Source organism: Microtus pennsylvanicus, chromosome 15 (genome assembly GCF_037038515.1).
Source record: "Microtus pennsylvanicus isolate mMicPen1 chromosome 15, mMicPen1.hap1, whole genome shotgun sequence".
In the NCBI taxonomy this organism is placed as follows: domain Eukaryota; kingdom Metazoa; phylum Chordata; class Mammalia; order Rodentia; family Cricetidae; genus Microtus; species Microtus pennsylvanicus.
In genome coordinates, this window is record NC_134593.1 from 7,555,927 (window position 1) to 7,700,105 (window position 144,179).

The 144,179-nt window shown below is 40.1% G+C and overlaps 2 protein-coding genes and 1 non-coding gene across 3 annotated transcripts; 1 reads left to right on the forward strand and 2 right to left on the reverse strand.

The window, feature by feature from the left end:
- Nucleotides 1–1,907: 1,907 nt before the first annotated feature.
- Nucleotides 1,908–28,373, reverse strand: Ap5m1 (adaptor related protein complex 5 subunit mu 1). The gene is made up of 8 exons (XM_075949181.1): nucleotides 27,977–28,373; nucleotides 20,046–20,694; nucleotides 14,947–15,174; nucleotides 13,534–13,673; nucleotides 12,756–12,841; nucleotides 12,547–12,665; nucleotides 9,718–9,814; nucleotides 1,908–6,372 (listed from the first exon to the last, which is right to left on the reverse strand). The coding sequence occupies exons 1-8, from the start codon at nucleotides 28,048–28,050 to the stop codon at nucleotides 6,290–6,292; spliced, it is 1,476 nt and encodes a 491-aa protein (XP_075805296.1). The 5' UTR covers nucleotides 28,051–28,373; the 3' UTR covers nucleotides 1,908–6,289.
- A 142-nt stretch (nucleotides 28,374–28,515) lies between these two features.
- Nucleotides 28,516–83,213, forward strand: Exoc5 (exocyst complex component 5). Its single transcript, XM_075949180.1, has 18 exons — nucleotides 28,516–28,676; nucleotides 42,716–42,810; nucleotides 45,151–45,298; nucleotides 48,346–48,540; nucleotides 53,944–54,008; nucleotides 55,836–55,864; nucleotides 57,532–57,641; nucleotides 58,462–58,506; nucleotides 58,608–58,748; nucleotides 59,369–59,451; nucleotides 60,521–60,730; nucleotides 62,054–62,201; nucleotides 73,745–73,853; nucleotides 77,087–77,207; nucleotides 78,756–78,842; nucleotides 80,105–80,213; nucleotides 80,358–80,573; nucleotides 81,131–83,213. Exons 1-18 carry the CDS (start codon nucleotides 28,650–28,652, stop codon nucleotides 81,317–81,319), a joined length of 2,127 nt encoding a protein of 708 aa, XP_075805295.1. The 5' UTR covers nucleotides 28,516–28,649; the 3' UTR covers nucleotides 81,320–83,213.
- Nucleotides 49,469–49,551, reverse strand: Trnal-uaa (transfer RNA leucine (anticodon UAA)). Its single transcript has one exon. It is a non-coding gene; the product is annotated as a tRNA-Leu (tRNA).
- Nucleotides 83,214–144,179: the final 60,966 nt, after the last annotated feature.

Below are 144,179 nucleotides of genomic sequence, written 5' to 3' on the forward strand. Positions count from 1 at the left end.
TTCACTTTAATGATGTTTCCTTTGTCAAGCCCCACCAGTGTGTGCTCCCCTGGCCTCTGGCTGAGCCAGGGCCGGCAGAGTAGCAACAGCAGAGCACTGGAAGAATTTTCAATAGTCATCTGCCTGTTCTAATTTGCTTTTCAAGGTTGATGATCAGAATCATTTCACTGCTTGCAAAAAGAAGTCTGTTTCTATGAAGCTGATCAAATCACTTCTCTTGTTCTCGTATTTAGCTTCCTCAGCAGCCTCGCTAAGTTAGCTGAACCCGACGCGCCAGTGGCACGCAGCTCTAAAGCGGCACAGATGAACGATGTCTCAGAGACGAATCTGCTATGCCCAAAAGAAAGTACACTAAAGCGAGGGACTTATCTATTCCTCATGGGGTACATATATTCTACTCCTCAGAGGGGAAGATGTTGCCTTGGCCTGAAAATACTCTTATTTGGAAACCTATAGAATAACAATACCAAAGCAAGGTCTACTGGGCCCTTTTAAACACTTGACCCTTAACACAACATCACCAGATTACTTGTGGAATTTTAATCTTTTCATTCGTGTAATTATTTATTATTTAAAAGTTGTAAATTTTAGAATTCATGTAATTTGGCTTGACACAAACTGAAAAAGCAGGGCTTGCTATTTCAAATGTATAGGTTTTAAAAAAGATCAATGGGAAAATGAAGTTACTCTCAAAGTTTTGAATAAATTTAAATATATTTAAATACTCTCCATATTTTCTTTCAGTGAGGAAATGTGTGCTACTGTAGGTCCAACAACTGAAGAGCCTTGGATAAGATTCTGGAAATTTCACTGATATGACATTCCCTGTACTAAACTGAAGATTAAAACTAGCAGAGAAGGAAGTCCCCAATTTTGTCACTGGCAATAAACTCTTAACGAAACAAATGGGATTGCTTTTTTTTTTTTTTTTTTTGGAGATTTGAAGTAAGCAGTTGTTACTTTTTGAACAGGGAAAAACCAGTTTTAAGTTATAGTCTTATAATGTCTCCTAATAACCTGCAGAGGGCACTCAAGTCCCTTGAAGAAAAGGTAAAAAAATTTAAGGTGGATAGACAATTTTTAATTTTTAAAATTATCATTACTAGTATTTATAAAAAATAATTTTTTTAAAAAACGGAAACTACCATCTCAAAAGGGCATTTAAAGAGAACACACAGTTTGCAAAATTTTAGCTCCTATAGGAAACCCGTCTTTCCATTCCTGGGCATTTGGCTGTCCTCTGTTAGGGCTAGATCATCAAACACTAACACACACGGATGCCAATCACACAAAGTATCCAGGCAGGACTTAGGAAAAACCTAGACCTCAGTATCATGCTTACAGGGCGGCTGGTCCAAGCTACCTTTGTTAGGCCGTGTGTAAAACAGGCGGTGAAGAAAAACGAAAGCCAGCAGTTCTTTAAGGTTCTTAACCGCTTCCGAAGACAAATCTCATGGGACCCTTCATAATGTTCATCTTAACAAATCTCTCCAATATTGCAAACTAATGTTGTCTGTAGCTATCTGAATAGACGGCCTCACAATATTCTTCCGGAAACCACGCGGACATGTCTACGCGGACACGGAACCCACTGAAGAAGCCAACGCCTAGGTTGTGTATGCGTATATTCCTTGTGGCTTATTTTACACGACAGTGAATACCTTCCTACCTCCCTATTTACTACATGGAGCTATTGACTACTGAGCACACTAGTTTCTTAGCGACGTAACCGTGGAAACTCACCCTTTAACACCAGCTTTACATTGTTTTTCTCAAAGCAGTTGAAAATTGATGATAAAATTTAGAATTACAGGAGGCCAGTGTGTCACAAATTTGTGTATGCATTTGAGTTGTTTTGATTTATAAATTAAGTACAAAGGTTTGAATAAAAAAAGCATACAAAATGATTTAAACAGTAGCTTTTATTGTAGATTACTACAGGATAATGAGCAACTATATAACATTTAAAGGTTTTGTCTTATTTATAAAGTTAATCATTAACAACAATAATTAAAAACAAAATTTGTTACAAATTATTGTGTACATATTATGTATCTATATTTTATAGGTTTTGAAGGATATTTAAGGAATAATTTGACATCTAGAAAAATACTAATATTGATAATAGTTTTTAAAAAGTGGATTCTTTGAAAATAGCATGAAACACATCTGAATTACTGCACAGACTATTTCAAAGTTTAAGTATATGGGGGAAAAGATAAAGCAAAAGACAGAGACAATTAAGAGAATGACTTACTTTGGCAATGATACCATTTAGGGAAAATGAATGCAGTTATTTTAATGAGAACATAAGGCTCCACCTCCTCAAGAAGAGAAAAGCTAACAAGATTGCGGGCTGCCTGTCTCCCTTGCTGTAGGGAGCAGTGCATATTTCAGTAGTGCCAGGGATGGCTGGGGCGATCCCATGAAACACAAGAGTTTTCTCAGCATAACTGCAGCCACACCTTTGATTCTTGGCTTAACTAGGGGCAGCGAGAATGCACTCATGCACGAGACAAAAAAGTTGTACTTGGAATGTAGCCTTTGTTTTTACTCTCTTTAAAACCTGTGATTCCTAATATCATTGTTCCACAGAGCAAAAAAAAAAAGTTTGTTCTCTTACATAAGAAATAAACTTCATTTGGTATTCAATTGACTTTGTAACTTAGCAGACAGGACTTTGCATCTTCAAAAACTGGGACTAAATTGCATTCTTGGCCCTTGCTTTGAAAGGTTATGGAGAATAAACGCACGGGCTGGTTGTGTTCTAGTGATCTCCCTAATCTCGGCTGCACTTTGTCAGAACGAGGTAACTGGTAGTTAAGTGAAATACCCTAGATCAAAGGGGGATTAATCAGCGACTGAATCCTTGCTGAATCAACCTGTCATTCAAGAAAATTATTTCCACGGAACTTAGCGGAGGATTGGAGGTATTTGCATAACAGCAACCAACATACTCCAGCCAGGTTAAAAGGTTCAGAATTCATCCCGTGTTTAGCTTTTTGCCTCTCTTTCCTTTCAGCAGCGGGGTACAATGGCTTCTAATCTGATCATACAGCTGACTATCCAGCAAACGGGACAGGAAAGTATTGCCAAGTTTGCATGAGGGATGGATCAATTTCACTTTCAGCAACTCCTAAATCTGATTTGTTGGAATTTAAGATGTAATCCTAAAAAGTCCCTTAAACCTGAGGACTGTTTATTAACATCCCTTTTTTGACCTTTGTCTCCACAAGTCCTCTGCTAGGGCAGCAAGCCCTGGGGAGGAACTCCACCTACAACCTCCCACGGGCACTGGAGGAATCTATGAGGGCCTCTTAAGGTTTTTTTGTTTATCTTCTTCTTCTTCTTCTTTTTTTTTTATATTGTAACAAGAAACAGGAAAAAAAAAACCAGCAATGGTTACTATGTGCAAAATGTCTTTGTTAAACACAGCACATGAAATCTAAGACCACAATATTGCAACAGTAGAAATACTGAGATGGCAAGAAAAAAAAAGATTTTGAGATGGGCTAATGTTACATTCCCAGTTAGCAGATTCAATTGTTTTAACAGTGTAAGACATCCCCACTGTCGAGTACTACATTCTGAGCCTTACAATGTTGCTTAGTACATAAATGGAGAACAGGTTTTACCCAAATCATGACCCATCTTTTCTAGAGTTCATTCGCAGATATTTAAAACTTTCTTTAACTCTTTGGGTTGAGTAAGAGTAACTACAGCATAGATATCAGATTTCATAATCATATTTTGGCACTAAAAGGGAATTTAGCAACATGGTATCTAGAGCAGGTCTAACCCCGTCCAAATCTGTCACTGGAAGTCGATGCTCATATTCACTGCAAATGCAAAGCACCTTTCAAGTTAAAAAAATTGCAAAGAATAGCTATCAAAGAAAATGAATAAAATCCATAGTGAGATAATTTTTTAGAAAATGATTGAAGTTCTAACCAAAGAAAGGACTCTGAGAGTGTCTTATAGCTTAGAATAAGAACATGTCAATCACAGTTAAGCTTCTGGAATCGGAATCCCTTTGAAATGCAGCTGTTTCTTCTTTAATTGTGGCAGTGGACTCTGAAAAAAAGAAAGGTCCAGCCTTAAAGATGAGTAAGGAATACAAAATAGCTCAGGATTAGCTGTGGAGTTCAAAGGTCGCTAATTACACTAAGGAGCTCCCAGACACAGGGAAAACATTAAACAGGTCACCTACCAAACCGGGAACAAGCTTTGTCTTCAGAAATTATCCTGAAGTGACAGGTTTCTAGACAAAAATCAAAAGCATCAGTGTGCCCAGCTGATCTCAATGGGATGAAATGTGGGCTGGCTTTTAGCTCCCTAGTGTTGTCAGAACGGAACAGCAACAGATGGCATTGCTTCCCAGTCACCCCATGCTTTTCTAGGAACCCCTAGATTTTCCCTAGGTTTCTAGAAATGTCAAATTAGAGGTCACTGGTTTTTCTAATTTGTTTATGAAGAGAGTTTGCCTCAGGGATTATATATTGAATTTTTCCAGATGAATGTGTCCTGTCTACCTTAGAACAATTTGCTAAGCATTTGTACAGTCAAAATTTCCAAACGGCTACCCTAATAACTTAAAGTACCATGTTACACTTTGAGTTGAGGAGTGATAGAAACCACAGAACTGTGTTTTCTTTCACTGCTGACTTCCTTTGGGTGAGTTGGGACAGCAAGTTACCGTCCTGGTCTGGCAATTACCCTCTTCTCTTTACTTAGGATGACTGTGAAAACAGAACTTGAGGCTGTGAGAAGCTCTGCAGGCAAAGAGGGTTTATAATGAGTAGGAATGACCCTAATTGAAAATGTATTTCAAGTCCTAGTTTATACACACTTCCTCCTCAATGGTTTTAACTCTTCTCTGAAGAATCAGCAGCTTTCTCTAAGCCCTTTTTAGAAGACTCATTTTTAAAAAAGAAATAGAACTCAGGATAAATCCAATTAAATATTAGTATGTCACTAATTTCTTTGAGGGGTAGGTCAGGCTTCAGTTGACATCAGTTAAGTTTTCATGATCTTTAATTTTTTTTTTTGCACTTAAAATTCAGCTTGGCAACAGACAACACATGGCTCTGAAGCAGAATATGAAGCGAGATGGTAGAAATGGGTAGAAGATAACACGGTAGATGGTTTTGAAGGAATCAAGAAAATGATAGAGAAAATGACAGGGACAGACTTAAGAAAAATATGCTACATTAAATTAGTGTAAATGACTTTTTATCCATGAAAGGGCTTTTGAGTTTACCTGAGTTCATTCGTTAACAGACTTTAATTAAAAAAAAAAAAGAGTATAATAGCTAGAATTATTTTTAAAACCTTGTCCAAGGACACTGAATAATCACAGACCACTGTGCTCATCTTCTGAAGTACTGCAGCCTGGTCGCCTGGTACCCTAAACACGTCATTCGGGCAGATTATTAAGTCAGTTAAAGGAGCCTGAGAGGGGTTATTGGGCTACCATCATAGCTCAGCTGGACGGGGGCTTGCCTGGCATGCATGAAGCTGAATTTGCTCCCTAGAAGCGGAGAACAAACTGGACATGGTGATACACCACTGAAATCCCAGCACTTGAGAGGGATTCAGGGTCATCCTCAGCTGCACAGTGGGTAGCTCAAGAACACTGAATAGAGTTATGCAGGTTCTTTATTGGCCAGGAGGAGGGATGTGATGAAGAGCAGATTATTATTTGAGCAGTATCTCCGCTTTCAAAGAAAGGATTTGTGATTATTTAACCAGATCATGGCTATTCTGAAATAGCATGCTGCTTGCTGAGGTTTGGATAAGCACAGTTTCCTTGTAGGTCCCTACAACCCACAGGACAGCTGCCTGAGACTGTGCTGGGGAAGGCTGAGCTCTTACTCAAGAAAAGGACTCTCTGACTGATTAGCACAGCCTGTCCCACAGGAGGCCACGGTTGGGCCTGTCCTGGCTGGGACTGAGCCTGGAGGCCTGCCACAGTTCCAGGAAGGAACATATGGCATGGAGACCAAGACTGGTCTTAAGTCAAAATGAATCACTACTTTCATATGTCCTGAGTCACACTGGCATGAAATAAGAGGGCAACAAAGAAAGGAAGACATTAGCCTTGAATAAATTTTTTCACACTATATCAGACTAAAGACATCAGATATAAATGTTTGGATGAAGAAATCATTCAGTGATTTTTCAGTCACAGGTTATATGAATACAAAGAAATAAAAATACTATGATTCTAATACAGAATGTTACATCACATAAATCCCATTTGAAGAAATAAATAAATCCCATGAGAAAATCATGGCAACAATGAAGCATATGTTACTGGAGCAGGAGCTTCAGAATTCCAGATGTAATAGTCAGAAGAAATTAGTTTCCGATCTACAAAAGGAAAAATAAAGGAAATGATAAAAATGTTTAATCTTAGCAAAAACCCAATAAGAGAATGAAGCTATCAGTTTTTGATAGCTTGTGGAGTATAGCCATGTCATGATAATAACTTTGAAGTATTCTATTTATTTTACCCTATTGAGGCTTTATTACAACTTAGATCCCATTAAAATGAACTCATAAATATTTGGGCAGACCACATTATATGAAACCTCTTATTTATACCAAATGTTTGTTTTTCCTACATTGCTAGTTGAATTTCTAATGAACCATTACTTTTCTTGGTTTTCCTTCTATGACCTCTACCAAGTTCTGAATTCTAGTCAAGGCATTCATTACTGCAATCAAAGAGCTGGAGACACAAATCATTACCCACTTCTCCACAGCACTTTCAGGAGGCTTCTTTCCTGTTTCTTCTGGTTTGGCTCCAATCTAAGCATTGTGCGTTCAGTTTTACACTCTGGACAAATGGTAACCTCCTTGAATCAAAGTTTTCTAAGTAATAAAACTGATGAAGTTATGTCACGTGGAATACACACATTCTTACTATTCGCATCACTGACTATAACCCAGCCTTTTCTGCCTTGCTTCATGCCCTCAGCACGAACTCCATAGAATCACGCCACCTTTCCTGTTCCCGCTTTAGCAATACGGGGAGGCGGCACAGCACACTGTTCAGAGGACAGGCTCCAGTGGCCAACTGCCCATGTCTGAATCTCAGCCATGTCCTTTACTTCACATGGCCTCTGTTCCACCAGTGTCCCCAGCCATAACACAGAGATACCAGCACATAAGGTGCTGTGAGGCTTAATGAGTTAATGTCCATAAAACACATAGTAATTATATCTGGAACATAGCTGGTGAAAAATGCTACTATTAAAATGAACATTTTTACTAAACTATTCGCAGAGCCACACTGTATACTCAGTACAAGGCAAAATGAAAGTGTGAAGGAATAAAGGGCTAGGTACGGTGACTCATCTGAAATGAATTCTCACATTCAATATTCTTTATAGAAAGGGCAAATAGAAGCTGTGCATTGGTGGACTTGGGAATCTGAGGCAAGAAGATGGTGAGCTGGAGGCCATACTGGGCTATAGAGTTGAGACCTTATCTCAATAAAGAAATAAAAATAGATATATTACTGATGTATTAAAGAACACGTATATTATAGAAACCTTTATTATGCTTTCTGAAAATTGTATTTAGTTAATATTAATAAAACACTTAAACATATTTTAGTTATTATCTAAAGAGATAACATTTTTCATAGAAGATGAAAAATATGCATCTCTATTTAGACACACATAATGATGACTGTTTAATATTATACTTTCATAAAAGAACATATACACTATAGACATGCCTCCATCAGTTCACCTAAAAGCAGCAAAAGACTGCTAGAGGAGAAAACACAGAGACAACACAGAGGTAGGAATACTGGCCCATCTGACTCCACTACACAGAGTTACTGCCATTTATAGAAATTGTCTAGGTTCTGTAATAAGGTTTCCTAGTTCTTCTAAAGCATTCAGGCATAAAGTCTTCCAATGTTTAGGACCCTAAGTCTGAGGCTAGACAAGCTCGAGGCCTTGAGTTGTATCCCAAGTACTGCCCAAACAAACTAAACAAATGTCCCTAAATATAGGAACTTTTATAAATTGGATTATTCCTAGCTAGATATATAACCTGACATTCTTACCCCTACCTTTACCGAGTTACTTCAGTCTACTTACTTTTATATGCCACCTGTATGTACTGAAGCTAAATTGAATAATTTTAAGTTTTGCTTTTTACCTCCTGATATATTCATCTAAAAATATATACATATTTTCACATACAGCATATATATGTAAATATATATGCATCTTACAACCAATACAATTAATGAAGGCAGGAAATCATCTTTCTATTGCTTGTCCTTTGGTAGGATGGAGAAGGTGCTAAATGATGTTTAGTGGCTATGGCATTTACCAAGAATAATTAAATTTTAAAATATAATCTATTCGCAAAAATTATAAGGTATATAATACTGTCATTTTTACTTCATTAACTTTTTTATTACATTCAAAGAAACCTAGCAATGTGGTGTGTGTGCACGCGTGCCCAGGACAGCATGTGGTGTGTGTGCACGCATGCACAGGACAGCATGTGGTGTACAGGACAGCATGTGGTGTGTGTGCACGCATGCACAGGACAGCATGTGGTGTACAGGACAGCATGTGGTGTGTGTGCACGCATGCACAGGACAGCATGTGGTGTACAGGACAGCATGTGGTGTGTGTGCACGCATGCACAGGACAGCATGTGGTGTACAGGACAGCATGTGGTGTTGTGTGCACGCGTGCCCAGGACAGCATGTGGTGTACAGGACAGCATGTGGTGTACAGGACAGCATGTGGTGTGTGTGCACGCATGCACAGGACAGCATGTGGTGTACAGGACAGCATGTGGTGTTGTGTGCACGCGTGCCCAGGACAGCATGTGGTGTACAGGACAGCATGTGGTGTGTGTGCACGCATGCACAGGACTACTTTCAGAGTCAGTTCTCTTCCACTGGGGTCCCACGGCTAGAACTCAGGCCATTAGGCCTGACAACAGTGTCTTTATCCATCTGGCCACTCCTGTGGAGCGCAGTCCAAGCATGGAGTTCTGTGAGGGGGATTCTGAGTGCTTGTGAGAAAACTCCAAGAAAACAGAATAGAAGTCTTGTGCCCTCAGTCTCTTCAGAGATGGAATTGTTCTTGGCTTGTGCTTTCCTGTCACCCCTAGGGGAAGCAGACAGGAGTGGGTTTAACTCTGAGTCTTCATTACTGGTTATTGCTATGGTTTATATACTACTATGTGGCTTGCCCTTGAGATTGGACACTATGCTCAGGAGACTCCTCCTAGCCCTCAGAGTGTAAACTGTCTGACGCTCTGAATAGAGTGGGCCCCTTGTTTTTAGGCTCCTCTCCCAGGCCCACTGCCTTCAGAGCACCAAACAGTTCCCTCTAACTTCTCCTTTAGAAATAGGGACACTAAAACTTAAGACGTTCAGCAGCTTTTCCAAAGTTACATACATTGGAGTCAGACGGGAGTTTAATATAGCCAGAGCAGATCCACATATATGCTATATACTAAAGCCACACCAACGGGGCCTGCTCATCCAGACTGTTTTTAAACACAAGTCAGAAGACAACATAAAGTTCACCAAGGGTTATGTGGGAAGGAATCAAGCCAAAGAAATATTTATAAAATTCCAATCTCCAAGTCTCATTGCATTTTAATTTTGCTGTAAGTAGTGACAACACAGTACCATTTTAATCCTGTTTAGTTTGAACCTGTACAACTTACATGCACTTATTTTTGGTTTTCCTGATGCAAAAACTTGAACTGAATGCTGATCGGCATAACATCCAGTGAGTGTATAATCTGAGATCCTAAAATGAAGCTAGGGAAATGAGAGAAAGAGTCAATTGAGGCGACTATTTGCTAAGACCCAAATACTAAAGTACAGTTGTGAAAACACATAATAAATGTGTGCATACCCGCTTTGTACTAGTTCCATTTCTTTGTAAGTGCTTAACCCATCCAGTGCTCCATTAACGTGAACCCTGGTGCACACAGGGAAGTAGTTAGTACTCAGTATGTGCAGCAGACCGTGCATCTGAACTCAGAACTGCTCCTGCTGTACTTCTGATAGAGCGATATATAGTCTTTTCTCCCTAGCAGGCTATCTGTGATAAATTCAGACCACATTCTTTGTTCAGTTAATTAATTTTACGTGTATAGACGTTTTGCCGGCATGCACATCTGTGTCTGATGCCCTCAGAGGCCAGAAGAGGGCAGGGACAATGTGGGTTCTGGGAATCTCCTCTGGGAGAGCAGCAGCAGCCAGTGCTCTTAATCACTGAGCCATCTCTCCAGCCCCAACCACATTTATATAATATGTAGGATGTGTATGCTTTTTAATAAAGCACACAAATGCAATCATGACAAGAAGAGATACCAGCTTATCTCATGCTTGGGGAAATGGCACGCTCTACCTCATTTTTCTGATAACCAAAATCTCTTACAGAACTGTTATCAAGTTATTCCTTTCCTCATCTAGAAAACTTTCTAAAATGTAAGCCACAGCTCTTGGATCCCATCGGTGATGTACGGTTATCACTGTGAATGCTAGCACCACACTGGGCTGTAAAGATGAGGAGTTAACACCTTTCTAGGCTCCTTGGGCTGTGGTTCTCATTTGTGTTGGTAAACACCTCATTTGCCAAGATCCTGCTATCTTTTCAACACCACCCCCTACACTAAACCAGGGGCCTTGCATGTTCCCGGCAAGCCCTCCATCTCTGCGTTACATACCAAGCCATATACTTTTTTTTTTCTCCTCTTTTCTCTGCAAATTTCTCCAATTTTATATGTGTGCATGTGTGTATATTTTTCAGATCTTAAAAATCTCTTTCTTACAGCAGTTCACATAATAGGAAAGCAAAGAGCTTGTGCTGCTTTAGTGTTTTAACTCTCAGTGTTAGAAGCTATGTAGACGAGGTCCATTCCATATTTATTATATGCATTTGTTATATGCTTTTGATCAGACTGGAACTGGTTAAATGAAGGAAATGAGCAAGAAAATTCTAAAAAACAGCCCTTGCCATACACAATGTAGTAACATTCTGTATTTTTTTTTCTGAAAAAAAAATCAAAAATTTAAATAATAAGCCTTAAAACATAATAGTAGGCAAAGTCAAAGCCCACACAGAAAAATATAAATTCTTAGCAGTGTATTCTCACCCTCACTACTGCTGATTTTATAGATATTTATTTATCTTTCATCTTTGATTTCTCTGATGGCATTCTCCTTCCCGTAAACTTTTTGGTTATTCCTTCAATTTTCCTTACTGATTCTTCTGAATCTTTCCTTATTTTCTTTTATTTATATGATCCTATTCATTTTCTTGTATCAACTCTTTTCAATGGGTACTCCTAAATCCTTATTATACGGTGAATCTTCATGTGAATCAAATTTTAGGGTTTTAGCTATCTGTTGGACATTTACATTAAGGTATGTTGCTATTACCAGGTATACATACATATGTACGTACGTACATACATGCATATTCAACAAATACCTGTGTGCTAGGCCCTGGACTAGATGTTGAGGATCAAACAGAGAATGGGTAGGAGTCATACAGTCTTTGTCATCATGCACTTTGCTTGAATCCATTGCAGATTAACACCCATAAACAAATCATTCTCAGAAACTGAAACATCTAGCAAAGGTTGAGGATATCCAGGCTCTCTCTTCCAACCTGAATCACCTGCCCTTCCTATGGAGAACTCACATTCCTAGCACTGGCTTCTGAAACCGTGTTCGCCTCCTTTCACTTTCTAAGTCATTTTAAAAAATACTATGCTTATGCGGCATGCGCACTATGTGCTGTTGTGTGTGAGCAGAGGCACTTACATGCCATGTGTGGATGGAGATGGCAGAGGACAATGTTTGAGAGCTGGCTCTTTCCACTCTGAATTCCAGAGACTGAACTTGGGTAGAGCTTTGACCCACTGGGCCATGGTGGCCCTTAACCCATTGTTGAGATGAAGATATTAGTCAGCCTTCATGCTCACATGGTGGCTGTTAACCCATTGTTGAGATGAAGATATTAGTCAGCCTTCACGCTCACATCGTCCTCAGAGTTTGCTTTGGCCAGAAGGACTCACGCTTGCTCCAAGACACCTAAAGCAGTTAGTACTGACCAGTCACTAATCTGTACTATTGAAAACTATTGAAATCAAGGGCTGCATCTTAGTTTTGAACATAAATCTAATTTGATCACTAAGAGTTGGGTAGCTTAAATTAGAGTGTTTAGGCTATTCTTAACTACTTTCCTTAAAATTTGAGCATTTGGTGAAACAGGAAAACCACTGGCCGTGGTGACTCATGTTTGTCTGAGCATTTAGGGGAGGTTGAGGCAGGAGGCTCATAAGCTTAAAGCCAACTAGTCTTACACAGGGATTTGGAGAGCAGTTTGGCCTAAGGCAGATATCCTGTTTCCCCCACCCAATAAATGTTTCTAAGAAGGAACTTAGCTACACAAAAAGTGCTAGGAAACACTAAAGCTCAAATACATGTGCAGCTTAGAACTAAATGAGGGTTTCTGATGCAGTGCTCCATGTGCTTACCTTTACATATGCTGTATTTCCAATGCAAATGTGATCAAATGGCTGCTTGTTATGGCCCTTGGCGCCAAACGTTAGAGTTCCAGAAAGACTAATTTCCATTGATTTGGGGAACTTCTGGCCTAAAACACAAATGTATCAATCAATTATTCTAAAACAGAAAATTCTACAGCAAATGAGAAAAAAAAATCAATAGACAAAACCTTGCTCACCAATAATCCAGACCAATAAACTTTTTTCTCGATATACTTCAAGTTGACCAAAACTAACTTTGTATTCCAAATGGGTAATCGGACCTCTTTAAGAAAAAGAGAGAAGGAGAAAGAGAGAGAGAGAAAACATAGAAAAAAAACCCTCAGATATAAGTTTTAAAGTTGATGATTCAAATCTTGTTACTGTTATTTACATTATAAAAGCAGATCTATATTCCAACTGCAGGAGAACAAAAAATGAATACAGATCTTAGAGAACAGCAGAAATCACATAAACATTTACAGCAACTATATATCACATTAGTATTCCTAGAGACAATTATAAAATCATATAGATTATATTCATATCACATGCATTGGTAGATTAAAATTATGATTTTACTAATTAAGTACACTTTTTGTAAAGAGCTACACTGCTGAACACATTTTAAAGTAGAACTGACCTCTGCTCTAACTGGCTAAGTCACCAGGCTGTTGGTGGTTAAGATTGATTTCCATAGACCAGAGACACTGATAGAAGTCCAAGCACAACGGCCCTTGAGGAAGTTACACTGACTTAAGTTTGGAATTTATTTGCAAGTTTAAATGGAAAAAATTGAGGCATCATCTAAAGGTAAATAGATTCTTATCATGATTACATTTTAGTTCAGAATCAGTACTCATTTGAATAACAAAATTACTTAGCTTTTAAAAATATGGTAAATGAAGAAGACACTTTATTGTGGGACAGAAATACATCAGAGGACAGCAATCATGGCGCCATATTACTTGTCCCTACCTGTTGTAAAAAGGTATATGAGCCTCACAGATTTCAAAATTATTTTTTACACTTTCATGAAGTTTTAAATTAACTGTTATTTTCAGTTGTACTTCTTCTTCTTTCATGTGATAAGAACCCAATATTGGTGGGACAGGGACCTGAAAACAGACACAACTCTTAATATAATTCTCATGTTAATGAGTCAAAGATACAAATGGTGACAGGAAAAAAAGCCCTGTAGTAATATATTTATTAGCTATACATACATATTATAAATACATAAAATTTTATAAAACTTTGTAAATCTGTATATATTTATCATGTAGGCATGGCTTTAATGCTAGAGGGCTGTTCTACATTGCTTCCACAACAGCCTTGTTGGTCTACATCTGTCCCGAGAGCAGATTCCCTTCCTTTCTGAACAAAGACCAGAAAGGCACCTTACAGAACACACTTGCTCCTACTCTTGCTCTTCCGTGTTCTCAGACCTCAGCACGGGTCCTCTGCCCACAGCTCAAATGCTCCCTTCCTGTCCTGTGACTACTGTTTCTCCTCTCCAGCCCCCAGCTCAGCAATAGCTTAGCTGGGCACTAATGACTGACTGAAGAGGAAACTGCCTGTATGCCGGTTTGAGCGAGACATCTTATTGGTACATTTATACAAGACACAGGGAAGTCTGCCTTTTATGTAGGTAGAGCATGTGCGAGCAGACCCAAAAGACAGGGAACACTGGGAAGGAGAGGCGAGACAAGGGAGACTGTCGTAGCTTTGCTTATAACTCTCAGGTAGCCCACATCTATTTCTTGAATGATAATGAGAATCCTTCAAGATAAATTTCGTCTAGTCAATCTGTCTGGAGCAGGGTTTTCGAATCTAACTGGCTGATAATTAGAAATAGAGACAACTGACACAACATAGTAAAAACATGTCAGGCTTTGGGAATTTGGAAGACCTGGGTTCAAACCCAGGCTCTGCCACTTATCAGTCATTTAACTTCTCTAAGACTCTCACCATCTATAAAATGGACACAATACCATCTACTTTAAGGTTTGTTGGAATCACTAGAGAAAAAGACGCAAGCGCCTAGGACAGTGACACACAGTGAGCACAAACAGCTACAAATACCCCACGTTTGCTTAGCTAAGACTGCCTGCCAGTTATTTCGTGTTTGCATTTAAAACCATGACTAAATCTACATCAGGGTCCATCCTGTGATCTGGGATTCTTAGTTAAAGATTAAAAAGAAAAAACTTCGCTGACTGTGAAAGTTAATGCTGTTATAGACATTAGAGATAAGAGGTAGCCTATTCAAAGACGTGAACATTTATCTTATCCACCCCTTCCTGCCCTGTAAATAACTCATGAAAAATTTCCATCCAGGAGCATTCACCAGTGTGTCAGCAGCGTCTCAACAGTGCCAAGCTGATTTACCGGAGAAGTGTACTGGCATAAGCTGAATGACTCCAAAGGCGGAGAGAACGGGAATTTATAAGGCCCACTAAATGCAGAATCATCCATTGTATCAATGCTACTCGCGGTCAGAATGGCTGAATCAAGAGAAGTCACACAAGGATGAACGATAATATCTTGAAGTGGAGATCCATTGGTGGGGAGATTCAAGCTGACGGTAACGTTTGGCATGATTCCTTCCAAGTCACACTGGAATGCAAGCAGAAACAAGAATGACCAAGGTCTTTCAGCAGTGCAGCCTACCTGAGGCTTTTCTGAATTCAAGTCACTTCTCCCAATGTATCTTTTCCCTATGCATTATTCTCTTTGCTCTGTTTTCTGATTAGCAATTTGATAGTTAGCTAAGCCAGTCGTCAGAGAGTCTTCACTGACCCCTTGGCTCTCCTTTAAGCCCCTATAACAGCTAGTTCAAACCTACTGGTTTCTCTCAGGACCCTGGCAACCAGGCCCTTACAATGTTACTGTTTACTGGCTCAATCTGACTTGTTTTCCTCTAGTCCAGTGGTTCTCAAACTGTGGGACATGACACCCTTGGGGGCTGAACGACTGTTTTACAGGGGTCGTACATATCAGATCCAATGAGTACAAGTCATAATAGTAGCAAAATTAGTGAAGTAGCAATGGGAACTATGGTTGCAGGAGAGGGGGCACCACAGAAACTGTATGAAAGGGTGGCACACAGCGTTAGGAAGTTTGAGAAGCACTGCTCGAGCCCTCCAGCCACACTGACTGCAGACTCAGACATTTCAATGGCTCCTCTTTCACTTGGTAAACTTTTATGCCTCCCATCATTTGGTTCCCATCTAACTCTAGTGTTCTATCCCTTAATTACATTGCAAACGTATAGAAATTCTGCATTCTTTCTGAATAAACCACACCATCTTGTCCTTCCATGTGCACCTAACACCCGCTGGTCCTTGCCGGCATGCTTTCTCCCGATATAGTATTTTACTTAGTCAGGAGCCATCACTTTCCGGGGGAAGGCACTTTCAGGCAAACTTGACAGTCTGAGTTTGATCCCCAGGACTCACATGGTAGAAGGAGAGGACCAACTCTCCCAAATTGTCCTCTGACCTCTACTTGTGTGCTGAGACATGTGCACCCACACTCATAACCCCCCCCCCCACACACAAATAAAGGTTTAAAAGAAAGCCTTGCATTCTTTGTGCCTAGTTCATTTTGATTGTGTAAGCCTTGCACTGCACCGCCTAACTGTGTTTCAGCATGGAGACACTGGGTCTTCTTCCTCTGTGACTGAGTTGGCTTGCCCATGGTAGGATAACCATGAAGGATTTCATTATCCTTGGGAGGTCAGGGAAGGCAGGGAAGACAGCTCCATAGGTCTTTTCATGAGCTTCTATGTTATGACTACCAGGGCCAGATGACAGAGCACTTTCCCAGCCCTCTCCTTAAATCCCAGATGATAGAGCACTTTCCCAGCCCTCTCCTTAAATCCCAGATGACAGAGCACTTTCCCAGCCCTCTCCTTAAATCCCAGATGACAGAGCACTTTCCCAGCCCTCTCCTTAAATCCCAGATGACAGAGCACTTTCCCAGCCCTCTCCTTAAATCCCAGATGACAGAGCACTTTCCCAGCCCTCTCCTTAAATCCCAGATGATAGAGCACTTTTCCCAGCCCTTTCCTTAAATCCCAGCTTTTAGGTTCAACACACTGACACGCAGTTCTCTGTGAACTCCTCTACCTAGTCCAGTCTCCAGAATGAAGTCTTGACTGACTTGTTTCTGTAATCAAAAGAAAAGATTCATTCCCCAGCTCCTCTGGTACTTGAGTCTCAATGTCTTTACTTCATAAGCCTACACCAACACACCTTACTTGTGTGTGTATAAATGTGGGTGTGGGGAGAGGGTGTACTCGGGGCCCTCCTTGAACCTTAATTCTAACTTGACATTTACTTCTTATTTTAGTTTAAATTATGTCTATGTGTGGGTATGTACAATGAGTACTGTGTCTGTGGAAGCCGGAATCAGAAGACAATGGACCCGTTGGAGCTGGAGTTACAAGCAGTTAGCTGTGAACTGCCTGGTGTGGGCACTGAGAACCAGACCTGGGTTCTCTGCCAGAGCAGTAAGTACTCCTATTTGCTGAGCCATCCCTCCAGCCCTTATTCAGTTTGTAAAGTGCTGGATCCAGTTAGCCAAACGAAACATGTTTGATTAGACACACAAGGCGTTTAGCAAAAGGACTTGGCAGGCAGAGTGCTCAGGTCAGATGCTACACGCAGTCTGCACACGCAGTCACCACTAGTCACCATGTGATCTGTGCTTCTAGATGCTACACGCAGTCTGCACACGCAGTCACCACTAGTCACCATGTGATCTGTGCTTTCTAGATGCTACACGCAGTCTGCACACGCGGTCACCACTAGTCACCATGTGATCTGTGCTCCTATTTGTTCCCCTCTTGCAGCTTCGCGCTCTTTCTCAGCAAGAGCTACTCTGTGCTTCCTCACACACACATCCATTGCTATTCACAGGAGAGCAGTTTTAACTCTGAAATAGAACAGTTTTAACTGCTTCCATTTCATACCCTTTTCTAATCTGCAACCTTATTTCTTCCCCAATATCAATATAAAATCTTTCACTTTGAAATGTTTCAAATACCTGTTTAATTTTATGCTATGTGTATTCGCCAGGGCGCATGCATGTGCATCACATGTAAGCAGGAGCCCACCGAGGACAGAGGAGGTGTCAGATGCCCAGGAATGGCAATTCAACAGTTGTGAGCCACCATGTGGGTGTTAGGAACCAAACTCAGATCCTCTGCAGGAGCAGTACCTGCTCTTGACCACTGAGCCATCTCACCGTGTAATATCTGATCTATCATTTAACACATACGAATTCATAGTGTATCTGCTTCAACAGTAGGCAGGCATTCTGAACTGTGCTGGGGGACAATTAGTAGCTTAGAAAGGTCTTTTTTTCCTACGTGGTGACAATTACATCAAATTTCAAATTTGAACTTAAAAATAGGTGTTATATTACATTTGTAGATTAGCAAGAATAAAAGACTTGATTTTGTTATTTATTGAGATAATAAACACCCAGATATTTAAGAGTAAATAGTATTAAAACCTAAAGCATCATTTACGTTCATTAAATTTTTCCCTAGCAGTGTATAATTTGCAATGAGATTGAAGAAACTGCACCATTATGGAAACCGTCACAACTCCTGCTGTCCAGCCACTTAAAATACCGGAAGTACAGGATGAGGACCGCCATTCTAAAAGAAATCTGTATATGCTTTTTAAAAGTCCTTTGGCATATACAATCTGGACTTGAGAAGAAGACACATAGAAGGCTATCTTATTTTTAAATGATAAGAGATTTACAAAGTTAGGTGACTTTGGAATGACAAAGGTCATTTAGAGGTAATGGACAGCCTCAGACAAACATTTACCATTAGGTTGAGGTATACGCCATTATCCCTCCCCACTTTAAAGCACTTTCTAGAAAATTGCATTGATTTATTTTAGTGTATATGAGCATGTATGTGTGTATACATATGTGTATAAGCATGTATGCTACAGCACATGTGTGGAGGCCAGGGGACAACTTGTGAGAGTCGGTTCTCTCACCACATGAGAGTTGGCAATGGAACTCAGATTGTTAGGCTTGGAGAAAAGTACCTTTACAGGCTGAGCCATCTCACCAGCCCCTCCTTTATTTAAAAAAACATTTTCATTATAGTCATTTGAACCAGGACGAAGGCAGTAACTCATATTTCCCGCAAACAAGAAACTAGGGTCAGCTTAACAATGAGCAGAGAAATGTACACATTATGTTAATCACAATATGTGTAACATCCAGGAGGAAGAACAGCAGCTTTTTCTAATTTTTATTGCACTGAACTCACAAGGAAAAGACTCAGCACCTTACGAGTGATGAATGACACAGCCCATGATTTTTCAAGCTTCTCTTCCTAATAGGATAAACAATTTGAATGCAATTTTGAATAGAACAGAAACTTTTAGCATAGACAAAACTTTTAGGTTACTTTAATTAGAAAAAAGAGTCAATTTCCCTATCTAATTCTGTTCTTAAAATATACTTTATTCATAGGATTTATATATAGTAACTAAATGTTAAATTTACAAAATATATAAAATAAAGGACCAAAAAAGATATTTGAACATACTATTAATACATAAATGTAGTGTTTAATTGGAGGACTTTGTTGATTATTATTCAACCAGATGTTAACCATTGCTATCTGTACTGATGTTTCCACTGTCCCCATTTTCTAACTTTAAGACAGATAACTCTATCATTGAGCTATTTAAATAAAATAAGCACCCTCTTGTTATTTGATGTGAAGTCAGAGGACTTGTCAGTTCTAGAGAAATGGAAGTGAGATGGTGCTAAAGGATATTCACAAGGTGTCCCAAACACCTCTTTTCTGGAGGGGGATTTGATTCTGTATGTCCTCATGTAACCAGACTTAGTGATCGGCTTTGCATCTAACAAACCTAACGTAGTAGAAATGATGCCGTGGCTTTTCAGAGTGCGTCGTGAGAACCATAGCTTGAATCCTCCTCTCTTTCACACACACACACACACAAGCACACACTATCTGATCTGACAGAGGACAGCCACCAAGTGGTGAGGACACTCAAGCACCAGTGGAGACATGTGAAGTGGGGACAGGGCCTCCTCCCATCAGCCCACACTGACTTGCCAGTCATGAGAGTCATGTTGCAAGCAGATATTCAAGCCCCAGACAGATCTTCAGATGATAAGATCCAACCAACACGCTGACTAAAGGCTCATGAGATTCTCTACTGAAGATTCCCAGCAAAGCTGCTCCTAAAGTTGTGACCCACGGAAACTATTAAGATAATGTCTATTTTAGAGCAAAGAGATAATTCATTACATAATAGTCACTAAGTGAACAATTTGTAAGAAATACAGAAAGACAAAATTTCATGGCTGCTGCTAAGGATAACAATCACAACTTATAAAACTGTACAAGAAAAGCTGCAAAATTTCCTGTTCTTCAGTGTTAAATGATGTGACAAAGCAAATCCTGGAGAAAAGCTCACCTTGCAAGTGACTGTCCCAACAACTTGCCACGTGTCCGCTGCGTCCTGTTTACCATACTGCATGCACTTCACCTTTTCAGTGATAGAAATGGAAATCTGAGGCTTTCCTTTGTATGCGCCAACTTTCCATGCTGGCTGTTTGTGCGGCTGAGTCACAGATGAGAAATTAGCACTAGTCAGTGAATTCTGCAAGTTAGTGTCCAGCAGAGTACCCAAAGGACAAGCCTGCAGAAGCAGGTCAGGCAACTGACTCAACTTTGTGTTTAGGTCTGCGTCACTTTTCTGACTTGAGGAGTAAAGAAAATCCTGTATCCCGAAAAGCAGTTCCAAGCCTTGTGAGACTCCACTAACACTAACTACAGATGGGCGGGGAGATAGGGCTTGTTCAACCAGTGGAACACTTGCATAAATCATATCGTTCCTCAGAAAAGCAATGACTGGCCAGAGTTCTTCACCGCCTACTGAAAGTCCATAGACGGGTGATTTGTTGGTGTGTGAGCAGCTATCACGCCTCTCCACAAAGTCTTTACCATCACCCGATAATCTCAGTTGGAAGAGTAATGCCTTCAGGAAGGGACCATCTTCGGGTACAGGAACATAACTCACTCCATTGAAGATTTTGGCTCGCTTTTCAACAGTAGGGTATCGTCTGCATCAAGGAAACAGAAACATTACAAATGATTCTTCCATGTACATCAATGGGAGAATTAAAAGGTTTTAAGACAGAAGGCAAATAGTCACAGCTATAAAACATAAACCAATGAACAAATAACATGCACTACCGAAGAAAAAAACCCTGAGCCATTAAACCTGCTAATGTCTGACTGGAACAAATGTTTTCTATTTAGGATGTTATCTCAAGTGACAGAATATACCATTTACTGTGGAAAGTGACTGACTCAATTTAATTAGTTTTTTAAACAGGTAGAGTACACGTTTCTAATTCAAAACCTTTGTTTTAAAACCACTCAGATTCCCTCTTGGTAGATGTTATGCTTAATCTGACTATCAACTTGATGGGATTTAGTGTTGCGGGATATTCGATCACACTGTGAAACTCCGACACTGTTAATAAAGTCAACTTTGCATCAGGGGTGAAGGCAGCGACTAGTTGACAAGAATTAGCTAAAGAGAGCACAGAGGATCCAGGAATATGGATAGAGAGATGCACAGGAAGGAGTAGGTAGGGACTTAGAGAGTTTTGATCTTTGGCTTAAGATAAACGGAAAGATGCTTCTCTTGTTGGGTCTCCAGCCGAAAGGGAAGCTCAGCTGGTTGTTTTTTGGCTTCTCTGATCTAGCAAGTTTTCACACCAACATCTGACTCCCAAGGTTTTACTGGTGTACAGAATAATAAAGACTTAGTTAAACCAGGCAGTGGTAGCGCACGCCTTTAATCCCAGCACTCGGGAGGCAGAGGCAGGTGGATCTCTGGGAGTTCGAGGCCAGCCTGGTCTACAGAGCTAGTTCCAGGACAGGAACCAAAGCTACAGAGAAACCCTGTCTCGAAAAACCAAAAAAAAAAAAAAAAAAACTTAGTTAAAACCTACATTTGTCCTCTGCAGCCGAGATGGTGACCACAGGAAACCTTGCCAGGCCGCAGTCCGAGGGGAAGGATGTTGACTACGGTGTGGTGGGTGCAGCAGTAGTTAAAATAGCAGAAGATTCAGGTGTAGCTACTAAGCCAAGAGAAAAGCAATTTCCCATATGGAAACAGATCTTTGGGTTTGTCTGTGGGCAACGTTCTAGATTAGGCTGGGGTTGGAAGTCCCACCCTGAACACGGGTGACCTCACTTCATGGGCTGGGTCCTGAGCTGAATGAGATGGAGAAAGAGTTGGGGGCAGTATTAGCTGCTCTCTGATCCTGATGTGCATGCAGTGTGACCAGCTGTCTCACGCTCCTGGACCACTATGTCTCCAACCTGATGGACTGTACCCTTAAGCTTTGAATTAAAATAAATTATTTTCTCTCAAGTATCTATAATAAGGGGTTTTGTTTTTTAATTCTACCTTAGATTAATCACAAAGAAGTGATTATATTTATGCCTCTAAACTTTTAGATTCATTTATTGAGATGATAGTAATTTACATAATGAATAACAGATACCGTGAATGTTCATAACAACCCTTGTTAAATAGGGGAGATCATTTTGTAATACTGGCTTATCTCTATGGTACTGGAAGATATTTAGAGATAATAAAGAGAGAGAAATCAAATTAATCCTTTACAGTCTATGCGCTCTGGGTAGACTGTAAACTTCTAACCTCTCTGCCCCATTACAAACCAGAAGATGCGCAGGCCCTTCAGTCTTCTGTGAGACTCCACTAATCACGGCCACACCTCTCTCCAGGGCTAAGGACTGAGTCACTAGGTCCTAAACACTGTTTTTCACTTTCAAAACACATACTTTTCTTTATTCCTTTTCCTTCTACTTTAAGGTCCAGAATAAAGTTGTCTACAACTCCTCATTTTCTGAGTAAATAAGCAAGCCCTCTGTGATGCGCTTCCTGGTTGTCGAGTTGACTGTATCTGGAATTAACTAAAACCCATGTGGCTGGGCACATTTCTGAGGGATTTTTTTCTAAATTAAATCTTTTAAAGTGGGAAGCTCCACCTCTAATCTGGGCCACCTATATAAAGGTCATGGAAGAAGGGAGCTTACTCTCTTTGCTTGCTTCCCTTCAATCTTGCTGGCAAATCAATTCTTTCTCTGCACTGGGGACTCCCTCTTGGGGACTCCAGTGTACACAGGAGGCCAGCTGAGACATCTAGCTTCACAGACTGAACAACCACTGGACTCTTTGACTTTGCATTGGTAGACAGCCATTGTTGGACTAGCTGGACCAAAGGCTGTCACCCACTTCAGTAAACACACACACACATACACACACACACACACACACACTATAATACACACACAAAATGTTCATTCTATCTATCTGTTTCTCTAGAGAACCCTGACTAATATAATCTCCTAAGGCCATTTTCTTATTTATAAAATACATGAGAGGTCAAGAGAATGTATTTAGCAAGCATGGAACCCTAGGTTCAATCTCCAGCACCAAAAACAAACTAAAACCTAGCAAATGGATAGCAACTACCAAGATTTCTTTTTGTAATTTTCATAACAATATTTTTCTCAAATAAGATACTAATGTTTGATAATAAATAAAATAATGCATTGAAATAATCTATTAATTAGTGGTCCTTCACTTAGATTCTTAGGTATTTTTCTGATTGAAAAGGGAAAATTTTGCTAGTATACCATTAGTGACTTGTCTTACTCCCACAGTTGACTATAAAGAAAATAAACTAATCCAGGACCTTACACAATGTCTTAATATGTGTTTAATATTTTGTTAGCTGATTTAATCTATTGTTTCAAACTAATTGAGGTTTTGCTTCATGTTGTGGGATCTTTTGTTCATACTCTTAACACTCCCAACAGTGCCCAATAAAGTTCTACCTTGAATCAGGGGTGGATCCAGTGACTAGCTGACCAGAACTGGTCATAGAGAAGCCAGCAATTTCAACAGAGAAGGCATACAGGAAGGAAAGGGCGGGAACTAGAGTTGGAGCTTTCTCAGTTCTGGGACCAGGGAAGAGACTCTTGCAGTGTCTCTAGTCAAAAGTCAAGGTGAGCTAATTGCCACTTAGTCTCTCTGGGCTAGCAGGTTTTCATCCCAGCCTTTGACTCCTGAGTCTTATTGGTAAATAGAACAATAGAGACTTAATTTAAACCTATATATTGCAGCCATGGCAGAGCTGGGGCCAAAGGACCAGAATCCTGGCCAGGCCATGGCCGGAGTGGCTGGCAGGGCATTGACTGAGGGGCTGTGGGATAGCAGATGATGTGCAGCCACTGAGCCGACAGAAGAACATCAGTTTCAAGACAGGATTAAGTGTCCCTATAGAGGGCTGGAGAGATGGCTCAGAGGTTAAGAGCACTGGCTGCTCTTCCAGAGATCTTGAGTTCAAATTCCAGCAACCACATGGTGGCTCACTACCATCTGTAATGAGATCTGGTGCCCTCTTCTGGCCTGCAGGCATACATGGAGGCTGAACACTGTGTATATAATAAACAAATCTTTTAAAAAAAGTGTCCCTATTACTATGGGTGTAATACCAATCTGAGGTGCATCCAGACTGTTATATAAGTTCGTTCGCCCTCTTGAATCATAAGTGATAGCCACTACTCTTTGGTGTGTATGTGGAGAATATGCAGTGCTGTGACTATTTCCTCTGGGCGGAGGCAGAGTATCTATGATGATGCAGTCAGTACTGACAGGAACCTTTCAAGGCCTCCTCTCCCCAAGACACCAATCCTACCACACAACAGGTAAACAACTAACTTGGGGGACTGTGGCTGGTGTGTCTTCTGGTGAGTCACCCGTGCTCCCTTAAGTAACCCCAACAAACACACTGGTTTGTCAAGCTCAACTTGAATAGATTCCTTTGGTCTGTTACTGTCTTTTAAATCTAGGGTTATTACACATTTATAACAAGAATTCTAATTGGTTGAGTCAGCTATCAGGGTAAAAACCGAAGGATCAGAGAAGCAAAGCAGTCAACACTAGAGAATTCTTCTACCAATGTTTGGACCAAAGGGGTGATCCAGTCTATAAGAATCCTCAGACTGCTGCTGTCTCTACAAAACCTCAGACTGCATCCATTTCTATGATCCTCAGACTGCATGCTCAGACTGAACCCTTAGACTGCATCTAAGCTCTTGTCTCCTTCCACCTTACATCCCTGCCTCCACCTCTCTAGTGCTGGGATTAAAGATGTGAGCTGCCACCAGCTGGCTCTGCTTCTCTTTTAAACTGGACCAATTTCATATAACCCAGGGTGGCCTTGAACTCACAGAGATCTGACTGCCTCTGTCTCCCGAGTGCTGGGATTAAAGGTGTGTGCCACCACTGCCTGGCCGCTACTAGTGGCTTGCTCTGTACTGCGATTTTCAGGCAAGCTTTATGTGGTAGATTACAAAATATTACTACATACATTTCTTTATATCTTCCCAAGACAGGCTAAGGAACATATGTTAATTCATATCTATTGGCCTTAACACCAGCTTCAAATGGTCGGAAATCTGAAAATGCAGAACTTTACAAAACTAGCAATTTATTCAATAATACAGAATTAAAGCAACACATAGATGAATCAATCATGTGACACTCCCCCCCACTTGTTAACTTCATAGAGATGTAGTGAAACTCACCTAAATGTGTCTGAATGTGTCATCTAAAGTACGTAATATGCACAACTGGGAAAGCATTCCGAAAACTAACTTGACTTTCATTTCCCAATTCTGTGTATATATATGTGGTACGGGAGAATTGTCTGTATTCTGTCAATCATGTTTTAAATAAATGCTGATTAGCCAGGCAGGAAGTATAGGCGGGTCAACCAGACAGGAAGTAGAGGCAGGGCGATGAGAACAGGAGTATTCTGGGAAGAAGGAAGCTCTTCCCCCATTCCTGCCCAGACCACTGAAGAAGCAGGATGTGACCTGCCCCGCTGAAAAAGATACTGAGCCATGTGGCCAACACAGATAAGAATAATGGGTTAATATAAGCTACAAGAGTTAATAAGAAGCCTGAGCTAATGTGCCAATCATTTATAATTAATGCAGACTCTGTGTGATTTTCTTTGGGGGCTTACCGGCTGTGGAAACTGGGGAGGACGGAAACCCCAACCAGCAAGCCTGGCCCTTATGTTACATATGTGGAGTGGTGGGAGTGGGTATGTGCATTTGAATGCAGATGGCTTTGGCGTCCAGAAGATGCTGGATCCATTTGGGGCTAGAGTTAGTGGTGGCTGGTGAGCTGCCCCAGGTGGGTTCTGGGAAATAAACTCTGGTCCTCTGAAAGAGCAAGTAAATGTTCTTAATTACCAAGCATCTCTTCAGCTCTGCATGAATTCTTCAAATGGGCTCACTTTTTCAATTAACTAAGGTCTCACTTCAATTACAATGCATAAAATCAGAACATTGGCACAAAAAAGACAAAGTAATAGAACAGAGATAGATCAGTGTTTATATAAAGGCATATAACAAACATCAATAGTGAGCCAAGATATATAGGCTTACATGACAATGTCAGGAAAACTGTCAAATAACATGAAGAAAAGGTGAATTTCCCATTTACCACCATATGCAAAGCTGAGCTTCAAATAGACGAAAGGCTTAAATGTAACAGACAAAATTATACAGAATGGATAAATTGGTATCTTTGGAAAATAAAGGTAATTCACAGAAAAGGAAACCTAAGAGATGAGCAAATATTGTTAGAGAAAGATATACAAATAGAAATTAGATTACCTTTGTTGGCAAAAAGTTAGAGGAAGAGTCATAAAAGTACAGAAATCCACTAATTTCTAATGAACGTGTTAGCATTTGGGAAGCTGCTTGTCAGTATTTTGTCAAAATCATTATAAACATGTTGTAAGGCCCTTTGAGGATGTCTCCTCAAATGTAGCTCCATTCTGAATGGGAGAGGCAACTTGCATCTGTCACTAAGGAATTTGAATGAAGGAAATCATAACTTCCTACAGATCAAGTAACTAGAGCTGCCGTGTCCAATATGGTAGGCGCTAGGTACATGTGCTACTTAAACTTAAGCAAAAGTAACAGCTGAGGTGGGGCATGCTGGTTGCATGAATTTAATCTCAGCACCCGGGAAGCAGAGGCAGGAGGATATCTATGAGTTTGTGGCTAGTCTGGTCTACATAGTGAGTTTCAGGTCAGCCAGTGCTACGCAGTGCCGGTCTCAAGACAACAAAGACCTAATAATGAGTTCCTCAGCCACACCACCCACAAGTGCTTACTGTTACTGATTTGTAACATTAGCATAGACTTAGAACCCATTCCCTTTCTGTCATGCAGGAAGGTCAAGTGGAGGTGCTGCTTTCCAAGAACGCAAAGCTACTCGATAGTCAGAGGCTTCTCAGACATACTGCCAAGAATAGGAAACAACCTCAAGAGTGACATGAAATTAAAATGTTTCTGCAAAACAAATAAAACTACAAGCAAAGTGGAGAGACAGACAGCCTACAGATTGGGAAAAAAAACTTGGCCAGCTATACTTTATAAAGCAGTTAATATATTGTATAAAGAACTGCAGAAACCACACACACACACACACACACACACACACACACACACACAGAGCCCCAAATTTCCAATCAATAAGTGGAGAAATGAACTCAATAATAAATTCTGAAAAGAAACAAAAATAACTAAAAAAAATTTTTTAGAAGAGTACACGTCCACCTTCTGTATTTTAAGCTACTGTATAGTCCTCGCCATAGAATTATTTTGGTAAGAAATGGCAAAATCTTAAAATGGGATCAGGTCATTTATGTCACCTAGGAAAAAATGATGGTAATTTAGGTTTTCACTGTTCCTTTTATGTTGTTCAGCCACTAAAAACTGCAAACAATAATGACTTCTAGCAATCACGTACACTGATAAGATGAAAACTTATTGCTCCACAAGGAGTTTTTGGAAGAATGAATTAAAATACTCTAAAGTAAATTTTGCCACTGAAAGTTGGAAAACCTGAAACAGGTTTAGTGCTCAGTAAGTTTTTTTCTTTCACTATATCTGTACCAATCTTAAACAGATGGAATTCATTTTAAGATACAATAATACAGAGACAGACAAATGTCTGTCGAGGTCAGTCTGGTCTACATAGCGAGTTCCAGAATAGCTGGGGTATTTTTGCTTCACAACAACAACAAAGATAGCAACGTGTCAAGCCACTCATTTCTCACAACAATGTCAGAAGGCACAGGATACAAAGATTCACCTGCCCAGCGGCGCTCAGCGAGCTGTTCCGGGCAGATCTGGAATTCAGTGCACACAAGAAAACTGCTACACGATCCGTTCTGGGCCCCATCACGCCTGACGAAGCAGACTCGCAATTACCTGGAGAACCTGACGGTGCCACCGAGCGGAGTTCCTGGCTCGTGACGGACGAGCCACACTGCCCGCAGGGCCATGGTAAGCCGCCGCAGTATCAGACCATCACAGAAACTAAAGCCGCCATTCTGCCAGAGCAGACCCGCCTTGGGATGGACTCCGCTGGGGAACGTCGGCGTTCCCCGCGCGCCGCAAACGTTCACGTGAGACGCTCGCTCTTTCCAGTGCGGTGACTCAAGTCCGCCCGTCCCTCCAGGAAGTCAACACACACCTCGGAAAGTCCTGGAACCCGCACCGGAATCTCGACGGACTTCCCACTTCCGGGACGGCGGCCCGCGAGGCTCAAAGCGCGTCGCCCGCTCGCAGACCAGCGCCTCGGCGGCCCGCCCGCCCCGCCAAGTCTGCCGGGCGCGCGCAGCGCCACTTCCGGCGTGCGAGGCGGTGACAATGGGAGCGGCGCGGGCGGCGCCGGGAGGCAGCTGACAGGCGTCTGCGGCTCTGCTTCATGGCCGCTCTCCCGCGCAGCCTGCGCTGTGTGAGGACCCGGGCGGCCCGCGGCCGTCCGCAGCCGGGGCCGGAGGCGGGAGGCCGAGCTGGGACGTGCGAGCCGCGCCGCTGAGGCGTAGCATGTGAAGCGGAGACGGCCTCGAGCGCGGGGCGAGCCTCTCAGCCGGCCGGCATGGCCACGACGGCCGAGCTCTTCGAGGTGGGTCCCGGGGTTCGGCGGGCGGCGGCGGGGGAGGGGCTGGGACGGACGCCGGGCCTCGCTCGGGTCGCCGGGGCCGAGGTGCTGGAGGCGGGAGCCCAGGCTGGGCGAGCCGGGTCCTCCGCGCGGATCCTTGTGCCGAGCGGGGCACCGGGGGCCAACGCAGCCGGGGCTCTCGGAGACCTGTCCCCGTGGACGGCCCGGCAGGCTGGAAGTGGCACCGGGAGCCTGCCGGCTTTACCGTACAGGCTGAAAGCCTGGAGGATGTTTTAGGACAATAAAGGCCTGCTTAGCCTCAGCGGTGGGCTTAGGGCAAGCGACACAGCTCACGGCGTTTAATAGCCGTGGAACCACCCCGCTGTACTTAGAGAATCCTTAAGGTGCGAGGTGCTGTGGGCGGTCAGATGTATTTCTTTAGTGTCTGGGATACTTCAACTTGAAATTTGGATTTGGTGGTGTTCGTCGTAAGAAGCTCTGGTGTTTGAGATAATGGAATGGGTGAAAACAATGCAACAATGTTTCCTTATGTGAAAAAAAAATAGAAGTAGAGATAAGAGGAAAAATGAAGGCTCTGCCGGGCTTCCTTCCTATCAACAGAAGTGTAGTTGTAAAGCACACTGCGGTTCCAGTAAGAATGTCACCACGGGTGAAAATCGGGTCCTCTCGGTTTGAGCTTCAGCGTGGATTGTGGCTTGAAGTTTAAATGCCGTGGATTCCATAACAAACTCAACTTTTTTTACTGTTACTTTTTTGTTACTGCACCTTGGCTTGCAGTTCTGCCTAGCACAGACATCGCATTTGTTCAGTGAAATAGCATGCTTAAATTGTAAGTTATAACGAAAGTGATTTGAGTGGAGGGTTATAATTAAACTTAAGAAGAATTACTGCTTTTTCTCAGGTGTAGTATCTGGAGATGCACAATATTAGCGTCTCTAATCATAAAATTCTGCCATCTGTTTATTTACACTGGGCCAAGGAAACCGTCTTAGTCCTCTGAACTTTTACTGTGTATCCTTGATCAAAATACTAGGTAATTCTGTAGTTCCTTGTTTCAATTTTTACATCTTTACAGGCTTTGAGATATTTAAATAATGGGTTTCACTAGTCACTAATTAACAGAAAACCATCCCATTACCCTACTGCTACAGTGAGTTCTCTTTGATGCTAACAGTTTTGTCTTGGATCATGCTCTATTTCCTTTAAATGTATGACCAGATGAGTCCAGTAACTTACTTGAAAAGGTGTTCTCTTTCCCAGGGATGAAGAAAAGGGGGTGAAGAAATGTGTGTTTGTTCTCTAGATCTTGCCATTTAGTAGAGAGTTGTTAAAGTTGTTTAACTAGACCAGTTCTGTAGTAGCTGATTGATTAGGTAGTCACCAGAAGGTTCTTAGGACAAACTTAAGCATATCGATAGGTCTTATAACTGAAGTGACCCCCCCCATCATATGTATCTTATTTCATCAAAATTAAAACCATAGTAATAGCTACAATTATACAGTTATGTATAATTAAGAAGTCTATTTGTCTTTTCCTGAATTGCTGTGAGTCTAACCCTGTAAGGACTCTGCTCATGAGTAAGTCTTCATTCCCCAAGTGAAAAGTTGACTTCTTTGCTCTAGAAAGGGGAGAAAGAAAACGGCCCTCAGTCTTTGCTGCCATTTCTGCAGCTTCTGCCGTCACTATAGGTTGCAGATCTCCTGTCTAAGCCACAGCTGGAGAACTGGGGGAAACAAGGCAGGATGTAGTCAAGGATATTTTATTTTTATGCATCCTGATTTTCATGTACTACTAAATAAAATTGTACTTTCATTTTCCACATTAGAAAAATTTAATGGAAACAAAGTAGAGCTTTGAACCCATGAAATCTCATTGTTAACTCGGCTTCTTGTAAAATCTTATTATTGGTTTGGTGACTCATCTTTTTTAACAGACAACTTCTGACAATAAAATCAAACTGTAGGATCTTTCCTCAGTTGACAGAATGATTTATTAATAGATGACTCAGTGGTTGCAATAATGTGCTGGAAGTTTCCCAGAATACCCTTCTTAGTTTGATTTCTTGTTGAGAGATCTTTCTGAAAGAATCCATATGTGGTGTTTCTGAGTAATAAACTCAGGATGGCCTATCCGAACTGAGATTCCTCAGTGATGTGGGTTAATGATATATTCAGCATATCAAAAAATAGCTTGAATGGTAAATTCCTTTTCTGTTGCTTCAGACATTGCTCTTTTACTTCTTCTACTGAAAATACTTTCTTATTCCTTTGGTGAACGTCTCCCCTGTCATTCTAACATATTCTTCCCATTTCTCTGGGCAGCTTACATTTTATAGGAGAGTTCATTATTAAAATCTAGAGTCAGTTATTCATTCAGGAAATATTTTTGAGTACCCATCAACTTCAAGATAAAGTGCTAAACTTAAGAACACTGCATGTCTCCTCGGACGTGCCACAGAAAATGCATTCGTGCATTGATGCAGCTGACATCCTAGACATTGGGTTTAAAAGATCACAAAGTAAAATTTTAGATGGGATAACTGATAAACCCGGTGCAGAGTAAGGGCAGACGCCTCTTTCCTGGATAATTAAAAAAGGTTTCATGTAATATCGCAAGTTAGGTATTGATAGAAGAGTAGAAACTTCAAGCAGGAGGAAGGAATTCTAAGGCAGTGACAGAAGGTAACTCAATATAAGGGAGACACATGTGCATGCTTGTTTGTGTGTGTGTGTGTGTGTGTGTGTGTGTAGGGAGTGGTGGCTTATGGGAAGTCTTGGATGATAGGAGTTTGCGGAAGTTTTGAGACAGCTTCTGTAGATCGTGCTTGAAGTAACTGAGGACTTTTCCCTAGTAGGTTTAAGTGAGTCATAAGACTACAGTTAGTGTGAAGAATGGTTTTCAGTGGGGATTACAGACTGTCATTGTCATCGACATCTCTTCCTGCCATTTGTTAATTCTTCCAGAATTGTCTGTTGCTGATTCATTAGCCTAGATGTAAAAATCTTAAACTAGTTTAATGGGAACAGAAAAATCATAGAATTTGGGGAGATATTTTGAAAAACAACAAAAAGAATTTGGTTACTAAGAAGTTAATTCATGTGTGTGTGAAGTTGTGAAGGTAGGTGATTAAATATGTTAACCTCTGCAAAGAAAACTGGTAGAACCCTTTCAGGGAGAAAAAGATATATTAACTTTAAGTATATATTAAGGAGAGAAAAATGCATTTTTAAGTATGTTAGGCTGGATCTAGTAGTACTGGTCTATAACCCCAGCTACTCTAGAGACCACTGCAAGAGGATTGCTAGTTCAAGATGAGCTTGGGGCAACTTAGATTCTTATCTGAAAATAAATAGAAAGATGGCTAAGGACATGCTGAATGCCTGACTAGCATACAGTACTGTGTGTTGTTTTCAACCTCCAGTGTTGCAAAAAGGGGGAAAAAGTATAAATTAAAGCAGGATTTTGTAGTCCATACCTGTAATCCCAACAGTCAGGAGGTGGGCAGGAGAATCAGTTCAAGTAACTTGGCTACAGAGCGAGACCCTGTTTCAAAAAGCCAGAAATAAAACCAAAACAACAAAAAGGGCTTTTTCAAAGTATCCTATGAAGATATCAGAAGGCAATCACTATTAACTGTAAATATATATGAGTAAGTAACTTAGAAGGAAGTCACAAGAAGTTTTAGCACTTTAGAAATGATTATATGGATAATAATATAATTGGACCTGGATGGATGACATCTATCAACTGTACATCTCATTAGTTGGAGGATTTGAGCAGGTTACCTATGTTCTTTGTACTGCAGTTTTCTCATTGTTGAAGCTCATTTTGGAAATTACCTTAAATTTGATAAACTTCTTAGAGAATGACAGCCTCTTTGAATTTAAGTAGATTAGTGGGGCAGGAGGGACCTGGCATGGTAGTGTATATACTTGTGATTATGATGTTGGTTTGCAGAGCAGGCAGAATGTTGAGTTTGAAGTCAGCTTGGGCTATATGGCAAGTTGCCCCCTCCCCCTGAAAAAAAAAACAAGATTGAGCCTCCATCAGGGAGAAAAGCCTTTCAGATAGTCACACTAGAGAGAGTCATAGCCGACTACAGGGAGAGAGTACAAAAGTGACTGGAAAGTTGTGTTACCCATGGTGTCTGTACCAAGGTCTGTCACCCTAAAGTGTGACTCATGCTCATTTTTTTGGGTCTGTGCTTTGTCATGCATCTGGAATTTTGAAGAAAGGGATTTACCAGGGGTGAGGAAACACACACATGGCAGCAGATACCCAGACTAAGGGACTCAGAAAGCCAAAAATTTCCTCTAAGATTAAAATGTTTTAAACTCAGTAATTTCAGCTTTATCCAACTGAAAAATTAAAACTAACCTTTGAGCTTTCTTTTTTGTTATCCTCATTCTTGGAACTGAAATAAAATAAGTAAATGAGATGAGATGAAAGAGTTGAGAGGGTGATATTTAAAGACCATTCCTATTTTAAAAATTTTAAATCTAATTTTGTGATTCTGTTAAGTCATAAAAGATACCATTAAATTCTGTTACTTTTCCTTTGGAACCTAAAACATGAGCTATTTTTCAGAAATAAAGCATATTCTTTAATGGAAGAGAGATTTTACTTAATATAACCTAAAAAATGATACAGTTTTAACTACCATTGTTTGAGTTTTTTTACGCAGTGGCACCTCCTTCAAGATTGTATTGTTAGTTTCTAGAAAACTTTTAAAGTTTGTCTTGATTTAGTATCTTAATGTGCTTTATTTTTCTACCTTTCCAGATTAATTGGAGATCTATCATGGTAGCCTTGGAAGAAGGATTTTATAGTGCTTTTCAGATAACCAATAATCAATAAATAGAGTTTATTAATTTATAGTAAATATATAAGATCATTAACAAATCCAATGGATCAAAAAGGAGGGCAAAATCATTTTCTTTCAGTGTTATTGTATTAGGCTCATATTTCTAATATACCTTTTATTGGTAGCGCCACGTAATGCCAGTTTCTTCTGGTTCATGAACTAATAGTTTGGGTTTGCATGTATGAGGTGTGAGTTTCAAGAGCCTTTAAAGAGGGTTTGCACATATCCCTAGCTAGCCAGCATTTTGGCTTGTTCAGCATTGTTCCATTGACACAGATGGACAGGAAAAACAGCATGTGACAGAGCTTGCCTTTGCTCTCAGTTAAAATAAGGAGAAGAGAGTAAGTTAGAAAAAATTGTTATGAAACAGTAAGTAAGACTGTGCTGGTGTCAAGACTATGATCCAGCTACTTGAGTCTGAGGCAGGAAGATTCAGAATTCAGTGTCTGGCTGGACAATAGTGAGTCCAGGTCCAGCTTGGACAATGTAATAAGGTGTTGCTGGAGGACTGATAGTACGCTCTGTGGAGAGTGCTTATCTAACATGTTTGGATCCCTGTATTAATGTTTGTAAATGAACAAAAGCTGAAAAGGAACAAATGACAACAAATTGCTTTGCATTGACATTTGAACTTTTATGGTTTGTAGGGGTTTAAGACGGAAAAGTGGAGGCGCTTATGTGGGGAAGAAATGGAAACCTTCAGAGATTTGAGCTAGGCTTTAGTGTCTTGCTCCTTTTTGTTTGCTTGGTTTTATTTGTTTGTTTTTTGGTTCATTGTTGTTGCTACTGCTTTAGCAAACTGAGTAATTTTGAAAAGAAACTCACTTTTCTCAGTGCTTGGAATTGAAACATCAAGGTGTTGGCATTTGGTAAGGGCAGGAGTCAGGAGAGACTGGAGTAAGCACATAATGTTTGGTTAATGAACTCATATTCTCAAGCTTCTTTATAACTGGAATGAGTCTGTTGATGAAGGTAGAGTCTTCATTATCTAAACACTTTCTGATGTACCCTGTCCTGCAACACTGCTTCATCAGGGATTAAGTTTTGGGAAGCATATCCAAGCCATAGGAAGTTGTGTTAATAGGGGAGGAAAGGCATTCTGTAGAATAAGTTACATAACCCCAGATTAGATAGCTGGAGTAGCATGGGTGTGGAGTAGGCTGACGGGCTGATGGGAGTGTTGCTGTTGGTTTTGGGAAACAGAAATCGGGATAAGGTGGCTCAAGGTGAGCTTTAAAACAGACACACGGATGTGACCTCAATTGAGATTGCTTATGGAAGTTCTGAATAAAAGGTTTTTGCGACAGATATAAACATCATAAATAGAAAAATACACTGTAGGCAACAGTTGAACTTGTGGTTTTGTTGGCCTAAGGCAATACAGAAGTACTTGACTCTGAAATTCTGTTCTTTAACCTAGCTTGTGGGGGAATTACTCCAGTTTCTTTGAGTTTGTGGGTAGTTCTGACACATTATGTTGATCTATTTTGAGTGTAGTAGTGTATTGATAGTGGGAAATTGAAGTTGATTGGTTTTGTTTCAATGGAGATTTTTATTCTTGATTAAAAGGAATAGTTTCCAAGTGATTTCTCCATGCTTTGTCTTTAATTGCTAGTGTTTAGAAAATGTGAAACTAATTTATACAGTGGCTATGATGTAGAGTTAAATATGACATGATAGCATTTTAGTAATAGTTTTTTGACTTTTGTGCAGATTTGAGGTTTGAAAAAATTGCTCTAAGATGGGTGTGATGACTAACTTTCACATCTTGATTAACCCATTTCTATTTAATCTGTGTATCATCATGTGACTGTGGCTTACCAGCAAGATTCTAACCTACAAATGTCTCAGGCCGGAGATTCATGGCGTCTACCTGTCTCTGCTTTCTTCCTCCCAGAATTCTGTTCTGTCTTCCCTGTCTACCTGAGTTCCGCCCTACCAACTAGGCCAAGGCAGTTTCTTTAATAACCAATGAAAGCAACACAAATACAGAAGAACCTCCTACACCAGGAAAGAAGATTGAATAATTTACTAAAGTCATAAAGGGCTCAAAAGAAACCTTCATGGATTTCTTATAAAGATTCACATCAGCAGTAAACAGGATACATTGAGTTTACTTTTCTTGTGTCAAAAATAAGCCATGGGGCAAGAAAATGTCCTTGCCTCGATTACTGACCATATGCTGTCCTAATTGTACAAGCAGGACACAAAAGAGAGTGTCTGCCAAATATTGTCAAGACAAGGTAGGACAGTTCTTCAGGATATCCTTCACAGAAAAGTCTGCCAAATGTGCTAAGCCTGTAGGCCAAAGGTTGATGCCCACAGTCGCTAGGTCCCAATTGCAGAGGAATGACTGTTCAAGCAGCCAGCTGTTTCTGTCATTTCTCACATTTTTTGGAAGTAATTTGCTTACACTTCCTGCTTACTCAATATTATTTCAGTTTTGGGTCTCTGAGGGAGTTGAAGACTAGATAGTTATAGTTAATCAGATGCAGAAAGCAAGTTATGATAGAAAGTAAAGTAGGTAAAAGGCTTTGGACTCACCAAGATAGGATAGATATGGAGTATTTTCTCTGAATTTGTCAAATGCAAATTGACATTGTTGATATACTTATTGCTTGTATATATTATATATAATTATTATACTCATTGTATGAAGTTTTTCTTATATTAGTTATAGCCTTTTTAAATTTTAGACCAAAAGGGTGAAGTGCAGTTATATATCATTTGTATTTTAATAAATAAAGCTTGCCTACAGATCAGAAATCAGAATGCCAAACAGACACATTAGTTAGCCATACAGGTCAGGCAGTGGTGGCACATCCCTTTAATCCCAGAAGCAGCACTAGTTAGCCATAGAGCCAGGCTGAGGTGGTGCACGCCAGCACTAAAGAGAACTATAAAGTGGGATGAGACAGGAACTCGCTCTCTTTCAGTCTGAAGATTTCAAAGAGGTAAGGGCTCTCTAGTGGTTTGGCTGCTTTGCTTCCCTGATCTTCAGGTTGAACCCCAATATTTGCCTCTGAGTTTTTATTATTCGTGCTACACTTATAAAATTACTAAAAGTTTGTTTCATTGACATTTGTTTTTAAAGTAAGAAGCCTTTTGGGAGGACATAGCTACTTAAAAGCCAGGGCACTGGTTAATTTATTTTTTTCTTAAGGTAAATGCCATTACAGGAAGGTTATGTATTAGAAAATGGGATTGAGATTTGTTTGGTTTATAAACAGAAATTTTTATTTAAAAAAAACCCAAAAACTTGTACCCATAGTTATTAATAAATGCTTTTTTAAAAAAACATTAGCAATAATTTGTTTCACAAGATAAAACTTGTTTTGTTTTTACAATATTGATTGTTCTCTCAATTTTTCTCCTTCATTGGTGTCTCATTTTGTCTGTTCTATAGGATCTTTTTCCTGCTCTTTTACCCCAAAATTGTCATGCCTTCCTCCTTTCTAATGATCTCATGCATTACTGAGGTTTTAAATATTTGTTTACTTCGAAATTATATATTCTGTTGTCCCTATAATGCCAACTTTGTTTTTTAACTACATGCTTTATATTTTCACTTTGACAGCTAGTTTATAGTATGATATATACTCTCATTTCCTCATTCCTTTTCCATTACCTTCCCTGGCATCCATCTCTGTAAAAATTACCACCATAGTTGTTCAGATCATAAACCTCTTTAAGAAATTTCTGTTTCTGACTGGCATTATAAATAAACAAAGTCAATGAAACTATTCCTAATGATGTTCTGCTATACTTGTGGATCAGAGCCAAGCATAACTGTCATCAGAGCAGTTTCATTCAGCAACTGATAGGGCACGTACAGAGCAGTTTCATTCAGCAACTGATAGGGCACGTACAGAGACCCACTGAAAATCTTGTGGGAAAGGGAGAGGAAGGATTGTAGAAGTCAGAGGGGTCACGGACACTACAGGATGGCCCACAGAATTAATTAATCAGGGAGTTTTTATGGGCCTGACCGAGGTCCTCTACATATATGTAATGGACAATAGGGAGTTGTATGCATCTGACCAAAGCACAACTAATAAAGACTCAGAGATAGAAATTGGGGTTCAACCTGAAGGTCAGAAAAGCAGAACAGTATGCCACTGGCTCTTAGATCTACTTCAGTCCAAAAATGGCACTTTTGCCTCCAGGAATCTCAGAATGAAGCTGAGTCTGTGAGCTGTCTCCTCCCATCCTATATTTCTCTCTAGGGCTGGGATTAAAGACTTGCGCTGCCCGGTTTCTGTGGCAGACTAGTGTGGCTACTGGATTAAAGGTGTTACTACTGCCTGGTCTATAATGCTGACCATTGCGGCTATTTTACTCTCTAGTTTTCAGGCAAACTTTATTTATTAAAATACAAATGAAATGTCACAACATCTAACCTAGATCCTCTATATAAACATTATGATGTGTGGCTTGGTGTTCTTGTGGGACTACTAATAGTGGAAGTGGGGCTGTCTCTCAGTCTGTTGCCTTCTCTTGGGACCCTTTTCATCCTACTGGGTTGCCTCGTCTAGCCTTGATATGAGGCTATGTGGGAAGAGAGGAAGAGGGGAAACTGCAATCAGGATGTAATGTATAAAAAATAATAATTAATTAATTAAAAAATTACCTGTTAACTTTCCTTTCTCTTCACTTCCAACTCTTCAGCAGTATTTAAATATATCCCTTAAAATTATATGAACATATTTCCCAATGCTCTGACCTTTGCCACTTTCATCTCTACCACTGTTGTCTTGACAGTGTTGTTGCTTGGGTCCTCTTAAAAGCAGATACTGAGAGAGTTTATTATGCATCATATTTATTAGAAGGTACCCCTGGGGTAAAGAGGTAGGTGAGAAAGTAAGATAGGGCGTATGAGAAGCAGAACATATATGGCGGTGTGCTGTGTTGGTGGTATCTGTGTGGGAGTTATGAAACTAACTAAAAGTTATGAAACTTGTCACTTGGTCTGGTTTTGACCATACACATCAGGCCTTCATGCTCCTGTCTCATCACTGAAGCTGTGTTACACTGAGAAAGGTATGATCAATTAAATATGACACTCAGTAGCTGGGGATTACCAGGTAAAAGCATCAAGCAAGTCTTTTTTTGCCGGGAGAGCTGGAGGTACATCACTGTCCACAATAGGCCACCCTGTGTCACTAGAGTCTACACCATATTCATTTGATAGCAGAGCCTCCAGGATTCCAGTTCAGTCTCATGGAGGAAATTAAAGATCATTAAAAGTAGAGGAAATCTCTGGTCTGGTAGCTAGATGGTTCAAGTTGCAGCTGACCCTTTATCTCCTTTGTGATCATGCTAATTCCATCTTACTTATAGTTAGTACTTTTGTTATTCTTACTATCTAAACTGGTTGACATAGTCTTCTTAGGCTGTTGTTGTGACACTTATCTGTGTTCTTTCAAAACTGAGGGGATTGATCTTCCCAAGAGAATTATTTTTGTGACACAGAAGATACCAGTCTCTGCTTTGGTATATAACAGCACCTCTCCCTTCTTGAAGATCACAGTTGATTGCCCCCGCCAAAGGTGAATAGTTTTATTCCCCTTTATTCTCTGAATACAAGCAGCCAGTGTTATCAAGCAGCACTGAAAGCCAGAGTTTAATGCAGCCCTACTTTTTCTTTTGGAATTTTTTGTTTGAAGTATATGTGCCTGTGAAGGTATATGCTACATGTGTGCATGTGTCTGTGGAGGCCAGAAGAGGGCATCAGATTCCTTGGGACTGGGGTTACAGGCAGTTGTGAGATCCCTAACACAGCTGGAAATTGAACTCAGGTCCTCTTAAGTGGGAGTCATCTCCCCAACCTCTTTAGTGCACTTCTTACTTCCCTTGTGCTTAGGCAAAAGCATTCCCCCTTCAATATCAAGATCTCTTTCACTGCAGACATGAGACATGAACAGACTAGGAGATAGGGTAGGCAGGGCATTTGTACTTCTTGTTCCTAATTCTTGTAGTAGTAGCAAAGGTTTATTTATTTGGGGATAAACTCACAGTAAGGGTAGCCATTTGCAGTCTCTGCATGCACTGGGAACTGGAACTGAATCCAGCAGAAAAAAGGACCCTGCAATCATTTCATCTGCACTTATGAGACCAAATGGCTTTGGCTGAAGGAGTTCCCTTAACAGCTTTCCCTTTTGTCTAATAAGAGTTTTAGGCCTAATACAAACTATATACAATAAGAACAAATATTATATACTGTCCAGGGAAAAGAGGAGGCAAAAACATACATAAAAATTAGAATTACAGCCAGCATTAACAGCATTAAACAAGAAACATGTTAAATGTTTTAATAGTCGGAGTCTTATATTAAAAATGGCTTGGCTAAGTCAAGAGATGGAAGTAACTATGACTATCTAGTCTTTAGCCCCATTAAAGACCTGAGAAGGGAAATAATATTACTTGAGAAAACAGAAAGTGCAATTGAGCAACTTTCAAAAGGTGCAAAAAATGACAAAGACAGCTGGCTATTTGGGCAGTTACCCAAAGTCTCATTTATTGTTGAATCACAAAATTACCTTTATATATTATATGCCTCAAACATAAGCTTATAACTTGTAAAGTATATTAATTTCTTAAATTACATATGAAACAAAATATCAAGTTGTAGCTGGTTTTATTATTTAAGACTTAACTACCTTTCTGTTTACTTATCTTTTGCGGCTCTGCTTGTCTGCATTGGTCCACAAGGGTGGAGGGAGCAGAAGCGGGGAACAAGGTTCTGACAGCTGTGGGTATGACTTAGATAGCAGCCAGGAGACAGACTTTAGTGAATCATCTCAGCTTTATTCCAGAATATAAGGAATGTTTAGGATTGGGGAGCCTGGGACAAACCCTAGTTTTATTCAGTGGCACGCTCCTAGCATTAGGCTCCGTATGTGACAGTAGGGTCTTATAGCAGAGCTCCTAGCACAAATCTTCTAGCAGGAATCTGTGCCAAGGGTCAGGCTAAAGCTAAATCAGGCATCTGGCTTAGACACAGCCTTCAGATAAGGTCAGTCCTCTGGTTCAAGGGACATTCTCCAGCTAAGGGCAGGTAGAGAGCAGGAAATTTTGCTGGGGAGGAAGAGTCTTCATGTCTCTGAAATTTTGGGAAAAGCTGTTGGCCAGCCAACAAGGCCTTCCAGCAGTCTATTAGGATTTTTATTTTATATGTTTTTAGGTTATTGTATAGTGGTCATTTATTTTACCTCATATCCTAGGCAAGTAACAGACTTTCAGTTGTTATTTCCTTATTTATTTTAATTTCAGAACATCTCAGTTTCTCCCTTGCTTTTGAATGCTGGTATTGCTGGGTATAGGATTTCTTAACAGATTTTTGTTTAACACTTTGAACTTACTAGGCATCTGACCTCCAGTGTAAAAACAAACCCTGCTAGAAATCTTAGGTGTTCATGTTGCTTTTACAAGTCTTTGCTCTTCAAAAGTTTTAAAGTGCAAAGATTGCAAACCTGCATCATTTTGCCCAACATGCATATTTACTATTTTTGATTGGACTTTGTACTTTAATAACTTAAATAACAGTAGTCTAATAATGCTGTATCTGAGAAAATTTAATGTGCTTGTTTTCACATAGTGTATACATGTTAACTCATTTCATTGAATGTTTTATGTGATTTTAATAGTACATAGCTTTGAATATAAGTTTATCCACTTTTTAAAAAAAAAGATTTATTTATTTATTATGTGTACAGTATTCTGCCTACATATATCCTATAAGCCAGTAGAGGGCACCAGATCTCATTATAGATGGTTGTGAGCCACCATGTGGTTGCTGGGAATTGAATTTAGGACCTCTGGAAGAGCAGTCAGTGCTCTTAAACTCTGAGCTACCTCTCCAGCCCAAGTTTACCCACTTTTAAGTGAAGTTTTATTGAATATGTATATAGTTTCCAGCATTATACACAATGTACAGTTACTCCAGAATTTATTGTTCATATATGCATTTCCTTATAATTTTATTTTTAATCTCTGTTTTTGAGACAGGGACTTGCTTTGCAACCAAGAATTTATTATGATCTTGCCTCATTCTCCAAGCCGCGGGAAAATAAAATGATGGGGTTGGAGCTGAGCATTGGTAACACTGCTGATGTTGCTAGGAGGTTGCCAGCTGTCTTCCTGAAGGGCTCTGCCTGGTTGGCAGCTGTGCCATGCAACTGTCAGCGTCCTGTCCTCTTACCACACTGTACTCTCTAATTAAAATACAGTTCTCTTCTTCTGGGGTTAAAAAAATAATAACTTAATGGATGTCATGTGGCTCATGCTTTGGTTAGGGTTAGGGTTCCCAGCAGCACTGGCAAGGCAGAGACAGGAAGATCTCTTGAGTTTAAGGCCAACCTGTGTTGTTTGAGGTTTCTGTCCTGCCTGGTTTCTGTTCTCCCACCAGGTCCCACAGCCATTTAGCCCCAAAGAAATTACACAGAGGTCTATATTAATTATAAACTGGTTAGCCCATTAGCTCAGGCTTCTTATTAATTCTTGTAACGTATATTAACCCATATTCTTACCTATGTTAGCCACATGGCTCAGTGCCTTTTTCAGTGGGGCAGGTGACATCCTGCTTCTTTGGTGTCTGGACAGGACTGCAGAGGAATGGGCTTCCTCCTTCCCAGAATTCTCCTGTTCTTATTACCCCGCCTCGTCTTCCATCTGGTTGTCCTGCCTATACTTCCTGCCTGGCTACTGGCCAATCAGTGTTTATTTAAAACATAATTGACAGAATACAAAATTGTCCCACACCAAACCTGGTCTTCATAGCAAGTTTCAGACAAGCCAGAGCTACATAGAGAGACCCTATTTTTCCCTCATGCCCCCCCCCAAAAGATTACTTAAGTTGTTTGATTGCTAGTAAAGCTATACCTTTTGTTTTGTTTTGGGTTTAAGTTTTTTGTTTGTTTGAATAAATTACCTTCTTATACCCTTTCCTCATTTTCTATTTGGTTGCTCCAACTGGTCAGTAATGCTGTTCTAATATTTTAGTGTCCTACTTTTCTTTAATTAATTAATTAGCCTTATTTATTAAAGAATTTTAAACAACAAAAACCTTTTCAATAATAAAATAGACATCAGTTTTCAAGATCTTAAGTAGTAAAGCCTGTTTTAGAATGTAACTTGTTCTGTAAAGTCTTGTTAAAACATGTTTATTCTGTGAACCAGGAGCCTTTTGTGGCCGATGAATACATCGAGCGTCTGGTGTGGAGAACCCCAGGAGGTGGTTCTAGAGGTGGATCTGAAGCTTTTGATCCCAAAAGGTAAACTAAAAAACAAAATTTTGATAGTCCCAATGTAGTACTACAAATTCCGTTTCTATTAGAGACAACTGTATTGGGGTTTCTTTCAGTGTTCATATAAAACAATTTTAATTAACAGTTTGTCCCCATCTCAAAAAGTTTCTTACACCATTAGAAGTCTGAAATTGTATTTTTCCTTAAGCACTTGAGCTGATTGGATGAGGATTTTATTGACATTAAGAGTTTAATTTCTCCACTTAGCATTAAATTAGAAAGGTCTGGTTATGCTTCTGAAATTAAAACTTGGTTGCGTGTGGTAGTGCACACCTGTAATCTCAGCACTCAGGGGCTAAGGCAGAGCTGTGAGTTAGAGGTTAGTCTAGAATACACAGCTGTGAGTTGGAGGTTAGTCTAGAATACACAGCTGCGAGTTAGAGGTTAGTCTAGAATACAGAGCTGTGAGTTGGAGGGTAGTCTAGAATACAGAGCTGTGAGTTGGAGGGTAGTCTAGAATACAGAGCTGTGAGTTGGAGGGTAGTCTAGAATACACAGCTGTGAGTTGGAGGGTAGTCTAGAATACACAGCTGTGAGTTGGAGGGTAGTCTAGAATACACAGCTGTGAGTTGGAGGGTAGTCTAGAATACAGAGCTGTGAGTTGGAGGGTAGTCTAGAATACACAGCTGTGAGTTGGAGGGTAGTCTAGAATACACAGCTGTGAGTTGGAGGGTAGTCTAGAATACAGAGCTGTGAGTTGGAGGGTAGTCTAGAATACAGAGCTGTGAGTTGGAGGGTAGTCTAGAATACACAGCTGTGAGTTGGAGGGTAGTCTAGAATACACAGCTGTGAGTTGGAGGGTAGTCTAGAATACACAGCTGTGAGTTGGAGGGTAGTCTAGAATACATAGCTGTGAGTTGGAGGGTAGTCTAGAATACAGAGCTGTGAGTTGGAGGGTAGTCTAGAATACACAGCTGTGAGTTGGAGGGTAGTCTAGAATACACAGCTGTGAGTTGGAGGGTAGTCTAGAATACACAGCTGTGAGTTGGAGGGTAGTCTAGAATACAGAGCTGTGAGTTGGAGGGTAGTCTAGAATACACAGCTGTGAGTTGGGGGTTAGTCTAGAATACAGAGCTGTGAGTTGGAGGGTAGTCTAGAATACAGAGCTGTGAGTTGGAGGGTAGTCTAGAATACACAGCTGTGAGTTGGAGGGTAGTCTAGAATACACAGCTGTGAGTTGGAGGGTAGTCTAGAATACACAGCTGTGAGTTGGAGGGTAGTCTAGAATACACAGCTGTGAGTTGGAGGGTAGTCTAGAATACACAGCTGTGAGTTGGAGGGTAGTCTAGAATACACAGCTGTGAGTTGGAGGGTAGTCTAGAATACACAGCTGTGAGTTGGAGGGTAGTCTAGAATACACAGCTGTGAGTTGGAGGGTAGTCTAGAATACACAGCTGTGAGTTGGGGGTTAGTCTAGAATACAGAGCTGTGAGTTGGAGGGTAGTCTAGAATACAGAGCTGTGAGTTGGAGGGTAGTCTAGAATACACAGCTGTGAGTTGGAGGTTAGTCTAGAATACACAGCTGTGAGTTGGAGGGTAGTCTAGAATACACAGCTGTGAGTTGGAGGGTAGTCTAGAATACACAGCTGTGAGTTGGAGGGTAGTCTAGAATACTGAGCTGTGAGTTGGAGGTTAGTCTAGAATACAGAGCTGTGAGTTGGAGGTTAGTCTAGAATACACAGCTGTGAGTTGGAGGGTAGTCTAGAATACACAGCTGTGAGTTGGAGGGTAGTCTAGAATACAGAGCTGTGAGTTGGAGGGTAGTCTAGAATACACAGCTGTGAGTTGGAGGGTAGTCTAGAATACAGAGCTGTGAGTTGGAGGGTAGTCTAGAATACAGAGCTGTGAGTTGGAGGTTAGAATACATAGCAAAACCCCCAACTCTGAACAGGCAAATAAATAATAATGAAAATTTGGCTATGTTCTTTTAAATTTAATAGCTGTAAATCAGGGAAACAAAGTCACTGAAGTCTGTGGTGCATTTTTTATTGTACATTTATCTTCCTGATTTTTAAATTCTAAAGCTTGCTTGGATATTGAATGGGGATTCTTTGAGGTTTTCCTTTACCTTAGAGATAATCCATTGCAAAGTTAATAAGAACTGGCTATATTTTCAAATGCTTTGTAATTTTAAAACCACGCCAAAAGTTTTTTTCCCCATTGTAGAAATTGCAAGGTACTGTAAAGAAAATGAACATGCTTATTCCTATCTCAACAAACCCTGTTAAGACCTTCCTAAAGCAATCTGGTGATTTCCTTTTGATTAATACTAGGCAAATTGATTGTACTACTACTTTCCTCTGTTAGGTTGTTAGAAGAATTTGTGAATCATATTCAAGAACTTCAGATAATGGATGAAAGAATTCAAAGGAAGGTGGAGAAGTTAGAACAGCAGTGTCAGAAGGAAGCTAAGGAATTTGCTAAGAAGGTACAAGAGCTCCAGAAAAGCAATCAGGTATACATTTAGCTAAGGAATGAAGGGTTTATATAAATTATAACATATTTTCTTTCCTTTTGTTTTTTTGGTTATATCTTTATTTCTTTTCAGCTTTAGGCATTTGAAGAGTCAAGTCAAATTGTAGTAACTTGTAACTCTCTAGACCTGTGGAATAAGATATAATGTATTGTTATTTCCTACTATTGGTATTGGTGTGCTGCTTGGGTGGGTGTGGAATCACAGGATTCCCCTTTTCAGGTTAGGGTGGTAGATGCCAGATTGTGACCCTTGCTTGACCTCTAATTGAGTAAGCTTTCACAAGACTGACTAGTCCATAGATCTGTTCTTTGAGAAATTTTTAATTAAAATGGATATTTATGGAGTCATTTTAATTTTATTTAATCATAAATAAAGCCAGATCTGGATCAAATTATCCCCTACCTCAGTGGTTCTCAAACTTCATAATGTTGTGATCCTTTGACACAGTTCCCCATGCTGTGGTGAACCCCCAACCATAAAATCTTGTTGCTACTTCATAACTATAATTTTGCTACTATTATGAAGCATAATTTAAGTATCTGATATGGGAGGGGTTATGACTCACAGGCTGAGAACTGCTGCCCTAAAGAAACTTGATTTGAGTGGTTTCACAAAAGCCCCTAGGATGCGCTCAGTGAGAGCTCTACTGTGGCTGTGGGAAAACTGCTACAGAACTCTCTTCCTCAGTCTACTTTACAGTGAAACCAAACCGCTAGCCTGACCCCAGGCTAGCTTACCAGACTTCTTATCTCCTATTAGGTCTGAATGTCTGAATCCCATTCCCTGGCTTGGTTTAATTTGGAGTTTGCCTTTTCTAAGTGTAGTTTGAAGAACATTTGTTGAGTTTTCTCACTCCTGGGGAGCAAGCTTATTTCTATATGGCTGAGGTAAAGTATTTGATTTAAAAAGTAAATAATTTCAATATGTTTTTGAATAATCATGGTGACAGTTTCTATAATCTTCTAATACAATTATTCCGTGATTAATAAAAATAATATTAATAGTTGACGTAACAAACTGGAGTCCGTCTGCCTGAGTTTGAATTGTAACCTGACCACTAAGCTAATTGTATAATCTCAAGCAATTTAACATCTCTGAACTTCATGTTTTTATGTGTAAAATGGGTTATAATTACTAAATAAGTAAGCATATTGATAGTAATATATAATAAGTGATATGTTTAGAATAGTATCTAATGGAAAGTCTTCAAATGTTTCAGCTTTTCCCCCTTTAACATTAGAGCAAAAGTATCTTACTGAATTATCAGCGGTAATGTAAGGGATTGATTGCATTCAGTTTTCATGGATTGTAGGGCAAGGGAAACTTGGCTTTAGCAGGATAATTGCTATAGTCCATCCTGTTTTCAAAACTTGAAAAGAACAAATTTGTCATAAATATTAGTGTCACTTGCATTTTGGTGGAAGTATTAAGGCAGAGTCTTGATCCGTAGTGCTGATTGGCCTCACTTGCAATTTCTTCCTATCTCCTTGTCCCATGTGCTGAAATTACAGGCCACCACCACACCCAACTTAGCACTGATTTTTAGGTATTTTTAATGTTAATGTTTTCTTTTTAGTCAGTACCCTTCAACCTCTAATACATTTTCTAATATTTTTAGTTTAGTAGCAAAAGTGTTCTTCAGAAACCCAGTCCCAGAGCTGGGGAGGTGGCTGTGGGTGAAGGGCTTGCTGTGCGAGCACAAGGACCTGAGCCCTAAAAAGCTGGGTCTGGTGGCGTTCACTGCAGCCTTAGCACAGGGATAGGGAGCAGAGAGCAAAAATAGAGGCAGCTCTGAGTTCAGTGAGACCGTATCTCAAGAAGTAAGATGAAAGGCACCTGGTGTTGCCCTCTGACCTCTAAACTGCATTGCATAGGCAAGCGTACCTGCCCACAGGTATAGAGGTATATTCCCCCTTCCCACAGGTGTATTCTCCCTCTTTCCCACAGGTGTTTCTCCCTCCTCCCATCAGGTGTATTCTCCCTCCTCCCCACAGGTGTATTCTCCCTCCTCCCAACAGGTGTGTTCTGCCTCCCCACAGGTGTATTCTCCCTTTTTCCCACAGGTGTTTCTCCCTCCTCCCATCAGGTGTATTCTCCCTCCTCCTCACAGGTGTATTCTCCCTCCTCCCATCAGGTGTATTCCCCCTCCTCCCATCAGGTGTATTCTCCCTCTCCACAGGTGTATTATCCCTCCTCCCATCAAGTGTATTCTCCCTCCTCCCCACAGGTGTATTCTCCTTCCTCCCCACAGGTGTATTCTCCCTCCTCCCCACAGGTGTATTCCCCCTCCTCCCATCAGGTGTATTCTCCCTTCTCCCATCAGGTGTATTCTCCCTCCTCCCCACAGGTGTATTCTCCCTCCTCCCATCAGGTGTATTCCCCCTCCTCCCGTCAGGTGTATTCTCCCTCTCCACAGGTGTATTATCCCTCCTCCCATCAAGTGTATTCTCCCTCCTCCCCACAGGTGTATTCTCCTTCCTCCCCACAGGTGTATTCTCCCTCCTCCCATCAGGTGTATTCTCCCTCCTCCCCACAGGTGTATTCTCCCTCTCCACAGGTGTATTATCCCTCCTCCCATCAAGTGTATTCTCCCTCCTCCCCACAGGTGTATTCTCCTTCCTCCCACAGGTGTATTTTCCCTCCTCTCCACAGGTATATTCTCCTTCCTCCCCACAGGTGTATTCTCCCTCCCCAGGTCTAGCCTTTCTGGCACCTCATTGTTTTCACAGTCATCATTTAGGACTTCTAGTTGCCTGTGTGTAAAAGTTGGAAACTTGGTTAAGAGTTGTCAGATCATGTCATGCTAACGAGTATAAATTATTCTGTGGATCTCGTATGTAAGGTCTGTGTTATTCTTAGAGAGTAGTAGTGAGGTTGGTATGTATATATGTTTTGTGCTATGTTAGTGGTCAAACCTAGGGTAGGCTGCTCTACCATTAATGCCCTGAACTGATAGTTTAGTTTTGATAGGTATTAATTTATAGACTTAATTCTCTGATTGTATTTTCTGTGCGCTTTTTTCCCAGGTTGCCTTTCAACATTTTCAAGAATTAGATGAGCACATTAGCTATGTAGCCACAAAAGTGTGTCACCTTGGAGACCAGTTGGAAGGGGTAAACACACCTAGACAACGTGCAGTGGAGGCTCAGAAATTGATGAAATATTTTAATGAGTTTCTAGATGGAGAATTGAAATCTGATGTTTTTACAAATTCTGAAAAGGTAAGCATTGCCAAAATAAAAGCAATAATCAAATTTTAATTGGTTTGCCTTATATTTTAAAAAAGATTTGTTTGCATGTGTGGGGACTTCACCTATGAACAGTCACCTTACGTTTTTATTTATGAAATTACAGTTCGTTTTAGATGCTGAGATAACTATTTTTAAATATTTCCCTATCCTTTGACTTTTAATATTAATTAAATTTACATAGTCTTTAATAGTTGTATACTATAGGGTAGTAGATCTAACCTAAATTGTTGAGGAGCTGAAATGTCTTTCTGTAAAGGAATCCACAAGTCCTAGTTTTATTTACTTGAATCAAGATCCCTTATAAAGAAATAAAGCAAAATTAGACCATGATCATTGAAAACTCTTGTGTTGGTTATGTTATTCTTTTCATAACATAGTCACTTAATATTCGTTTAAAGGTATGTGGTATTGGTTGTCAATTCTGAGAGAAGGCATCTTAGCTTGGTTTCCTCCCTATAGAGGGAAAAAAATCACAATGAAAATGAAGAAAAGATAGTCTCATGAATCATAGGCTTGCTGTACTGTTAACCCACTCATATGTTGAATACAGTTTTGCTGATTTATTCCAAATTTACTATGCAGAACATCAGATTTCAAGATGTTAAAATCTAAATATTAATGAGGTTTGTTTTGAAGTAAGCAACATATTCTTATTAGTAGAACTGTGTAAAGCTAAAGGATTTATAATATTTACATATGAAAATGGTTACTTGTCTGTAGGTACTCCCTCTAAAGAAAAGTCAGCTTTTAAAGATTGAGTTTCAAGGATTATAGTATTAAATAGTCCTGATAAATAACAAGAAAAGTGATATTAAGAATTTTTTTTTTTTTTTTTAGTTTTTCTAGCCAGGGTTTCTCTGTGGCTTTGGAGCCTGTAGACCAGGCTGAATAGCACTTATACCAGGAGTGGGGTTAGAACCCACGCAGACATATGTCCATTGAATCTTAAGTCCAACGTCTTAACCACTCGGCTATCCTGGTGCCGGCAAGAATTTGTTATATACTGGTAGTTTCATTTTATATTTATATGGTTTAGATACAAGAATGTGTATGAGACTTTGAATAGCAATTTGCATTTCAGGATAGTTATAGAATTTTTAAGCTTTTTTTCTAAATATTAATAAATATAGTACGGAAGTACCTACTTAAAACATGAAAATTCTGTTTTATATAAAATAAGTTGGACATGGTAAGACTGATTCGTTGGGTTACTTTTGATTGTATGCTCTAAGCAAAATACAACTGTCTTAACCAACATATTAGCCTGTTTTTATTTTATGTTGTTTTGAAAATATATTATTTTTAATACAGTATATTATGATTATGGTTTCTCCTCCCCCAACTCCTCCCAAATCCACCTACCAAATTCTACTTCTTTCTTTCTCACTCATTATGATACAGGCAATTATCTAAAATAGTAATTATTATTATTATGTAGTAATTATTAATAAACAATTCTCTGATTGTATTTTCTGTGTGCACTATTTCTAAGTTGCCTTCCAACATTTCCAATAACTAGATGAGTGCATTAGCTCTATAGCCACCAAAGTGTGTCACCTTGGAGACCAGTTGGAAGGGATAAACACACCTAGACAACATGTAGTTGTCTAGAAATTATTATTATCAGCATCAAAAACTTTATTATTATTATATAAAATGAAAGCAAACTAGTATAAGACAAAATAATTAGAAAAAAACAAGCCAAAGAAAAATCTCAAGAAACACACAGATTCAGATATATTTATATTCACACATACAGAATTCCCATAAAATCACAAAACTGGGAACCATAATATATATAAAAAGGACCTATAAATTTAAAAAAACAAAAAACTTTACAAAGCCTAATGAGACAAGGTTAAAAAAAAAACAAAACCAAGCCAAAAAAAAAAACCAAAACCAAAAAAACCCTTACAAAGTGTTATAAGACAGAGCACCTCCAAAATGCCACTGTTTTCATTTTGTGTCAACCATCTACTGATGGACATGGGGCCTGACTGGAGCTGAAGGCTTTTCTCTGTCATGTCCCGTCCTGCTGAGGCAGTTTCTCTCCCGCCCACCTTCTCGGCAGCCACTTATGAAATAATGATTTGGAGGCTTAATATTAATTATAATTGTTTGGTCAGTGGTTCAGGCTTTTTACTTGTTAGCCAGTAAGAAGTAAATTAACCCATTTCTAATAATCTGTATATCACCATGTGCCCCATGGCTTACCCATAATTTCTCTGGCATCTTACTTCGGGGGCTGCTGGCATCTCTCCAACTCTGCCTGCTTTTTCCCTGTTTGTCTGCTTGGACTTCCTGCCTAGTTATATTCTGAAGGAGCTTCTTTATTAACTAATGGTAATAAAACATATTCACAGAATACAGAGGGACATCCTGCATCACTTGTTCTTTTTTTTTAATATTTATTTGTTTATTTATTTATTATGCATACAATATTCTGTCTGTGTGCATGCCTGAAGAGGGCACCAGACCTCATTACAGATGGTTGTGAGCCACCATGTGGTTGCTGGGAATTGAACTCAGGACCTTTGGAAGTCGAGACAATGCTCTTAACCACTGAGCCATCTCTCCAGCCCCATCACTTGTTCTTAAGAGTGGTTTGTATATCCAGTGAGACTCAGGTAGAGAAAATTAATTTTTCATTTGTAAGCGAGTATCAATGGAGAGAGCTGGGTTAGGATGCAGGCTTGTGTCTACTTGCCCTTGCTGCTCCAAGACGTGTATGAGCTCTGTGCTTGCTGTCGTAGTTTCTGTGAGTTCTTGTGTCTGTCAGAGCTGCTGTGTTTAGAAGGTCTTGTTTTCTTGGGCTTTTCTCTGACTCTTAGAATCATTCCACCTTTTCTGCAGGGTTCCCTGAGCCCTGAGGAGAGAGAAAAACTAGAAACATCCCATTTAGGACTGAGTGCTCCAAGGTTTCACTCTCTGCAGTGTCCAGTTGTGGGTCTGTCTGTCCATTAGTTCCCATCCAGTGCAGGAGGAGCCATCTCTGATGATGGCTGAGTGAGACACTGATCTATGGATATAACAGGATATCGTTAGGAGTCATTTTTTGCTGCTTTCCTTTTGAAACTCAGGAAAGAAGTTGGAAGAAGTATCTATATTTAGATTGATTTAAAAAAATTTGATTTATATTTATTTGAATGCTTACTCTTTAAACTTTAAAATTTTGAAATTACCCTTAACTAATCACATAGTTCTTGATGTCTGACTCTTAATCCCTTTAGGTTTTAATAGAAAGGAAATAAATCTTTACATTGTTAGTATCTTTCTTGGTTACTACGTCATCGTGATTGGAGACTCACAGTATTTATTTTCTCTCCTTTGCTTCACTTTTATTTGGATCCCTGTTGTCTTTTATCTCCTCTGTTCTGTATACTTTATTCTGCTTTTCCCGCTTGCCTTGTTTTGTTTTTGTCGCTTGGTTACTGTGTAATAATTAAGACCTGCTCCTATAACAGCCATATGTTAAGAATGCCAGTGTGGGGACTTGAGGGTTGTCTTAGTGATTGAGAGCATGTTGTTTTCTCTTGCAGAAGGCACAGGTTCTGTTCCCAGCATCCACAGGGGTGACTGACAACCTTTTCTGGTTGCAGGGGATCCAACACACTCTTCTGACCTTTGTGGGCACCAAGCATACATGTGGTACACATACATACAGGCAAAAGTCATACACATGGATTTAAATAAATAATAGATAAAATTCATATGTGACAATAGATTGACAATTATTCAATAAACCTCTGGCTATCTCAGTTTCTAGATATTTGCCATTTACTTTCCAAATGGAATGAAAAGGAAAAATCATTCACAGAGCTCTAAGGAGATGTGACTGTAGGAGGAATTAGAATTAGATAAAATGCCAAACATATTACTTTTTCTTCTTTCTCTTTCTAGCGTGTGTGTGTGTGTGTGTGTGTGTGAGAGAGAGAGAGAGAGAGAGAGAGAGAGAGAGAGAGAGAGAGAGAGAGAGAGAATGAATCTGTCTCCTGGGTACAGTTATATATCACCACACTGGTTTTTATAGGACGCTTGGGGATGGAACTCAGGGCTTGTGTATGCTAGGCAAGCACTCTACAAACTGAGCCATACCGTTTTCTTAGAATAGCAGCTTAGTGCTTTTTTTGTATAAGACCTGATGAGTGTTTAAAACTGTTTTAAACAGTTCAAATGCAAACAATTTATTAGGTGTTACTTGGTACCTTTATTTATTGATGCCTATTTTAAGTGATATTGTAAACAGTTCTTACCAGTTAGCCCTGAGGAGTCAGAAACAAAACTGTGGTACTTCTACCACAAACAGCAAAGTTTACAAACACCATGCTTCCTAAAAAGATTAAGAACAAAGTCCTGATGGACCAGAGCTGGCTGGCTGTTAGCTGTGTTCAGAAGAGGCTATTGATCAATAAACAACGATGGGCTTTGCTCCTAAGACTGAATGCGTGGCTGCTAGTGGAAGCTGCAGTGACTGGTACACTTCCATGTATCAGGGTGAAGAAAGCACATGGCGACTGAAAAATGAGTGACCTGCTGAGTCAGACAGGGCGAAGTCTGAAGCAGGACTGCACTGTTGATTGCACATGAGTACACAAGAACAAACCCCGCTACCATCCCTTGCCAGGGATCACAGGAGCGTCTAGAAAAATCTATACTAATGTTCTTAGTCATTCCTTCATGGTTATATGACTCTTAATGTATAACAGTATGAATCATCACAAAGTAAGTTATTAAAATTGTGTCAAAATAAAAGTACTAAATTGGAATTTAAAGTAAGAAGTGGCCTCTCTATGACTTTCCTACACTGTTTCATAGATGAACATAAATGTCTCTATTAAAGAATTTTAGAAACCTTGCCTAAGTTTTTTATTCAACTTGAAAATGAATACTTGACAGTATATACATATTTCTGTACTATATTTCATTCAAGATACTACATCAAACTGTATCTTTAATTTTTGTACACATTATAAATTTATATAGTTAAGTTATAAACATTTTGTTATTTTATTCATATGCAGCAGTATATTCTAAACCTTGTCTATTCTGTTGACGTCATTAATGTAGAAGAAATTTCCACTTTGCTTTTGACAAACAAGGATTTTTAATTTGCTCAGAGATTAAAATTTAATTGCTGGTTTTGTTGAGGGGAAGAATTGTGATATCAAAAAAAAATTACAATATTTTAAGCACCAGAAAGATACGTGGTTGGGTTTTGAGTTGTTATCGTGTTGCCCATAAGGTTTTAAAGAAAATTGTTTGTGCAGGTATTATGGCTGGGTATAGGACAGACAGCATTGCTCTTTTCAGCTATACTGTTAATTTTTGGAATCTAAAAGAGTACTTTTAATTGTTTTTACTAATTTCTCATAGATAAAGGAAGCAGCAGATGTCATTCAGAAGCTGCATCTGATTGCCCAAGAGTTACCTTTCGACAGGCAAGTTTATACCCCAAGAGCTTACTTGTCAATATAGCTTATGGAATAAAATTGCATTTTCCTTGCTCATTAAGGCAGCAAGAATTTATTGAGCACCTCATTTGTACAAGATACTGTGTAATGTAATAATATACTTGAAGGGACTCATTGTTTTTTTTGAAAAACAAAATTAATGGAGATCTTTTAAATTGACAAAGTACGATTTTGAATTTACTTATTTGGAAATTTGAGAACCAAAGTTAACTTGGCTATTTAACTCTTTTTGTATTCCTAGATCAGGGTTAAATTTGGGGGGGGGGGTGTCTGTTACCTTTGAAAAGCCAGTGAAAGATACATAGTTTCTTCAGAAAATTAAGATGTATACAGATTGTTGTATATAATTATGTGGAATTTTATACCACCCATAAAACCTATCCTAGAGAATTTAAGTTAACACCTTTGTAATGTAGGGTCCTGGACCATCACTAACTAGATTCTACCCTAAAATAACCTGTCCACTGAGAAAGAAATGCTCTTTCTGCTCTGTCATAAAAAAAAAAAAAAAACAAAAAAAACCAGTTCCTTCATGTAACAACTTTCTGTATAATACAGAGCATGATTTTTATCTGTTGATACTTGAAGATCTTCAGGTACAGATAGAATGTGGATATTTATTTTGTTGTACTTAAAGCCTCGACCATAAAGCCTCGACCATTATTTTCCTAGCATACTGTTAACCACTCCCCATATATTTACTTTACTCTCAACTCTGTACCATCATAAAGGATGAACAGTAATAGTTGTTTTATTAGTCACCCAAGAGTTGGAACACTACTTACATGGATAAAATGTCTAAATCAAGATTAGGTGGATGTTAGCTGGCTTCATTCTGTGTCCTACCTTCCAGTCTGATTTTTCTGCACCAGACTGTTACCATTCGTGCCTATAGTTATCTCTTCTATTCCTTGTGGATGGGGCTGGGGGCAGAGGTGAGGGTTCAGAATGTTGGGGAGTGAACCCAGGCTCTCATACATTTGACATGCCTCTAAGCCAAGCCTTGGAGTTGAGTATTTATCCTAATCAGATCCAGTGTGTTCACATAGACCAATATAGCCATTCTGTCGTCTACCGTGACTTTGCTATAAGATTTTTATATAGCCCTTTAAATGTGTTTCCTTCCTTGTCTGCTTTTAGCATCTTTTTTCTTCAAATGACCATTTGTATAGGATCTCTCAAAATCAGTTTCCCTTGATGATTAATATTTGAAAAGTTCTTGGTATATTTTATCATTTTTATTTTGTAAAAGTTGATTATTCTCCTATACTCATTTCCGAATTCTTTTATGGTCCCTTTCATTTTCCTAGTTTTAGAATAATTCATTTGAGGTTTTTATCATTTGTTTTTGCTGTATCTTATATGATCATTAAAAAAAAATTAAAACTTTACATTGCCATTATTCTTCACAATGGCCATTGAACTAGAAAGGACAGTAACCTGACTTTGAGATTGGCTGGATTGTTATTGCCTCAGGTGGAACTCTTTCTTTAACAAGTGAATTGATTATTTACATGTAAATTTTCTAAATGAGAATAGCAATTTCATTTGAATTACCCAAATTTATTGTCACCTGGCTTGTTTTCTTTCAGTATTCTCTTCCACAGCATTGTCTCTTTTCTTTTCTACAGTGATGGTGACGTTTTATTTTTATGGTAGTTTTCTATTTAAGAACACTTAGGAAGGTAATACAAAAGATGCCACAAATAACTGCAGCACTCCCCCCTTTGTATTGTTTTTATTGTCATATTTGTCACAGCTCATGAACCTCATCATTGGCTTTCTGTTTCTCAGGTTTTCAGAAGTAAAATCCAAAATTGCAAGTAAGTGCAATCTATTTACTTAGCACATTCTTTTTTTTTTTAACTTCAAATATTTCTCTTTATTGAAAACATTACAATTCACTGTGATTACCATTGTTTTTGATGCTTAAATTATCCCCCTCAGATTTGCTCTTGTATTCTTTTTTTTTTAATTTATTTATTTATTAAGGATTTCTGCCTCCTCCCCGCAACCGCCTCCCATTTCCCTCCCCCTCCCCCGATCACGTCACCCTCCCTCATCTGGCATAGAGGACAATGAGGAATACTGAGAACTCAAGAACAATCGCAGTGGGTTTTTGATCCTACTGCACGTACTGGCTTTGGGGGAGCCTAGGCAGTTTGGATGCACACCTTAGGAGACCTGGATAGAGGTGGGCGGTCCTTGGGCTTCCCACAGGTCAGGGAACCCTTATTACTTAGCACATTCTTAAAAAAGGAAAAACTCACATTAAAAAAAAAAAAGCAACAGGTGAGAAAGTGAGAATGATACCATTGATCCATCCGATCCTAGAATTTGAGGCCTCTTCCCTCAGAATAACAATGACCAATTTCCGGGCTATCTACTAGTACCTTGTTTGCATATTGATGTATCTTTCTATATTTTTAAATAATTGGAAACATGTAACTTTAGACTTACTATATTTAGCCTAACTATACATTTTTAGAGATTGTGTTCGTTTAATGTAAGGATTTTTCTTTTGAATTGGGAAAACATAAACATTTCAATTTCTGTTTAGCTATTTTGTTCCTTATATGGTTATAGTTTTATTTGAGTGGGGGGTATTTTGTTTTGTTTTGTTGAGACAGGGTTTCATTATATATCCCAGGCTATCCTGGAATTCACTATATAGACCAGGTTGGCCTTGAACTCAGAGATCTGCCTCTGCCTCCTGAATGCTGGTGGGATTAAAGGTGTGTACCACTACACCTGGTTTAAGTCAGTCTTTGGGTTATTTTTTAAGCCAAATCCATGCTTCTAGAAAAACCCTGTGTTTTTAGTACACTTTACCAGTGTTCACTGTTAAGTAAGTCATTTCTCAGAAAGCCAACTACCTGGTTTTTTCTTATCTTACAATAAGGACATGTATAGATATTTGGATTCCCTAGGAATATTTTTGATCACTTTAAATTAGTTCATGGTTCAAATAATAGGTAAGAATATGGCATTAAATCAAGGGCCACATACTATCTTAGGATAAAATATGATATTTGATTATTATTCTCTGTAGAAGTATCTGAGCATTAGTAAAGGCTTTGTAGTCCTTATATTTTCCCTGACATTAGAGTAAAGATTAAGGATGTTTTTTCTGTATTTTCCCATCAAAATTGTTATCTGAAAGGGTTTTTTTTTCTCTTTCTCTTTTTTCTTTCATGTAAATATCTCATTATCTTTTGGTTTAAGTAATATTTTTAAATGGCTGTTATACCTCGAAGAGCTCATCTGTTTTACCAGTGTGTAAAGCTTTTGTGTCCCGAAATACAGATTTTTGTACATCAGGATGTTGTATGAGCTAGATTCACTGTTTATAATCTCATGTTTTTGTAATTCTCCCAAGAAGACAGACCCATAACCACTATAAATTTTGTAATATTTCTAGACTTAGATGACTGCATGTAAGTTGTATACTAGATTGTCATGATTCAGTTGGATGATTTCCTGGCTTTAGGTAAATACCATGATTTGGAATGCCAGCTGATTCAGGAGTTTACTAATGCCCAAAGAAGAGGAGAAATCTCCAGGATGAGGGAAGTAGCCGCAGTTTTACTTCATTTCAAGGTAATGTTGAGATTTTAACTCACGATCCGTCTCCAAGTTCCTGAAGATTTTATATCCCTTGATTTCCCCTAATTATTATGTAACTATATGACAGAATAACTTTGTTTGATGTTTGTTAAATATTACTTAATATTTTTTAAGGATTTTCTGGTAATATTAATGCTATATCAAGCAATGCACCCGGCTTTAACCCCAGCGCTCGGGAGGCAGAGGCAGAGGCAGGCGGATCTCTGTGAGTTTGAGGCCAGCCTGGTCTACAAGAGCTAGTTCCAGGACAGGAACCAAAAGCTACGGAGAAACCCTGTCTTGAAAATCCAAAATAAATAAATAAATAAATAAATAAATAAATAAATAAATAAATAAATAAATAGTTGGTGAAAGAAAATCATGTCATTAGCCTTCATGCTTCAAGTATATCATTTTCAATCAAAAATATTTATAAATAAGTAAAAAATTAAAAAAACCTGAATATAAATATCTAGTGGAAGATATGAACCAAAGAGTAGATGCACTGTGACTAGAAATAGGGACCTGGAAGATCTTGGGTGCTGAAGACATACATGTGGATTATGGAGCTGTCTTCCTGGAGCGTGAGCTGGAGAGAAAATCCTCATTGAAAAATTCTATTAGCTTAATTATAGAAGATAGGACAAGATACCCGTGTTAAATTACTGGATGGTTCACTACCATTATTTCATTTTACATCTGATGACTGCTGATCATTCACTGGGGTACAAGATGTAGTTTTATTATATATAACACTTCTGCTGAGACTGCTATTATAATTAGAACGAGACAATAACATTGTTTCTCTTTACAGGGTTATTCCCATTGTATTGATGTTTATATAAAGCAGTGCCAGGAGGTAATTTTACAGTATATTTTTGAATTCTTTTTATACTAATTTTTATTTTGAAGCTATTTATAAATAATGTATTAACAATGTAAATTACCTCTGTCATTTAGGGTGCTTACTTGAGAAATGATATATTTGAAGATGCAGCAATACTCTGTCAGAGAGTGAACAAGCAAGTTGGAGATGTCTTTAGTAATCCAGAAGCAGTCCTGGCTAAACTTATTCAGAATGTGTTTGAAGTCAAACTACAGGTAACTTTAAACAGTAATAGACTAAATAGTTCTTAAGGCAATGTGTTGGTTTTTTTTCAAGATTTTTAAAATTTATTTTCATTATTTTTAATTATGTGTATGCGTGTGAATGTGTGTGTTTATGCATATGAGTTCAGGTACCCACAGAAACCAGAGGTGTTAGATTCCCCCGGAACTGGAGTTAAAGGTGATTGTGAGCCATTGGATGTGGGTGCTGTGAATTGAAGTCAGTGCTTTTGGAAGATTTTTTTAATTCATTTTTTAAGTTAGCATATCAAGAAATGGGTTTCATTATAGCAACTTGATGTGTTCTCCTTTGTTCTTGTGCTGCTTCCCTGCCCTGTGCCCTCCTCCTCCAAGCGGTCCCTCTGTTCCTCATAGAAGCCCCTCTGCTTTTACCCTCTATGTTTTCACCTCCCTTAAACTCTCTTCCTACTGGCTTACCCCTTTCTAATTTTATGACTTACCCACAGCATTCTCATATCATTTTAAATCTAGGCTTCATAGATAAGAAAGAATGTGATATTTGTAAGTTTGGTTTATTTATTTAACATAATGATCTTGAGAAGTTATATAATTTAGTATTTCCTCATTCCTAAGAATGTTACTTTCCCTTTTAGAGTTTTGTGAGAGATCAGCTAGAAGAATGTAGGAAATCAGACGCTGAGCAGTATCTCAAAAGTCTCTATGATCTGTATACCAGGTATGTGTAGACAGGGCCTCACTATCTCTAGCTAGCCTGGAACTTCCTGTGTAGACCAGGCTGACCTCAAATTTACTGAGGTCTGTCTGCCTCTTCCTTGTGAATACTAGATTATCACAACATGTGTGACTATGCCTTGCTGAGGTATATTGTTAATTATTAAACAATAGCCATACATTTTATATTTTCTTTCTCTTTTAATAGAAAATAGAAAAGTATTCAGATATTTGTCAGATAGCACTGTCCCTTTTTGCAGTAAATGCCTGCTTGTATAGATAGGAGGTACACAAGAGCAGAATTCTTACTGTTGTAACAAAAGACCTTGTTTTAACTGATTTAAGAATTTTATTTGTGATTTATGAGCTAGTTTTTGTGATATTTTTGTTGTTGTTTTACTTTAAGAATTAGTACAGTGGTGATGCACGCCTTTAATCCCAGCACTCGGGAGGCAGAGGCAGGCGGATCTCTGTGAGTTTGAGGCCAGCCTGGTCTACAAGAGCTAGTCCCAGGACAGGCTCCAAAGCTACAGAGAAACCCTGTCTCGAAAAACAGGAACAAACAAACAAACAAAAGAATTAGTACAGTTACATTCATCCCCAGTCCCTTTGTTTTGGGAGAAGGTTCATCATAATAAGAGTAGCAACACTCTCTTCAATGGTGTGAAATAAAAACTTAGAGGTCAGTCCACATGGACAAAGACAGAAATGATGACCAGACAGTAAATTCTTCGAATCACGTGAGTACTTATGGTGGAAGGCTTTAGAACATACCTTAGCTTCTCTCCATTTTTGCCATTTCTATGCTAGTCATTGCTTCACAGCCTTTTTCCCTAGGTCATCTCCAGCATTTTATATCAGTTTTCAAAACTATATTATTATTTGTAATATTCTATTCTGTTTCGTGTATAGCTTTATAAGCTGCTTTCTATATCTTAAGTAGTCTCCCAATATTTCAGAAATGATCATTTGATATAAACCATTAAAGTTCCATTATGATACATAGGATCTATAATGTTGTTACAGTATCTAAAAGATATATTAATCCTTTTCTTTCTTTTTTCCATGAAAAGAACCACCAGTCTCTCCAGCAAATTGATGGAGTTTAACTTAGGTACTGATAAACAGACTTTCTTGTCTAAGCTTATCAAATCCATTTTCATTTCCTATTTGGAGAACTATATTGAAGTGGAGATTGGATATTTGAAAAGCAGAAGTGCTATGATCCTACAGCGCTATTATGATTCAAAAAACCACCAAAAGAGATCCATTGGCACAGGAGGGTAGGTTTCTAAAAATTAAATATAGTTAAAATTGAAATTGTTAACATTAAGTTTGGGTAAAGTTAGTAACTATTAGCTGCTATTAAGATTTTCTGTGTACAGCTCTTCATACTGTTTGTACTGGTGACCAAATCCTACACACTGAAATGGTCTAAATAGCATTCTTAAAATGTAAATCAAGCCAGGTGGTGGCAGCGCTCACCTTTAATCCCAGCACTAGGGAGGCCAAGGCAGGAGGATCTCTGTGAGTTCAAGGCCAGCCTGGTCTACAAGAGCTAGTTCCAGGAAAGCCAGGGCTACACAGAGAAACCCTGTCTTGAAAAACAAAAAAACAAAACAAAACAAAAAGTAAATCAAACACTTCTCAATCAAAATAATAAAAGATAATATTAATAATATAAAGAATTCTGTAGTTTAAGTTCCTTTCCAGAGTTAATTGTTTTGGGTTATTAACTATGAATCACATCATTCAATATTGAAGCTGTGAATGAAAGAGCAAATACTTTATTTACATTTTAGGCAGCCCTGATTTTTTGGTCATTTGTACATAAAACTATTAGATTTATATTGTAAAGTCTGAGAATTTGCTTATGAGAAGAGAATTTGCTGTAAAGTTGATGATGACAGTCATTCCCAGATGGGATCTAGCAGATCCAACAATCTAATCTAATACATTTTAAAAAGATATTCTTGAGTTGTTTTCATGCTAAATCAAAATCATTTTATTTCAAAAAGTAAAAACCTAAAGAATAAACATAAGACTTCAAAAAATGAGTTCACGGTAGCCTGAGCTATATGTTCTAGTAGCAAAAGTAATTTAACCTAGAGATATGTACATAATAACAGGTGACCCTTAATCACTAAGGAAAGCTGTTACACTTAAGAGGTCTAGTTTAATATAGTGAAGATATGAGCAATATATTTAAATGGTTGTTTTTTAAAAGAAGTACTAAAATTTTAAAGCTTTCTTTTTATACAAGACTACTTTTAGTTATTTGTTATTTAGAATAGCTTCTTGAAGGTGAAGAATGATTCAGGTAGGATTTCTGACATCCTCATCTGGCTTTTTGTGAGTAAACAGGAGCATGCACCCAGATATACTTGTGAACATACACACCAATGTTCAGTACCTCAGATTTATCCTGTCTTAATGAAAGTTATTAAAAACCAACTTTTATAATTAAAATGTTAATCTCTTGGTTATTGACTCGTTTTGGGTTTTGTTATTTTCTTTTTGCCGATATGCATTAAGGTTGAGCATATTTGCAGTTAAAATCTAAATATAGTAAACTTCTCTTTTCGTTTGTCTTTATGATGTACTAGTATTCAAGATTTGAAAGAAAGGATTAGACAACGTACCAACTTACCACTGGGGCCAAGTATTGATACGCATGGGGAAACTTTCCTATCTCAAGAAGTGGTAGTTAATCTTTTACAAGAAACCAAACAAGCCTTTGAGAGATGTCATAGGGTAAGAATAATAAATTAATTTTTTAAGCTATAGTTGTATATTTCAAGTTTTGTCTCATTTATAGAAGGATAAAAATGTACTTCTTGATTAGGACCAAGTAGTTTTTTAATTGACACAGTTTATACAAATTGCATGTACTATATAGATACCATATGAAGTTTTGATAAAAGTGTACATTGAGTAATAGTTAAATCAGGATGAGCATATATATCCTCATATTCATCATTTTTTTGTGGTAAAAACATTCAAAATTTATTCTGACATTAAAAATGTAGAGTATATTGTTAATCTGTTGTCATCCTGCTGGTGCAGTAGAATGTTGACCAGCCTTTTTCATCACTCTCTACTTCTTTCCACACTTTCCTCGGCTGCAAGTGACCATATTCCACTCAACGTCTGTGAAATTCCCTTTAGTTTTGGCCTATGGGTGAAGTTGTCCAGTATTTGTTGTTCCATGCTTGGCTTACCTCACTTAACAGAATGTCTTCCAGTTCCTTCTCCATTGTGCAAACAACAGGATTTCATGGCTTTGATGGCTGAAAAGTATCCCTTTGGGTGTATATACACCAAATTTTTTTTTATCTGTCATTGAGTGGAGAGTTAAATTGATTGTTTCTTGGCTGTTGCAAACATTGTTCTAGTAAACGTTGAGGAAGAGACCTGGTCAGTCATCCTCATCAATTTAGACCATGAAACTCTATATGGACAAGTTCAACAGAACTGCCATATACGGGCTGCCCATGAATGCTTCAAAAAATTATTGCCAGGACATAAATTTCAATTCAAAAACATTGGAATGCAGATCCCTCTTTAACAAGCAAATTTCCTTTCCTTTGTTTCTGTACCCAGGAGGGGACTAATGGGTCTAATACATTTGAATCTCTGTAACATTTTTCATAATGGCTGTTCACATTCCCACCAACAGTAGAAAGGGTTCTCTTTTTCCATATCCTCTCCAGCTTGTGTTCCTTTTTGTCTTTTTGCCTTTGTAACTGAAGTAAAATGATAACTTGCTGTAATTTTCTTTGCTATTTCTCTGGTGACTAATGATAGTGATCATGTTTTTATTGTGTTGAGTTCCTTATATGCTCTCCATATGAATTTACAATTATTAGATTGTATAATTGCAAATGTTTTCTTTTTGTTCTGTAAGTTTTCTTTCATTCTTGGCTGTTTCCTTTGCTGGGTGGAAACTTGAATATACTTTGTTTTCACTTTTGTTTTTTTTTGCTTTTGGAGTCTCATTCACGAAGCATTTATCCATTCCAACGTGCTGAAGTATTTCCACTTTTAGCACAATTAATAAAAACCCAGAGACAGATATTGGGGTTCAACCTGAAGATTAGAGAAGTAAAGCAGCCAAACCACTAGAGAACTCTTACCTCTATGAAATCTTCAGACTGAAAGAGAGCAAGTTTCTTGTCTCATCCTGCCTTATAATCGTCTCTAGTGCTGGGTTTAAAGGCCTCTATGGCTTGTTAGTGTGGCTTCTGGTATTAGAGGCGTGTGCCTCCACTGCCTGGCCTGTATGACTGACTAGTGTGACTGGTTTGTGTTCTGATCTTCAGGCAAGCTTTATTTATTAAAGTACAAGTAAAATTTTCCTATATCCACTATGTTTTCCTGTAGTTTCATAATTTGAGGGGTTCCACTAAAGCTTTAATTTATTTTGAGTGAACTTGTGTCTGCTATTAGAGATAGACAGTTGTACGTATCTACATATTGTCCCATATCAGCTGAACAGATTGTTTTCTCTAATTTGTGTTAAGATTTTTGTCAGATCAAAAAGAAACTTCTGTGTCCATGCTGAGGCAACACTAGCCTGTGCAAATAAATGTAACAGTTTAGGAAGTAGTTTGATAGTATGTCCAGTTAGCCAGACAGAAACAATAGATTCATCACTAAGGTCCATGGTTTTCTAGGCCATGGGTCTTTCTTTGACCCACTTCATAGAACCAGGCATGAACTCACTCTTGTGGAACATGCATTAAATCCTGTAGTTGTGTTTTTTAATTAATTGATTTATGTATTTATTTGGTCTTTTTGTGTTTGTTCTTTGGCTTTTTTGGGAGCCCACCCAACTCCCAAATAAATACACACATGGAAGCATATTCTTACTTATGCTTGACCTTAACGTTGCTTATTTCTAGCCAACTTTTCTTAACTTTAATTATCCCATCCATCTTTTGCCTCTGGGCTTTTATCTTTCTCTATTTCTGTATACCTTTCTTTACTTCTTATTCCGTGTCTTGCTGTGCATCTGGATGGCTGGCCCCTGATGTCCTCTTCCTTTTCTTTTCTATGCTCCTCAATCTTTCCAGATTTCTCCTCATACTTATTCTCTCTGCCTGCCAGCCACACCTATCTTTTCTTTTGCCTTGTCATTCAGCTTTTTATCAGACCAATCAGGTGTTTTAGACAGGCAAAGTTAAACAAATGCAGCAGAAAAGAGCACAACACATCTTTGCATCAGTAAGCAAGTTTTCCACAGCATAAACAAATGTAGCACATTTTTACTGATAGTCCACAGCAGAGTCCCAGTGGAGCCCAATTGGTCACGTCCATGACGGTCATAACACTGGTGGGCCATCTCATTACTCATTCTTGGTCTGTTTAGGTTTCTTTCTTCATGATAAGGAATGTATTCAGGAATTTATCCATTTCTTCTAGATTATCAAATTTCTTGGCATATCTTTATTCATAATAATCTTTAATCCTTTGTATTTTATGGCATCCATTATAATATATACTTTTCCACATCTGATTTATTTATGTAGAATTTTCATTTTTCCTTTTTTGAGATCGCCTCACTCGGTAGCCTGGTTGGCCTGGAATTCACAGAGACCCTCTGCCTCCTGAGTGCTGGAATCAACAGCATGCATGGCTACACCTGGCTCTTAGTCTGTTTGTTTTGTTTCTTTTATTTTTTTGAGATTATAATATAATTATATCATTATTCCCCCTTCCCTTTTCTCACCCTTCTTTGCTCTTTTAAATTCATGGCTTTTCCATAATTGTTGTTATATACCTTTATGTAAATACATAAATATACCTAAATATATGAATACAACCTCAGTCTGTATAATGTTACTTGTATGTATGTTTTCAGGGCTGACATTTCTATTGGTAATAACCAAATTGGTTTGCACTTCCTTGGGGAAGTTTCCCCCACCCTCCATCATTCCTTAGTTGCCAGCACTTGTTTGTATAGGACTGAAGCCTTTGTTTCCCCCACCCCACCCTACCCCATGTTAGCATATCTGTTGTTGTCCTTGTTCAGCTCATAGGTAGGCTTTCTTGTGGATAAGACTTTATGAGTGTAGCTTCTGACATTTCTAGGAGACATAATCTCATAGCAAACTTGAAATCTAAAAATCAAAAGTAGTAATAGCTACATTAGATGTGAAATGGTGCATTTTTTAAAAGTTCGTGTTCCTCTGGCTCTTATAATCTTTTTGTTTCCTCTTCCATAACCATACCTGAGTCTAAGCAAGGTGGAGGAATTGTCTTGTAGATGTATCCACTGAGACTTAAGTATGTTTTTAAAAACATAGTTATTTGTTGCTGTAAACTTCTTGCTAGTATTGTTTCATCTACAAGGTATTGGTTTGTTTTATTTCCATTATCATGTATAGCAAGACATTTTTAATTTCCTTCTTTATTGCTTCATTGATGGTTTAGGTATTTAATTTCCATGTATTTGTATAATTCCCAAAGATTTTTCTTGTTACTAATTTTTTGTTTTATTTAGAAAGATATTCAACTTTTAAGAAACAAAAAACTCAAACAAAAACAAACCCCAGAACAAATGCTTAAAGGGATTTCTTCAAACTGAAATGAAGAGATGTTAACAAGATAAAAACACCTGTATTTGTTCTGGGGTTTGCTTTTGTTTACTTGAGTTTTTTTGTTTTGTTTTGTTTAGGGGAAATATGGTAGTGATAAATATTCTCAGTGTTTGTTTGGAAATGTCTCTTACTTCTCTTTGTGTCTAGAGGCTAGCTTTGCTGGGTATAATATTTTTATTGTCTAGCTTTGCTGGGTATAGTATTTCTGTTGACAGGCTTTAGTTGTTAGTTTTTTTTTTTGTTTGTTTGTTTTGCTTTGTTTTTCTTCTCTCTTACTTTTTCAATATGTGAACATCTTAATCTCTTTTGGCCATTAAAGCTCTGCAATTCTCCAGTTGAGTGTCTGAGTGGAATTAAAAAAAAAAAAAGGACCTAGATACATACTACGGGAAGGTAACAAAAGAAGCCACATTTCACCTCTAAAGACAGATTTGCACTGTTGATCCCTTAACATGCTATCTGTTTCCTTTTTTCTTGTTGCTTTAAGAATCTTCTTGTCTTAAACCTTTGAAACTTGTTTATAACCTTTGAATCTTGAAGTATAAACTCTCCTTGCTTTCCCATCCATGAATCCTATTAGCCTGAATATTTGCTCTATTAATGCTTTTCTGTAGTTCCCATAATCTTTATATTCCTATTCCTTTTTTTTCTTTTCCATATATATTTGGTTTGGGAGGTAGCTGACTCTTCAGCTTGTTTCTGCTAATGATGCTTTTATTACATTTTTTATTTACCATACTTTTAGCTCCAGGATGTTTTGGTTTTATAAATTATTTCATTTTTCTTTGGCAAATTGCAGAATTATTTGCATATATCTTCTTGAGGTTCCTAGAATTTCTTTAAAACATCTACTTTGTGTTTTCTGTCTTGAGAAATCACACACTTTGCTTGGCTCTATTTGCCTTGTTTTGTTCATGATTGGGTCCCTGAAAACTCTGGATGCTTGTTGGCCTACAGTAGTGTCTGCATATTGGAAATTTAGATGTTTATTACTGTCATAGTAATCTTCTCTTGTATTTTTTACTCATTCTTCCACAATAATCTGTTTGTTATTATCTCCAACACCTTGGTCACTGTCCTTGTTTTAACACTAGATGGCACCCTATGTCTAGATTTTTGCCAGCTCTAGTTCTCTTACTGTTATTATTTCAGCACTGGAGAGGACTTCAAGCTTGAATCTGTCACAAATCCACAGTCGTACTATAAAGCTGACATTAGATTGTTAGCGAGAAAGACCTAGACATTAGGCGTTCCATAGAAAGGTAATGAATGCATCTTTCTCCTGCGAGCCAGGGTAGGCCCAAAACCTGTTTCTATAGTTATTGTCCTGTGTTCAGCACTGCAGGGTTCTTGCCCATCACTCCACAGCTTTGCTCTTGGATGTCTGGTCTATACCTCCGAAGTGATAATTTACAGCCTGCTCTGTCTTCTTTTTCTAAAAGAAGTTATTGTCTTTGCTGTCACAGATACAGTAATATTTGGTCTTACTCAGAGCTCACAGTCCATCGAAATGAGTGCAGCACAGAGCTAGGACAAAGGCCCACACTGTTGTGGTCTTCCCAGTCCTGTCTCTGTTTGTGGTCTGGAACCTCTGCAGGTCTGGAGGTGTATACGGCTGACCCACCCCATGCTAGGATGGGCTTAAAGGTTCCACCTGTGGGTACTAGGCTCAAGAGAGGGTCTGTTGTATCCCATCTCGTGTTAACTTTTACCAGTAAGCCTGGCATTCAGTTCTGAGGAAAAGTTGTGTGCCTAGTTTCCTGTCTTCCTTTAGCAGATGAAGTATTTATTTATTTATTTATTTATTTATTTATTTATTTATTTATTTATTTATTTATTTATTTAAGATTTCTGTCTCTTCCCCGCACCGCCTCCCATTTCTCTTCCCCTCTCCCAATCAAGTCCCCCCTCCCTCGTCAGCCCAAAGAGCAATCAGGGTTCCCTGCCCTGTGGGAAGTCCAAGGACCTCCCACCTCCAGATGAAGTCTTTGTATACATTTTGTTGCTCAGGTCCGTAGTAGCATGGTAAAAACAGTCCCTTGGTTGCCATGACTGATTCTAAGCTGACCTGTGCCTGAGACTTGTGACTGAAGGAAGGACCTGGTTTATTCAAGGCCCAAGCTGTAGCTGGACACAAGTGGCCTGAGCACAAGTCTGTCATGTTGCCAGTTCCTGCTTAGTCCTGAGGCCCCATCCATAGACACCGGCTTGGGGCAGTAGTATTAATAACATGTTCTGGTAACTAATCTACATACTTCAGGTGTTATATATTAACTCATTTAATCGACATAAAGACCCAGTGAGGTAATTCTTACACTTTTATGCAGGAGAATTGTAGCTCCTAAATACTGAAATTAAGAACTAAGGAGATCTTAGTATTTTATTTATATGCATATATATTATTTATTCATTTTTAATATCAGTAAATTAATATACAAATTAGTAGAAATATTCCAAGAATATACAAGTCACTTAAAATATAAATTATTTATTAATAGGGAAGTAAAATAGGAATAATACCATTTTATTTTTATTAAGGTAGCATAAATTAAGAACTATGATATTATCATGTGTTAGTAACAAAGTGAGGTAAAAGACACTTTCATATACTACCAGTGACTGAAAATTATTACAGTGAGGACTGGGACTGCAGTTTGTTGTTGAAGTGTTTGTCTAGCATGTGAGTCTCTAAGCTCAATGCTCAGTAATGGGGGGGGCAAATTTGCTATAGTTACTTTGGAGAATAATTTGTCACTTTTAAAAAAATTATCAGTGAAAAAGAAAAATAAAAAATAATGGCGTTGTTCACACACTAGAAACTATACCAGTTTAAATGAATCAGCTAGAATTACATGAATCAGCATGAATTAATCTCAGAAATAGTGGCTGTGATGTGAGTCATAAGGGTATTTCATCTTAAGAAACAACTAATCTAGTAGAGTGTAATGCTACTTTCAATCCTTCGCTTTCCTAATGACTTGATGGCTTCACACTGGTTATCTTTTCATGTGCTTCTCTTTGATGAAGAGTTTCTTTCGTGTCTCTAGTGCATTTTTTAAGTCAGGTTATCCTTTGAACCCTTTCAAGTTTCATGATCTCTCTATAGCTTGTTCATCAAATATATGATTTTGCATTTATTTTCAAAGTATAGAAGTTCTTAATTTTGATAAAATATATTTAACACCTGTTATAGATGGCATTTTTTTTGTATTGCAGGTACATCTTTGTTGAGCTAAGAGTTAAAGGAATTGCCTTTTAAATTTTCTAGTAGTTTTATAATTTGCAGTGTTGCTTACGAAGCCGATAGTCAGCTCTGAATTAAGTTAGGAATCTAATATAATCATGTATGGATTGAAGTTTGTATTTTTTACAATTAGGTTTCCATTTATTTTGCCATCCTTTTATTGGAGACTTCTTTCTTCAACAAATTATTTTCAACCTTAGTTAAAAATGAGTTGACTGTCTGTCTCTCATCTCTATTCTGCACCGTTTATCTTTTATGCCGATATCATGCTCTGTTGGCCTATAGTAACAGGCTTTGAGTCAGGTAGTATGTCCTCTGACATTTCCATATGGATCATTTTGTAATTCATATGTCTAATAGCTTACCAGTTTCTATCAGAGGAAAGTCTAGTTTTGTTTGGAATGACAGTGAGTCTATGATTTTATTTGGGAAGAGTTGATATTATTATTATTATTATTATTATTACTATTATATAAAAGCATTTTCAGTTCAACATGCCTGTAATCCCAGCACAAGGGAAACTGAGGCAGAAGCATTCTATGGGCTCAAGACCAATCAGGCTACATTGTGAGTTCTAGGCTAGCTTGGCCTACAAAGTGAGACCCTGTCTCAAAAACAACAAAAAAGTAATTTTTAAAGTTATATTTAATTTCAAGTTTAACTTGGTATGTAGGAGTGTGTAGTTGGATCTTTACATGTTAAGTTTACTATCCAAACAATCTTTTTTATAGAATTTGTTAGACCTTCTACATAGACTGTCATGTTATTTTACCATAAAGACAGCCATACTGACTCCTTTCCATATAGCTGTCTTTTATTTTGTTCTTGTGCCTTGTTGCTCTGGCTAGACTTCCAGTATGGAATGGAAGGACATGCAGGGAACAAACACTGGCTATTACACTTGACCATTGGAGTACAGCATTTAATCTTTGATCACTAAATGTGATGTTGACTGTAGGTTTGGTTTTTGTTTTGTTTTTTTATAAATACTGTTTTTTAACCTGAGGAAAGTTTTTTTTTTGTTGTTGTTGTTGTTTTTAATGAACATTGATTGGTAGACAGTTCTAAGTTGCCATCTGGGTGCTGGGAATTAAACCTCTGGAAGAGCAGCCAGTGCTCTTAACCTCTAAGCCATCTCTCCAGTGAGGAATGTATGCTAGTTTATTAAAGTGTCGTATGAAGTTTGGGTATTATTAGACCCTAGCACTTGGGAGATCTTGAGTTCGGGGCCATCCTGGGCCACATGATGAGTTTGATTGAAGCCAGTCTTGGCCAGAGGAGACTGTATCACACAGATAAACAAACAAAATAAAAGATTTGGTGTTAGATTTTCTTACATGTTTTCTTTTTATTTTTTAGGAGAATCATGGCAACTGATATTTCAGATGTGATCCTTGCATCTCTTTAGTACCCCTCAGCTGGCCATCACCTGTAATTTCCTTATTGTCCTGTTCACACATTGTTGGCTAGGTTACTAAATTAAAAAAAACAAAAACATTTTTTAAAAAGCTGCCTTTATTGTATCAGGGCACACATTTTGGAGTTAGAGGAAAACTTAAGGAAGTCAGTTCTCTCTGTCTACAAAGTAGGTCCCAGTAATTGAATTCACATTTTTAGGCTTGGCAGCAAACTACTCTCTGAGCCACCTTGCTGGCCCATGTGTGTTAAATTTTGTTAAGAATTTTTGCATCAGTGTTTATGAAGGATATTGGCCTTTGATGTCTTTGTCTTGTTTTAATAATGAAGGTAATCCTGTGCCCATAGGATGATATGCAAAGTACTTCTGCCTTCCCTTTCAATTGTTTATGGGTGTAGATGATGGTCTTTCTGTCTTAAAAGGTTTGTCATAACTCACAAGGGAAGTTACTGGGGGCTATGGTTTTCTTTGTAAGGATTTTTAGCTAATAATTCAGCCACTTAATGTATACAGAAATTTCAGGTAATCTAATTTTAAGTGAGCTTGGCAGTTTTGTTTGTTTGTTTTAGAGACGGTCTCACTATGCAGACCAGGCTAAACTTCAGTTTGCAGAAATTCATCCACCTGCTTCTCCCTCCATTGCTGAGATTAAAGATGTGTTACACCAATACATCGGCCTAATTTGTATCTTTTAAAGACTTTCATAGTTCACCGAAATTGTATTTATTGGAATAAAGTTATTCATGGCATTTTTCTTATTGTCATCATTGTAGAAACTATTGTAATAATTACCATTTTATTCCCAAACAGTAATTTGTTTACCAATCAAATTTTTTTTACAAACTAATCTTATTATTTTTACTAATTTTTTCCAAGAACCACTTCTTGGTTTTATTAATATTTTTCTTTTCTTTTACCTTAGATTTTACTGATTCTGTTCTTTTTTGTTTTGTTTATCTTGTTCAAGATAGGCTTTCTATGCAGTCCTGGGTGTCTTAGAATTCTCTTTGTAGACCAGGCGAGGCTTAAACTCAAGAGATCTGCTGAACTCTGCCTCCCAAGTGCTGGGATTAAAGGTGCTCCACCACCAACCTCATTTCTATTTTTTATTGTTTGCTTACTTCAACTTACATAGGTATTATTTGCCCCTTTCCTAGGTTTTTTATTTGTTTTTTTTTGTTTGTTTGTTTGTTTTTGCCTTGGCTTTGTTTTTTAGGTAAAAGCTGAGTTTGTTGACCTTTTCTAATGTGTGTATTTAGTGACATTACTCTCAAGTTCTGAGTTAGCTGAAACTAGGTTTTTTAAGTATATTTTAATACATTTTGAAATTCTCCTTAATTTCCCTTTGATTTTTTTTTCCCCTGGCCCTAGATAACTGAGAAGTTGTATTATTTGGTTGCTAAATATTTGGAGATATATTGGATGCCTTTCTGTTAATGATTTTAGGTTTTATACCATTATTGTCAGTGGGCAAACTTTGCATCATGATGTCAGTTCTTTTTAAATTTATTGAGATACAGAGTGCAGCCCATATTGGTGGTTTTCTGTATGCGTGAGATAATGTATCTTCACATTGTTGGCTAAGTATTCTATAAATGTCAGGTCCTATTAGTTGATGTCCTCTATATTTTCTATCAGCTTTCTATTTACCTCTTATACACTGATTTGAGGATATAAACAGGAGAAAGGTGGGAACTTAGGCTTGGTTTTTATGATTTGTGATGAAGGTAAGGACACCTGTTGAGCATCAGAAACAAAAGAAAAGCAGTAGAGAGATTGGTAAGAGGTAAAGGTTCTTAATAGTGGTTAAGAAGTCTAGTACCAAATAGGGATATATAATCAGTGGGGTTTTAAAGTAGTATATGGAAATTTTCATAAACTCAGTTATACATCAGGTTTATATTATTACAGTAGGGTTGAGTGTACTTTATTTAAAAACACAGAATCTTTCATGCTCCAAAATAAAAAATTCTTGATCACTAATATGGCGGCATATTGGAAAGTTTTACTTGTGGCATTAAGGTTAGGTTTTAGTAAAAAATACTGTTTAATTAAGTTGTCCTTAGGCTGTTTGTATAAGGTATTTATATAACATAAATGAATTTTACGATTAGACTGGAGTCTTCCAAGATATATCATTATATTTGCAAATATTTCAAAATCCAGGAAGTCTAAAATCCCTAACAGTTCTAGTCTAACTCTTTTGATAAGGAATTCTCACTTGTAGTATTACCCTGAAAGCCATGGGAATGGTTACTATAAGTAGCTTTGACAGAGGCAGAAAGTGATTTATAATTAATACAGAAAACATTGAAAAGAAATTGAGAATAGTTCCTTTTTAAGAAGAATTTATTTTTCTCAACTACTAGTAAATAATCCAGCAGCAGCAACATCAAAGTGAGAATTGTGAGCTTTGTTTAAATCAAGTTCTGTGTTGTAACCACTTTGCAGTTCCCTAGTTTATTCCAATTAAACACTAAAATAAAATACCGTCAGTGTTATTTCATCTTATAAATGAAAAAAAAATGAGACTTAGTGAAGCTCAGTAACATTCTAAAGACTTGCTCTACCAGGACACGATGCGTTAAAATTTGATCTTGTTATATTTTACTATGTATATTAATTGATTTCATGTCTTGATTCCATAAGAATCTTTTTGTTTGTCTTGTTTTGTTTTGAGTTTTACTAGAATAGCCCTCTTTGTTAGTGGCTCTGAAACTTCTTTGACTGTGATCACCTTAGTTAAAAATGCGTCTCACATGGAAGCAGAGTGTAAGTGTGAGAGTGCGTGTGTTTCTTGAAAGTGTAATTGGATTTCACTCAGAGATTACAGTCTAGATTTTAAAAAGCACTGCTCTAGGTCAGGAGAGTTACAGACTGATCTCTAGCATTATAATTGGTGTGTGGGCAGTGGGAAGAGAGCACTGACATTTCGTTACCTGAAGTAGTGTTCTATACAAAAAAGATTGCTGTAAGAGGTGGCTTTTTAAAATGTAGTCCTGAAGAGTAATACTGTTTTTGCTTGTTTTTAAAGCTTTCTGATCCTTCTGATTTACCAAGGAATGCCTTTAGAATTTTTACCATTCTTGTGGAATTTTTATGTATTGAACATATTGATTATGCTTTAGAAACGGGGCTTGCTGGTAAGTATACTTATATTACACTTTCTGTTAAACTCCTTTGGTCTTGTTTGATTGACCAATACTCATAATGCTGTTTTATGTATAGCTTGTGTGTGATAGTTCAGTACAGTGTATTTGAGCTTGTGTAATACTAGGATGTGCAAGGTGCTGGAAGTTAAACATAGGCAATTCCCTCATACTGTTTACATCCACTACAAAATTCAGCACAATATATTGGCAGGATGTATAACAGTGCTCTATACTATAAAATGTCAAGAAGCATAAATAGAGATAAGAATAATTCTGCTTGGGAAGTAAGTAATGAAATTTAGAGAGAAAAATATTCAAAAATACATCTGGAAAGAAGTAAATTTATATTAAATGTTTTGGCCTCATTCTTTCAGTTGTATCTCTAGTATCCTCATAACCTGACCCCATGACCTGTGAAGTGGGTGTCTCAGATTTAACATTTCAAAAATGAAACTCTTCAGCCAGGCATGGTGGTTCACGCCTGCAATCCCAGCATGCAGGATGCCAAGTCAGAGGTCACTATGAGTTGGAGGCCAGCCTAGACTATATAATGTTTTCTGAATAATCTAAAATAGCAAAACAAACACAGAAGCTGTCTTCCTCCAATGCTGTTCTCCCAGGATTTTAAGGAAATCATTATTTACCAAACTCAGAAACTACCTTAACCTTCCTGTTTTCATTGCTGAAAGCCAGTTTGTCAGAAAACCCTGTCAGTATACATCCAAATATAACTGGTTTATCTACTTTGCTTCATCTACTGATGCAACCCACCTCAAACACTGTCATCTCCTAACTGGTTCCTGTGTCCAGAAGAACACGAGCTGTGGTGTGCCTCCACGTGTTCCTCTCTGTGCTGCATTTCCCTTGGCTCTTGGTGTCTTTAAAACCTGACCTCACCTACTGTCACCTTTCCAGACACCTGTGCTGATCACCTTAGATGAAGTAGTGCTCCTGCTGCAGCATAGTACCACTAGTCATTGTTGATTTCACCGTTTATAATAGCATCGGTTAGTATCTGTCTCCTGTCAGTAGTCATTAAGTTAGTACACACTTTTTACATGCCTAATCATGGGGATCATAGTCCAGTGAAAGTGATAGACAAAAGTTTAGGAAGTTCAGTAAAGAAAATCAAAAGTGGGTAAGGGGTGGAGAACATTAATGGGGAGATAGAGTAAAGGATTTACAGGCAGAAATTATTTTTCTTTTACATTTATTTTTTATTTTATGTATGTTCAGACACATAGAAGTCAGAGGACAACTTGCAAGAGTTGGCTCTCTCTTTCCACCATATTTGTCCCAGGGATCGAACTCAAATGGTAGGCTTGGCAGCAAGCACCTTCACCCACTGAGCCATCTTGTCAGCCCCCCAAAAGCGTTTTATGACAGGGTAGTCAGAGAAGGCCTCTGAGAAGACACACAAGCCAGAGAGCTCAGTGAAGTGGTGAGTAAACTGTTGTAAAAGAGACACCAGCTTGTAAGCTCTTAGGGTTGGAATCCCACTCTGTTTCATACCCCTGCCCCCAGCATTGTGCTCAGGAGGTCGCTGGCTATGTAAAACACCATCCTAGAAACCTTTAATGATGAACCAAATTTAGCCGCAAATCAGTCATAACTAATTCCAGTTTATTTCCTTCAAGAATGTTTATAAGTGTATTTTAACTTAATTGTAGCAGACTATTGACATCAAGTATTTAACCCATGCCAGCAGTAAATGACTTAGTGTGGTCATTTGTATTGGAATAATTTAAATCTTCAAAGATGTGATGGTTGCAGAAGATACTGAATATGAATAAGGGCCAGCAAAATGGCTCAGCAGTAACATTGCTTGCTGCCAAGGCTGACCACCCAAGTTCAGTACCTGGATCCCATGGTGGAAGGAGATAACCGACTAATATACACATCACACACACACACCCACACATAAACAAACTTAAACTGTCCATTAAAAAAGATAAAGTAATGTGAATTTAAATCTGGTGTGAAGGATTGATTGTTTATCTAGAATGGAAGCCTTCCTATTTATTTTAATAGCAGTGTTCTGAAATGTTGAGGAAAATTTAATTTGGACTGGGACTATTCTTCATGTAGTTAGTATTCATGGTCATTGTTCTTACTGATCACATACAGTTTTGCCAAGTGATAAGAAATAACACTGGAGTAACATTGTAGAGTTTACTCTTTACTTGAATTATTTTCATTAGGTAAAATTCCAAGGCAGAGTATATTATGTGTACATATTTTAAAATAATTTTTATTACTCAATCTTTAATTTAAAATTTATTTTAAATTCAAATTTGTTATTTATTTTTAATTAATTTACTTTTTTTCCTAAGAGGCTTGTTCTGTACAATTTATACTGGTTCTAGCTTACATGTATATACTGGTTTTTATTTGTTTTAAATATTCAAAAATTTTTATATTTTATTGGTTAAATACATCCACTATTACTGTCTTAATTTCCATGTTTTGTTGGGATTAGTATTTTTTTACACGTGCTTCAGGTTTTTTTATGATGTTTGTATTGGCACCTTTAATTTTCCTACCAACTGATTGTTTCTTTTCTACAAAACAACACCTTAGTTTTCTAATTGTAAACCTGAAGAATCATCATATAAAGAACTCGAGTTAGTAAAGTTGTGTATTATCATTAATTGGGGGTGTTTTTCTTAGTCTAGTCTTAAGTTTGGACAGAAGCACAGGTATCTAGAGCCAAAAAGAGCAAGGAATCTTGAGCCCGTGAGTTGTTCTCTGGGAAAGGAGGAAACAGATCCAGAGGGTTCAGTTCCATCTTTGGTGTCTGATGTTGTTGATGACCACACAGAATCTCAGACGCTGAGGAGACGCGTCCCTGAGGGGAGGAGATTTTGAATGTTTTTGAGGAGAGTGGAAGCATGATGAGTGCAGTGTGTAACCGGCAGGAAGGGGTCTGCGTAGAGGTGAAAACTGAACAGGAAGACCATTTCAGCTGTCAGGAAGGGAGCCTAGGTGCTTTGTTGATTGACTTTCCATTTTATCAAATAAGCCATGAGGATGATTAACTTTGGGGTATAAAAATAGCTTTGGATGAATTTTGTTAAGCTGTTTATCAAAATCTCTGTAGAATCATTTCTGGTTTATTAAATGACAATTACTTTTATTCATGTGGTATATATAAAATCATTCTTTTTATTTTGCCCAGTTTTTTTCAAGGTTGGTTCTCACTCACCTGTGCCTTCCAATTTTAGGAATTCCATCATCAGATTCTAGGAATGCAAATCTCTATTTTTTGGATGTTGTACAACAGGCCAATACTATTTTTCATCTTTTTGACAAACAATTTAATGATCACCTTATGCCACTAATAAGGTTAGTTACATTGTCATATTTTCATTGGTATTTTAATGAGTATTTTTATTATTTTTTAAATAATACATGTTCATGAAAACATCAAACAGGACAGGAGGTTTGAAATAAAATTCTTCCTTCCTTGAATTCTTGTTTTTTCTTCCCACTATGCTGTTAATTTTTGGTATATTTAAAAAGTTTTAATTATCATAAACTAAAATCGGAAATCTAACATGAAAAAGGCCTTCCAGCCTAGTGCAGCTCAACCAGTTTACATTCTTCAGAAGACAGGACAGGTACCAGGCATGGTGGTGCATAGCTGTAATCTTATCTACGCAGGAGGTTGAGGCAGTCTGGTCAACATAATGACTTCAAAGTCAGCTTGGACAACCAAGACCCAGTCTCAAAAGGTGTTTGTTTTTTATTGTTTTCTTTTTATCCCCTTTTTTTGAAGGAACTGAGAGTAGGATGGATATAAGGGGGCTTTCAGGGAATGGAGAAATTATGGAATTATGTTATAATCTCAAAAATTCTGAAAGTTCTTTTTTTTAAAAAAAAAATTAAGGCTGTAGCTCAGTGATAGAGCTTGCTTTAGTGTCTACAAAGTTCTGGGCTTACTCCCAAGTAACACACAAACACACACACACACACACACACACACACACCAATAGACACGATACACTTGTTATAAAGACATAAGAAACATGAATGAACAAATTTTGATAAAGCATTAAGATTTGGTTCATATCTTCATATCAATTTATATGGATTTCTAAAGCATTTGAAAATTAAATGGAGCTTTATATGTATACATAAAGTTGTGTCATTAACACTATTATCTGTGCAGGAAATGTTCAGATAAATGATAGAGTTTAGTAGTTGTTTTATGGGCAGTGCTATGACATGTCGTGACCCGAAACAAGCTCACAGATCCCTTGATTCCTGAATCGTAATCTAAAGGAAAGTTACTGTTTTTCTGTGTAGCCCAGGCGGTATTACAGGCATGAGCCACCAAGCCCAGCTTAGGGAGATTTCTTAGTGATTTACTTTGTAAAGGGTTCTTATGTCACATAGCAGAGAATTCACAGGGGTTTTAGTGTTCTTTATTCCTTAATATTTTAATACTATTGAGAAGCTGACCATGATCATGGGTTTCATGTCTTTTTACTTAAAAAAGTGAAATGTAACTGGATTTTCTTAACTACTGTCCACATTTTTATTAGGATTAATTATATTCTTAAGAGTTTGGTGATATCCATGACTTTTCTTACTATTATACCAGATATTTAGATACAGAGAAAACTAGTTTCAAAATTTCAAAGCTGCATGTTAAGTCCTATCTCCTCAGAGATAAGTAAGGATAATAACTCTATCTTTACCCTTAATGGATTAATTTTTCTAGTGTGAATGAATTGGTATACTAATGTACATAATGTATGTGATGATTTATTTTGTAATTATTGGGCATGTGAGCAAATGCATTTGCAAATGTGTATTTATGATGCACAGATTAGAAACTTAGAAAGTAGGCTATTAATGGGAGTTTGTTTTCTCTTTAATAAACAATAGCTCTTCTCCCAAGTTATCTGAATGCCTTCAGAAGAAAAAAGAGATAATTGAGCACATGGAGATGAAATTGGATACTGGCATCGATAGGCAAGTTAACTGTTTCTCTCTTTCTTCTCCTGCAATTTAAAAATTGTAGACATGCATTTGCATTGTAGCATGAACATAATTTTTAAAACAGGAAATGTGTTTATTTTTACTTTTCTGGCTGTAAAGTTGATACTTTAACATATTGTTCTTATTTTTAGGAGAATATTATTTTTATTAATCCCCAAGGTGTTTTTTTTAAAGTCAGTATGTTTAGGTATACTTTCAAATCAAAACAGAAGTCCCTTTTAAGCCCTACTCCTCTGCACCACACATGTACAAACTACAAATTTCTTTGAAAAAATGAGATGCAGGGCTGAGAGGTTGTCCAGGGCTAGAGTATTTTATATTTTAGCCTGTGGGAATCCCTTAGTTTAATCCTTAGTACTGCTAAAACAACAGAGGTTTGCAATATTTATTACTGTATTTCCATTTAGTATATTCTGACTTATCTCTGAAATATTTTAATAATTTTACTGGTTTTGTACTTGTAAATTCTGTTGAGTGAATTTCAAAACCTGATAATCTTTACTGAAGACTATAAATACTATTACTTTCCAGCTGTCTGTTTTCAGATGATGGTGGTCTTATATTGATTGAAAATTAGTATAGCTCCCGGGTATCAAGTATTTGCTATATATCAGGCACAGCACAAGGACCATGATTGGTCTCCTTTAATCTCACTATCTTATCTTGGCCTACTGTCCTTTTGTAACTTGACCTCATTATTGTTATACTTAATTATGTGGTCTGTCCCTTGAATTTAATATAAAACTTTTATTTTTGACCACTCTGTCTTGCGTTAGTGTAGTCTTTTTCATTTTCATAACCTTACTGTTGGAGAATATCACATAAGTTAGATATTATTGATACCTTCTAATCGGTGCCTTTATCTCAGCTGGGAATTCAGTACCACTTGTCCATCTTCCTAATAATCCTTTGACTATGGGACTCTGTGCCTACAACCTTTCTTTTTAAGCCTTTTATCGTCCACTTTCCTAAGTGTTCTCTATGCATGGCTTTGCCTTTGAAGATCCTTAGTTATGAAGTAAGTAACTAGTAGTAGGTTAAGATCTTTTCAAGAGAGAAAGACTTTGTTAGCAGTTATAGAATGGTTTTTGTTTTTGTTTCTAAAATTTGGTTTGCCAATACCAAGTAGTTTTGTAATAATTGGAAATTAAATAGTTTAACTTAATTTAGTGTAAATACAAAGGTAAACTTGAGTGAGTTAAATGGGTCATATATACTGTGTCCTCTGTCTTTAGGACATTAAATTGTATGATTGGACAAATGAAGCATATCTTGGCTGCAGAACAAAAGAAAACGGATTTTAAGCCAGAAGATGAGAACAATGTTTTGATTCAGTATACTAACGTGAGTGGACTATTCCGTTTGCTAATATATTATCTCCTTTGTTAATGCTTGAACCCTCATTAGTATGCCTAATTGTGCTTTAAGTTTTTTCTTTGCTAGGCTGACACACATATCTGTATAATAAGTGTAGAAAAACTTTTACAGGCATGTGTAAAAGTCTGTGTTTATGTGAGAAAACAAGTTGAGAAGATTAAAAATTCCATGGATGGGAAGAATGTGGACACAGTTCTGATGGAACTTGGAGTCCGTTTCCATCGGCTTATTTATGAGCATCTTCAACAATATTCCTATAGCTGTATGGGTGGCATGTTAGCAATTTGCGACGTAGCTGAATATAGAAAATGTGCCAAAGACTTCAAGGTACGTATAAACAAATCGAGCTTGCAAATAAGTTCAGGAATACCAACTTGTTAAGAAGTGTGATTTCATTGGCACCATAAGGAAAGCTCTACTATATAGCCTACCTGAAGGCATGTTATTCCAGCTATATTTCAGTAGTAGCATTTTCCCCCTATGGTTTTTTTTTTTTAGATGAGGTCATATTTCAGCACATTCCATTCAGGTGCCTTTTAACATCCATTGATGTCACGTATTAGGAAAATATTCTTCATGTGAAATCAGTTTCTTTCCCCTTATGTTTAAGTTACTTTTAAAGATGTTATACTAATGATCGTTCTAGTATGCCAAAATACAAATTATTGAGAAAATTGAATAAATCTTTTCAAGGATTATTAGGAGTTTTAACTACAGAACCTTTAAGGTTTAGCTCTTCAGAAGCTTGAAGCTTGAAACATTCTAACATAGGAATGTCTTCATACTACCAAGTTCTGATTAGCAGTATGTTAGAAGAATTTGCAGAACTTCCTAGGAACTAAGTTGTTCTGGTTCAATGCTTTTCTTTTCCCTTCTCAATTCAGATTCCCATGGTATTACATCTCTTTGACACTCTGCACGCACTTTGCAATCTCCTGGTCGTCGCTCCAGATAACTTAAAGCAAGTCTGCTCAGGAGAACAGCTCGCCAGTCTGGACAAGAGCATACTTCACTCCTTCGTCCAACTCCGTGCTGACTATAGAGCTGCCCGCCTAGCTCGACACTTCAGCTGAGTGAAGTTACAAAGGAAATGTGTTTTATTTCGGAAGGCCTCGGATGGTAGAAAGCACAGGAGATTCCTTATGACACAGCCAATATTTTACAGAAAAAAAAAAATGACTGGAAGAAATCAGCAGCCATACTTAACCCAGGAATTTTATTTGAAATCTGGACACCACTAGCTATATTTGCTTTTTATCTTTTCCCTATTACATTGAATTCCATGCTTTAATTTATAAATTTCAAATTCTATAAACCTGTATGTGACTGTTATAATCCTGAAAAGTGTTGGTGTCAGAAGCTGAATGAAAGGACCAGTGTGCTGGTCCTTGATCTTGAACTTATTCTATCTGGAAATCTTAGCATCCTGTTTGCATTAAAATAGGTGAAGTGCAGTAAAACTTCATTTCTTATTTATTAGTTTTTCAGTTAACTTTTCAGCACTGGTGATTGAAGAACTTGTTACGACTCAAAAGGACCAGAGTGGAGAGTCATTTCTATAGGTGGTTGGGGCTATTCTCTGAGGTACAGCAACGCTAGCCCGGAACTGTCTCAAGTAGATGTTAGGAACAGATCAGAGTAGGTCTACTTTCTGGGTAAAACTTAAAGTTTACTATTTCTTATTTGATAAATAGATTTTAAGTCAATTAATTAGCAAGACGTTAATGAAACCTTATTTTATACTTAACTTAAGGTGGAATACTTTAAAGGACCATGTTTGTTATTTTAGTACTCTGAGTAAAAAGTGACTGTAAACCGTGTTTATGAGAGATAGCAACATGTTTAGCCACAGTGCCGTCAGTCCCTTAAGACCAGCCTTGAATGAGATGGGATAGCTAAACATGCAGTCATCTTCTATTCTATTGAGAGTTTCAGGCAATAAATAAATAGTGTATATTCCAAGTCTGGAGGCAAGCTTACAGCAAAAGCCGGCCTTTCAGATCTGAAGATTCTTTCATTGTCCATTTTCAAGGCATTTCTGAAGTTATTCCTATTTTGGATGTTATTAATTGAATTGGGTTAATATGACAAACTAATAACTCACAAAAATTTAAACATCATATAAAAGTGTAGAAAGGCCATTGTTCTATAAACCCTATTAACTTATTCTGTGAGAGTATGTTCTAAGTTACACATAGTGCATTCTTCATGGTCTCTAGGACCCAGGGAAGCTGTAATGTTCAGTTCATTCATAGCAATGTTTTCTCTTAATGTAGGGTTTGGCCTACCTGGGGGAAGCTGTCTCTTTCTACTGAGAACCTCACTCTGAATAGTTGTCAGCATTTCCAGCTGTCTAGTCCAGAACTAGCTACTGTACAAGTTACTGTTGACTGGATTTTCATTTTCTATTTAGCCCAGTGTTACAAAGTTAAGCAAGGACAATGAGCACGCCTACTGTTGTCACTATTATAGGACATTGTGGCAGGTTCGGAGGTTTTCCAGATAGCGATCCTCAGAAAAGGAAAGCCAGAACAGGTTCTAGATCCTAGAAAGCTGTGCTTGTACTGTTGCCACTTTAGAGAACACTGCTGTGAATTCAGATCATACCTCTGTTATTAAAGCCAACAGTTTAAGGCAGGCGTTTACTGGCCATTTGAACTCTTTGTACAGTGTCAATTTGTAAAAAAAAAAAAAAAAAAAAAAAAAAAAAAAAAAAAAAAAAAGAAGAAGAAGAAGAAAAAAATCAAATAAAACATGAGAAAACATTTTAAGACTTCCAAATCAGAGAAGCACTTCAAATTATTTTGTTTGGATTAATTTTTAAAAATGTAAAGCAGTTACTTGTTGCTTAGATATTTGGTTAATTATTATTTCCATGCTTGAGTTCTGTGCAATATTTTCCATTATGTCCACTAACAGGACAAAGAAAATTCAAAGTGAATACCTTATTTAAAAGTGTTAATTTCATGCTCAATAAACAAATTCCCTGCAGTTGTTTTTTTTTATCTTACCATATTTTTACATTTTAAGGACATCTATAATGAATTATACATTTGATTTTTTTACTGACAGTATTCCTTATTTTTCATAACTTAGGTATCTCCCTTTTTTAGTAGAAAAGCACATGACTGTATAATCAGGCTTTAGTAATCAAGCTAGAATAGGGTGTTTCTCTAAAGAAATAAAACGTTGTTGTATATACCAGTATACATTCTTTGCATCTCACTTTTAAAGTATTTACATGTATGGGCATCATAAAATTTAGTTCAAAATGTATAACTCAGAAGAGACTGTCAATAGATAAAATGCTTCTATACATACCTGGGAAATTTTTGGTTAGACATAGTGGAGCTTAATAACTCACTAAAATTTAAATAAGAATCTTTCCACAGTTCTGTGTGAACTCATGTAATATTTAGGTATAAATATTTAGTTTGAAGTTTGCTCCAAAATGCTGAAAATTGTTTGTCTGAACTTGGGTGTCTTATATGAGATGCAGAGCATAGACTAAGAAAGACTGGCCTATGAATTACTGAAAATGAGAGCACACGAGTCCTTATGCCTAGGTTTAGAATGGCCCCCGAATTAATTAGAAGTGATAGAGTACATGATGAGCCCTGATCAGGAATTATTAGATAATAGTTAGGTGGACGGATTTTTAGAATATGAACATGTAGCCATTCCAAGACAATTACTGACATTTAGGCGTGCCATTCCTGTGAGCCCCTGGGTCTTCCTTGTTTTAAAAAGTGCTGCTAGCATAGGTTAAAGTGGGTTAAATTAAAACTTAAAGCAGATAATTTGTGTTATATTTTCTTTGTTCTTTCCATTTTTCTTTTACTTCTAAATATTTCACTTTCTGAATACTACCTTTCTTATACACAGTGAAATAATTATCAACCAATAGATTGATTCAAAGTAGAGAATTTACTGCTTTCTTGAGATGTTTCTGTCTACATTGGTTCACATCCAGATGACTCCTGAACCTCAGAGTGGTCATGTTTATAAGGCTAAGACATGCTTTAATTGTTGGTGGGTGAGTAAGGGGTACTCAGATGTATGCCTGTTGTGACCAGAAAAGCTTTTGTCTCCTGATTAACATGGTGTTCTTACAAAAATATCCTGTCATTGCCACACACTGTCCACTGACTTTTCATGGGTGTGAGATATTTTTCAGAAGCCTCCCCATCCCCTGCATTTATTGATTACTAACAGAGACTTTGGTATACAAAGCACTCTGATTTATCCAGTTCACTGAATTACGTTCAATTACTTTATTACTCTACTCTAGAAGGCTTATCCTACAATTTACTGCATATTTTGGGAAAGAAGACTAGTACATATCATTATGCCAAATAATTTTGCATGAAGTAAAAATAGCAATTTAAAATTTTAATGCACAGTAAAGATAATTATATTCATTTATTGGGCTTAAATCGCATGTACTATGCTAAGTCCTTTGCATATATTATTGATTCCAGAGTAACTGTCATTTGGGTACTATTATTTCTGTATGACAGATGAAAAACTTAAGGCACAGAACAGGTAAGGAGACCTTCAAAGTCTATAAGCTGACATGGGCTCAGACTTAAACCTCATATAATGAGAATGAATAATGTCTTTTTATAATTTATCTTGTATTTTTTCTTATTTGTGTAACATTATGTATATTCCTTATTTTGATAGCCTCAATAGTTTTACTTAATTTTCTTCTCATCCAGTGTTTGATTCTCACTGTGAAGATTAGATAATGGAGTTAGAATGTAGTATCTGTATCAAGCTATTGTTGAATTTTTAAAAATATGTTCAGTGTGTAGTTATACTTTCTCAATTGGTGTTTAAAGTTATGTAAGTAGTCATGAAATTTTAATTGAACTTTAAGTTTGTATTTAATAACCTGTCTACTACAGAGATTTCCTTTAGTGAAAATATTATGCAGTCATATTGTTTCTGCTTAATAATTTTAACAGTAGGGTCTAGGTATTTCATAAAGTTTTTGAACTTTCTACTTTTTGAGATTATAATTGCATAATTTCTCTCTTCCCTCCTAACCTTCCCATTTACCCCTCCTTGCTCTCTTTCAAATTTTTGTCGGCCCAGAAAACATACATACAAATACCATTACATAGACTGAATAAGTTATAATTACATATTAGGAATATGTGTATATACAACATGCATCTGCTCATATAGTTTTTTATAGCATGGGAAAAATAATAACTCCCCAATAGGAGATACAAAAAAAAATCAGTATTTTTACATTCAAAAATAGAATATTTTGAATGGCTGGCTTGCTGATTCTGTTAGCTGTTTAATGCATCAATAGTCTTGAAATGGCTAGTTCCAGAATGAAATTGGACAAAAAAGTAGTTTATTAATAATTTGTAATTATTAGAATTTTCATTGGTGAATGGAGCTGGTAACCCTGGACTTAACTAAGTAAATAGTTTAAAACTAGGCACTGCATATTTTATCGCTGCTATTTGTTGATATTACTTGGTATAGGTATCAATAAATGTTTGCTTTTTTGACTAAATATCCATTCGAAGCAAAAAAGACATGCAATTAAACACAGTTGCTCATTTTCTCAGTGATTTAAAAGGTTGCCATCTGCCTTAATGTGCAAAGCCAATTTAAATAGGAATATATCGTATTGTACTCCAAATAACAAACAACCTCAGAAGAGAGGCATTATTAGGAAGGCATAGGTTTGTGTGGGCAGCAGTGAGGCCTTTCAAATGTATAATTATTTGCACTAATATTTGAGCAGATGGAATGGATTAGAATATAGTCAATATTATTTTGCTGACATGTATTTTCTGTTAATATGTATTATGCAACATTTGTTAAAGCTGTCAATAATTTCTTTTAGCCAGGATACTAATATTTATATTACTGTGTTTAAGAGGCAGTATCCAACTGAGCCACTTTTAATTAAAAACTCTGAGACCAGAATTATGTTTACATTCTAGAAAGCACTTAACTTACTTAACTTAGATCAGTAAAACAGATTTATCAATGCCTGCTACTTAATAGAAGAAAACACAGAGGATTGAGATTGGAAGTAGGAATCTAAAATGAGAAAGCTGAAAGTTCATTTATACTCATAACTTTTATCACTATTGGCAATCTTAAATGAAGAAAAGACCCTTCCATAATATCTTTATATTAGTAAGCTAGGTGAAGATGAGTAGAACCTGTTCAATAGAACTGATCTAAGGAGAACTTCCGAATTGTAGGTTGAATTTGACAGAGTGGGTAACCCTGATGCCCCTGTAATTGTAAGTAGGCAAATGCCCTCCCATCAGGCCTGACAGTCTTTCCTTTGTTCTGTGGTAATCTCGATTTCTTTGAACTCTGGTCTTTTATTGTAGCACTTCTGTCAAATGTGCGGCTTTTACTATAGAAGTCCCCAGTTAGAAATCCAGACACAGTACCAACCTAAAGAAGACTGGGACTACCTCTGTATATATTGTTTGTAAATACGGTAGGGGACACACATGAAATTGTGTGAAAATACGTTATAAGTATCTTCCTAAGTGCCTATTAGGATTCTCCAGCAGATTGTATTTTTCAGTTTTTACCACAAGGGGGTGATGTTATTTTTATAATGATAACTTTTTATTTATAAAATAGAATTCATAAACTTTACTGAACAACATCTGTGAACACTACTGTCATACACTGCAGGGGTGTGTGTGTGTGTGTGTGTGTGTGTGATTCAGTAAGTCATCAATGAGGAAAAGTCTAAGAATATTAAGAACACAAAACCCAAAACATGTTTGTACACAGAGATGGAGGACTTGAACCAGATTCACCAAAACTAAAATTCTGTTTTTAGAGTTTTATATGTTGCATTGAATTCTTTGTCAACTTTTTTTTAAGGAGGGGGGATATTCATTGTCTGCATTCACTTTTTAATGGGGAAACTTGAAATAAATTGGAGAATTTTAGGGACTTTAGGATTTTAAGGACTGTACAAATCAAAAACTTCCCCCTTTGAGGGTAAGTTGCTCCTGTGATGTTATCTTGGAATTCTTTTGCATTTTCCAGAATTCTGTCTGACCATAATGCAACTGTCGAACTCAGGAATCTGCTTTGACGTGTGACTGACATCTAGTCCTCCGACCCAGCTTCAGTCTTACAGGTTTGCCTCAATGACTCTGAGATCCAGATGAAAATCATGTACCGCAGATTTGTGGTTCATTTATTTGATTGACCTCTGACTTTCCAAACCCTCCACACTTTGCTGAGTTTGGACTCCTGTTTGCTCATGGTTGGATCCCAGTCGTACTTGAGAGCCTTCACAGTACGACTATTCTGCGCTCTTTTGAGTATTCACGTCTCCCTCTCTGCTCTGGAAAGCTGCTTTTTTCTGCTTTACAATGATGTTGCAGGAAGTTGCTTATATGCATCATAGTCTAATCATAATTTCATTTTACTACCAGTTTTCTATTTGAGGGTTTTGTGAGGATTGTCTCTAGTTTGTTTAGTCAGTGGGGGCATTCCCGACATTTTAAAAAGCTTTGTCTTGGACTCAATACAACAGAATTTTCCAAGTTCATTTTTTTACTTGTCTACCCTAGCTCTCCCATCCAAGCACTAACCAGGCCCAACTGTGCTTCGCTTCCAAGATGAAATGAGATTGGGCACCTTCAGGGTGATGTGACTAGATTTGCTGCAGCTCTCAATCATCCTACTTTTTAGTGGAAATTGGTACTTGGAAGCCAAGATTCGTGCACTGGTTGTACTCATTAAAATGGAGATGCTGCTGCTTCTCGTTCATAGTGCTAGGGAGCTTCATGTGAGTATACATACATACAGTCATTTTAAAAATACTTATTCACATGTATATATTCCTGTGTCTTCTCCGCCCTTTGTCACACACAGTCCTCATGAAATTTAATGCCCCATACTGGATTTCCTGATCCCATGCAAAGAAGGAGGGCATCCTCATCCTACTCAGCTACTGAAGTATTGACTTTAGGACCAAATTGGAAGAACAAGAATGATCATATTAGAAATCATTTAAGTCTGATGTTGGTGGTGTAGACCTTTAATCCAAGCACTCAAGAGGCAGAGGCAGACAGATCTGAGTTTGAGGCCAGTCTGATCTATAAAGTGAGTTCTAGGATAGCCAGGGCTATACAAAAAAAAAAAAAAAAAAAAAAAAAAACACTATCTTGAAAAAACAAAGGAAATCATGTAAAGATTTTTAAATTCTCAATAAATTACTCATAACTTTATCACCCAAGCAACTATATAGGAGTTCACTATAGTGAGGGAAATAGTAGAGCTGAATTTACTAGACCTACTGAGTGATACACTAAAGAGTTAAATTTTGGAAGCAAATTTAAAATGCATGGCATGTTTTTCTCCATCTCTTTACTGGTGTAATTGCTGATTTAATGATAGAGTGCATCATAGGAACTGAATGAAATTTTAGCTGTTAAACATTAAATAACATGATTTTGCTAATAAATTTAAAAAGAAAATGATTATAGAATTGTTGTTTTTGTAGGCCTTTTAAAAAATACAAAAGGTTCAGATGAACCTTTTGTGACACAGGAGTCTCTCCCAGTGCTGGGTCTCATACATACTGAGGTCAACTGCGTATGAAATGATAGGACCTAGGCATAGATGTCAGCCAAGTTATATTTCTAAAAGTAAAGCAGATTCAGACTTTCCCTGGCCCCGAGGCCAGTGTTTTAAATGCTTGTTTGTGTTACCCATAGAAAGTTCATGGCCATGTTTCGCCTGGGCCTTAAGAATGCAGGCAGCATTTTAGAAAATGAGGCAGGAGACGAGCAGGAGATGAACAGAGTGACTTGTGCAGATGGGTAGAATCTGAGACGCTGCTGTGTTCACCAAGTGGAAAGATGACTTTGAGAGAAGAATTCAGTGTGAGTAAGTGTGTTTTAAGGCAGGGCTAAAATGGTTTGGGTTAGCTTACTAAGTCTTCAGTCGTAGGTCAGTTGATTTACTATAGAAACAACAAATCAAAGATAGAGTTTGTTTTAAACAATCCAGTATAAACCTGCAGTGAAAGAGAGGAGAGAATAGAAGGCAGGCTCCCGCATTGGGTGCTGAAGGCCTGAACGTGGCAGTGATACAGGACCAAACTACTGACTTGTTTACGGATATTAGAAAAAGTCAGCTTAGGAGGAGTATCCCTGAATTCTGAAAGGTCACCATTATCTAAATGGGATACGTGCTGGTAGGATGGCTCAGCAGGTAAAAAGGCTTGCCACCCACCCTGACATACAACCTAAGTTCGGTTCTCAGATCCCATGTGCTATGAAGAGACAGCTGACTCCTGCAGCTTGTCCTCTGACCTGTATATGTGTGCAATGGCGTGTGTACCCCCATACACATACATATGTATACCTACAAATGAATTTTTAAAAAATTAATAAACTTTATTATAAAAATCTTGCAAATAAAACACATCACACACCCAAATTAACCAGATTTAAAGTCTATACATCTCAAAGACAATAGCCAGCCTGTGTTAAAGTGTAAGACTCTGTCTAAACAAAAAAGTCCAACAGGAAAATTAGACCGTGGTGACATACTTGGAAAGTTCCTACAACTACTAAAAGGAGAAATGAGACTTTTTCTGCAGACTTCCCAAGGAGCGGAACACCTAACAGCGGGTGTAACCACACCTCCATGCCGAGAGTAGAACACCTAACAGCAGGTGTAACCAAGCCGAGAGTAGAACACCTAACAGCAGGTGTAACCAAGCCGAGAGTAGAACACCTAACAGCAGGTGTAACCATGTCGAGAGTAGAACACCTAACAGCAGGTGTAACCTCCACGCCGAGAGTAGAACACCTAGCAGCAGGTGTAACCAAGCCGAGAGTAGAACACCTAACAGCAGGTGTAACCTCCACGCCGAGAGTAGAACACCTAACAGCAGGTGTGACCATGCCGAGAGTAGAACACCTAACAGCAGGTGTAACCAAGCCGAGAGTAGAACACCTAACAGCAGGTGTGACCATGTCGAGAGTAGAACACCTAACAGCAGGTGTAACCTCCACGTCGAGAGTAGAACACCTAACAGCAGGTGTAACCAAGCCGAGAGTAGAACACCTAGCAGCAGGTGTAACCAAGCCGAGAGTAGAACACCTAACAGCAGGTGTAACCAAGCCGAGAGTAGAACACCTAGCAGCAGGTGTAACCAAGCCGAGAGTAGAACACCTAACAGCAGGTGTGACCATGCCGAGAGTAGAACACCTAACAGCAGGTGTAACCAAGCCGAGAGTAGAACACCTAACAGCAGGTGTAACCAAGCCGAGAGTAGAACACCTAGCAGCAGGTGTAACCAAGCCGAGAGTAGAACACCTAACAGCAGGTGTAACCAAGCCGAGAGTAGAACACCTAGCAGCAGGTGTAACCAAGCCGAGAGTAGAACACCTAGCAGCAGGTGTAACCAAGCCGAGAGTAGAATACCTAACAGCAGGTGTAACCTCCACGCCGAGAGTTTAACAGGAGAAAGGGAAATTACAGAATCTCATGTTGTAGAACAAAAATCCCAAAGTACTAGCAACCTCACCCTAGTGATAGCTAAAAGCAAAACTGCATTATATCCATGTAAGGTTTATTTCAACAACAGATTGTTTAAAAATCAAAATCTACCATGTTTCTTGAACTAAGGTGAACATCTCAGACGATATCACAACAAAAATGATTAATGAAATTCAGTGTTCATTTTAAAAAGCAAATTAGGAATAGAATAAAATTTCTTGCAGTAGCTACAAAAAGTAACAAGACTTATGATAGTGTTAAAAGGTTGAAAACTTCCCTTCTGAAATCAACAGTGAGACAAGAAAATATGATATCATTTGTTTAATGTATTGGAGACCCTTGCCAATATGATAAGGCAAATAAAGTTGCACTGTTCAGAAATGTGATTGTGTGCACAGGAAGTCAGTAAGAATCTAGCAAGATTGCTGGGCACAAAATCATATGAGAAATTAATTTTCCTTTACACCAGCAATAGCAATCTGAAGGTAAAGGTTTTAAGCAACACCAATTACAAACGCCCTATATAACTAAGAGTAAAGAGAGAACCTGTGCCTAGGACTTTAAAACATTATTGAGGAAAGGTAGACAACAAGACCATCATGGACCGATGGGTCGATGTTACCAAGTGGAAAGATTCAAATAGGAAAAGAGGCAAAAACATTTGAAATAGCTACAAATGAAGACATTTAAATGAAAATAGATAGAAACAAAGTTCTCAGACTTGCTGCTCACCAGACACCTACACTCTATGAGATTCCACAACTTACAGAACAGCTAGCGTTAAGAAAACCAGACAAGTTGGGTGATGGTGACACATGCCTTTAATCCTACCACTCAGGAGGCAGAAGCAGGAGGATCTTAGCTTAAGGCTAGCCTGGGCTACAGAGCAAGTTCCAGGACAGCTAGGGCTGTTACACAGAGAAACCCTGTCTTAAAAAAAAAAAGGCCGGCCAACTCCATCCCATGCCACAGCCGTGTGAAACAAGTGGAAGGTGCACCTTTCTGATGGGGTGGACATATGGATGAATCACAATTTTGGTTACTTTAGTTTTTTAGTTTCATATCCATTCAGGAAGTTCCATTCTTGCCTTTAAGCAGGCAAATTAATGACCAAGAAGAAAGAGGCGGCGTCTGAGCATTTCTTTCCTTTTGTTAACTTTATTTTTTCCTTTATTGAAAACGGGACTTTTTTCATAGCATATATCCTGTTTATGGTTTCTCCTCCCCTACTCCTCCCAACTGCTCCCCACTTCTCCTCCCATCTCACTCTACATCCTTTTGTCTCATTAGAAAACAAACGGGCGTACTTACCTGGCAAGAAAGATGCCATGATCACAAAGGTGACTTTCCCAAGGTGAAGCTTACCCTTTGCACTTTAAATGTGCTGACCTACATAACCCCCTCTCCCTAAAAGAAAGAAAGAAACCCAAAAACAGGCATCTAAGAGATAATAATAAAATACAGTAAGATAAAAGCACATTGGACTAGGAAGAAAGAGTCCAAGAAAGGGCACAAGAAACATATATGGACTCAGAGACCCACTAGTTAGCACACTCAAGAATCCCCATAAAAACAATACTAAGAGCCATAATATATATGCAAAGGACCTAGAATGTAAAAAAAATGAGAAATAAATTTTAAAATTAATTTTTTTTAAAGAAAAGAGGCCCTGATACCATATTGTGGAACAAAAACCTCCAAAGATGTTGAGTTCATTTTCTGTTGTCCATCTACTGCTGGGCATGCAGCCTACACTTGAGAAGTTTGTTTCCCCAGTGAGACTCCCTTGAAAAAACTAAATTTTCATTTGCAAGTGGTTATCCATTGGAGGTAGCTTCTGGGTTAGGGGTGGGGCTTGTGCCCACTTTCAGCTCCAGGACCCTAATTGGTGCAGACCCTGCAGGTCCTGTGCAGACTGCCTCAGTCTCTGTGAGTTAATATGTGTGTCAATCCTGTTGTGTTTAGAAGGCCTTGTTTCTTGTTGTCCTCCATCCGTCCCCTCTGGCTCTCACACTCTTTCTGCCCTCTCTTCCGCTGGGCTCTCTGAGCTCTGAGGGGAGGGATTTGATGGACAAGCGGTCCAATGTCTCTCAAAGTCAATGTCATGTCTGGCTGTGGGTCTCTATATTTGCTCCCATTTGCTGCAGCAGGAAGCTTCTCTGATAATGGCTGATCAAACTCTAGTCTATGAGCAGCAGAATGTCATTAGGAGTTATTTACTGCCAGTCCTTTAATAGAACAGTATTCTTTGGCTTTACCCTAGGTCCTAGAACAATCTAGTCTTGGGTTTTTGGTTACCTAAAAGAGCAGCAGGTATGGTCCCATCTCGTGGAGTGGATCTTCGGTCATCAGTTATTGGCTGGTGACTCCCACAAGCTTTGTGCCACCATTGCTCTAGCATGTCTTGCAGGCAGGACACCACTGTGGATCAGAAGGTTTGTAGCTGGGTTGACATTTACATTTCTACTTTGGTACTGAGCAAAGTACCTTTGAATACCAAGAACACTAATCCAGAGGGTTAGATAGAATAGGGTTAGATAGATAGGCTTTGATGTCTCTATTCTTCAGTGAGTTGCGTGGGTGTTGTCTTCAGGAATAGGGTCTTGCCATCAGTTTGTGGAGAGCAACCTATAGTTTTGGCTACAGCCTCAGTTGTTTGAAGATTACAGTGGGACCTCTTGGGCCAACAACTCAATTAGATGTAACCCAAACCCAGTCCTAAAAGTTCCATTGGAGACAAGATTTGGCCAGTTGGGGCTTTGTCTCCCCTTTTATTTGGTGACTTCATTTAGATCACTTTCTTACATATAATGTGTTTTACTTCTGCTGTAGTAGGTTTACACACTACCCTCAAATGGACCTTAATTTTAGTTATCTCTCCCCATATTCCCTCTCTGTCCTTGCTTGATCCTCTTATTCCAGCCCCACCTACCCTGTCAGTCCATAGCTATCTATTTCCGTTTCCTAGGAAGAGCTATCTCCCTTCACCCCCAGTAGAACGTCTGTGGTTCCACAGATTGCAGCTTTGCTCTCAAAGACTTAGTGGCTAATATCACATATAAATGAAAACATTTCCTATTTGTCTTTCTGGGACACTCAAGATATTTTTTTCTAGTTCCATCTATATTTACCTAAAAATTCCATGATTTCCTTTTTTAATGGCTGAGTAATATTCTATTGTGTAAACTTCCCACATTTTCTTCATCCGTTCATCTGTTGAAGGGGTCCAGATTGTTTCTAATTTCTAGCTATTATGAGTAGAACGGCAATGAATTTGGTTAAGCAAGTGTTTCTGTAGTAGGGCAAAGCACCTTTGGGTATGTGCCCAAGAGTGGTATAACTGAATCTTGAGGTAAATCAATTCCCATTTTCCTGAGGAACCGCTACATTGATTTTTCATAGTGATTGTACAAATTTGCACTCCCAGCATCAATGAATATTCCTCTTACCCCACATCCTCGCCAGCATGAGCTGTCACTTGTTTTGTTGATCTTAGCTGTTCTGACAAGTATAAGATGAAATCTCTAAGTACTTTTGATTTGCATTTCTCTGATGACTAAGAACGTTGAACATTTCTTTATGTGTTTCTTAGTCATTTGAGTTTCCTCTTGAGAATTCTCTGTTTAGATCTGTACAGCATCTTTTAACTGGGTTATTTGTTTCCTTGGTATCCAGGTTCTCTCCTAGAAAAGGAACCTCAAGAGGCTGTAGGAGCTGCTCTCTCAGATCCCTGCTTAGGGTGAGATAGCTGACTGGTCAGATCCGGGTACACTCCAAAATATAGCTTGCTTTAATTAGATAATCGTAGGCTTGGTCTTTTCTCCTCACGATTCTTAGGGTTAACGTTATCTTTTCTTCGGTGTCCGAGATGCTCTCTTCCCTCTCTTGTCTCTATGGTTCCTGTTCAAGTTGCTGAATTTTTCACTTGCAGCTTTCCCTCAGTTTGGGTTGTTTTTTTTTTTTTTTTGTTGTTGTTGTTTTGTTTTTTTTTTTTCTGATTGTATTTCCACTTTCATGTCCTGAACAGTTTTATTCACTTCCTTTTACAGCTTGTTTGTGTTTCTATAGATTTCTTTATTTCATCCTAGGGATCTCTATCATATTCTTAAAGGCTGTTTAAGTCTTATGTCTTATGCTTCAGCTACCTATATTGCCTTTATCAGGGCCTATTATTGTAGTGCGGTTGCTGGGCTCTAGCTGGTGCTTATTGTGTTTTCACACTGGCATCAAGGCTTCTGAGTTTGGGGTGAATGTAGTTCTGGGTATCTGTTCTTCTCTTTTTTGTGTGGGTGTTTTGTTCCTTGGTTTCTGTTGCCCTTTCTGAATCTTGGGAGGTTATGGATGGTTTTGTATTGCCTTTAGGGAGTTATTCTGGGATCTTGCGTCTGCGGTCACTGGAGTCCCAATAAAATATGTTTCTGGGTGTTGGGAGCTGACACTTAAGAATGGGGATGGAATAGAAGAGGGGGATACTGGATGGCCACAGAAAAGAGGAAAGCAGGGTGTTCCCCAGGATCTGCTTAGTCCCTGGAGAATGGGGGTCGAGAGTGAGGAGAAGCCACAGCTACAAACAGGAGATGAGCCTGAGGGACTGGATTTAAAGGAGAGCAGGAAAGTGAAGATCTGTTGTGACAATAGGTGAGAGGGGAGGAAGGTTGGAAGAGAAGGGAGAGAAAGGGAGGCCACAGCAGGTGGTTGGCTATAGGGCTGGGGTGAGGCTGGGAGACTAGACTAAGACAAGAAGAAAGAGATCTGCAGTCAGCCTACCTGCTCTTCTGGCCAGCTTGGTGTGTGACTTCCCAGGCACGAATGGATTACTTAAAGAGTACGTTTATAAGTGCTTTTCTGAGTTTGTTAAATCCTAATAAAAAAATGTTACTTAAAACAATAAGTGAAATGTAATTCCTTTTTTTAAAAAAAAATCCAGAACTCTTAATAGCTTTGCTCAAAATACTATAGATGCCACAAACCCATTCTTAAAACATTCTGGATATAATATAACTGTAAGCTTATTGGATTTGTTGAATAAGTAACATCATTTTACCTGAGAAGGAAATTAAGATCAATTATAATTCCTGGGTAGGTAAATTTACATGTGGGTATGATTCATCCTTTTCATTTCTGAAATAACATATACATATACATACCGTGAACCGAATTACACAATATAGGATGAGGAAGGAAATACTTTGCCATTCGAGGCAGTGGTGCTACACATCTTTAATCCCAGCACTCCGGAGGCAGCAGCAGGCAGACACAGCTCTGTGAATTTAAGGCCAGCCTGGTCTTCAGGGCCAGTTCCAGGACAGGCTCCAAATCTACACAGAGAACCCCTGTCTCAAAAAAAAAAAAAAAAAAATCTTGCCATCTATTATTACTTATATTGGATGGGCTAAAAAACCACCAACTTAAAACAATACAATATCTTGACTCCAACACCAAGTCTAGGTTATAGTAGTTAATGAAGCTTTACTGCATGCTCAGTACTTGAGCCCCGCAAATGATTTACTATACTGATGGTGCTGAGTTTTCTCATTTACGAACCCCAAATTCAATATTAACAATCCTGTGAGGTTTTTTTTTTTTTTAATCAGGCTCCGGATATTTAAGCCAATTTAACACTGTTCAACAAAACTCTCCAAGAATATTCTTCCTCCAGATCAACACTTGGGAAAGTTATCCCTGCTCCGCATCATCACTCCTGATGATGCCAAGGCCCATTTACCTTTTCTCCCTTAAAGTGTTTGAGAGTGGGACCAGGCCAGTCCCAGGGAAATGCACAGTCTACACATAGCAGAGCACTTGTCAGCACGTCAATAGTCAGCACAGCCAATCCCATGTTTACAGGGCTCCTAGCGCTAGTGATAATAGTTAGCACTCATAGAACACTTCCATGCTGCTTTCACCTGCACACAAGCTCTACGGCAGATACTGTCGATGGTTTTATGTATAAACGAGTTAAGGCATGGAGAAAACCAAGGAAATCCATCCAGCTATGGAAAGGTGGGATGAGGATCAAACATGACATCTATACCCATGGTACGTTTCTTTAAAACAACAACTGCTTGGGCTGGAGAGATGGCTCAGAGGTTAAGAGAACTGACTGCTTTTCCAGAGGTCCTGAGTTCAATTCCCAGCAACCACACGATGGCTCAGACCCATCTATAATGAGATCTGGTGCCCAGAACACACACACTCACTCTCTCTCTCTCTCTCTCTCTCTCTCTCTCTCTCTCTCTCTCTCTCCATATATATATATATATATATATATATATATATATATATATATATATATATATACACACATACATACATACATATATATGTGTGTATACATATATATGTATATATGTATGTATATATAATTTTTTAAAAACTGCTCAGATTATGGTATCTGGATTTGTATTTTTGGACGACTTCACATTCCCAAAACAAGCAGATGAACTCTTAGATACATTTTGTATACAAAAGAGCTTCCTCCAGGGCTATTTTCTCCTTAAGGGGATGTATTAAAACATAATGAAATCGTCTACCGTCAGGAACCCAAAATATCTAGCATCCCCCATAGAAAACAGAACACTGCATCAAACAACCAGAAACTTGTAAGACTGAAAAGTCCCAGTCCCCTTCCTGTCAAAACCCTGCTCACAATCCAGCTATAGATTATTTCTATAGCTTCAGATATCTTGATCTCCAGTGAGTGGTGCCGTTCTTGCACATCACTAATGTGGCCTTTCACTACCCGATCAAAGGCTAAAATACCTATACCAACGTGTAAAACTTAGGTGGTACACCATTTTATAATTCTGAACAAATAGTTAAAATTTGTTAGTTAGTTGATGGCAATGTCTGAGCGTTGGGCTGGGCCAGCCCCAGAGCCTGCTGTAGGCTTGGTGCTGATAGCGTGCTACATTTCAAGGCCTGGCTCAGGTTTCATGATAAAGACAATATGAACCTGTTTATAGGTTGTCGTGCCCAACTAACTAAGCCAGTGAATGGTAACAACACACACCTGGGAGTGGTGAGTCTTCCCAACACCAGTTTCACTCTTTTCAGAATCAGGGCAACGTATTTCCAGGGAAGAGCTGCCACAAATTTCTACCTCATGGTGTATGAGCCCCAGGTAGCAGAGGCCCAAGCAGCACTGAAGATTTTATCTTCGCATTCATCAAAAACACTAAGTACCTAGTAAGTACCAGGCATTGTAAGCAATGAAGTCACATGTTGAACTTGCATTCCAGCCACTAAAAGTCAAATAAGGTAATTAGTAGATAACTCTGTATTACATCCAAAGGTGGTAAGAGACATAGAAAGATCCTAGATGAAAGCATAGGGGAAAGCAGAGTCAGTGGAAGAGCAGCAGGTTAAAAGCCAGAGGTCAGCGTGGCATGGTAAGCCTCTTCACCAGACCTGTGCAGCTGCTCTGAACCAGCTCTCAGAATGGCCTACCCTCGGTCCAGTGTTCTGATGATATCAGCTTGCAATTCTCCATAAGTCCACCCTTGAACTTGTGTGTTTAAAGCCAGAAAATGAACACACAGGTCGACTGAGGCAGCGTTTACACTATGAGTGTCTGCTAAATTTGGTGAGATTCTGATTAAAAAGTAGCTTTTGGCAAGGCCAGCAGTGGTCATAACAGATTGTCCTGAGTGGTCGCATAGCTATGGGTGTCAGCAAAACCAGTGAGAGGTAACCTCAGAGGTCACTGTCCTTGTGGCCTTTTCAATGAGATCTACATGTACGCCTTTGACACTGATGGCCAATAAGGGATGAACGCAAAGAACAGCCCAGACAAGGGCCACGGGAGCTGCTGGAATGGGAGCCCCCACACAGACAGGGCCACGGGAGCTGCCGGGATGAGGGCCCCCGCACAGACAGGGCCATGGGAGCTGCTGGGATGGGAGCCCCCATACAGACAGGGCCATGGGAGCTGCTGGGATGGGAGCCCCCACACAGACAGGGCCACAGGAGCTGCCGGGATGGGGGCCCCCACACAGACAGGGCCACAGGAGCTGCCGGGATGAGGGCCCCCACACAGACAGGGCCACGGGAGCTGCCGGGATGAGGGCCCCCACACAGACAGGGCCATGGGAGCTGCCCGGATGCCCCCCCCCTGCACAGACAGGGTCACGGGAGCTGCCGGGATGGGGGCTCCGCACAGACAGGGTCACGGGAGCTGCCGGGATGGGGGCTCCGCACAGACAGGGCCACGGGAGCTGCCGGGATGGGGGCTCCACTCCTGACTTGTGAAGACCGGAGGAAATGAATTTCTTGCCAGATCCAAGGTTATAAGCCTGCCTGTAAACTACAAAGGATAGGTTAAGTCAGCACGTGTGATTGCTCACAGCAGTGTGAAACACACCAACGTCCAGAGGGGGAGAAGCTGGATGGAAACAAGAACAGCAAAGGAAGATGGCATGAAATTGTACATACATGAAGATGCCATGATGAAGTTCATTATTTTATATACTAACTTTAAAAAAACAAAGGTGGCTAACAACTGTTCAGGTAATTTGACACCACCTTCTGCCCTCAGTGATGCACAGATATACATGCAGGCAAATCATAAATAGAGGCTCTGTGGCTCAGTGGATAATCCACTGGGCTTCTAATGACAAAAAATAGCAAAAGAGGTTATAAAGCTAGTTGTTCCTCTAGTTTTAACTCTGTCATTAATTTTTCCTTTTATGTTTGTGGTGTTAGATAAGTGTGTACAATATGAATTGGCAGTGGAAGTGTAAACTGTGGTGAAGCTTCAGGCTTCAGAATGACTGTTCTATGGGATAGAAGTGTTACAGTATTTAGACTCTGAGTCTGGCTAATCTCACTGCTAAAGTTTTTAACTCTAAAGTCTTTTACAATGAAGTGTTGTTGTTTTTGGGTGTGTAGTTTTTTGAGACAGGGTTTCTCTGTGTAGCCCTGGCTGTCCTGGAACTTGCTCTGTAGACCAGGCTGACTTTGAACTCAGAGATCCACCTGAGTGCTGGGATTAGAGGAGTACACCACCACCTTCTGGTTACAATGAAGTTTTAATTATTTATATAATAATAACGAAGAAGAAGAAGAAGAAGAAGAAGAAGAAGAAGAAGAAGAAGAAGAAGAAGAAGAAGAAGAAGAAGGAGAAGGAGAAGGAGAAGGAGAAGGAGAAGGAGAAGGAGAAGGAGAAGGAGAAGGAGAAGAAGAGGAGGAGGAGGAGGAGGAGGAGGAGGAGGAGGAGGAGAAGAAGAAGAAGAAGAAGAAGAAGAAGAAGAAGAAGAAGAAGAAGAAGAAGAAGAAGAAGAAGAAGAAGAAGAAGAAGAAGAAGAAGAAGTCAGAGCAGTAGCTTGATGGTAGAAAGAAGACATGGGCAAATTTCTAGACCGAAAGGAGGTAAAAGGGTGTTTACGGTGCCACACCCCTCCAGCATTCTGCTGAAGGCACTGTGACTTGCAGAAGGCTTTCAGCTCGCTAATAGACCCAAGAGGAAAGAAGGCAGAGAGATGTGACAGAGAGTCAAGACCAGATATGAGACTGTGATTCCATCCACTCTGCACGCAGAGTCCTTATCCGTAGGGAGAAAGCCTGGAGTGTGCTGAACTAGTTGTCCCTAAACCAACCATTCTAGCGGGCCTAATGTCATTTACTCAAATACATGCTCCTTACCGATTTATTCCTTTTTCACAGTGGCCAAAGAAATGTACATTCATTGTTAAAACAAACAAAGGGGCCTGCTGTGCCAGCTGGTTTGCAAGGCACGAAGTTCCTCCAGGACACAGAACTGCCAGGCTCCATTGGAGAAGACCGCTGCCCTATGTGGTCGGAGGGAAAGGAAAGGGAGGCTATTGTTTGGATCCAGGAATGGCTATCTACACTTGAATATTCCTTCTCTACTGAAGCACTGGTCCAGGAGCCATGATCCAGGAAAGAGTTAACTATGGCAGACAGTATGCTCGAAATAAAAAAAGAGGAAAACATAGCACCAGCAAAGCTTTAGACAAAAGACACGAAAATGGAGGCTCCTTGGGTATGGAAAAAATTTCCCTTTTCATCCATATTGACAGCCAGAGGGGGTTATTATTGAGAATATGGGTAAAGTTACTGCCAGTTTTCGCTGCTACTCGTGTTTAAAAAGAAACTATGGAAACCAAGAGAAGGAATATTAATTAAGTTCAAATTTGGAATGTCTTTGCCAGGCGTGGAGGAATGAATTAAACGAAGCAACCTGTTGGGTTGAAATTCAGTGTTTTGTTTGCAGTTTCAAAGAGTGCTGAACTTTTCATAGCTTAACACTTTTTTTTCCCCAGTAATCTTATTAAAAGGTTATTTCTTCATAAGATTAGTTCTGGAATGAGATTTTTTTTTCTTTTTGAATTTAAAGAACCAGTGGCTATTTTCTTTCTTTTTCCTAATTTCAAATAGCTGAATTACTAGGTATATCTCCCAATGTTAGCACACTGTTTAAAACAGCACCTAACAGCACAGCCAAGCAAGTGTCCAAACACCCTAGCCTTGGAGTCCCCTACCCCCAACCTCTAACTGAAGAAACCTGGGACCAGTCTTGTGAAGCCTTCCGAGATTTGTTTTTGCCAAAAAAAAAAAAAATAAATAAAAAAAAAATAACTTCTCTCCCCTGTAAATCCAAGCAATTTACAAGTTACTGGGCCTCTTTTAGCTCTTTTCAAAGCTCCTGTGGTACAAAACGCTACAAACTGTCCAAGGCCCTTGGACGGTTACACCTTCTAAGTTTTATTTCTTTCACGTGACCTTTCAAAGACTATTTCCAGTACTGAAAGACAGAGGCCCTAGTGCATCATGCTAATGAAAAAAATCGAAAACGGGGCGGGGGAGAGGGTGCTCAGCTAAATAAATCTAGAAGAGCTTCACTGGGCCACCGCGGGTTTACAGGAGGCTCCCTCTTTACAACGCCAATAAGTTGTGGTAGTCTTAGTTCTCAGACTAATTTGCTTCTTTCTGGACGGGGAGAGCAATGCTGAGGAAAACACTGACTAAACTGGAAATCAGCTCGCTTTAGCAAATGGGAAGCTGCGTTCTGCACACAGACAGCATCCGAAGGGCTCAGCGCGCACGTTAAGCTGCGCGCCTGGCTGCTGGGCCGCGGCGGCTGCGAACAATGCACTTCTCGTGGCTGGTAGGAGGGAGGCAGTCTTGTTTCAAGTAATACTATTTCTGGGCGGTAATCCAAAATGCGCAGTAGGCAGAAGTTAAAAGGAAGCGCTTGCTTTTAGGTTTTTAAAATATATCCCTTAATCCCGGGTGATGATTGACAATCATGATTTAGAGTATGAGGGGCCGCGCTTTAATCCAGTAAGTTTGATGTTATTTGTGTATCTAGTAGGGCTTTTATTCGACTAAAACTACGTGGAAGCCTGTGCAATTGATGCCGCATTTCAGAATTGATTCTTGGCCTGTTCTCTATTTACAGATTAGTAAACACACGGGATCCGGCCTCCTCATCTTTTTGAAATTTAAAGGTCCTGAAAGGCACATTTACAATTAAAATGTTTCTTGCTGTGTGACCAGGAAGTGACGTTTTTCTCCCCCGTGATTTAATTTTTTTTCAAACCAGAAAAGAAGCAGTTTTGTAAGATTTTTCTAACCCAATTATCAAAATAGAACATTAGTGATTGTGTTTACAGATGGTTGAAATATTGTCATTGGTGCCTTTCTGCAGTTTGTTAGAAGTTACATTTGGGAAAATTTATTGAACTGGCCCCAGGCCTTTTGTTCCCCCTGTAGGTCTCCAAGAAAGCAGTCGCAGAGAATAGGTCGCCACACAGCCATTGTGCATGTATTATTTTCATCGGCTGTGACAATACTCTTATTAAAAGGCACACATGATTAAACCGTTATCTTGGAATCATGAAGTCCAACACTAAGATACAATCAACAGAGGGTGCGGAGGGATGGGAGTGGGGTGCGCTTTACAGCAGGAACAAGGCCTGGTCCTCTTTGAGCCCCTTGCACCCCGTCCTTGCTGTCTTTCCCAATAAAAGAAGCTGAGCTTGGACAAGGGGCTAACTATATGCCCAAGTAACAGAGTTTCGTCTGTGTTCTGATATTTTTAACTGGGAAATTCTTGAAAGCAGAAAGCATTCATCGCAGAACATTGGGAAACTATTGAAAGGATAGGATGCTGTTGTTCCCGGCTCAGAGGCTATCCCTGGGGTGGGGATAGTCCATGGCTTTTTTGTTGTTGTTGTTTTTTTCTTGTTGCTTGGCAAGGTCCTGGACTTCAGGACTTAGGCACTTCCTGGAAGACATCCTGGCTTCTGGGGGCTATGTGGAAGGAAGAGCTTCCGACAGCCTCTGGAGAGTGAGGTGGGCAAGACAAAGCATCATGGGTTTGCTTTCTGTTGTAATTGTGTGAGCAAAACTTTCTGTTATAAAAGAAAGTGATGGGCTCCTTTGTGTTTAGAATTATTCTACTGTGATAAGCTACGTAAATGTTTACAGTGCTGCTTTCTGTTAACGTTTCCAAAGGGCTATTATTGGGTGGGCAGGGTCAGGGAATTTTGTATTTGATATTTAAAAATTAATTTAAAAAAATTCAAGTGACAAGAAAAATCATGTCAGAATATCTTCTGAACCCAGCTACCAGCCCATCTTTTTTTTTTTTTTTTTTTTTTTGCCTTTGATTTTCAGGTTCTTGTCATGAATGGCTGAGTAACTGTTTGAAGTCGCTCCTTGCCTCGGCTCTGGCCAATTGATTCATAAGAACTGCGTAGAAAGTCATCAAATCTTAATGGGGATTTCTGAGACCTGTGATAGGTGGAGCTAAGTCTAAGCTCAAGGATTAAATCCAGACTCCTTAGACTGCCAGGGAAAAGACAACGGGTCCTCTGTAGTCAGCAGAGGCCCTCATCCTAGAAACCAGACCAGTCACATGGCTTCTCCTTTGCCAAAAGAATACTTTGACCGCTAGTCTTCCACTCTGCCTTTAAGTGGGATGTAAAGGGACTGCTGCCTTTAAGGCGTGGCTTGTGTCTCCTTTATCCTTTGCCTGCTAACTGTAGCTCCTCCCCCAAATTCCCAGTATCACACACACACATACACATACACACACACACACGCAATCACAGTGTACCACACACACACATACACATATATACACACACATACACACACACAATCACAGTGTACCACACACATACATACACACACAATCACAGTGTACCACACACACACATACACACACAATCACAGTGTACCACATACACACATATACACACACACATACACACACACAATCACAGTGTACCACACGCACACATACACACACACAATCACAGTGTACCACACACACACACATACACACATGCACCCCCCCACATACACATTCAGTTATCACCTCCAGTTTCTTTATTTACTTCCTGTCCGCCTTCCCTCTTACCTGTGAGCTTCCATTGCTAACCGGATGAATAAATAAATGAATATGGGTTTTCCTATGAGATAAAGGCACTAGGCACCCAGAACCCAGCCCTCATCTAGGACATAGAACTTGCTGGAGAAATGACAATCTCGAACCTTTATTACTCTTATTGAACCCTCATCAGCTTTGTGTCTAGTGCTTTAATGAATTACTTGGTGATTGTATTTTTATCCGTGTTTTACAGACGCAGCAACTCTGAAGCTAAGAAAGAATAAACCTCTTGTGTTAAAGACAAGTGATCAGTACCCACGGATCAGGCATTCAAACTTACAGCATTTCAGTCTAAATCTACGTGATCACCAAAGCCAAACACTGCCCCTCTCTAGCAGAAAGTTGATGGTCACCATCTGAATAAACGAGCGTGCTCCCTCTGTGAAAGAAATTATAGTAAAAGGTGGCAGTAAGTGCTAATGCAGAGTAAATGCTCAGGAAACAGTGAGGCCCTTGGCTTTATTACATCATCTAGCCTGCCCAGAAGTAACCAACCCTAATGACATTAGTAAAAACATTAGTAAAAACAAGAGCTTGATTGGGAAGATTGCTAAAAAGAGGAATTTAATATCTATTTAGTGAGAATGGGTCAATTTTGCAAGGATGCTTCTTCTTCTTCTTCTTCTTCTTCTTCTTCTTCTCCTTCTCCTTCTCCTTCTTCTGTTGTAATAGGAGCGGCGGCAGGGCTGCGTCCCTGGCACCCACCCGTCTGCATGGCTAGCTTATGCCCAGAAATAATTACACGGAAACTGTATTCTTTTTTTAAAAAAAAAATTTATTTATTTATTTATTTACTATGTATACAATATTCTTTCTGTGTGTATGCCTGCAGGCCAGAAGAGGGCACCAGACCTCATTACAGATGGTTGTGAGCCACCATGTGGTTGCTGGGAATTGAACTCAGGACCTTTGGAAGAGCAGGCAATGCTCTTAACCTCTGAGCCATCTCTCCAGCACCTGGAAACTGTATTCTTTTAAACACTGCCTGGCCCATTAGTTCCAGCCTCTTATTGGCTAGCTCTTACATATTGATCTAACTCCCAGCATTCTGTTCTGTCTACTCCGCCTACCTAATTTTCTGTCCTATCAAAGGCCAAGCAGTTTTTTTATTAGTTAACCAATGAAAGCAACAGATAGATACAAGACCCACCTCCATCATTTTTTTCTTCTTCTTCCTTTTAAATGCATGCCCTTAATCCCAGCCTACGGGAGACAAAGGCAGGAATGTTTCTGTGAGTTCAAGGACAGCCTGGTGAGTTCCAAGCCCACAATCGTATTGTTCCTAATATAATTGTGCCATAAGCTTTTGTCTGGTTTCTGCCTGGTAGTTTCCCCTGTGTAAGGAGTGAAACTCCTTTTATTTATTTATTTATTTGTTTGTTTGTTTGTTTGTTTAAGATTTCTATCTCTTCCCTGCCACCACCTCCCATTTCCCTCCCCCTCCCCCAATCACAATCAGGGTTCCCTGCCCTGTGGGAAGTCCAAGGACCACCCACCTCCATCCAGGTCTAGTAAGGTGAACATCCAAACTGCCTAGGCTCCCACAAATCCAGTACGTGCAGTAGGATCAAAAACCCACTACCATTGTTCTTGAGTTCTCACTAGTTCTCGTTGTCCGCTGTGTTCAGCGAGTCTGGTTTTATCCCAGGCTTTTTCAGACCCAGGCCAGCTGCCCTTGGTGAGTTCCCGATAGAACATCCCCATTCTCTCAGTGTGTGGGTGCACCCCTCACGGTCCTGAGTTCCTTGCTCGTGCTCTCTCTCCTTCTACTCCTGATTTGGACCTTGAGATTTCTGTCCAGTGCTCCAATGTGGGTCTCTGTCTCTGTCTCCTTTCATCACCTGATGAAGGTTAATATTCAGGAGGATGCCTATATGTTTTTCTTTGGGTTCTCCTTATTTAGCTTCTCTAGGATCACTAATTATAGGCTCAATGTCCTTTATTTATGGCTAGAAACCAAATATGAGTGAGTACATCCCATGTTCCTCTTTTTGGGTCTGGCTTACCTCACTCAGGATAGTGTTTCCTATTTCCATCCATTTGCATGCAAAATTCAAGAAGTCCCTGTTTTTTACTGCTGAGTAGTACTCTAATATGTATATATCCCATACTTTCTTCATCCATTCTTCCATTGAAGGGCATCTAGGTTGTTTCCAGGTTCTGGCTATTACAAACAATGCTGCTATGAACATAGTAGAGCATATACTTTTGTTGTATGATAGGGCCTCTCTTGGGTATATTCCCAAGAGTGGTATTGCTGGGTCCAGGGGTAGGTTGATCCCGAATTTCCTGAGAAACCGCCACATTGCTTTCCACTCTCTCCATACCTCTTCAATATAGTGCTTGAAATTCTAGCAATAACAATACGACAACATAAGGGGATCAAGGGGATTCGTATTGGAAAGGAAGAAGTTAAGCTTTCGTTGTTTGCAGATGATATGATAGTATACATAAGTGACCCCAAAATCTCTACCAAAAAACTCCTACAGCTGATAAACACCTTTAGTAATGTGGTAGGATACAAGATCAACTCCAAAAAATCAGTTGCCTTCCTATACACTAAGGATAAGGAAACAGAGAGGGAAATCAGAGAAGCATCACCTTTCAAGATAGCCACAAACAGCATAAAATATCTTGGGGTAACTCTGACCAAGGAAGTGAAAGATCTATTTGACAAGAACTTTAAGTCTTTGAAGAAAGAAATTGAAGAGGACACCAGAAAATGGAAGGATCTCCCTTGCTCTTGGATTGGGAGGATCAACATAGTAAAAATGGCAATTCTACCTAAGGCAATTTATAGATTCAATGCAATCCCCATCAAAATCCCATCAAAATTCTTCACAGATCTGGAGAAGACAATAATCACCTTTATATGGAAAAACAAAAACCCAGGATAGCCAGAACAATCCTATACAATAAAGGAGTGACATTCTTATGATGGCCCTGACACGTGTCACCAGCACTAGATGACTCACGTGACCCAGCAGCTCTCAACCTCAGGCCTGACTTCCTTTAATGGGGAGATTAAAGACTCTCCAAACTCCTAGGGCACAATCTCCGAGTTTCCCTGGGAACTGAGATTGCTGAACTTCAGTCCCATGGGTTGGGATGTACAATCAATGCCCCAATCAGAGGATGCAGCGTGCATCAACCACTCTTACCCTCACGTCCTAAACAACAGACTACACAGAGAAGGAGGCTGGTGTTTTCAGTCTGACTGTGGAAAGGCTGGCAGTGTTCAGAGACACAGTCCACTGGCTCATAAATGTGGGTCTCCATTGGAATCAGTGGGGGACATAAGAAGAAAGTAATAATCTAGAGTGTCTAGATGTACACTTCTGAGGTGTGTGTAGCTCTAGAGTATCTAGATGTACATTCCTGAGGTCTGTGTACCTCTCCTAGTGTCCTGATGCCAGGAGATCACACCCTGGGAGTTCTGAAGCACCTGGGCTGGGGTCTGGCCCAAGTGTCAGGAGTTTTGAAAGCTCCCATGTGGTCTAGGGTGCAAAGTTAGAAGAACACCATTCTGCTTGAAGGAACGGCACTGGTCACGAGATAGTGGCTCCTTCTGGCAGTATCTCGTCAGCAAAGATGGCCTTGGGGCCAATCCTCCTGCTACTTTCCAAGTCTAACTCTTGGAAATCCCTCATTCAATTTGAAGGGCAAGGAATGAGGCTGCTGTCTGGTTCCAAGACCTTCTACGTGGGAAGCCCGGCAGGCTTGGCTTTGGTGTACACCTTTGCTGGTTCTTCTCAGCTAAGGAACAGTCAGTCTGGCCAACCAAGATCCAGAGGAGCTCATGAATGAGTCATTGCCAGGCTTCTTCACCTTCATGGGCTTGGTTCAGAGCCCTCACAGTTGGGATTTTCCTAAACTACGTCCCTATGAGATCCATCCAGAAGGGAGAGCCAGCTTTTCTCCATCTCTTTCTTGTACAGGGTAACCCGTGAAACCTCCACCAGGGCCCTGACTCCCTGAGTTGAAGGCTGAAAGTCCCGGGCAAGTATCTGAGTCAGATCTCAAAGAAAACAATCTCCCATGTGAAAACAAACAAGAATAACTGAAGGACCAAGTGCTGGCGACAGAGATGCCAATCAAAGTTTGGTGTGGGGAAGGCAAGCCCAGAGGGCTAAGATAAAGTCAGGTTTAGGGTCTGAAGGATGCTCCCGTAGTTGGGCCCACGCAACTTGTTAATGGCAACCACGGGGGCAAGTTCTTAGAGAGTTGGCCTAGAAAGCGCCATGTCCAGGGTTTGATCACCAGCACCACGTAAACTGGGCATAGTGACACATACCTGCAATCCCAGTCCTCCAGAGGAAGGGGCAGGAGGATCAGAAGTTCAAAGTCGCCCTCAGCTACACAGCACGTCTGAGGCAAAGCAAGTGGCTTAACTCCCCCAAGCCCTGCAAAAGGAATAGCCCTCCCCAGGGAACAACTTCGACACAGGGGTCATTTCTTGCTTTAGGACTCCCTTTGAGCTGCATCAAACTCATAACCTGCCTGAAAAATCCCACTGCTAAGGCTCCATTATGATGTAAAAAAACAAGTTTTTTTTTTCCAGAAAGCGTAATGTAATCAGCTTTTCATGAACATATATACTATGCTGCTTGTTGGACCCACGTGGAGTGATGCTCTGTTAGTTTTGTTTGCTACATTCCAATGACTACTGTCAGAGACTCCAGCAGTTGGTCAAGGGCGGGGGTAGGGTGGGGCCCAGGTCCCGGCATTTTTAAAAAATAATAAATAAATAAATAAATAAGTAAATAAATAGAAGTTGACTTTAATGTGCAGCTCAAGTTGTGTTCCATCAGTTTGAGTGTGAAAAATTTGATCATCTCCTTTCTGGAGGGCAAATTTTGATTGGGAAGGACAGAAAATGGAGCTCGGATAAGGGCGGCAGGGAGAAGCACCTGGGGTGGTTATAGGGAGGTGGGGGGAGTGCAGATTAGGATGAGGTGGCGGTGCTGAAAATAAACTTCTATTTGTCGAATTTGCCTGGGGCTGCCTCTGACCCAGGACATGAGGGAGATAAGAAGCAAGGAAGAGACTAAGTTTAGGAGGGACGTGCATCTTCATAAATACATATTTAAAGCTTTCTCTGGGCATTCTTCATGCCACTGGGTCCTGGGAGTTGACTACCTTTAACAGAGCCAGTCTAGTTCCTGCTGTAGTACCTCTTCCTGACTTAACCCTAAAATGAAAACCAGCCAAAGTGAGGGTGTAAGTCTGTCTATGGGCCCTGGTAAATAAGGTGTCTGCTTACAGATCCTGTGGGTGGGATAGAGAGGAAAGAATTTACAGTGTTATTGGGGAAGTCACTGTACACGCGTTTTTAAAATTCAATTCTTTTGTAATGTTTTTGTTTGCCCCTCCATCTTTGCTGGCCAAACAGCTTGCTCCTTGCCTTGTTCTTTTGTTTCTTTTGGCAGGAATGTTGACAAGCTATCTCAGGGCTGTGCTGTGCCTGCACTCTGCTGCCTCTGAGAGGCACTGTGGCATTGTGCATCAAGCTCCTGCAGCCTGGTTCGGATCAAGCTTATGAGATTTCCATGCCCCATCTGTAAAATGGGAGCCATGTGAACACTAATGCAAACCTGAGAGTTCACAGAAGACGCCTGTGAAGTTGCCTTGACAACACTAGCGGTAAGACAAGGAGGGGACTGGGTTACTAGGTAATAATGCATCTGCTCTTGGTTTGTGTATCGCTTCAAAGCATTGATCCTCTGACCTACCTGAGGTCACAGATCAAGGTCAGCACAAGGGACCTGCGAGCATCATTTATTGAAGGCTCTGCCTGAAGATCTGGACCAGACAGATCGGCATGATGGGTAACTGGGTTTGAGCCTTCATCCTTGAGTATCAGACCAGCGTTTCTTCTCAAGATCATCATGAGAACAGCAGATCCACAAATCTCTCATCAATCATCCCTTTGGGATGCAGTTTCTTGATTCCTAACTTTATGGGAATACAAGAGTCTCCCAATGCATGCAACCAACACAACCTCTGGGTAGGCAGAGTTCTACTGGTGGATTTCGAGTTGTCTGTCAGAATTGTGGGATGGATTCTAACCTGTGAAAAGCACTGAAGAGGAAACATGTTTCCTTGTTGTCTCCTGCCCCAAGGCTACCTTATTCTTGACCTAGAACGTTGGTTCTCAGAGTACAATATCCAGACCAGCAGCCTAGTCATCAATATCACCAAGGGAAGTTGTTTAAATGCTAAGATATCACTAGCCATACCCCAGAACTCCTGAACTAGACTCTGGAGAGAGGGTCCAGCCAGTAGCCATACCCCAGAACTCCTGAACTAGACTCTGGAGAGAGGGTCTAGTCTGCCTTCAGAAAGCCTTCCAGGGAACTATGATGTGTGAGAACTGTTGTTTCTCAAGTGAGCTACTCAGGAAGCCAAGGTCACCTGTTTCCTTTGGCTCCACAAGAAATAGAGATGATGAAAGCTGGGGTGACTCTTGAAAGAGTGCTGACTTAGCAGTACCCAAACTGTGAATTCAGTCTCCACCACTACGTGCACACGCGTGCGTGCGTGCACACACACACAGAGAAGAAGATGGCTTTCAGACTCTTGAAAGAGTGCTTACTTAGCAGTACCCAAAGCTGTGAATTCAGTCTCTACCACCACACCCTCGCGCACGCACACACACACGATGGCTTTCAGACACTTCTTTGAAGTATTGCCAGCACAGTCATCCCTGGTGGGAAGTGTACTTTATTTTGTATGTATTGGCCGCTCTCAACTGTATCAAAGAAAGTTTAAACTGTTTGCACTCAGAAGCCATGTCTCTTCCTAGACTGTGCTTCTAAGTTAATGACACCAGGGCAAAACTCTTGGCCTAGTGGGTGTTAATAGGAAAAAGACAGGCTTTGGAGGGGAAACTGAGACATCTTTTGAAATTCTATAGTCCATGGGTAGAATTGGATCCAGGAAGATGGCCGCAATGCCAGAGGGGCGGGGAAAGGTTGTGGGTCTTATGGTTGTGGGTCTACCAACCTATATGGTTGGTAGGAGCATAGAATGGCTTTTATTTAAGTCAAAAAATTTTTAAAAATGATTAATTATTATTGCAAGTTGACAAATTATCAGTGTATAAGTTTATGGGGTACAAAGTACTGTTATTAATTATAAACACGATGCAATTAAATTATACTTATTAATATCTGTCATCTCAAATACTGATTTCTGAAGGGAGAACATGACAATTTTACTCATTAACTTTGAGACATACAAAGCCCTATTTTTAATTATATTTGCCTTGCTGTACAATAGCTCTCATATGCAGAACCTCTAACCAGTTCCTCCTGCCTACCTGAGCTTTTGACCAACACACCCCATTCTTCCAACCCCTCAGCTTTTCATGCCTGCGACCTGTGAGCACCTTCAGTGTTCTCTTTCGGTGCCAGCTTACTTCATTGTCCTGAAAGCTGTCTAATTCTATTCCTATTCCCCAATGGCCTTTCTCTTTCTAGGCACTGAATGGCACACTTCGTTATGTGTATGTAGCACATTTTCTTTGTCCACTACTACCTCACCAATGGACACTAAAGCTGGGGTCACAACCACGTTGAAGATCTCTCCTCAACATCCTCACTTCAGATCTTTTGGGGGAAATTCCCAGAAGGGGTACTGCACAAGGGAATTCTAGCTTTAGTGTTTTGGAGAATTAGAACACTGTTTTCCAGAATGGCCATATTGTTTAATTTACATTCCTATCAATAGAGTTATCATGTAGACTTAGCTGAGAGGTTTGGGAACGGGGGATGAAACACAGGGCAGAAACCAGAGGCAGCCTACCAGGTAAAGTCATTTCTTATCTGAATGCTTGCTACTTGTTTTCTTGCCTCCCTGAAGAGAGAGTGTGGCTGAGGTGAAAGAGAGCTGACTTTCCGGCAGGCAGAGCCTTGGCTTCAACCCCACCTTGCTACCAACTTGCTGTCTTAAGCGAGACAAGCGTCTGGATCTCTGTTCCCACGAGCAGAAAAGGGGACTGGGGGATTGTGGGTGACAATGTGGTCCCTTAGGACTCTCAGCTCTGACATGTATCAGTCAACCTCCCATCCCAACAGCATTCCATACGCCTCTCAGTTATCCGCTTCTCCCTAACCACCGTGTTCCTCTCTAACCTCCATTATTTTGCTTGCAAGGAATAAAGGGGAACAAAGCTTCCCCCAGCAGCATGTGTCTCCCAGGGTTAGTTTTATCCCTGCAGCCTTCAAAGGAGCATGGCTACAGGGATCATATGACCGGTAAGAGTTCCACTGGTCTCAACCCTGTGCTCTGATGGCCTGGCCAGCTGTCTTGGGTTTTCTCCCGGGAGCTGTGGGTCTCTCCGAGCTTGGCTACACCCAGCACCTGGTCTCAGCTGCTTTTCTGTCAAGACTCACAACCTTGGGGAGGAAAGCTTGTGATTTCTCTTCCTGGGTAAATGTGCATTTTGTTATCTGACCTCAAGAAATAGCATGAAATTAACTTATTTCCCATACCCTTGGTTAAAAGAAATGTAATTTTTTTCTGTGGCTCTCCACGCGTTTCGTAATATCTGACCATAAATAGTTTTAGGGCTAGAGAGGGCCAAGCAAAGAAAACAGCCTTGCCCATGGGCTGCGGAAAATATTCCGCCCAACAAATTTAAATTGCCTTTTCCTTTGATCCTAACGCTTATTGGTGGCCTGAAGGAGCATAGCACCAGTGGGCTAAGGCCTGAAATTGCCATTTCTGTCACCCCTACTCTACCCACTGGAGTGGCTATCTGGGCCGTTGGTCATGTTCTCTAAGTGAGCGGTGTCACTTTCTGCTTCCAGAATGTCCACGAGAGCTGTGCAGGCCAGCGCTTCAGAAACCACGCTAACGAGCCCTGGCTATTTCACACAGGTCACGACTATCTGAGAAGTCACATCAGAGAGCATGGGAGACGTAGCGTCCTTGCCTTTTATTGATTCTGGAAGAAAAAAGCATTTCGTAGATTCTTATTGATAAGGCAGGAGACACGGAGGCCTATAAATCAAAAGGTTTTTTTTCCTTGGTGTTACTCAACTCTGAGAGTCTGTAAGTCCAGAACTAAAAAACCCCTTTTCAGGCTAATCTCACATTTAGTGTAGCAATAAACCCTTTCCCAAATGTCAGTGGAGCTGGTACCTCTTTTCCCACAGAAGACTTTGGAGGGAGGACAGCAATGTTTCCACACATCTTAAGTCTTTCTTAATATGAATAGTGACGTTGAAGAAATTAAATGGTTGAGCCAGGCAATGGCGGTGCAGGCCTTTAATCCCAGCACTCGGGAGGCAGAGGCAGGAGGATCTCTGTGAGTCTATAAGAGCTAGTTCCATGACAGCCAGGGCTACATAGAGAAACCTTATCTTGAAAAAAGCAAAGATTATATCTTATGAGGCTGGAGAGATGGCTCAGTGGTTAAGAGCACTGACTGCTCTTCCAGAGGACCCTGGTTCAATTCCCAGCACCCACATAGCAGCTAACCACTATCTGTAATTCCTAGATCTGACACTCTCACACAGACATACATGTAGGCAATCCACCAATAAAGATAAAAATAAATAAATTTTTAAAAGGGAATGAAATGGTTGATGTAAAGATGAAGTTGGTTTATTTGCAAGAAGATGGATGGAGCTGGGGATAATGATATTGTCTCAGAAACCTGATGTCTCTCATGTGTGGTTTCTAGATTTTATATGAATATATAAAACTGTGTATGTATCTATGACATGAAGTATGAAATATAATCAAAACTGTCTAGGAAAACAAAGAGAACTAACGGAAGGGGGAGGCAGAGGAAGGGCAGGGTAGGAAGTGTGGAGAGGGGACCACTGACTGCCCAAGGCGCAACAGATATTTGTGTGAATACGTCCTTATGTGATACAATACCATGACAATGAAAATGCTAAAGATTGTAATAAAAATAAAGTAAAACAAGATATAAAGCAAAGTTGGCAATATAGCAGCGTTACAAATATAGCTGCCCGGGATGTGAATCACAGGTTAGAGGAAAGTGAATAATAGTCACTTGTTCTCCAGTCGTGGGAGGGTGGACAGGGCACCCGAGCCCAGCCTTGTTCTCCAGCCGTGGAGGGTGGACAGGGCACCCGAGCCCAGCCTTGTTCTCCAGTCGTGGGAGGGTGGACAGGGCACCCGAGCCCAGCCTTGTTCTCCAGCCGTGGAGGGTGAACAGGGCACCTGAGCCCATCCTTGTTCTCCAGCCGTGGAGGGTGGACAACGTCACCTGAGCCCAGCCTTTCGCCTGCCCTGGCTTATTCTCCAATGGCAGTAATTCCAAATTTCCCCTGATAAGTGCCTGTCTTCTCTTTCACCCAGTACAGACGGGCAGCTGGGGAGAGATGGGATGCAGGAGCTTTCCTCTGCATCTCAATGTTTCTCCTGAAGTCTTGTCCGCTCACACCCAGCTCCACCAGAGAACCACTCTGGGAAGGACAGGAGCCTCTCCGGTCTTGACAGGTATGGCTTAGTGGGAATTTCTATAAAAAGACTGACTTTACCCTCAAAATAGGAAAGCGCCCTGTCTATATTTGATTAATCAAATAAAACAGAATTGACACACATACACTCCTAGGAGAAAATGTTAATTTTAATTGCATTTTTAACTTTATGATCAACTTTATTTTATCAGTGAAACTTTATATCACGGAACATTGGGGTCTTTTTTAATGATTTTTTTTAATAATTTACTTTGTGTATGTGTGTGCATGTGTGTTTCAAATGAATGACTTGCCCAGGACCACATAATGCAACAGCAGCAGCTATGAGAGTTGACTGCAGCTTGTGATGCTCAGCCCAAATCTGTTCCCTCCTGTGCCTGGACGCAGTGGTGGCCAGGTGGCATGTCAGTTCCATTCAGAGATGCTTGGAGCCTCATTCTCCTCACCCCACACCAGTAACCAAAGCAGCAGTCCAGGAATGGTAGCTCAGTTATAGAGCGCTTGCTTGCCTGGCGTGAATGAGAGCTAGGGTTCAATCCCTGTCCACACACAAAAACATCTGCCATCAATAAAAACAGAGGCACCTTTTTAAAAGAGAATAAAAATAAGCAAAATGATCCTTGCACCCACGAGTGGACAGAATTGTACACTGCTCCAGTTTTAAAGACAGCTTTACTCATGGAGATGTGCCAGGTGCTTATCTTTGTTAACTTTCCAAGCAATGCTTCAATGTTGAGAGAGTGTGTGCTGGGAAGTTCACTTCTGTATCCTCCTTCAATTCACAGGTATCAATGTAGTTGACTTTGCTAGAGGTGCATGCTTTCAAATTAATTTCTGTGTCCATATTGTAGGGAGGCAGAAACCACTTTTAGATTCCTGTCATTAATATTAAACCAAATACTAATTAAATGAGCATTTGTTTAAATTCATTGGAAGCGGCACATGTTTCCTTTGAAAACAAATAAAAATTGTTTTTGAGACAGAATCTCTTTTGGCCTTGAACTCAGTATGTATGTAACAGACCATAAACCCCTGATGCTCCTGCCTCTATCTGCCTTTTGCCAAGATTGCAAGAGCGCACCGGCACACCTAGCGTAGGGATACTGCGGTTGGAACTCAAAGCTGTGCGCTAAAGAAGCTCTCTGTCAGCTGAGCTCACCCTGTCAACTCGGAAAGCATTGACGAATTCTCCCTGCTGTCTCATTTGTCTTCACCCCCACAGCAACGGAGACTGCAGCATTCACGCTGTGAGTTGCCTCTACCCCATTATCCCTCATTATTAAATTCAACCAGGCAAACATGTACCCTTGGTGGTCTGAGATGATGGGAATAAAGAATGGTATTCTCATCTTATAACTTCAGTATCTGCTGAGGAAAGCGAACTGGTAAACATGTCTTGGCATTTAAGTTCAAGGTTTCTTTCCATGATTGAAGCATGAAGCATGTGCACAGGAAGCCTGGTGTGGAGGGAGGGCTACTCTGCAGTCTTTAAAACACATATGGTCTCTTTCCCAGCCTCAGGGTACATTGGAAAACAGGTTTTGTTTTGGCATCCCTGTTTGCAGGAGTGTGGAAGGGAATGGCTGGCTGTTCACTGCGACTTCTAGCCTCGGAAGTCAGAGACAGCCTTCCCTGGAGTCCGCCTGCGAGCAAGAGGAGTCAAGTTGACGACATGTTGAAGGTCTGACTGAGAGGCCTGGCCTCAGAGAATAAGGTGGACTGTGGGGAATGTTCCAGAGACTGCCACCACCTCACCCTGTGTGGATAAAACTATCCATGCCTCACACCAAAGACCCAAGAACACACCCAGGTGTGACAATGTTCGGGAGCAGCCTCTCTACCGTCAAGGGACACGGTGACTGTTGAGTTGATTCGCTTGAAACAAGAATTTATCCTTACCGAATGAAGGCCTATTCTTGAAATGTAAAGGTCTTGGCTTCAAATGCCAAAAAGACTCTTGCTTCCAGAGTCACTCACTTTTAACTTTAGCAGCCAGCTTAGGACCCGGACATAGAGAAAGAACTCTCCTTGCAGGTAACTGAGCATTCACCCAAGGGGAAAATGTATTTCTTGTGTGACAAAGTTTTTCCCTGGTTTTATCATCACTCCAGATGCAAAAGAGGGGACTAAGTCCCAACAAGTGGGCTTCTCTAGTGCTAGGGTGGGACAAATTGTCTAACGGGTTTGCAATAAATGTACATGGACTTTCTGAAAAAACAAACAAACACCAACCCAGAAGGAAGAATGAGGTGGAGAGGGGTGAGGACAATTCCTCACATCAGCTGTCCTTCACATGTATGCATACGCATGTACTGCACACACACATGTGCAATTCATACCCATACACATGAAAGAAAACCAAGCCCACACTGCAGACTGTGGCCCTTGTTATTTAGCTAGGATGGAACCTGCACATTTGCTCTATGGAAGGTCAGAGGGTAGAGGGAATAGGTTTCTCAGACCACAGCATCTGACAAACTACTTAGCTCATTGTTCTGTATCAAGGGCTGTAGACAACATGTACACACACACAGAGACTCACACACGTACTTACACACTATGACACACACATTCATATACACTCATACATTCACACACACACACACACACACACACACACACACACACACACACACACAGCATGCATGGCTCTGTTCCAATAAAACTTTACCTACAAAGGCTGTCTGAAAGCTCCTTGAAATAAGTGTACTGCAGTGGGAAGATGGGGAGGCTAATCACAAAAAAGGGGGGCAGTCAGCTGTAGACAAGGAGCTGTCACTTGTGATTCCCACGCCCGTGACTCACTGTCTGGAACTATGCTTTTAACAATGACTCTTGTCCTCCAGTTGGAAGGTAGAATGAGTCGGTAGAGAACCTGGAGTGCCTTGTTCTAAAATACAACTTTTAAATGAGATATGTTCCTTAGGGAAACATATTGCACATTATTCCTGCACATGGTGTGTCTATAACTCTAAAATAAGTACACTTATGTAGCTGGGGTGCGCTCGCCAAGAGGATCGCTTCCAAATCTGTGAGTGCACCTGTCCCTGCTGTGCAGTGGCAGTGTTTGCACATAGCCTAGCACAGCCTCCCTTAGGCCTTAAGTCATTTCTAGCTTACAGAGGATGCTCAGGCCAATGAAAGCATTTGTTGTACTGTAATATTTAGGGGAATAATAACAATGAAAACATCTGTATGTTAAATGAAAGGTATACACATTATATATTTATGTATGTATGTACACATGTATGTATATATAAACATTGTGTGTATGTATGTATACATATGGTGGTGCTGGATATGGAACTCAGGCCACATGATGCCGGGCAAGGGCTTTACCACTGAGCCGTAGGACCAGCCCTTCTGTATTTTTTTCTGTCTAAGTTGATTAAATTCATATAAATAGAACCCAGAGATCCGGAGAGTCAACCGCATGCCATGAAACTCAATAGCTAAGCTTCATTTTCAGTTATTTTCACAGATAGGCAAACTGGGTCTCTCTAGGTCCTCCGATTGGAACAGGCATCCCAGGTTCACACGGCATCTGCTTGTGACCCAGGGTTGGTCCGTCCTAGGTAAGAGTGAGTCACAGGAGCAGGACGGGACTTGTGACCCTCTGGCTGCTCCCATCAGAGGGCCTGTCCGTCAAGTTGATGGAACACTACGAAGAGTTCTGGGGCTCAGGTCCTGAAGACAGGGCTGGGATCTGAGGCGGTCATCTTCACAGGTTTGGTAGGTGAACAGGAGACACTTTGTGAGCTGGAGGAGAGACAAAACAAGCACAAACAGAAAAGAGAGCAGCTTACAGTTCAGTCTGGAAACCTTGAACTTCATGTCTACCAGGATGCCCCTTGAACTCCACATCCGCTGGGCTGCCCCCTTGGAAGGTTGTCTGACCTCATTTCCTAGTTGCAGGCAGTCCTACACATTGATTAAATTCTGTGGGCTGTGCAATGACCCATTCTGGGGAATCTGCAGAGTGGTCAGCTCACTTTGGGTCCATGGCATGCCCATGACTGCCCCAGAAACAGGGTCAATATGTCTGCCATGGTGCCGGTGTCAAGCATAGACTACCCTCCAAGCGCCTATCAGCAGGGTTTCAACGTAAGGTAGAGGCTGACTAAGGACTCCTTATAGGTAGTCAAGTTTTATTGCCAGGGCTTTGAATGTCATCTCTCAGGTTCAAATGCCTGTTATCTCATTTCTGACTATGTAATAAGGCACTATGTAATTAAAACGGCCTAATCTCTATAAAAATCACTTTGTGAAGTAATCTCTTCTTCCTTCTGGAATACTGTAGGCACTTTCTCGTCCACCCCCACTGTCCTATTCCCCACCCCAAATATTTTCCCCTGGCTGCCATAAATGGCGGGTGGATAGAATCATATGAATTCTAAATTACTTTTAAAAATTGACATTGCTTTGCTGCAAGCCAACTACTTTGTAAGCTGTGTCAGCTAAAGGTCTCCCACCAGCTACTCTGAAGAAGTTACTGCTGTCATATCTGTCCTGCTAATTTAAGCAGAAACTGTAATTAGATGTAAGTGGTCCTGTTTGCACAGAAGTGAATGGCAGCCTCTGTAGAGAGAGCCAACCGTTCCAAACCCTTTTGGCTCTCGGCACTCTACAAGTTAGCAGTATGGAATGAGGCCCAGATCCAGACTTCTGTCGGCCTAATTTCATATCTGTGGATGCACAACCCTAAATCCAATCTTCTAACGCCTTGCTGTGATGGGTGCAAAGCCAAGCACATTCCAACTTTTATGCTGGTGGTGTCTCCTGAGAAGGGCACTCATGTGTGTGTGAGAGTGTGTGTGTGTGTGTGTGCATGTGTGTATGTTTGTTTCTCAAGCACTTGGCATTAAGAGAAAAAATAAGGATAAATTTGAGCAAAAAAATCAAAAAAGTAGAAAGCTATGCCTACAACCAAACAATGAAAATTTAAAGATGGTTTTGATGAAGTTTTTGTTGTTGTTGTTGTTGTTGTTGTTGTTTCTTTGTTTACTTCTCTGGGAAAGGAGTGTATGCTTAGATCGTGAAAACTTGACCAATGCCAATGCTCCACAGCACGAATCTCTTGGTAGGAAGGGCTATCTTTGGGGGAGCAGTGTCTTGGCTTATCTGTTTCCAGGTAGGCAGTTCAGGATATTCATATTGGGCATGAGAGGTCGTTGTGGGGCAACATGCTTGCAGCAATAGCCTAAAGACCTAAGTTTGATCCCTTGATCTCACATAATGTTGGTGGGGGAAAAAAATCAATTCTTCGAATTTGTCCTCTGACTGCAACATGTATGCATGCAAGCATACTAATAATAATCATTTAAAAAAACATCAATATTGATATATCACATCCTGTACTACTGTGGGATGACTCAGTTTCTCCACAAGCTTGCAATATGGATGGGGCAACTAAACCACAGAAACTCAAAAATAACCTCGTCTGAATTGAGACCAATAAAAAGAAAAACTTGCTCATAACAGGAAAAGCGTCATCTAAAACCTTCACTTACTTTAAATCTGGGGCCACATTGCAAGATTGATGATGTGACCAGCCCGAGATTAGCCACCTAGTTAGCCATCTGAGAACTTGGGGGTCTGTGCCATCTCAGTGCGTCTGGACAAGTGTTTTAGTTGTTAGTGTTCTATTGCTGTGAAGAAACAGCATGACTAACACAGCTCTTCTAAAAGAAAGCCTTTCGTTGGGTGCTTGCTTGGTGACAGTTTTAGAGGGTTGGTCGATGGTCATCATGGTGGGAAGCAGACAGGCATGGTGCTTGAGCATAGCTGAGAGCTTTGCATCTTGATCCACAGACAGCAGACATGGGGCGGGGGTGGGGAGACTGGGCCTGGTGTGGCTTTTGAAATCTCAAAATCCACCAACAATGACACACTTCCTCTAACAAGGCCACACCTCCTAAACCATCCCAAACAGTTCTACTAACTGGGGACCAGGCATTTAAATATATGAGCCTATGGGGGCCATTCTCATTCAGACCACCATACCCTAGAAGAAATGAGGACATTCTAAAGGGGCACGTGTGTCCCTAACTGGCTATCTGGTCTGTTGAAACGAGGCACCTCAGGTAACGAAGTTCTCCCCAGGGATTTCTTACTGGGAAAAGAAAATAGTTAAAGCCTTTCCTGGCCAGAGGGACAGCTTGTCTCCTAGAAAGGGTTCACCTGGTGCTGAAGACGCCATTACACATTACTAGAGAGACTGGAGCCATGGAGTGCTAGCCAGTGAGTGGGAACTCACCTTGGACAGAACTAAATCATGCATATCTCTTGCCTTCCAGTTAAACCTTGCTTTAATGTTGAGACCCTAAGGATGGACATGGGTGCCATAATTTCTTTGTCCCTCCCTCTTTTTAACATGGGCATATCAAATAAATCTCCTTTTTCTGCCTTTCACTATCAATTTGGTTATTTTTTAAATGACTTTAGAATTAATTAATTGAGTGCATATGTGTACATGCAAATGCACACATGCGTGTGTGTGTGCGTGTGTATGTACATGCATGAGGGACATGGTACACGTGTGGAGGACAGAGGACAAATCTGAAGTTGCTTCTTGTCTTCCCCCTTGCTGAGGCAGGGTCTCTTTTGCAGACCTGCGTATTCTAGGTTGCCTGGACTGTGAACTTCTGGAAGATTCTCTTGTTCATACTTCCCATCTCACTGTAGAGTGCTCGGATTATAGATACATTCTATCACACTGGCTTTTTATAAGTGTTAGGGAATGGAACTAAGGTTGTCAAACTTTCATGGCAAGTACTTTCCCCCACTGGGACATCTTCTGATAACTAATTAGGTTCTTTGAATTGACTACCAAAGGATGAGCTGCTAACTCCAGTAGCAAAAGCTTGCTAGCACCTGGTGGCAAGTAACCAGTCCAGATCAGCTTTCTGCGAAAGGATTGTGGGGCTGGTGGTTCTGGGACAAATGTAATGGTTCTGGGACCGATGTGGTGGGTCCAGGACAGATGTGGTGGGTCGAGGAGAGATGTAGCAGGCTCAGAAACCTCCCAAAGATTGTCTCTGGTTGTCTCATGAGTCACAGCCCAGGAACATTGGAATTGAGGCAGTCTGTATTTCCTGCTTTCTGATGGTGTTACCACATTGGTCCCCTCTGCAGGCCAAGAGTACCTTCTTCATTAACCTCTGTCTTTGCGAACTACACTTGCAACCTGCCATTAGGCTTTAGAATAAGCAAATTGCTTTTTAAAAAATACTTTTAAAATTTTGTTTTATAAACTTGGGGGGGCAGGTATGATGGGACACACCTTTAATCCCAGCACACCTGAGGCAGATGCAGGTAGATCTCTGTGAGTTCAAAGTCAGCCTGGCCTAAATAGTGAGTTTCAGGACAGCCAGGGCTATGTAGAGAGACTGTGTCTCAAAGAAAAACAAAAACAAAACAAAGCAAAAACCAAAAAGAAAAACAAAGAAAGAAAACAACAACAAAACACAAACAACAAACTGTTGTGAAATAGTCTTTTAAGATGAGTTGCATTTGTTTATGCTGTGGAACATTTGTTCTAATGATACAAAGATGTGTTGTATTCTTTTATGTTTCATTTGCTTAACTCTGTGAAGCTGTGTGACTGTACCTGTCTAAACACCTGATTGATCTAATAAAGAGGTGAACGGCCAATAGCTTGGCAGGAAAGGATAGGTGGGGCTGGCAGGCGGAGAGAATAAGTCTGAGGAGACATTTGAGAGGATGCAGGAGCAAAAGAACAAGGAGAGAGGATGCTAGAACCCAGCTACCCAGCAACACAACCAGCCACAGAGCAAGAGTGAAAGAGATAAAAGGAAAAAGCCCAGAGGCAAAAGGTAGATGGGACAATTTAAGAAAACCTGGCTGGAAATAAGCCAAGCTAAGGCTGGGCATTCATAAGTAATAATAAGACTCGGGGTGATTTATTTGAGAGCTGGGTGGCGGGCTTTCAAAGTGCCAAAAGAATCAAGAGTCAAAGAGAAAAATAGCAACCAACCAACCAACACATGAAGCCTAGAGGGGAATTGTTCAGGGCAAATTGTAGCAGCACAGTTTTCTTAAAAGATGACAACCTTCAGCCTTAGCAAAACTTTGAGATTTTGTTGTCCTAAGGGATGGTGATGGCATTTCAGGAAGGACAAACTCTATGATGCCAACTCAAGACATCCTTCTCTCCGACTTTGCACTTTTTCAGCAAACATGTCTTTGGCTTGCTATTTGACCCAAACAGAATGTCTCAGCAGAACTTCAGAATCTCTGTGAATGGCAGGAAAGGATCAGAATCTATGCTGGTACCAGTGCGTGTTTTGTTAACAGCTCTAAAGCGTGTTGGAGGCCAAAGGGAGAAAAGTTTCTTTTCTCAGGCACATGATTATTGGTCACTGTATATGACTATCAATGGTGCCATACTCAAATGTGAAATCGATGTGTGTGTGTGTGTGTGTGTGTGTGTGTGTGTGTGTGTGTGTATGAGTGAATGGGAAAGAGTACATATTTTAAATGTCACCTAAGAACTAACTTACCTTGAATTTTCTCATTTTAAAAAATAGACTGGCCCTGTATAAACACAGCAGCTTTGCCTGGAATTTTGATTTCAGCTAGGTCTCAATCAGGGAGCTACAGATATACAAGGGATCAAGACAATCTAAATTTATAATAATAAATGTAGTTCATTTTTAGCAAGGCTCACTCACCTTCTGGTGAACTCGCTTGTTATTGCCTCTTCTCGTAGTGATTTTTCTGTTCTTCACTATAGCTAAAGGTTTTTTTTTTTAATGTAGCCCATTTTAATCTTTAAAGTGCCATGTAGGCAAGAAATTAATCTCTGGTGGAATTTTTCCATTTGGATGATGGAGGAGTTACAGAGTGCCTGAAACTCTATAAAGTGGAAAAAAATCATAGCCATAAATTCCTATATCTAAAGCTGTTGTAGTCTATCACGAATCTTTGGAATCACGGGAAAACCTGAGAAAGACCTGGGATCTGGCGGGAAGTCCAGCCCTAGACTCCTGAACAGTATTCCTATTTCTAACTGTCCATAATGCAGATCCTCCTAATCCCAGGTTTCATTTCTCTGTGTGTTTATCTGGTGGTGGAGAAAAGGATGAGAAGTAAACAAGGGGAAGAGTTAGAAGAGCGTGTTCTCACGTGGTTCGGTTAAAGCCAACAAGACTGTAAGAATGCCACCAACAACATCTGCATAAAATAAAGAATGCTGGGAAATCAGCTCACCCCTTTGAGTGTGATAACCCCCACGGTTACCAATAGAAAGGAGACAGAACTACGCACTGAGCTGCTACTACGAACTGCCAGGAAGTGAGGTGGGCAGCTTCATAATAGTCACAAAGTTCCCCAGAGTCCAGAAACATAAAAACGAGATTAGAAGAGACCTCATGAGTTGCTCAGTTTCATAAAAGACAGCTGATCCAAGAGGTCCTGGCTTGCTGATGTCATCTGATCCCATTATGCTTAAAAAAGAACAGTTTAATGATTCCAAGTAGAAAACAGGGAATGATTAAAATTTGAACCTTAGGACCAGTGAAATGACTCAGTGGGTCAAGGCCCTTGCCATGAAGCCTGAAAACTTGAGTCTGAGCACCGGGATCCATGATGGAAAGAGAGAGCTGACCCCTGCAAATTGTCCTTTGACCCCTGTGCATGGCACCCAAATAAATAAATAAAATTACCTGCACACACACACACACACACACACACACACACACACACACACACACAGAATGCAGAACGTTACACCAAGTAAAGACAGAGTTTCTTAATTTTTATTCCACATCAGCATCCACAGGGGGGAATTTGAAAATCCCTTGATGCCCCAGTTAATCCCCAGGCACAGTTAAGCAGGGAGAAAGGCCACCAGTACAGTTTTTCTCAATATCTCCCAATTCCGCCAAAGGGTCAGAGTAGAATATAAGGGCTCTAGATGCAGGAATTCATGCCAATGAGGTTTTTTTTTTGGAAGTGATCTGATACACTAGGATTTCCATCTCCCATATCCCTTCTGTTTTCACTCTTGCAAGTACAGGGGAGGAGAGCCGTGATGGAGCTCCCTTACCGTTTACAGCAGGCTGTTGGGGTGGGGAAAGGGACAATTATTAACAACGGGCACAAGCAACAAACATTGGCAACAGGTTTGTTCCTGACAAAGACTTAGCGGTGCATGATCATGACATGCCAAAACATCAGGCAGGAGACTCCTCACGCATGACTGGCTCGGATCACTTTGCCAGCAGATATCAGCAGGCTCTTGGGGGTAGCTTCCACAGAGAGCAGCTTCCCAAACAGAGCACTGTGGCTCTACTTTGTGGGGGAGAAACAAAAGTAATACACAATGTCAAAACATTCCCATGTTCTGAATGACCCGGGGCCATATGGGATTCTCCGAGCTGGAAAAGAGTTGATTAAAAATTCAGTCACTTAAAAAAAAATGATTATCCCCAAATTTGGCATACTTAAGCCATGGCTACTTCTAGAGTTGGATTAGATCCTCATGAAAAATGACAAGGCCTTGCTCTGGGCTGGGGACTCTGCTTTGGGATTTGATCTCACTCTCTCTGGAACATGAAGTGATGCGGAGCATCATAAATATTCAGACCATGTTATGTTTAAAATGCAAACTCATCTTCCATAGTAAAGGAGACGAGGGAGGCTGGGGAATATTTTATACGTCATTTCCGGGATTTTCCCGTGATATGTATATGCAAAGAGGCAGTCTTTTCTGGATGTTCTTAACTCGGTGAGACAATCAGTGCATGTGAAAGCCAGGTGTTTCCAAATTGAAATTTGATTGTCAACAAACCAACAAACTAACTCCACAGTAGAAATGAATGCTTTCAACAATTTTTTTTTCGGGACTGGAGAGATGGCTCAGAGGGTAAGAACACTGGTTGCTCTTCCAGAGGTCCTGAGTTCAATTCCCAGCAACCACATGGTGGCTCACAACCATCTGTAATGAGATCTGGTGCCTTCCTTGCCAGCAGTACATTGTACGCTTAATAAATAAATCTTTAAAAAAATATTTTTTTTTCATGTGAAATAGACACACATAACAGAAAAAAATCAAAATAAATTAAAAAAAATTCAGTTCAACGATTAATCATGGGATCTAATTCTAGGTCAAGGTAGGAAATGTTATGAACTTTCTATGTTAGCTGTGCTTCTGTGGCTGTGACAAAGTCCCTGAGAAAGTCAACATCCAGGAGGTGGGGCTTATTTGGGCTCATGGCTTTAGACCATGGTCACTTGATTCTGATGCTTCTGGGCCTGAGGCAGGGCCTAGCCCCATGGTGGGGTAGGGGGAGTGTGGTGAAGTTAGGAAGTTTCTCTCAGGCATAGGGATAGGAAGGGTGGAGCAGGAAAGGATGAGGGACAGTACATCCCCAGGGTCCTGCTTCCTCCAGCCCCATTCCCTAAAGCACTTACTGGGACCAGCAACTAAAGACCAAGCCGTCAACATGCAAACCTTCGAGGGACGATAACACATTCTCAGAGGAAGACAATTCAGACTGAAAGAGGCTAAGACGGTCGTCCTTATGAAGTTGAAAACAAGCTCTGACCGGTTCCCAAGGAGTAAGAAGAAAAAATGGGAGCTGCTGAAGCTGAAGGAGGCTTCTCTTGGATGTCTGAAATGTTCCGAGCTGTCTGAGCCTCCTCCTTTCTGTTCTCTGCAGCTCAGAGGGAACTTGATAACGTAACGAGACACTTGGACCACTATGCAATGTGAATACAAACTGTGGCCCGAATGACCTCCCCTCTGGGCCATGCTGCATTATCACAAGACAGATAGCTATAGCAATGAAAGGAATTCCGGCTCTTACTGGCATTACTTGCAGGACATTTCAGGGACTGACTTCATATTCAGTGCCAGCAATCCCACACCCCTTACCTCTTCCATGCTCTGCATCTAATCTGTAGGCCTTGGCTGAGGGTGAGCCTGGGAGCAAGCCAGTAAGTACCATTCCTCGGTGGTCTCTACTTTAGGTTCGACCACCAGGTTCCTTCCTTGAGTTTCTGCCTTGGCACCCTTGATGACAGACTAAAACCTATAAGTCAAACAAACCCATGACCCTGAAGTTGGCTTTAGTCACTGGGACATGAAGCTCTTTTCTCTGCTTTAAGGCCAAGGGCACAAAGGTAAGAGTCAACTTCCACAGTGTCCTGTTCTAGATGCACCCAAAGGGGCTGAAGGCCTCCCGTCATTATCCTAAACCTATAGACACTTTAAATTCCAGGAATGACAGATCCTTGCACGAAAGTCTCCCTGCCCCCCCCCCCCCACACACACACACTCAGATGAGGGCAGTTGTCTGGAATGGCAAGGCTGGGATTAGAAAGGAACAACCTGGGCTGGAGAGATGACTCAGCAGTTAAGAGCACTGGCTGCTCTTCTAGTGGTCCTAAAATCACATCAATCATCAATCACGGAAATGTCCCGCAGGCTTCCCTACAGGCCAATCTGAAGGGGGCATTTTCTCAGCTGTGGTTCCCTCTTCTCGGATCTTACCTTGTGTCAAGCTGATACAAAACCAACCAGCATCCATGCATACAGTAACACAAACATGTTTAATATATTATTGTGTGTGTATATATTTATTTTTGTCTTTCTAGCAAAATTGCAAGTTGTGTTGCTATAGCCAGGATTATTATACAATCTATAGTCTATTAACAAAAGCAATTTTAAAATTATAAAATGATATGTATGGTCTTTGAGAAAGCAAATTGAACATGTTTTCAGAAAAATGTAACTGGAAATAAAACAAAACAATGAAAATATTTTGTTGAGTCAGGATTTTATGTAGCACAGGCTGGCCTCAAATGCTCCATTTAATTGAAAATGGCTTTAAACTTCTAATCCCCTGCCTTCAAGTCCTGAGTGCTAGGATTACAAGCCTATACCACTGCTCAGTGCTGGGAATTGAGCCCAGGTCTACATACATACAAGACAAGCACTCTAATTAAGTTATGTCCGCAGCCCTTCAAAATTAAAAAGTTTGATAATTATGAAAATTATATTCAATATATCTTCAAAAATTTCCCTCTAAAATAATTAAATTTATATAACACAGTTAAGATACAGATAATATTGAATAACAACATTTAAGAGCAAAGTTACTTAGACAAACATCCTTTAGAATAAAACTTTGCGCTTATTTATCTGTGTTGCGTATGCCTGTGTGTGCCATGGAGCAGCTGTGCTGTCGGAGGAACACTTGCAGGAGAAGGTTCTCTTTCTACCATGTAGGCTCCAGGGGTCAAACTCAGGCGTCAGGTTTGGGATTGTGTGCCTACACCTACTAAGCTAGACAAACACTCAATTTTGATTTAATTTTATAAGCATTCATTCTTTAAGCAGTTTTGTTAAAATTGAGCTGTATGAATTCTTTCCTACTTGAATACTATGTTTATATCCTCAAATGTAAGAACAAGGTTAATTGTTGAGTATTGCATAATATTCCTCAGGCCCACTAATTCATGAGGCCCCCAAAACCATGAATAGAAACACAAAAAGAAACAAAAGGAAACCATTTTTGCTTGTTATGTAAGAATCACTTCTTTTCTGCAGAGAGAAGGCTTTGCCAGTGGTCAGCTGTTGATAGTCACCATTGTTGGCGGTTTCTGCTCACACCTGCCAGCACGCCAAAGCAGTCTCTCCTGCCTAGGCTGCACTAACAGCAGCACTGACTAAACCTCTTCCGATCTGATGCCCACTGAGGCTTTGGGGAGAGAGAGGCAGGAGGACCAGGAGGTCAAGTCTAACCTTGGCTCTACTACCAATTGGAGGTCAGCCTGGGCTACATAAAAACAAAAACAAACAAACAAACAAAAGCATAGGATAAAAGAGGTGGAAATGTGGGTTTTTAGGGCCTAAGGGGCAAATGTAGTTATGGGTTGCATTCTGCCATAACCCTAACCCTAGCACTGGACCTACAGGGACAGTTTGTTACGGGATGCAGCCTCTTTGAGTTTTTGTGATATCTAGTGTCTCAGGCCTTCTTGGGTTTTGTTTGTTTGTTTTAAACATTTTATCTATTTGTGTATTCATTTATATTAACATGAACTCTGTTCTGACACATTCCTTCCTCTGCGTTCTCCACATTTGACCTGGTTCTTACTAAGTACTTGACACTGAAATAGTCCTAACTGTCTACGGGTATTTCTCTTGTCATCCTGTCTTCCGACATTGTGCCCTCCCATGCTCCTTCCTGGCCTATAAGTCTGCAGGGGCTGTCTGTAGCTATTCTCAGTAGTCTTCAGGATCCCCTTCCTATTAAGGTGCCCCCTTTGCTGGACTCATCTGCTCTCTTTGGGCCCCAAACCACAGCTCTCGCTCTTCACTAAGCAGCTCTAGTCAAGTATGTGCCCACAGAGCTCTGCGTCTAATACTAGCGAAGGCAACAGAACGCAACTGTGGCCTTGCAGGCTCACAGTCTATTGGGTGCTTTGTGGCACTTTCTCCAGCTTGGTTATATTTTATATAACTTATCTTGTAGAAAGTCAAGCTAATTTTATTTCTCACCGTTCCATTAAAATAATATTTTAATTATACACATCTATAAAAAGTTACAAGTGTATAAAGTAAAATGTGAAATTCTTTGTATCATTTCAACGCTTATCACCCTGACCAAAAATTTGATTAACTGAGTTTAGCCCTTGCTTTCTATGTACACATATTTGCAAAGACTTTTGTAAACGTTTTTGTTTCTTTTTCTGAGACAGGGTCTTTCTATGTAGCTCAGGCTGGTCTGAAACTCAATATGTAGCCCAAGTTGGCCTCAAACTCGAGTTCCTCGGCTCTCCACCTCCCAAATTCTGGAAGTATAGGCTATGAACCACCACATGTACCTGAAGGAATTCTTTTTCCAGCCCTGGGCATTGCACAAGGCCTGCCATGCTTGGCAAATGCTGTACCAGTGAGTGCTATCCTAAGCCTTCATACTTTTCTGAACACACAAAAACATGAACTTGCTCAGTGTCCTCTTTTGTGGTTTTGCTTTGCGTGTGTCTCAGTGTGCTACACTGTTCCGCATCAGCACTCTTTAAATGCTGAAGAGAAAAATACGTAAGATATGAACACAGCCAACAATTGCATTAATGCAAAATAATAAAATGCCAAATGCGGTGAGTGTTATGTATGCAGTGGCTCAGCTGGAAACAGCATTATAAAGGTCGGTTTTGGTTGTCCATCTGACTGGACGGAGAGATGCCTAGAAAATTAGTCGAACACTGGGTGTGTTTGTGTGCTAGGTGTGTCTGTGAGGGGATTTCCAGAGATCATTGGTGGCTGGGTCAGCTGAGGGGGGAACATGTACCTGGGCATTGCTGTCTCTGTCAATAGTCTACAGACAAGACAGAAGTAGCCGCAGAGGAAGGGGCATCTGAGAGCAGGTGTGGCCCACTTTTCTTGCGCACTCCCTTTTCCGTCCTTGCCTGTGAACACAGGATTCCAGGTTTCTCTAGCCTTTGGCTGTGGACCCGCGATGACGGCCCCTAGTGGGGCTGCCTTGTTACCTCATCTTGGCCTCTCCAGCCTGCACTTGGCCAGGAAGGACTGCTAAGCAGATCTCACCAATGCCCTCATAGGCACAAGCACAACTTCACGGAGTTGCAGCAACAGCTGAAAGGTAACCAAGCTTGATGCGCTTTGAAGTGTATCTATCTACCATGTGAGGGCCAATAGATGTAAGAGACTTACTAGCAGCAACAATAAGAATTGTTATTATACTAAGATTTATCATAATTGCTCATTTATCCATCTACTCTCCTACTGATAACTTAACGGTTTTGTTTTCAAATTTTTCCTTTCTCTAAATATTGCTACGATGAGGGACCTGTCATAGCCTGTATCTTCTCTTGCTAGGTGATGCCTGTCACTGGTTTGTCTCCCCAACAGTGTAAAAGGAGCTGAACAACAATTTATAAAGTGCTTCTGATTATGCAAGAAATATGTACTTTCACAGAGAATTTGGAAAATGTCAGAAAGAACTAAAATGTTAACTCTATCATAACTTTTCCATAATTCCAAGACAGAAAATTGCTAGTATTTTAACATATGGATTAGGGATAATTTTACTGAATAAATTTATGTTCTTTTCTTTTTCCATGTGCCAGTACAAACAAAGAACTTACCTATGACATTAAATATGTAATCACACGAACACCATCTCTTACCTGAAGTTTCCAGTTATTGAACATTTAGGCCATTCCACTTTTTTACCATCTGCATCTTCAGTTAGCGTTTTTAGAGGATGCGTTTATTTATTTATGTGTATGTGTGTACAGGTGCCTGTTCAAGCCATAAGACGGTGTCTGCACATATGTCTGTGCACCACCTGTGTGCAGGGTGCAGCAGCCAGAAGAGGGCATAGGATCCCCTAGACCTGGAGCTACAGACAGTGGGGAGCCACCATGTGGGTGCTGGAAACGGAGTCTGGGTTCTCCAGAAGAGCAGTGCCCTTAACTGCTGAGCCTTCTCTCCAGAGCTGCACTTAGCTTTTGGTTATAAACTTCTGTTCACATTTCTGTTTCACTTAAAACAGGAAACACATAAACTTCTGGTTGTCCTGGAGCTTTCTGAGACAGTTGTTGGCAGTGTTACTGATGCCCGTTTCAGGAGCAGTTTACAGAAATCAGCCTCTGTTTCCATCTGGAAACATCTAACCTGTGGCTGCTTCTCCACCGTCTCCGCCACAGCTCTCAGCCCCAGAGCTGATGCTAGACACGCCCCTTCATAGGATCCTATCATCCTTAAGCTGGGGTCTTGCTCTGGTGCCCAGCTAGACAAACACTACCATGTCATGCCTTTTATAGTTTTCCTTCCAAAATCCTTATGACAACTCTTGAGCTTCACACGTGTATGTGATAGGGAGTGTGTGAGTTTGCATGAGAGTGTATGTGTGTATATAAATGTGTGTGTTTGTGTGAACATATGCGTGTAAATGTGTGTGAGTGAATGTATATGAGTATATATGAGTGTGTGTGTACCTGTTGAGTGTAAGTGTGAGTTTGTACATATGATGAGTATGTGTATGTGAGAATGTGTATGTGTGTGTGTGTGTGTGTGGTGACTGTGTATGTGCATGAGTGTGTATCTACATGAGTGTTTGTGTGAGTATGTATCTGTGTGTCTGAGAGAGAGATGGGAGTGGAGAGCTCGGTGAGCCATGTAAACTGGAGTGTTTGTGAATATGAATTCTGTTTTTTACTCAGGCAGATGCTGTGTGGTATTGGGCAAGTGATGCATCCCCTCTGTGTCTCAGGGTCCTTTCCAGAAGACCGGAGGTGTGTATAGCAGGACTCCTTGCAATGCGGTATTTAGTAGCGACACTCTGAATGAAATCACTATAAAATAATTCGGGTGATAGAAATTCCTCTTCAAGCATGCCTACGATGATAGTGTGTGGCTAGTTTATTGACTTGATTAAAGAAGAAATCCCATGTGTCGATCATGCTGAAGTTAGCATTTCTTTCTGTTCTGAGAAAGACAACCAACACTGAATTTATTCTGGAATGCAACCTCAGAATAAAAGGCAGTGGTGTGTGTGTGTGTGTGTGTGTGTGTGTGTGTGCACGCACATGTGTGTAAAAGTGAGTGTGGGAGGTAATGGCTAAGTGGCCAGATGTACCTTCTATCTAAGGTATGCCAATAGATTTGGTCAAGAATTCACATCAAGGAAGTGGGGCACAAAATCCCACCATTTCTTTAGCCACAGGCAGAGAGTTTATGTCAGCTTCTTCTCCCTGCTTTCATCCATATGCAAGCAAGTGATAACATGTACTAAGTTAAATAATGCATGGTACTCCAACTATTCTTACTTTCTATCCTTTGGTTATTGTAATTACATGTAATTTTGTGATGGATTTTCTATTTTTTAAGAAATCACACTTTTGTACTTGATCCAGCTAACAGGATTTTCTTACATTACTTCATAAAGAGACGATCTTTTAAACTTCTAATGTTATTCCTATTCATTAGTACATTTGCCTGTGGGGTATGTTCATAAATGGGTTAAAGTTACAAAGTTATGCCTATAAAAGCTCATGGTAATTGGAGTATCGGGAGGATTTATTAATTTTGAAATCTTAAAAGAGCAAAAGCTAAAATGAGATTGGATTAAGTATATTCTTGCATGCAGTTATTCTAAACACCCTTAAGGACCAAAGACCAACTTACAGAGGACATTATGCAAATGTGGATATATCTCTAAGTGCCTTGTAGGCTCGCTGATGTAGTATTTTACATGGTTAGTTAAGTACATCAAGAGAAAGGGTTGACCTTGATAGGGTATAAAGGTGCTTATTTCAAAACAACTGCTTTATTTTCCAGGCCATTGCCATCCAATCAAGAAGGCAAATGGAATCAAGAGCCCTCCCGTTAGCAGCATCTGCGAGCTGCAGGAAACCAAGCCCATCTTTATACACATCCAAGTCTCCCATTATCCGCGTTTGTTGTCTAAATATCACATGTGCACGGATGCTCTTCAGAGACCACAGTGTTGCAATATGCAGAACTACTTCCTCGATCTCTGGGGAGGTTTTTTGTTTTAAATACAGGTCTCCGGTCTTTCAGGGATTCATTTCATCAATTTTTTTTAATGGTGAGCCTAAAAATTTCAAATTTAAGAATATGTATTTTCAAATTATGTCTATGTGTGTGGGGTGGGCTGGGATGGGTGGGGGGAGCCGGTACATGTGTGTGCAGGCGCCTTCAGACGCCAGAAGTATTGGATCTCCCTGGAGCAACAGTAGGTGATTGTTGGTAGTCACCGTGGGTGCTGGGAAACAAACTGCAGTCCTCAGCAAGAGCAGTGCATTCTCAACCACTGAGCCGTCTCACGAACCTACAGAGCCATGAGCGTTTCACGCGTCTTCCTCACGCACATCTCCTGACCTTTTCCGGACCCAGAGAGGCTCCGTTAACTGTAATCGACAGACTTCGCCCATCTGTTGCAGCCTTCCCAACAGCCTCATGTTCGCCTGCCCGGATGAGGATGAGGAGTAGACAGGGTTTCTCAGGACTTGCCGTTTCTCTGCTACGCCGAATAAAGTGCTAACAGGGTTTTCCGACTCCAGTTCCAGGGACTCAGAGCAGGCAGGCCCGTCTGGTGCTCTTCGGCTCACTTGCTCTGTTTTTCGTTTTTTAATTAATTTATGTATGTGTCTTGTTAGTATTTGTTTTAGACAGAATCTCGCTATGTAGCTCTGACTCTCCTAGAACTCACTATGTAGATCAGGCTGTGTTCAAACTGGTAAGAGATCCTCCTGCCTTTAAGGCATATGCCACCATGCTACACCCTATTTAATTTTTTGGGTTAGCCTACAAAGTGATGGGCTTCATTATAACACGATCACATACACGTGTTGCCAGGCTTTCTCCTTTTCCAGCCCTCCTTATGTGGCTATTCCCCTTCCTTCCACATACCCCACCTTCTGCTCTCACGTCAGAGGAACTCCACTTCTCCCTTTCCCTTCCCCTTCCCTCTCCTGATGCTCTCTTCCTGCTCGGGGACTAGAGAGATTCTCAGTGGCTAAGAGCACTTGCTATTCTTCCAAAGGACCCAGGTTCAATTCCCAGCACCCTCATGGCAGCTCACAACTGTCTGTACCTGCAGTTCCAGGGGATCCAGCACCCTTTCCTGACTTCTATAGACAACAAGCGTGTACACTATGCACATATGCTCATGCAAGAAAAACACACATAAAATATTTTTTTTAAAAAAAGAGAGTTCTTTCTCTTAGGGCTCCCCTTAACACTCATGTGGCATGTGCACGCGCGCACACACACACACACACACACACACACACGCACGCTTGTGCTTAAATTTGGAGTCTACATATGAAAAAAACCACACAGTGTTTATAAAACACATTTTTCTTTATTAAATCCGTTCATCTGCCAATGGATATCTGGACTAGTTCTTGTTCCTGGTTCTTGGGAACAGTGCAGTAGTAAAGATGAATGCATGGGACTAAGAACAGGATAGCGGGCCATATGAATAATCTATTTTCAGTTTTTCAGAAACCCTACATGGACTTCCAGAGTGACAGTACCACTTTCCATTTCTATAACTGCTCCCTTTGCCCTCATCCTTCCCTCCTTGCCAACACCTGCTGCCTGGCCCCACTCCTGTCCCATGCAGAGGCTGAGCCAGGGCCTGGACACCCACGCTACCCTTCATCCCCATGCAGAGGCTGAGCCAGGGCCTGGACACCCACTCTACCCTTCATCCCCATGCAGAGACTGAGCTAGAGCCTGGACACCCACGCTACCCTCTGTCCCCATGCAGAGACTGAGCCAGAGCCTGGACACCCACGCTACCCTCTGTCCCCATGCAGAGACTGAGCCAGGGCCTGGACACCCACGCTACCCTCTGTCCCCATGCAGAGACTGAGCCAGAGCCTGGACACCCACGCTACCCTCTGTCCCCATGCAGAGACTGAGCCAGGGCCTGGACACCCACGCTACCCTCTGTCCCCATGCAGAGACTGAGCCAGGGCCTGGACACCCATTCTACCCTCTGTCCCCATGCAGAGACTGAGCCAGGGCCTGGACACCCACGCTACCCTCTGTCCCCATGCAGAGACTGAGCCAGGGCCTGGACACCCACTGTATCCCTCACAATGTATCCTCCAGTCCTTTGTTTTCCTGATGACAGCCATTCTGACTGGGGGGATGGAATCTCAGGCAGGTTGTCATTTGCAGCGCCCATTCGCTAATGATATTAAACACATTTTCAAATATTTACATTTTTCATTTGCAATTGTATATTAAATATTTCAGCCTATTTATTAATAGGATGATTGGGACTTTGGGTGTTTAATTTTTACAGTTTTTAATTTATCCTATATATTAATCCCCTGTCTAATACATAGTTGCCAAAGATTTGTACTAATTCTGTTAAGTTTATTCCTACATATTTTATAGTTTTGGAATTATTATATTCCAAATATATACTTCATATTATATATTTTTGGAGTTATATGTCAGGAAGTATGGATTTATCTTAATTTTTTTCCCTCGGATGTTCACTATTGGTGTATAAAAGGGTACTGCTGCTTTTGTTATCAGGCCTAGTGGCTTTCTGGTGGGATCCTTGGAGGTTTTTAAGTATAGGATCATGTCATCTTCACATAGAGATACTCTGACTCGGTCTTTCATCAATTCTCTTGACTTCAACAAGACTTTGAGCAGTATGTGGAATAAGCAGTGAGGTGGGCACTCATGTTCTTAGCTTTTCCCTGTTTAGTCTAATTCTGGCTGTAGGTTTGTCGTTTGTAGTCTTTACTTTGTTGAGGTGTGCTCCTTCTATTCCTAGGCTCGTCAAAGCTTTTGTTCTCAAGAGATATTGAACTTTGTCAAGTTTCTTCTGTATCTACTGAGATGATCATGTGAGTTCTGGCCTTCGGGCTAATGAGTTGTATGTGTTAAACCAACCTGCATACTGGGAGTGAGACCAACTTTGTCTGTATTTTCCAGATTATCATATTTAAGTTAACTTTAAGACCCAACAGACTCTGCTGAATTCTACACGAAAACTAACATCAATGCTTCTCAAACTATTTAGTAAAACAGAACTGGGAAACACATTGCTGAGCTTATTCTGAGAAACCAGCATAACCCTGACACCAAACCCATCTAAGAAGACAACAACATAGGAAAAGTATAGACCAATTCCCCGCTGACAAGCTGGTCTAGCAAACTGGTGAGCACCAGCGAGAGACCAGTCTCAAAAGTGACAAAGAGAGCAATTAAGGAGGCCTCTGGTCTCCACAGGCAGACAAATATGTGTGCACCCACAACCACAAATACACACATATAATCATGATTACATGCATACACACAAAATTAAAAATAAATATTAGTTGTATTTGCATATCATCCATGATGCTACCTGGATACATATATTTATTTTTAATTTTGTGTGTATTCATGTAAACATGCATAGATGTTTATATTTATATAATTTGTATGATTTTACTCAGCACTCAAAGAATGCAAGATTTCGTCTCTCTGTGCTTCAGAAGGATGCACACTGCTGAGAATATTTGAGAAAATGCAAATCACAGGCTGCTGAGTCAGTCTCCCAAAGAATGAAAGTGAGCAGCTGCTAGCAGCTGAAATGAAACACAAGTGAAAATGCAAAATCTTTGTCTTATTTAGGTGTTTATTTAGCTGCTGAACTGCTGTAGCTTGTGGAGAGTTAGAGTAGAGGAAATACACTTGGCTTCTCTCATCATTTCCCCACCTGCCTCACACCCCCATTCCAGAGCTGCCGGACCTTAGTGGTACTTGAAATGGTCAGAAGAAAATACCAACAGCTCCTATCAGGACAGGGAAGAAGGCAATGACTCAAATAATGCGAGAGCCTCCCTGGGCAAGGTACTGAAAATACAGGAAAGCCCCAGTTGATCGCAACTGACTGGACTGGTTCTACATGACTGAGTAAAGCCTAGACCAAGCCACCAGGTGACCTAACCTAGTGACCCTAACCCCGAAGAGCAACACAGCACCTAGAAGGACAGGTTGCTCCCAAGTTACTCATGTATCAGATTGTTTCTGTGTCTACAACCTCTGAATTTCAAGCTAAATTTTTAAGATATCTACAAAGATCTCATTAGGAGTGTAACAGGGTGACCATTTGGACACAGTTTATACCCAATTGAAAGTCTTAGTTCAATTGAAAGCCCACTGGGACTTCACTCAGGTACTCTGGATTTAAGTGTAACCCAGAGTTAAAATCAAGAGGCTTTTAAATGCAAAACTCCCATCTTATACCTCACTCAGCAGCTGCAGGGGGAGGTTTGAACAAGCAAGCAGTTTAACAGAAGCTAACACAAGTTAGCTGGAGCTTCTTGAACTCAGATTTCTAGAAGAGAGGTAGGTGATTTTCCATGGGATTCTCCATCAAGGAGATCATATTCTAGCTAAACCTGAAATGGCCTCAAAGAATGCAAGATGAAGGAGCCTCTGCACGTTTTGCCTGTCACAGGAGGGATCCTTCACTCAGTTCACAGCACGGCCCTAGTTCATGCCACTTATACCTTGGCCTACATTGTTAGGATGCTAGTAAGTTTTTATTTTTTAATACGTTAGAGTTGCTATGTTTTAGTTTTAATTTTTATTTGTAAGAAAGCAAACAAAGCACAAAATTTACCACTTTAACTACTTTTAAGTGTGGAGTCCTGTGGCATCTGTCTTTTGTGCGGCCTTCCTCACTAGAGGCTTCCACAGTGTGTATGTAGTGGTTTGAATGTGATCTCATAGGGATTGGCACTATTAGGGTGTGTGGCTTTGTTGGAAGAAACGTGTCACTGTGGAGATGGGTTTTGAGGTCTCATATATGCTCAGGTTATCGCCCAGTGTCTCAGTTCACTTCCTGTTGCCTGCAAGATGTAGGACTCTCAGCAACTTCTCCAGCACCATGTCTGCTTGCCACCATGTCCCACCATGATGAGAATGGGCTGAACCTCTGAACTGTAAACTACCCCAATTAAATGTTCTTCTTTATAAGAGCTGTTGTGGTCATGGTGTGTCTTCACAGCAATAGAAACCCTAACTAAGACATCTTCTGAGACTGGAAACTCCACACTTCATCATTAGACTTCTTGCTCCTATGCAATTACTGAATTCAGAGAACCTAATGGAGATGTCATCGCACTCACGCTGCATTTGGGCACCTGTGTCTGGCTTATTTTATGAACCATAATGTTCTTAAGACCCATGTAATGTTGTAGTGTGGGTCAAAGTTCTTTCCCCTTAAGAGCTAAATAGAATTTCATTGTATGCTGTGGTAATTTGAATGTAATTAGCCCCCATACACTCATAGAGAATGACACTATTGGGAGGTGTGGTTTTGTTGAAGGAGGTGTGGTCTTGTTGGAGGCAGTGTGTCACTGCAGAGGTGGGCTTTGAGATCTCATATATGCTCAAGTCACACCCAGTGTCTCAGTTCACATCCCGTTGCCTGCTGCTCAATATGTAGGACTCTCAGCTCCAACACCGTGTCTGCCTGCACACCACCATCCCCCTCCCTGATGATAATGGACCTCTGAACTGTAAGCCACCCCATTAAATGTTTTCCTTTGTAAGAATTGCTGTGGTCATGGTGTCTCTTCACAGCAACAGAAACCCTAACTAACACATATTTTGCTCACCTGTTTATTCATAGAAGCATGCTTGGATTGTTTCTACTTCTTGGCTATTGCAAATAATGTTGCTAGAAATGGGAACATAGAGTTCTTTCTGAGACCCTGTTTTTCAGTTCTTTGGGTATACATACTTAGAAGTGGAATGAAGGGACCACACATCAGTTCTGTTGCTGTTTTTCCAAGAAATTGTATGCCGGTAAATTTTATGTTGGTGGACAATGAATAGTGATGAAATCATTGACTCAATCCCATACAATACAGCATGAGCCTCTCAAGGCTTTCTGCGGCAAATTCGCTGACAGTGAAGAGGAATTAAAAGTTTAGAAGTCAATTGAAGGATCTAGAGAGGTGGCCTAAACTTAACCACTTCTTCCAGAGGACTCAGGTTCTGCTCCATATACCTGTAGCGAGTGACTCACAACTGCCTATAATCCTACCTCTCTAGGGTCCCATACATTCTGGCTTCTGGGTACACCTGCACAGGTATGATTCACACCCATTCACACAGGCACAAAGGCATATGTATAAATCAAAATTTAAAAACACTTCAGGAAAATTAAAGGGGCAGGGCTATGCAATAGAGGATAAATAGTTCAACGTCAGCATGACAGTCAGTGGCAGGATCCAGATACTGGGTCCCGTAGAGTGGTTCTCCACCAACAGTAGAAAGCAATCCATATTCTTGTTTGTAATGGTAATTCCCTAAAAGTAAGTCAGGGCCAGACATTCAGAGGAGCCAGGAATGAATTTCTGGTATATGCCTTGTTGGATGCTGACCCCTCCTGATATAAAAAGGGGCCTCTCCTGTGCATACAGAATGCTAAAAATTCAGTGTTATTGTGCAATTCAAATTGACATAATTTTGTGTTTCAACAAACATTAGGAACTGAAAATATGAAAATTAGTAACACATAATAACTATTTTCAAACCACTCACAGTTGAGCAAAAGGAGAAGCCCATGTGAACCAATGGCAGTGCCAGATATGGGGGGCTAAGGGCTTGGATTGTATTGCTGTGGACCAAGGCTCATGTTCCCCACAGACTGGTGTGCCGCTGTCTCATCTGTGTGGCAGTGGCAGTAGCAGGCGGAATTTGGGAGGTGATTAGATCATGGGGCAGTGTTCTAGTGATGAGATTCATGTCCTTAAAGGTAAAACATGCAAAAGCTAGATTCCTACCTCCATCTGCCATGAGGATCCGTGAGAAGATGGCCATCTACAAAGGGGAAGAAGAGAAAATGGGTGCTCACCAGATCAGGATCCGGTGGGCTCTTTGACCCTGGACTCACCCACCTCCTTCCAAGCTTTGAGAAATAAGCATTTGTTGTTTCAGTTGCAGAGTCCATTTGGTTTTGATAGCAGTCAGAGGTGATGGGATAAGTACAGTTAGATACAAGTCCATGTGGTAGGTCGGAGAAGAGGTCAGCAAGTCTGCTGTGCAGGTATGGGATTGGCAGGTGGGTAGAAATGACTGAGCAAAGCACTGAAGGTTTTCATAGGGAACGCGAGACCTTTTGGTCCCCAGAGCATGGGACACAGAAGAAGGGATCTCAAGGTCTAGTTTCTAGTAGTTCTGGTGAAGCATTCTGACTGTCCAATGCAGTTTGACTAGCTTCTATGGCCAGTGATTTTGGTGTCAAGACAGAGAGTGGATCGCCCTGTGTTGTGGTCAGAGGCAGAACGATGAGAAAGATAACTAATATTAGATTGCCTGATATGGAAATAAACTAGTGGGAGAAGAGCAGCTGTCCAACATGTAGGATTGAACTTGGAAGCATTAAAAACAAGTTCAGTGCTGAGTGCCACTTCTGAAAGTAAAAGCATCGAAGGGTCAGAAGTGAGTGTGCTGGGCTCCCAAAAGCTTGCAGAAAGAATTAAAGTTACAGTCCCACAGCTACAGTGAACCGCAAGAGAAGAGGGAGGAAGCAAAGATTTGGGGAGAACTCTGGCCTGAGACTCCTTTCCCCTCTCATCTTGGGAAAATCACCTTACAATTCTCGTTTCATCTCACAGTTAGATTACACATACCATTTTCTACAGAGGCAAGGAGAAAAGTGACCAGAAGAAAGAGCAAAACCGGCAACTCACTGACTGAATGGAAAGATCCTTAGCCCTCGGTCTCACTGTTGCCTTCAAGACAAGTGTCTGTATGATCCTGGGTGTGTGTTTTCCTATACAACATCCTTAAAAGCACAAATTAAATGATCCAGTTTAATCCCAGCACTCAGGAGGCAGAGGCAGGCAGATGTCTGAGTTCAAGGACAGTCTGGTCTACAGAGTGAGTTGCAGGACAGCAAAGGCTACATAAAGAAATCCTGTCTCAAAAAACAGCCAACCAAGCAAACTAACAACCAAACAAACATAGATCGTGTGTTCCTAGCACACTCTACCATACAGTTCATATTTAATTGAGGAATACATGATTCATTTCTCAATGTTTTAGCATGGTTTTTGCAAGTAAAGCAAATGCTAAATATTCCTGATTGTGCTCTGGAGAAAAAAATATTCATTGTTCAAATTTAATTTCCGCTCAAAATTACTTTCAGCAGAGGGTCAAGCTGGGTATACTAGTACATACTTGTAATCACAGTAGTCAGGAGTCAGAGACTGGAGGATTGCTGCAAGCTCAAGGACAATCCAGCTTACCCGCCCCGAAGCATATGTATGCATACATATAGATAGGTGTGCATGTAAATGTGTGTGTGTGAGTGTGTGTACAGAGAGTGGGCTCAGTGGGCAAGAACATTTGCTATACAGTTTGAGGACCTGTGTGTGAAACCCCAGCACCTACACAAAAAACCCAGGTGCAGTTGCTTATGCCTGTGGTCCTGATGTTGGAGGTAGGGGTGGAGATAGACAGATCTTGCTGGCTAATGTGTCTATCCAGAACAAGAAGCTTCAGGCTCAGTGAGAAACCTTGAGAAAGAATCCCAACATCCTCTCTGGCCTCTGTAAGAATGCACATCCTCATACAACTATGTACATATATACATATGCCATACCTACAAACAAAACACACAAAACAAAAAACCGTGCACACGCATACACATCAGACATAGCAGGTCTAAGATATTTGCACTCACATAGTTCAGGTATTATTTATATTTATATTATATGCATATACAGTGGTATGAGTCGTCTGTTCTTGAAGGTAATTTTGTTAATGAAAATGAAGAGTAAAAAGATTAAACCTGTAAATGCCTTGGCAGTTGTCCTGAGTCGTAGCTAAACTTGACAGCCCAGTCTTTAAACTTGCCGTGCAGGGCCTCTGCCTGTAGCGTGGTGTTGGGTGAAGTTGGGGGAGGGACTGATGCTCACCTGTGAGTAGCGGTCAGCCAAGATCAACACTAAGTACTTTCAACAAAGATGCAAATTCATTGGGTCACATTACCTAGAAATCAGGCACTGCTGGGCTCAGGATCTCAAAAATTAGGCCAGTTTTCTCTGCCTTGCAAGTTAGCGTATTTCTTCTTTGTGTATTGAGCCCATGCTCACTTACTGGAGAAATTCTTACTCTGCAGGAGGAGAGGAGCCTACCAACGTCCTCACTTGCGCAATTTTGCATTTTCTGATCCAAACCAGAGAGAAACGGAATCTCTTTTAGTGCTGGAGTAGCTTGGGTTGCTAGGGTGAGACTCCAACTGATCCAGCTTGTGCTACCTGCTTCTCTCCTGGACCTGTTCAGCTGATGCCAGCACAGGAGAGCATGGTTGGCTAAATTTGAGTCACATGTTAGTCCTGCAGCAAAAGGAGACTGACGGAAGTCCACTAAAAGTCACACTGAATGAACAAGGGACAAACAAAGGAGACAGCAAGAGCTTCCCAGGAGAAGAGAAGGCAAACAGGGAAAATTCCAGTTACTCCCAGCACATGCTTTAGTGCACAGCTGGAGCTTGGGGCTGGGCTGTGTTGCTAAAAGCCACTACAGGGAGCAAAGCTGCGGGTTTGGGTATGTCTTTGCCTCAGTGACCCACAGTGCACTTCGTGCTGGGCATCTGGTGTCAGCATTCACCTTCCTTCCTAACCCGGAACAACTCTGTTGATGGCTCCTGATCACCTCCCAGGCCCTTCCTTCATAGCTGCTGATGAATGTGGGTATATTGGATGGGCTACCTCTTTCCCACACCTCGGGCCCTGAGCCTCCTGCAGGGAGTAGAGGAAGCCCTAAGTGAATGTGTGCTGTTGACACAGGCATGACCGTGTCAAGGACTCTAGCTCAGACCAATGGAAGCGGCCAAGCCTTCCCTGGGTGAGTCTCAAACAGATGTGGTAAAGTTTCCTTGTGGGTCCAAGAGTGGGTATTGACAATGAGTGCAGAAGGTGTACACTACAGCCTCACCCTCACCCTGGATGTTTACAGTCGGAAGCCTGCTTCCCTACACAGAACGCTGCCACTAAGGCCTGCTAAACCCATGTCCTTCATCCAGCTGTGTTCTGTAAACCCTGACTCCTTGTTTAGCTTTACATAACCACCCTAGCTCCTTGGTTCAGCTGCATGCAATAGCCCTGCTTTCCTGCGCAACTCTAAACAGTAAACGTACTAAGCTTCTGGGGTTCTGGCATTTCTCCAGCAAAGAGCCAAGTTCACCCCAGCCCAGCTTTGTTTGTGTGTCCATCTTTTTCCCCATTCTCTTGCACGCTAGTCAGGTCCATCCCCAGAGCTGCATAAGGACGTGGCAGCCTGCTCCTTAAGTCCTTCTATCCCCCATCCCAGAGAATAAATTCTTATCATTTAATTTGACTTTTAAGGCCTCAAGCCTCCAACACCAGACGAACTCACTGATTTCCTAGTCCACTCCAGCCCCCTCCCAGGCCTGGCCCTCGGTCATCTTTTAGTTTTGCATATGCCAAGCTCCTTGTCATCCTCCTGGGGTCAACTTAACTCAGATGTCAACTTGGCCCACATAAAGGACCTTACTGCACTATGTCCCTTCCGTTATTTTCCCCCTTAACAGCATACTGCACTCTGAAATTAGCTCTTTCCATGTTTTCTTCCCTGATGTCAGCTTCTTCCCATAAGAATGAATGTGGAGAGCGTGTTGCTTTTATCTAGGGCTTTATAGGTAGTCTAGCCATTGGTGAGCTCCCAGGATTGAAAGGTGTCTACTACAGACCTGCTTTCTTCTCTGGGAGACCAGTTCTACCTTGAGCAGAATGGATTTATGCCTGTACTGAGCAACCATTGCAGGTTCCCTCATGCCCCACATAGTTCTAGTACTTGCTATCTTAGACAACAAACGCTTGCCCAGTCTCTGGGCTAGTGTGCAAGTCCTTTAAGATGGGGCCAATCAGACTGTAACTTACCTCTGTACACCCCGAGGTAAGTAAGCGATGGTACCCAGGACACAGCAGGGGCTCCAATGC

Excerpts from the sequence above, each read along its gene's own strand:
- Ap5m1 (XM_075949181.1), bottom strand. The coding sequence starts at position 28,050 with ATGGCCCTGCGGGCAGTGTGGCTCGTCCGTCACGAGCCAGGAACTCCG. Across the intron at positions 15,175-20,045 it reads TTGGGACAGTCACTTGCAAG|TGTGACTTGGAAGGAATCAT; the intron begins GTGAGCTTTTCT and ends CTTGCATTCCAG. Across the intron at positions 12,842-13,533 it reads CATATACCTTTTTACAACAG|AGGTCCGATTACCCATTTGG; the intron begins GTAGGGACAAGT and ends TTTTTCTTAAAG.
- Exoc5 (XM_075949180.1), top strand. The coding sequence starts at position 28,650 with ATGGCCACGACGGCCGAGCTCTTCGAG. Across the intron at positions 55,865-57,531 it reads AGTAAAATCCAAAATTGCAA|GTAAATACCATGATTTGGAA; the intron begins GTAAGTGCAATC and ends TCCTGGCTTTAG. Across the intron at positions 80,574-81,130 it reads AATGTGCCAAAGACTTCAAG|ATTCCCATGGTATTACATCT; the intron begins GTACGTATAAAC and ends TTCTCAATTCAG.